The sequence below is a fragment of the Hydractinia symbiolongicarpus genome, chromosome 14 (genome assembly GCF_029227915.1).
Source record: "Hydractinia symbiolongicarpus strain clone_291-10 chromosome 14, HSymV2.1, whole genome shotgun sequence".
Classification (NCBI taxonomy): Eukaryota; Metazoa; Cnidaria; class Hydrozoa; order Anthoathecata; family Hydractiniidae; genus Hydractinia; species Hydractinia symbiolongicarpus.
This window is the reverse complement of record NC_079888.1, coordinates 2,522,521-2,666,699: the sequence shown is the minus strand read 5'-3', so window position 1 is coordinate 2,666,699 and position 144,179 is coordinate 2,522,521. Positions and strand designations below refer to the sequence as shown.

Genomic DNA, 144,179 nt, shown 5'->3' with positions numbered 1-144,179 from the left:
ATTTGAGTTGTGATCTCAAATATAAAGTTGTGATCTCAAATATAAAAGATGAAGCTGCAAAAGAAACTTCGATAAGTTTAAACATGAAGTAAAACGAAAGTTGAACAAGATAACAACAAATGAATTGGTTTTACTTTTTTGAGCATGTGAAATTATGCTTTTCTGTTATTGTGTTTATTTGTCACTATTATATTGTATATGGAAGATGCATCAAAATAACATAAATGTACACAAAGAGATTGAATTCTTATAAACAGATCTAAAATGGCCGCGTTTTACCAAACTCTTCTTGCTGACAGTGAATACAAAGTTCGTTTGATCACATTTTTAAACGAAGGTGAAAAATATTTGCGATATTTGTTTCACCATCCTAAGTATGGTAATTTTCCAAACGATGAGGGGAAGTTGTACAAAGTCATGGCAAGTTGGATAACGGAGGCAAATTAAATTATCTTGTATCACATCAACGACTGCTTGCCCTACCAAAAACCAGAAAAACAGATTCCAAAGCATTTGATTTATCTCAGTTCAGTTATTTTCTTCTGAACTGTGCAAAGTTACCCAAACATATGCATGAAAATATTGAGGGAATAAGAGATGAAAGAAATGTGATAATACATAAACCAAATATCGCATATTCTGAATTTCTCTCCAGATGGACTCATATAGAAAAATGTCTTCAAAGTCTTGGATATGATATTAATATTGTTACAGATTTGAAGTCAGGCAGTTTGGATAATTTGGAACACTTTCAAGTATCAATAAACAAGGCCAGAATAGAATCACAACAAAAAGAAATTGATCAGTATAATGATGATAATCTTCAAAACAAAGGTGATATCAATAAAATGAAAGAAGACGTCAAAAGGCATGATGAGAGATTAAATAAACTGGAACAACATATCAACCTCCATGATTATATGCTTCCGAAGTCTGAACTGGAAGAGAATAAACACAAACAAGTCCAGAGTGAGAAGAAAAAGAACAGTATATACAGATACATAAAATCCAAATTGTCTAAGAGGCGTCAAATGCAGTCTATCTTTTTTATTGTATGTTTCATTTTTTTGCACACAGTGTTTAAAGTGTCGATGTCGTTTTTGCAACAATTACCTAAAGTGTTGAAACTGAACGTTGATAGACAACGTGTTGTAACTTTTCCCAGACATTTGTTGGATACTCTGTGGAGATCCTAACTAATATTTAATTATAACATATATTTGTGGGAATAAATTGAAATTTTCCCTATTTAAATATTTAGTCTTTTGACTATTTCTCGAAATATGTCTACGATTTTCTGTAGATATATTTAAAAAACCTGCGGCGCTGACCAGAAAAAGACTGGATAAGATAATCTATTTTTATATAATTTTTAGTATGTAACGAAATTCTTTTTATGAGAATGTATTTGTAACTAATTGTTCGATTAAGAGCCGAAGAACTTTTTTTTAAAAATAGATGTAAAGTATCAAGCTTAATAGAGGGCGGGACTGTGTTGGGGCGTCAAGGGGTTAATGCAGCGTTTATCCTCTGGCGTTACCACCTAGTTTTAAATTTCGACTACAATTGCCACATCTATTTAAAGGCGGTGCCAAATCGAATAATTATAGTACGTATTTTTCATGTGTTCGCAAATAATTTTTATTCCACATATTTAAATATGCTGTGTTAACATACTAACAAGGTAACTCCTCGTGTAAATAACTTTTTGTGACTTAAACCATTTCTTCTCAGGATGAAATATCTCGGTTAAGAATTGACCAATCAAAATTGTCTTTCAGCTTTGCGTGATATATATTGCTTAACAGAAAAGTGCTCCTACGATGGATATTGTTTCGTTTATTCAAGGTCTTTTTCTGCAAAAACACTGCTTATTTCATGATTAAATAAGACAAAGTTTTGCATGTGTTTTTCAAAGTGTGTAAGGTATATTTATGTAAAACAGCTTTTATACTTTTTATTTGTGGAATAAAGTAATTAACCATGGGTATATGAGAAAAGTGAGACCCGATACCCTATGTGAGACCCGATACCCTCACACCGATACCCGAGACCCGAGACCCAATACCCTGATACCGATACCCGAGACCCGATACCCTGATTTTTTTTTTATTATTTTTTCTAATTTTTTATTTGAATATGAACAATAATAAAAACACATTTTGATATGTATATATTTCTTTATTATACGGAAATATTTGTTGCACGTAATATGCGAATATGTTGCTGGCTCAACAATGGTTTTATATCACCAGGAACTACAATGAAACTAGCATCAAATAAATTTTTTTGTCTGATCAAACATGAATAATTAAAGTGATAATAGACGTTTTTAAATTCATTAGAGAATGTTTGTTTTTTCGTTGTAGGGTCGAAATAACTCCTTTTAGTTTTCGAAACCACGATTAAATTTTCTATATTGTCTGATGGAATATTTGACTGAAATTTTCCTCCACAACCATACAGTTGATACATTTTTGTGGGTGTAGTTGAGTAGGAACAAGACATAACCATTATCTGTTGGTACAGGTAGTGCTGGTTTATTAACTGTTGCTGAAGGTGGAATAGGTTGCGTTGATGGTGTTCTCGTTTGTGCAGAAGCTTGTGGATTGATTAAAATTGTGATTGGAACCTTTTTAACGTTAGCTGGCCCTTTTCTTCTCTGAGTTGCCTTCGTTTTCTTTTTGCCCGCGTTTTTCTCTTCGGAAAAGTCTACTAGGCTTCTGACATTAGTTGTCTTTTTTTCGCATTGCTTTAAAAAAGGTTCGACCACATTCAACTTGAATGCTATGCAGACAGTATGCGCACATATTCCGAAACCTTTAAACCAATAGCAAATTTCACAACAAGTTAATATGTTTTTTTTCTTATTTATTCCAACTGTGAATGGTTGTTTTTCGTTTTTAGCATTTTTAACATAATATGTATCGCCAAATCTTTTGATGACATCTTCATTGTTACCAGTTAACAATCTGGCATCTTTCATTATTTCTTCAACTATCGACTCTGGAATCCAATTTAACGTTTTCACAATCTCGACGTCTTTTCCATCTGAATTTTGAGTTTGAGAAGAAGTAATTTTCTTTTTCTGAATTATATCAGATTTTCTTGGTGTATCTTGTTTTTCAGCATCGGGCAAGAATGTATTGAACTTATCGATTTCAGCTTTCCTTTGGGTCGGGATTTGGTATACACGGAAATAAATGATGCTCACCCAATGTCAAAATATCATAGTGTTCGCCAACTTTCAACACGTCTACTTCGTTACACGATGTTGTTCTGTTGGGCACAATATTGTTGAGATCGTACAACACGTATTCTTTTTCTTGTTGTAAAAATATTTTTATAGTTAAATGCATGCTATTGCTAATAGCGTGTAAGATTAAATCAACTATACTCTGATTATAATTCCTCATCTTTACGTATTCATCAAATACTTCGATAATATCAGTGTCATCGGCAGAAACACTCCGTAATAATCTAAATTGCTTAAGAGTTCATATCTTGTCATTTCAATGAGACCATCCAACGAAGGTATCGCACTAAATTCTTTTTGCTTCATAGCACCCAACACTGCATATAGTGCACAAAAACCATCTCCTTTTACTTTCTGAATTCTCGCTTCCATCAACTTCACTTTTTTCAAAATGTAACTGTTAGAAGAAAAATTGGGTGAGATTACATAGCCTCTGTTACTCGAAAAACAATTTATATTTAAATAAGAACATACCTTGATTCCATTGTAGTTGTAATTGAATGTAAAATATAATAAAAACGCGTTTTAAAATTACTATTACTTCACTAAACACACGAACTTCACTCTTTGCTTTTTCCTTTCCCATTCAATCCATCGAACAGATACTTTCACATGCTTAATCTGGACTTCCTCATTAATTATTCATTCGATCGAACGTACGTCTTGCTTCGAATAAACTTAACATATCATCTCTGATATGTTAGGTTGAAAAAACAAGAAAATAATGAGAAAAAATTAGATTTTTATTGAAATAAAACATCGCCGAAAAAAATTATTAAAAAAAAAAATCAGGGTATCGGGTCCCGGGTATCGGTGTCAGGGTATTGGGTCTCGGGTCTCGGGTATCGGTATCAGGGTATCGGGTCTCGGGTATCACATAGGGTATCGGGTCTCACTTTTCTCATATGCCTTAACCATGATGTAACATCAATTTCAATGAAATAAAGTTATCGCCTAACTGTTTAATTCTGTCCCAGTTTGTGGCGGAAATAGTACCTTAATGGAAGAATGGTAACCAGGATAACTGGCAACTATAATATTATTTTACGCTACTATTTTTTATTTAATTTTTTATTTACTATAACCTTTTTGCTGTAACAAAGCTTTCAAGTAAAGAAAGCGTTCCCACCAGAATATTATAGGCGCAGAAGAGCCGTACGAACGAGGTTGAGCTTTAGTCAGTCGGACTGATATTGCAAGGCAACAACAACCTCGTTTCCAGGGCATTTTGCCTTGTTGATGAAGTTAAAGGGGCCGCAAGACCCTGGGGGCGAGGTTGAGGCAAAATTGCTCAGAATGAACGAAGCGTGTCATTAAAAATTTGTTTTAATGAATCAATCACTCTCCTTCGTGGCGTAAGAGCAATGTGGAAAAAGTGGAGAACCTCAAAAAGTTATTGACTCAGTTAACAAGTCGAGGAAAACTTCCAATGTAATTCTGTTCGAGAAAATTTCAGCCGCCAATTCAACTTTGGCGACGGTAAAGTTTGACGAGTTTTTCGAAGAACATCATTTGGTTAATGTTTATGAAAGAAAAGAAAACCTTTAACACGCGAAAATTGATTTTGCGAAATAATAATTCTACCTCCAAATAAATGTCTATTTCAGTTTTAATTTTTTCCCTTAAAAGTTAGAAATAACAAAATTAGTAGCTCAATTTTTAAAAACGCATTGTTTATATACCCGGCAGGCGAAAACTGCCTGACCCCATTGTATAATATCAAAGCCTGACAGTTTTTATACCGTTACGCACAACTGCTGACATAATAATGAAAATGTACGATAATTCGGACAATCGGATCGGATAATCCGATGATACAGGCAAGTCCAAGAGGACGCTCATTTTAAGTCTTTAAAGGTAAGTTTAAACAACATTACCTGGTGAAAAAATGTCTAACTAGTCTCCTTTAAGCACCCATACCTGAAATAAAAACATTAACAAATATGTAGCGCCCTTCGTTTTTATCGGTTAACATACCTTAAGGAAATAAATTTTTATAGAAAGGGATGTTTGCAGAAATTATTTTTGTGATTGAGACCGGGGGATGGGAGAGAGGGAGGATTATTATATATGTCATATATGAAGGGAGTTTTTATTTTTTATTTTCTTATGTATGACTTGAATATTTGCTTATCGTATTTTATTTATTATATTTATTATTATATTATAAAAACAGAAAGAAAACACAAACCAGTTAAGTCTTTTGATCATAAGCAAATTCTCCCAACATTTTGTAATATTGACTGTTTTGGTTTTATATTTCGTATCGAGTCTAACTAACATTCTTAAATATAATTTTGTATATATTTTTATTGCAATGATTCTCATTTTTGCAACTTATAGTTTTCATGTACAACCTTTCATATTTATGACGTCATACTGAAAGTAATAATTGATTTGTTTTAAAAGATTTTTATTGAAATTGTCAAGATGAAACCAATGGTACGTTATATGCTAGCTCTTAGCCATTCTACAACAAAACGGGTGGAAAATAATAGCCCTCCTAATTACCGAATCAACTGCATGTCCGGATTGTGAATGGAAGTTGTTTTGCAATTGATTAACTTTTCTCTATTTTTCAACTTGTAACAAAAGGTGCAATCTTGTAAATAAAACCTAACATCGATTATTATTGCAAGAAAAAATTTTTGCGGGAGTGATTTTGTGGGTTTAATTTCGAAAATAAATCTCACAACTTAAGAAACAAAAACTTCAAACAAATGTGTAACGAATGTGTAAATGTGTACCCACAATTCCCCCCAAAATTATTTTAAGACTAAGTGGTCATTATGAAGTTCGTCCCCAAAAGTAGTTATATAGGCTGTTTTTATGCTAAGTTCTCTCCCTCCCTCCCTCTCCTCCACAGTTTAAATAATTTGCTGACGGACGAACCCGTGGATCTTTTCACTGGTTAACGACTGCTACATGAAAATCGTTCACAACCTCGTCCTTTAATCCAATCCTTTTTTCAGTATAAACATGGATATACGAAAAGATGTTATAGATGTTATAACAAAGTTAGTTAAGGTATATAGTGCTATAAATAATGTTCTCCTCAATATAATTTTTTTTTTAATATATTTTTTTGTCATCATATTTATTGGTAATAACCTTTTTCAATTTTTTTTAAAAAAATATTTTTTTAATATGCAATATAGCGGAATTTTATGAGTTTTAGCAGTATTAACCATTTTCCATTGCAGAAAAAACTGATGATATATCCTTTAGTTTCATACTACAATCGTTTTTTTGTCAAAACTTATGGACAACGGACACGTTATGCCCCCTCTCCCATATTTTTCCATTTAATTCCATTTTCCAAATAAAGCCTATACTTATTAGGGCCAAGGGCTACGTGCATGCATAATATGTCCATAGCTCTTCAGTTTGAGAAGATATTTTGCATATGTGGTTAACACTCGCGCGCTGGTACTCATACAAAAAAAACAAACAATAAATTTGGAAAGCATAAAAAAAACTAAAAAAGGATAAAGCATAGAACTTTCGGCATCTAGAGTCTCAAATAATTTTTAGGTATGATTAGTGATTTAGTGATTAGTGATTTAGTGATTAATTTTTCAAAAAAATGACTAATATTTGAACTACAACTGCTAAAAATGTGAAAAAAACTTTCAAGAGGAACCAAATGTATAACACAATAAAGAAATAACTATTCGAAATTTCAAGAAAAAATCTTTTTCTTGTCTAATTATTTTTAAAGATTTTTAACTTTTTGGAAATCAAGACTTGAAAATTTATATAGGAGGAATTCTTAAAAAAATGTGTGTACTAACCACTATGAAGCAGTTTCCCTCCTTTTGTCCAGTAATTGTTGCTACTACCTGAAAGATAAGCTGAGCAAGCAACGGAGTGTTGAATTCAAAATGAAAAAAACTTAATATACTCCACAGTAAACCTGTTTATTTAAGTTTAAAATTACTCTATTACTTTAATAAAAATATCTCTACCCATACCTTATGTTTAGGACTTTTTCTCTTTAAAACTTTTGCCATTCCAGTTTTCTGCTCTTCTCTCAATAACTTATTGCTCATGTCGCAACAAAAAAATTTGTTAATTTCATTTTTAAGTTTTAGTTATTCCCGCCTTCAAAACAATCGCCCCAGTCTCCCTTTCAAGACCGTGTTTATTTTTGAAAATTCTGCCACAAAGCGTTGGCGAGGCGGAAATATCACAGCACATGTCGATAACAGAGGTTTTTAATTACACGTTTTTTATAAGCAACACTTACATATGTTAAGCAACACGAGACTGAAATTACATAATATGTTAAGCAAGTAATAAGCAACAAGCCAGCCTACCAGTTAAACTTTAAACAACAAAAACGACAAATTAAACATGGACCTCTGTAGCATCTTGGTAGGTTTCTTAAAAACTCACTAGCATGTGGCTTGTCGTTTAGAAAACATTTCACATTGAATTTTGATGCACTTCAAATTCGCGGTAGACGTAACTCATTTTTTGCGGTAGACGTAACTAGAGTTTCGCGGCATAGGACCAGAGCCATAATCTACAGGACCTCAATACATTTGTTTCAGAATAAAACACTGTTTTTAAATTTGTAATAACATCTATTTTCAAAAACAAAATTACATCGCGTAACTAGTAGCAACATTAATCTTCTGTTTCCAAGGCAACTGAACCTGAGATGATTTCAATAAGTTCTGTCGTGATAACAGCTTGTCGGGTACGATTGTATGTGATTTGTAATCGACCAATCATTTCGCCTGAAAAGAAATTAAGCGGCATAATTACACGTATTTTACTAAGCAACCACTTTATGAGCAATTGTACTAAAATATGCATGATTTAAGCAGGTTTAACGTGAATTTTCATTTCAAAACAAAATAAAATGGATTGAAACGATCAATTGTGATTTCTGGAATCTGATTGGTTGATTTTGCTGCTGAGTGAAAATTCAAGCAATAATACACCCATGTTTTCGTTTCGGTCAACGTATCGACCTCGCAAGCTCAGTCCCTAATTTTGAACCGATTACCCGTTTAGTTTTGGTATTAAGTAAAAATTTGACGTTATACCCAACAATTGTTGGTGAACAAATTTGTTGGCATGTCTTTAATAATCTCGAGCATTTGTCCACATTCTCCAAGTTTAACTTTTTTAGTGCTAGGTCAAAAGTTGATTTGCTTTTAAAAATTATACGTATGGTATAATATATCTTAATTTTGTAATGAACCGATAGAATTAAAGTAAAAAGTGAATAGTTACCAGCGTTTTTCGTTGCGTTATCCATCGCAGTCATTCTTGCACTCTGTTCAGAGCAAGCAGATTCCTTCATGCCATAGAAAATAATATTTGCGAGGGAGAACTCGTGGTAATTGCGCAATACATCCTCATCTACGTCATCGTATTGCAACATAGTTTCTAAAGATGATAAAAAAGCATTGACCAGATCCGGGCTCTCAAAAAACGAAACATAGATCTTTGTTACCCCTCCTTCACGTTTAAGGTAAAATAGGGAAGGGAAATCATTCCTCTTACAATAAAAAGATATACAATGACAAACAGGTACAACCTTAGACAAACATGCGGAGAATTCGTAGTTCTTCGGCTATTTTTACAAAGCTATAACACGTTAAAAACGATACTTTTGCAGTTACAATAGGCCAGGTGAAAGCGTTTAAGGACAACAGTCGCATATTCTAATATACGTGCCACAAAAAAACAACAAAAAAAACCCGGGAAGGCCCTGAAAAGTAAAGGGTCATGCTGAGGGGACAACAATTAACAAAATTTAGAAGTAAATATTTAAACCGGAAAAAAACCGTAGAGTAACAGCAAACTTAGGGAAAAGAAAAAAATGTGGCACACAGAGGAAAAGGTTTGTAAACTTAATTCTTATTCGAAAAGTTTTCCTTCAAATTGTAATTTCTGGCTTGTTTAAAACTTTCAGGTAAGTTTAGTATAAAATTAGAGAATAGGAAAAATAAAAATTATACCTATTTTAGGTCACTTTCCCAATTTCAATAAAAAATGCGCATTCGCAATTTTTACTTTGCATTTTGTACAATTCGCAAATTTAAACTACAAAATTCTTTTCCACAGGTAGGTACTAAATTTTTGAGCTATATGGATGACATTGGATTAGGAAGTCAAATCAACAGAAAAATTCTCATACATGTGTTAGTTTTCAATCAAGACATGTAGGAAAACTGTTCTCATACCTGAAGCATTCAACGTGTTAAAGGAGAAGATTTCCTGTGGTGTAGTGTTGTAGGAGACAACTGATCTATAAGTTGAAAATACTTTTTGTACAAAACATTTGTTTATGTTAAAAAGCAGTCCTATTTGTTAAAAAGCAGTCCTATTTGTTAAAAAGCAGTACTATTTGTTAAAAAGCAGTACTATTTGTTAAAAAACAGTCCTATTTGTTAAAAAGCAGTCCTATTTGTTAAAAAGCAGTACTATTTGTTAAAAAGCAGTCTTATTTGTTAAAAAGCAGTACTATTTGTTAAAAAACAGTGCTATTTGTTAAAAAGCAGTCCTATTTGTTAAAAAGCAGTCCTATTTGTTAAAAAGCAGTACTATTTTCACTGGTAGCCTTGCAAGCTTTTAGTGGTGGAGCGTTCCCTTCCAGTGCAGAAGGTCTTGGATTCAAACCCGGGTGAACTCATGCCAGGTAAAAAAAGTGTAAATCTCTCCTTTCTGCTTAGCGTTCAGCATAAGAATAAGATTAATATCTTCGACAGTTGTGTAGTTGAACAATTTCTGTGCTTGCACGACTTTTGTAGCTCAAATGGGAGCTTTAAATGCACTAGTACCCCCTTTGCAGGACCCCGATAGCAGTAGCAATAGGAACTAAAGAGGCTATCCTGGGTAAAAAAACTTCAGTAATAATAATAATGAATTTTTAAACTGTCCCTTTTTTTCTGGTGTCTACAGGCCTTTCATTGAGTTATCTAGCTTTTCCCTCTGAGAAAATAAAATGCAAATAACTGTGAACACACTTACTTGAATTTATTGTACAACAAGTCAGCTACATCAAACTCATAACCAGATTCTAATATATTTTCAGCAATGAAAGAAGCCTCTTCAAACAATGGTGGCTTACGTCCAAGTTCAGAGAAATGAAATAGGATATCATTTGCTAAAAAAGGAGAAAGAATAATTCTTTACAGAGGACTCAAAATTTTCAAAATGTTTGTTTTTTACTACATCAAAAGAAAACATTTGGTTACTGTAAGGTCTATATAGCTGCAGATGCAAGGCAACACCCTAAAATAACTTAGCACTATTTTTAATTGTCTTTGTCGTGCCACACATTTTAGTTCAGCTTTGGTGGTATCACATGACGGCTTAACCAACCAAAACATGAAATTTAATGAGTACTGCTTAGGCTGAGCGTATATTACAGGCCTAAGAAAAAACTTGGATTCTTCTTCGAGCAAGGGTCGATTATCCATTGTTTATTGTATAAACTTATGAATATGTAGTAGGGAAAAAAATAATGACAATAGAACTTTAAAATTTGCTGTATACCATGAGTCCTCTGCAAAATAGCTTTAGCCTTGTCACCACATACAATCAATTTGGTATTAACACCAGCGGGCTTCTCCAGTAGTTGCGCTTTGATAGCTTTTGCAATGTACGAATGAATACCACCACAGAGACCACGATCAGAGGAGATGCCAATAAGTAAGTGATTTGGCTTGGACTTGTCCGACTCTAATTCTGCCTTTTCATACAGTGCTATAAAACACATACAAATCTACAACTCAATTTACAACAGTTATACACAATGAGAATAAACAGTAGATGACACATATAGGTTAGTTCACTACAGATTGTGGTTTCATTAAAACCCAGTGTTGACTAATATTTTCCAGTGTAAATAGATAATCAACAAACATTTTTTCATGCCTACAGGTGGGCAAAAGTTCAAAACCAGAATGTTGGGTTTATTATTTTTGTGAAAACTGTAAATGGAACATTTCAACATAAAACATAAGAACAACAACAACAACAACAACATTTTTTTGTTTCGAATTACATGTCTCATAATTTGGTTTACATAAGAAAATTATTTTTTAAATTGAGAAAAACTTTGGTAAAAAAAGAATACTGACAGGTTTTGATGTTGTACCTGCAATTAATACATATTTATGGGGTAGAATGCAAAATCCGGGCAAATGAAAATACAGAATCATCATCATCATCATTCTCGGCTTAACGTCCGTTTTCCATGCTAGCATGGGTTGGACGGGGTATAATAATGACCCTCTTCCAATCTGATCTAGACTGTGTTAGATCTAAACTCAACTTCCTCTGTATCAAGTCTGTCCTTATAACCTCCTGCCAAGCCTTTCTCGGTCTGCCTCTGGGCTTTGCCCCAGGAACTATCAAGTCTCTACACTAATGCTTACTATAAAACAAAACTTTATAATTTTTTAGTCACAAAAAACGTTAAGCGCTTACCAGTAGCTCCAGTGCCATATACACGAGCAGGTTTAAGTTCCCGTTCAGCTCTGGCATACTTTGCAGCAGAAACCATCTGCATAGTTTTGGTGATTTTTTGAATGTTGGTCACAGACTTTAATCGCAAGCGAACTATAGAAAAGAACATAACAGTAATAACTCAATGGAATTATTCTTCATAACAAATCAAATACAAGACAACTTACTGTCTTTTAAAGTAGCATTCTGGTGTTGTGATACACTCAAGTTTCTTGCACCATGGCTGAAATAAAAATTTTAATCACATAAAAAAATTGGTATATATACAAGGTTCGAATTAGCAGTTCGCAATTCGCAATTTGCAACTTGAAATGCCATTTTTGCGAATCACTTTTTGATTAAAAATTAAATAAATTAAATAAATTGTGAATCGAATTTTTTTGTATCACTTTGTTGTCTTTTTTTGCAATATTAAAAATTAATTTTTCTTCTTGTTTGTTTTGTTTATATTTAATTCTCAGTTTTGCTTGATTATTTTATGCTGGGAGAAGTAATAACCCTTTCCATTATCATATTTTACTTGTACATATTTAATGAAGTTAACTGAAAATATGTGAGCAATTTTTGTAACATTTGCTTCTAAAAAGCTGTTTTTATTACAAGAAATTGTTATTAAAACATTATTTATCAAGCGCAGCTCATTATAAATGATTGCGTAAAATATTTACATGTTAATTTATCATAAGGCTGTTGCTTAGACAAAATTATAAAGTCAATTTTTTTTTTTGCATTTTATGAGTAAAGTTGCATGCGCAAAGAAAAAAATAAAATTGGAATGGGACAGGTAGATCGAAGGTGTTTTTAACAGAAAATCAGTGCTCTTATTTCAGTGAGTTACAGTTACAAAATAAGAAACAGCATTTTACTAGGCTCGTGTTTTTGTGAAAACAACTTTAATCAGTATACTGTATTTAGCTTGCGTTGTATGTAATGTTCATAAAAACTGGTTAAGAACCTCTGAAACAATAATTACATTGTAAATATTTTCTTACAGCATGTTTGCAACATTATTTTGGCTATCTGAGACAAGATAGCTAAAACTGAGAGTCTCTAGCTCAGACGCTCAGTTCTTGTGTTTCAAGTTCACAAGTTTAAACGTCCCCACTTGTCTCTAACGTAAAAAATAATAACGCAGGAAAAAGTAAAGCTCGCAAGTCACAAAAAATACAAATTCTCGCGAAAAACAAGTAGCTACTAATGAACAAGTCAATGATAATTGATCTACAGTGTTCCCAGGCCCCATCTAGATGGTTTACTTCGTTACAGAGTGCCAAAATTTTTGTGAACTGACTTTACTTTTCTAATTCGAAACCTGATATATTCCAATCAAACTGTTGTTGATTTCTGCCGATCAGGGCAGAATATTTAAAATGGCCTGAGGAGGTAGAGATAAACATCCGAAGCCTGGATGAACTGATGAATGGCGTATCCAGCCTAGCACAACAAAGGCTGATTTTAACGAGAATTGAACGAAACTTCCTCACGACGTCTGAAAGCAAAGAGAATTTGATAATTGGTAAAGATTAACAATTTATCTAGCTCTTTGATGTGAAAAAAGTATATCATCAAAATGTATAATTCTAGTACACAATATATTTCCAAATAAAACAATAAAATTTTCTGTGTAAATCACACTTACAGTGCAACAAATTGTTTTATTACTCAATGAACTTATTTAAAAGTTTATATGTTATGGAAAGTTAAAGCTTGTACAGTGTAGCTTAATGAAGATTGGCTCAATTTTGTACATAATGCATCATCTTTGCTGTTATTAACGCTTCTCTTTAATAATTATGTCATTTCTTTCAACTCGCAAGCGCGCAGACGAAAGCTATATTCAGCAGAACTAATTAGGTATTCATGAAATTTTAATTTAAGGAGGAATTGTTTGGTAAAAGATAATAGTATTTTAGCTATAAAATCATGACAAGTGTGTTATAAAAGCCACCTTAAAAAATTATTTTCCAAGTCGTTTTTCAGAGAAAAAGAGAAAATCAATAAATTTTCAGCATTGCCGTTGTTCTTATTTTGATTTTATTGTTCATAAATTTTCAGGTTTATTTTTCTTTTAAAATTGTTCTTATAGAGAAAAGAAATTTTTGTAATTTAAATTAGCTATAAGTTACAGTTACAATAATAATCAAGAAACGAATTTTCAAATTAGTGTAATCTGACATTCTTTATTTAATACGAAAAAAAAGTTTCCACTAAAAAGAAATGACAGATCACATACTGCATAAAATTCAATAACACTAACAGCTAAAATACAACATTTTTAAAACTGTATAATTGCTTTACAAAGTTTATCATCTAATTAACACTAGTCAAATCAAATCCTTTTACATCAGGTAATCCTTCCAATTCATGCAGCTTTTTCACTTTTGGTTTTAAACCATTATGGATTTTTTTCACCTCATTATCTAATGTTTCTTGATCTTTTTGTAACATTTTTACAGTGTTGGAAATAGGAACTTTTAAAAACAAGTTTCCAATGCAGAACCAATGTTTATTATCTTTGGTTTTCTTTAATTCTTGCAGTGCTTCTCTGTTGCTGTTACGTTTTTTATCACAGTCTATTATTTGAGCCCTGTCAGTCAATATATCTTCAGCCAGTTCTTCTATTTCTGTAATCGTTTTTAGTGTTAATTCAGTTTTTTTCCCTGGGATCATAAAATCTTGCTCCATTATGTGTTGCTTTGTAAAATGTATATTTCTTCCACTAAAGAAAATTACGTCAGCTGTAAGCTTGTATGAGAGATAAACAAAAATGCTTATCCATATTTTATGTGAAGAAATTTGGCCTGAGCCTCTAACCAACATGTTAACCTTAATTAAAAGAAATACATTACAGAAAAAAGTATAATTTAATGAGCAACTTACAAAAAGCACAAAAACAATTTGCTTACCTTAAATGGTACTAATTTATGTGAGTATTAATTACTCTTAGTATATATTATTTACTTTTTTAAAACATTTTTTAAAAGTTTCTAAAATCAAAGAAAAAAGACACAAAGGAACTCATAGTCAATGAAAGTTGTTTTTACTAAATATGGTTACTAAAAAGTTACAAACTAATCAGCAAATATACATCATATGTGTTTTGTCGTCAACATCATTTGTTGATTCACCATTTTCCTACTACTCGGATGATTTGTTTCACTTTCACCCTCCTCAATCAGAATAAATCGAGCTCTTGAAAAAATAAAGAAGTGAGACTTAATGTTTCCTTCAGTTTTAAGACTTCCATAAGCGAGTATAATGTCAGAAAAAAGGACAAGTGATAGGAGTTTACATTAATGAGTTACGTCATAAATGCCTGATCTTTTTCACCCATTTGAAATAATTTCTTGCCCCTTTGTGGTGGTCATATAGATATGAGATATGAGCCATTTTGCATGAAGAGATTTCAGAACACCCAATCAGTATTCAATTTTAATATTATCAACTTTCCAGGTCGTTTTCCAGGTCTGTGTTTATTTGATGAGTAAACCAGTCTGAAAACTTCTCTTTTATGTAATCTTATGCAGCCTTATTAATAGTGAGATTCAACGATTGAAACAGGTGTGTCATATTGGCTGGAACTTTGGTGATGGTCTGAGTAGTGACGAAGAGAGCAGTTTTAGTGATGTAGAATACTCCAGTGATTCGTAAAAAGAAAAAATACTTCTTTGTTGTTTAAAGTTCCTTGAATGTATTTGATATTGTTTTGAAGTTCTGCTTGCGATTGTCATTCCACCCAGGCACATAAAGTTCGACTAACGTTTCCGATACTTACTACATGCTTTCTTGATCATTTGTCAAGTTCTTTGCTGTCTGCTTTCTTTATGACATAATGGAAGGGAAAACGCTTTTAACTAGACCAAATATTGTGAGATGGTATGATTGTTATCATATGCTACTTAAGTTGACGGAACGACGAATAACACAAAAAGGCTGTTGTTTTTCTTTTGTTAATACTCTAATTGCACTCACCGAGACAGGGTATGGAGCATTCAGAATAAGCTTTTTCAAGTACATTGGTTCATTATCATTATTTGAAAATCACAAAAATAACTTCGTTAATAAAATAAGCCGTCATAAAATGTGATTGTTTCGAATCGAACACACATATTAAAACCGTGATTATCACAGTCCTTGATAAAATTAATAATAAAAATAATGAATTTCCATTCTGCTGCAACATAACAAATCACTTTGTCCTCGAGATGTTGATAATTCACAGAAAAACAATGCTCTACAAGGATAGAAAAAATGTTTTGTGCATATAACATATAAAAATAGATCTTTGAAAACAAGTTTACACGTACACGATCACAGCACCCGATTCCACGTATTTTCTTGGCATACCCCGATTCCGATCGTATACGACCGTGTACCATTCAGGGTTCGAATTAGTAGTTCGCGAATTGAAATGTCATTTTTGTGCATAACTTTGCGAAGAAAATGCAGTGTGACCACTAATAAAATGAGAACAAAAGTAAGGATATTAAGGAGAATTAAGGAAAAAAATTGACATTTTGTAAAGATATTTTGCTGTAAACGAGAATAAAAAAATAAAAAACAAGGGATAATTAAGGAGAAAACCTTAGTTCTCTATCTTTAATATTACATACTATGTTCTATGATAAGAAAATTATACATAATATACAAATATGAATTATGCCGTAAAAGAGAGAAAATATAAGATTTCAGGTAACAGAGAAATGTCCTATTTCATTGGTGATGAATAATCCATGAACACATTTCCAAAAAAGTTACGATCAGAAAAATTAGAAAATAAGGAGAAATTAAGGAGAAAAGCTAAAATAGATAGAAAAAATGTTTTGTGCATATAACATATAAAAATAGATCTTTAAGAACAAGTTTACACGTACACAGCACCCGATTCCACGTATTTTCTTGGCATACCCCGATTCCGATCGTACACGACCGAAATTAAGGAGAAAAGCTAAAATTTTAATTTTGTAAAGTATATTTAAGTTAAGAATGAAACACGGCGATAAAAATGCTCTTTAGATTGCGTTTTTAAAATTTAAGAACGAAAAGCAGCAATAAAAATGCTTCTTAAAATAAATAATGAAATCACAAAAACCTATATATAGTTAGTGGATTATTTCCACTTCATCATTAGATTGCATTTCAAAAACTTCAAAACGAAGAACGGTGATAGAAAAATGGTAATTGATCTAAGGTGTTCCCAGGCCACATCTAGATGATGGTTTACTTCGTTACAGAGTGCAGTAATTTTTGCAAATCGACTTTATTTTTCTAATTCGAAGCCTGCCATTACTTGAATGCCGAGCCCGATTTATTGTGTATGATAAAAACAAATCTTTTAAGGCCTGTTTGTTTAGTAGGTTCAGTAATAACAAAATAATGTTTGCCGCATTTCTATCTTGATCTTCAACTTCTTCTTGTTTAATTATTTTGTGTTCTAAATTAGATATTATCATGTCATGCTAGGCTATATACATTTCAACAGTTACAGCTGTCAACTTGCTCATCTTGCCAGCCTTTATGGCATGATAATATTCAATGAAAACAACCACAAATACCTAGTTGAGAGCCTTTTGTTTAGATAATTACGTATTACGAACGCTACAAAGCGAGTGAAACTAAAAAAAAATACTCAAGATAATTCCAGGACGCCATTACATCAGAAGAGAAAACACAGGAAGGTTTCAGGGAAGGAGAGAAGCTTAACATACACAACCCTATTAGCGAAGAAAAGGTTGTCAAAAAGTGCTTAATTGATAAAAGCAATAAAAGTTTCTGGCTATAGTTAACTAATGCTTTTAGTTAGCTAGTCAGTATTAAAAAGCTTGCAAGCGCTTTGTAAATTATTACAACATTCAGTAATAGCAAAGGTACTCCTAATGCATAAATAACTAAAAATTTTAAAATATGGAAGTAGCTAATTACCCAGGAGTAAAAACAGCTAAACGAGCAAACAACTTTGGTGCGGAGGCCATCTTGCTTGCTTCTGGACACAGGCAGAAAGTTTAAATGCGCCTGCGCGTTATGTCTCAAAAATGATAAATACATGGAATCACAGTCCCGATATTTACTTGCGCGCGCATCTAGGTGTACGTAATGCCTGATGCCCGGGGCGAAATGGAGGTAAAAATGTAAACAAAACAAGCGGACAAGTTACCTCCATTTCTGCGCACGCAGGAAAAACACGGCACAATATGATTAAGTGTATCAAGCCTGGTAGGCTTGTGCAATCGATAAAATGTGAAAGTTGCGTCACACGTGAATAGGGATCAAATTTCGTAGCGGATAGGTTCTCTGTCCACACATATCTGCTCCTATAAACAAAATGATTCTAAAAAGAAGTGAAATAAATAAAGCCTAAAATAAACGGTCATTTGAAATGTGTTTCTAATCAAAATGTAACACCTACAACGGCATCGTGGACAAAATTAGTGACGCTTAAGTTTTTACTTGATGCATAACCGAATATGTTTGTAAATTATTAGACCTTGTAATTTGCCTGTACGCTTTTTTTTTTTAATGAATACATTTTTGCACATCGACATTACATCGCTATTCGTTAGAAAACTAAAAGTATAAAACACAAAGTATAAGTTAAAAACAGGTTAAAAATAGAAAAATTCAAGCGATAACAAATAAGCATGATAAGAAGGAACAAAATAATGGCTGGGAGGATAAAATCAGGATAAATCTACGACAAACGGGCTAAGGCATGTCCCAATAAATATTCCTTCACTTTAATTACAAACTTATTAAAAATTGCTTCCTCTCGTATATTCTTCGGCAGGGTGTTGAATATCGAAGATGAAACTTGTTTGAACGAATTTTGAACGAACGACACCTCCTTCCAAGATAACTTCATTGTTTATTCTTCTCGATCGAGATGATTTTCGTTCCACATTGAGATAGCTTGGCAGGGATTTATCGTAGATTCCCTTATGCTTAAGTTTCAATAATGATAGCTCGATTCTTTGCTGCACTGCTAGCCAACCCAAGTCTATGACGTCAGCTGTGTTGCACCATTTATTCAAGACCAAAGATGCAGCACAGTTTTTGAACTTTTTGAAGCCTCTTTACTTGGTGATTTGCTACATTTGTTAACATAACATAGTCTAATTAGCTTCAATGGCGGTGTATTTTACACCATCGCAATATAGAGCAAAACCACATAAGGCAAAAAGAGGATGTGATAACTTTCTTCAAACTCTTCTACTGGCTTAAGGAGCAACGAAAGGATCCCGGGTTACACATTACACCAAAAGGATCAGGTGTAATGGGAGCTCATCAAACAATCTCAGCGGTCAAAGATTAGTGCTCACCATTCGGTTCCTTGCGACAGGAGACACTTATAAATTTTTAAGTTTCCAATTCAGAGTATCTGAAAGAACATTATCTTATATTGTTGATGAGGTTACTAAAGCGATCACAGAGTACATTGGAAAAGAGTATATCAAGATTCAAGTGTAGATGATTGGAACAAGATATCTGAGAAGTTTTGCATCAAGATGGAACTTTCCCAATTGCATAGGCGCTATTGATGGAAAGCATATCCTAATAAGACACTGGCACTGGTTCTGAATATTTCAATTACAAGAAAAGTTTTTCAATAATCTTATTGGCTATAGCTGGTCCTGATTATGAGTGTACTTATGCGGATATAGGTAGTAATGGACGAATGCATGATTCTGGAGTTTGGAATAACTCAGATTTGCGCAGAAAAATCGAGAAAAATAGTATGAACATCCCAGACTTCCATGTCAAAATCAATGAGCTTCCTACATCTAAATATCTTATCACTGCCGTAGCATATTAAAAATCTTCAAAACATGTTCTCCCTTACTGACATAAACTTTGACATTATTGCAAAAAATGAGTCTAGGATCAGAAAGGATCATGTGCCCATAACAAGTATAGCATTGGGCAAGTACACCAGCGAACAAACACCCACGTCCTCATCTAAAAGAGGTGCGCTTTTGTACATTTCAGATAGCATAAAATACAAGTTACGTAAAGACCTTATAATATACAAAGATAAGGAACTTGAATCTGTTTTTATAGAAACTTCTATAAATAATAAAAAAACAATTATAGGCTGTATATATCGACACCCTTGTCTTCCACTTACTGAATTCAATAATAACTACCTGTCTAAATTATTTCAGAACTTATCATATGAAAAGAAGTCTGTTGTTCTACTTGGTGATTTTAACGCTGATCTTTTACAATACGAAAACAATCCAGAAGTATCAGATTTTTTGAACGTTTTTTCTGAAAATCTATATACACCTTGTATCGACAGGCCAACCAGAATAACCAGTAATTCAAAGACGCTAATAGATAATATATTTGTCAATGATATATTAACAAAAACAATATCTGGTAACATTACCTACCACATTTCAGATCATCTTCCACAATTTATGTTTATAGAAATTCCTAAACAAAATGGCATTAATTCATCAAAACAAAAAAAGCGTGATTTTTCTACATTTGACAGAGATAATTTTTTATCTGAACTCTCAGAAATCAAATGGGGTAAAATAATTACTGAAAATATCAATAACTCTGCTAACTCTTTTACAGCCTCAATAAACAATCTTATTGATAAATATGGCCCATTGAAACAGGTGTCAAGAAAAAATTTATTCAAGAAAAGAAAACCATGGGTCTCTGCTGGAATAATTAAATCTATTCAGGTGAGGAATTATCATCATAAAAAGTATCTTCTTTAAAAGCCTCCCAACAAAAAACATTATCACGAAGAGCAATTCAAATTATATAGGAATAAAATCGTAACACTGTTAAGAAAAAGCAAATCTAATTACTATAAGAAATACTTCGGTGAAAAAAAAAATAACTTGAGAAAGGTCTGGAATGGTATTAAGCAAATCATTAACATCAAGAGTAAAAATTCTACCAACACAAACACTCTTCTTAATAATGAAAAAAAAGTGAGTGAACCTGAACAAATAGCTAATACTTATAATATTTTTTTCTCGTCTATTGCATCAACATTGCCAACAAAATAATATCCACCAATAAATCATTCATATCTAACCCAAATTGCTAATCATTTTTTTATTACTCCAACAGATGAAAAAGGAATTATCCTTCTCATCAACTCTGTGTCTATCCACAAAAGTGTCGGTCCAAACAGCATCGACCCTAAAATCCTCAACTGTACTAAACATAAACAGCCAAGCCATTATCTGATTTGGTAAACCTATCATTTTCGCAGGGCATTTTCCCAAATATCTTCAAGTTAGCATCTGTCAAACCAATCCACAATGCAGGTTCAAAAACTAACCATCTAAACTACAGGCCAATATCCCTTCTGTCCAATGTAAGTAAAATTTTTGAAAAAGACCTGTACTCAAGAATATACGATTTTTTTGATAAAAACGATACCCTCTATCATTCACAATATGGATTTCGTTCTAAACATTCAATTGGCCATGCTCTCATCCAAATAACTGAAAAAATAAAGCACTCAATTGATAATAATGAATTTTCGTGTGGTAAATTTATTGATTTACACTAAACTTCATCACTATGGCATAAGAGGTTTACCACTAAACTGGATCACTTCACACCTCAAAGGCAGGTCTCAATATGTTGAATTCAATAATATTAAATCTTCTTAAAAAACATGGAACATGGTGTACCATAGGGCTCGATACTAGGACCACTTTTATTTTTAATTTACATCAACGACCTTCACATGGCAATACAACACTCTAATACTCACCTTTTTGCAGATGATACAAATTTATTATATTGGAACAAATCTCTGAAGGTAATCAACAAACATATTAACCATGATCTTAGCTTAATATCTCAACGGCTTAGGTGCAACAAAATCTCATTAAACGCAACAAAAACTGAACTAATAATATTTAGAAGCAAAAATAGAATCATCACTGAACATCTAAACTTCAGAATATGTGGTCAAAAGTTGACTCCTACACAAGCTGGAAACCACACATCAACATTCTTAAAGGTAAGCTAAGTCGCTCTATTGGCATGCTATCAAAAATAAGACACTATGTATCCTTTTCAACATTACAAACATTGTACTATTTACTATTTCATTCTCACTTTACATTCGGTATCTAAGTTTGGGGACAAAAATCAAATGAACTCACTAACTCTATCCTAAACTCCAACATAAGGTAATAAGATTAATCCATTTCAAAAATCTAGACCACAACGTTCACCCATTATTTGTACAGTCTAAAATCCTAATGCTTAGAGATTTGGTCTATTTGCTCAACTGCAGCCTTGTGAAGAAACTCACTGAAAAAAACCTTCCAATTATTTTCAAAATTTTTGAAGTAAAAAACATTCACAGGTATAACACTAGAGCAGCTCTAAACAATCATTTTTACCAACAACATTTTCGCTCAGAATTTGGTGTACTCTCCATAGCTAATTAAGCTATTCTAGCTTGAAACAGTATGAACACTAAAATACCCTTAGTTAATATCGCAGAAATAGAGCAGAATTAATATCTGCAAAAGTAACAAGCAACCACCTTAAAATATGTTTTCTTCTTTGTAGTTATCTATAGACGTGTAATCACTAAAGGTAATGTCCATGTAGATACCACGGCTTTCTGAAGTAAATTCTTATTTAGACCAGTCAGCACAGTATTTTTGAAATAACCAGACGCTTAATTCTTTTTCTCTTCGCCTATTCTATTATTTTCTTTTCTAAATCTCTTTCTATCTCCCTCTCTCTTTTACTGTCTTGTTCTATTGCTCCCCACACTCTCCCTTTTCTAATGTAACACTCTCCCAGACCAAAACTTAATGGTGGTGACCGTTGTATGCTAGCGATATTATTTTGCTATTAAATAGTTTTCCAAACTCAAACCGTTATTCTATAGCTTTAAGACCAAATTATTATTTTTCGTTATATTTTGTTTCCAAGCTATTTTTACGAACTATTTTTATTTTTACGAACTATTTTAACGAATCTCTGTATTAGCGTGTTTTATGAATTGAAAATATACTGATTGATTGATTGATTTACGTTTCAGTTTCGTTGATTTCACCGATTCAGTCGCCATTTTGTTTGTATCGCCTCACCCGTCACATTTTAGAAATCAAGCGGACGAAAATTTGAAGTCTGAATTCGTTTGAAATTGGGAATTCGAATCTGCGCAAAGGCTTTTTCACACTCTAGAAATCGAATAAGGGAGCAAAATTCCTTCTCGGGACCTCAAATTTGTATCGAAAACGAGAGCTTATCGAGTAGGAGAATGTCGAATAATGAAGCTTCGTTATGAGAGTTTCTTAAGGAAATTTGACGGTGACTTTTAATTTGATCGAAACCGAGAGCTTATCAAATAAAGGAGCGTCGAATTAGAGAGCGTCAACTGTACTTTTAAATTTATTCCAAGATACATTTTAACATCTTTTATTTTTTCAACTTTATATCTTTTTTATGTTGAATTAGTTATTGGCATTATCTATGTCTTTGAAATGAAAATGGACTAAGCACTCAGAAGTAAACAAACGAGCAAGAAACAGTATTCAATAAAAATTTAGGGAGAAAAGTAAGCGTTACTTAATTTATTTAATTCAAACAAGTACAACAAACTCAATACTTCACAAAATAACTTTGAGATTTTGATTTTTCTGAGGACAGACATTTGCTCCCTCGTTCTAAAGGTTGCTTTCCATGCAGCGTTTTTGGCCGCAGATCCCAGCTTCCGGCGTTTGAGCATGCGCATTGCAAAATATTTCTGGCCGCAGCGCCTCAAATTCCGGGAGCCAGGAAGTTGAGAAGTAGTCGACTTTTTAGTCGGCGCTGTCCTTTTGAGATTTGATATCAAAAAGGCAAAAATCCCTGGGGACAAGGATGAGACGTTTTAACTGGTCTTAAATAAAATATAGAAAACTTTACAAGAATTGCTGCATCTCTGTTAAAGGAAGGTCAGTTTAAGGAGGTGATGTAAATTAGGAACCTAAAACCACGCCCGCTGTGGAAAGATCATAAACTATCCGCTGCACAAAAGTTTTGTTATGAGATTTTTGTCACTTCGTCCTTTCTCAATAAAATTGTCCCGTGTAAAGAGTTGTCAGCTATGAAAGATGTTTTTTTTAAGTTCTTGGAGATTTCACTGTGCGCGCAAAGTCGGATCTAGAGGCTGATAAGAACATCTAGGTTGTTGTATACGAAAAGGTGTACGTGTTTTACCTATCAAACACTACAAATTCACCTTAGCAAATTGTATCATGTAAAAAATATTTTATAAATGTTTCATTTTTTATGCACCTGTAGCCGTAAAAAATTTTTAGAGATACAGAAATCAATAATGACATTCAAGGCTGTTTCTACGAATTTCTATGAAATTGGGCAAATTTAATAACTTTCGTTACGAATATCTTTAAAACTCGAAACATACAACACATCTTTATTTTATCAAGAATCATTCTGTTGAGTTTGGACTCGTGATTAACCCAATTTCCCGATTTTTTTCGAAGTTCACCCGATAATGGGAAGAAATCGAAATTCTCGGCCGACTTTTGGCCTTTTCATGCGAATTATGTATTAACCGGAAAATATTATAAATAATTTTTATTTGGCTACCAAAAACTTTAAAGAGAATGTTAAATTTCTTCTAGAACTAAGGTAATTTAATAGTGTTATTTTGGACAAATTTCAAGCTTTGGAAGAGGCCACAGAAAAAGTGCTGAGATAAGCAAAAGTTTATTGTTGCCATTTTAACCTTTTTAATGACGTTCTGGAAGTTTATTAAGGTTTATTCCATCTGGAAGAGTGTATCAAAAGTTATAGGGGGGATCTACCCCCCAAAATACCCCGGTCGAATAGGGTTAAAATTGCAATAAAATTGGTCTATTAACAATTGGTTGTTCTTTGCATATTCAGAACTCGATATGTCTTTGCAGATTCGTGTCAACGTGAATAAAATGATCTTAAGCAAACTTTAGAAGATACAAATGAACAGCCATCTTCTCCCCCGCCTAGAACAAAGGTATATTAGAGACATTTAAAAAAGAGAAAGAAGGAGAAGAAAACCAGGAAATAAGATGCAAAAAAATATACGGTGTTACCAATCATATCAAGGATACTCGAGAAATGTGTTCATCAACAACTTTCTAAAAACCTGGAATCGAATAATCTTTTGTCATCAAAACATTTTGGGTTCCGTAACCATAGATCAACTGAAACTGCTGCAATTTTGTTCTTGGATGACATTCACAAAGCAATGAATAAATCACAACTAACTAGCGTCATTTCAATCGATCTTTCGATACAGTAAGTCATTATGGCATTCTGAATAAACTCCCGAATTGTCGCATTCTTGATCATGAAATATCTAGGAGTCAACCTGGATCCATCACTAACTATGGTTGATCATCTCAACTCTGTATACAGGAAATTATCTGGGAGATTTCGACTGTTACGTGAAGTTAGATCTCATCTAACAGCTACTGCAGCACTGCGTATCTTTCAGGCTATGCTCGTACATAACATATTGTTCACTTACAAATTACTTTCACCAGCCATACAGAATGCATATATTGGAGTTACTAGATAGCAGAGCACATAGTATTCCGACACGACACTAACATTACAACAATTCGTAATTATCACATGAGAAACGTAACAGGCGACGTTCCTAATTTTGAAGAGTATTTTGAGGTCATATGTCACAACATCGGGACAAAGAACAATCAACACCTTATTCGTCTTCCAATAGTTAAGGTTAAAATCGACAAAAAGGCGTTTTCTTCAATGGTGCACTAAACTATAATAAACTTCCACTTGATATACGTTCAGAAATTGACACAAAGGACTTTACCGCCAAGTTAAAGATTTATTTTGTATGATTTAGAATTTGAGTTTTTAGTAGTTCTTATATACCTATCAGTTCTGTATGTCATTTGTGCTATGTGCCCACTTCTTGTCTTTTTCATTTCACACGAGTGTCTTTCTTTATTTTCTTTCTGTGGTTCTCTTTTTTGTTTGTGATTTCTAATATTTTTAACTGTAATGTATATATAATAAATAATGTTTTTAACATTTGATATTTATTAACAAACAGGAATTTATAGGAAGAACAGTATATTTTTAAATCATACTAGTCGTTAGCCCGTGGAAAATCCACGTGTTCGCCCGTTCTTTTTATACCGCATTGCGTGCTTCTCGCTACTTGCGCAGCTAAGCTACCATTTTGCGTGACAGACAGACAGACGTATACGGGCATTATAATATAGATTTAGAACCTGTAAAAATATTATTAAAATAAAAAAATAAAATTTAATTTATCTTTTGCATTTAACACCATTTGCAGTAAGTAAGTAGCTCTGGCAAACTGTATCCTCATGCTTCGTAAGCTAAACTTAAATATTTAATAAAACAAATATTGACTTTATGCTTAGTTATACGTTGCTGTGACGCTTTTTTCCTTTGAATGACTCTATTGATCAATAATGATTTCTATCTATTCACAATTTGCTTGGATGTCTATAGTTTCCAGTGAAAACAAATCAAAATAAAGAATTTGTATCTACACAAGACAAGTTGTAAGGGCTTTTTTTCTTAAAGATCTATTACCAACAAATTCTTGTAAAAAAAGAGAAAATCAAAAAAATGAAAAGCAAAGAAATAAAATCTCTTACCATTAAATTAATTTTCTGCATTACGGCAGTGATCACAGCAGGCAGTACCACGTCAAACGTGTACCACTTTGGTGACTCACAAAGTCTTAAAAACATCAAAGTTGCTTGGATTAACTTTGTAAGGTATACAGAACGTTACTTCAATTCGACATCATTTTTTGAGAAAATCGTGGCGAATGTTGGAACATGTCAAAGGCTATGCATACTTAAAAAAGAATGCAAAGGTTTTAATATGTTACCTATCAATAGTAATGGTACCATTCTGCAATGTGAATTGTTCAATAAGACATTCTATGGCAATCCTTGCAAATTGGAAAGACATATGAATGCAACACATCACACAATATCTGTAAGTATTTTTGCATTTATTTTCCTTCTAAACACAATGGAAACTTTTAATTTATTAAAAGTGAACTTTAATTTATCACACATTTTGCTATTCTTCTTCTTTGAATACTTAAACCCTTTGGAATCGGTAGAACTGTTTTAAAAACCTTTAAAACAGACTCATGATCCCCTGTTTTCTCAACGTATTAAGCTTGGGCATTGCCGGTAAGGAAATTTCTTTTTGATATGGGATTCTATTTTGTTTAAAGTTGCGTGATTACGAGTTATAGCTAATAGATCACATCTCGGTATTTCCACATTGCTGTTATGAAAATTGGCGTAGTTCGCAGTTTTTGGGTTGATATTGACCGAACACAATGATTGGTAGATTAAAAAAAAGTTGCGAACCAAAATTTGTAAATGATCGCATTTTATTAAAATTTTTACATGAAAAATTACGAATTAGTATCTCAAATAACTGTTACCAAGCTGGCATTAAAGTTTAATAATAAAAATAATAAAAGGTCGCAATATCAGAGATGTCTTCCTTTAAATATATTGTATCACATTTGTTTTCTTAAAACAAACTGTTTATTCAGAAATTAACCAACCAGAGAATACTTTAATTGTTAACTCAAAACCAATCATAATTGTAGATGCCAATGTACGAATAATTTATTAAGAAAACCGCCAAAATTTTAAAGTTTCTATACAGATATGCGCTAGAAACTTAACCACAAAATCGCGAAATTAAATAACTTAGTAAATTTTTTTTTTGGGAAAACACGTCTAAGATGAAAGGTAACAAGTATATTTTTTAAAACGCAAATATTCTTTGAAAATTGCAAAAGCCAGTAAACATAAACACTAGACAGTTAAAGTTAGCGATGATTAAGAAAATTGTACAATTTTCCTTGAATCTCGTTAATAATAGCCGTAATACGGAAACAAGAAATGCGTAATATAAAGGACGGGCGACCCTGTGGATTTTTCCACGGGTAACTGACTAGTCTCTTTAATAATATCTGTATACGTCTGTCTATTCGTCACGCAAAATAGTACAACTACTGAGACGCACGCAATGAGGTATAAAAAGAAGGGGGCGACCCGTGGATTTTTTCGCGGGCTACCGACTAGTGTCCCATAAAATCAGTGGCGATAATAAACGAATTTGGCCGACTGCTTGACAACAACAATCATATATTATGTGATATTTCATCCTGTGGTTTTTAACAACAAATAAAGATATTCAGCGTCACAGTAAATGTAGTTTCTATGGTTAAAATTTCTAATTTTGAGAATATACATTTTTGATATCATGTATTGGATTGGTTTTAGTCCTCAAAGAGGACGTTATATATTTTTCTATGAACATATAAAAACGAAATATTTCTAGATGACAAAATGACTAAATTTCTAGATGACTAAGTGACTAAATATTGAAAAATAACTTTTTTTATTTCAATTTTTTTTCACTAGAACCCCTGCGTGCAGATATACGATTTGTGTGAAGAATCTGAAAAGTGCGTTCCTGATGATTCTATGTCATCATACAGCTGTCAAAACAAATCCGAATTGACTCTCCCAGAGTTTTGTCCCACAAATAGAACTGATCCCTGGATTATCCGCGAGGCTGCTATTCCAACACCGTTTTGCCATGTATGCTATACAAGCCAGCTTCCTGGTAAGTACTATATGTGTTTTTTGAGTGAATTTGCCAAACCAATGTTATTCAATACATCTATATTTAGGTTATCCCTTTTCTCAATAAAAGCGTAAGCTGTCTTTTTCTTTAGGTTCGCTCGTTATTTTGCATATGTTAAGAGGAGAACGATTTTCCCGAAATTGGATGGAATACAAAAATGGATTTGGTGGTAATTCTTTTTACGTTGGTAACGAGTTAGTCCACAAACTAACGACTAGGTACGCGTGTGAGCTGTACGCACACATGTCCGGACCAGAAGAAGAATTTCAAGTATTTTATGCGCAATTCAGTCTTGGAAACGAAACAGATCTTTACAGGTTAACAGTCAGTGGATTTAGGCCATACTTAGGAGGTATTAAATCTTTCAATACTAAATATATATATATAATATATACAATCGGTTAAAGTTATGCTGATGAGTATGTCTGTATACAAGGAAGGGTTATCGAGAGTGCGGGAGAAAGGGGAAGGGGAGGGGAAATGGTTGTTTACATTTTATGCACGCATTTACACCTTCTTTTTCTGTCTTGTGGCAGCTTAAACACCCTAGGGCTTTTAGCATTTTTTTTTATATAAAAGGAGATGGGGAAAAAAACCCGGGGACAAGGGTGGCAGCTTCTCTTTCTGACAATCTCGGACGGCCGAGATTGTCAGAAAAGCCGGAGCGCTTCAAATAAATGATTATTTATTATTATTCTATTAGATGTTTTTGAAAATGACGCCGTACATGAAAAAAAATAGTTTTGGTGAATTCCGTTATCTGGTGCTGTGTTCTCGTAAGAGTAAATAGGGAAATGCTCAACCTCGTTCCCAGGACTGTTTTTCTCTATCTGACAATCTCGAACGGCCGAGATTGTCAGGAAAAAGACAAAGAGCCCGAGCGCTTCAAATAAATTAGTAAAATTGTCAGAAAATCTATATTACAATACCAGTTCCGTATGCCTATCGCGCAAATTGTAACCGCAGTAGCGAAACACACGAAATGCGGTAAGTAAAGGACGAGCGAACCTCGTGGATTTATCTACAGCACCGACTAGTGTAAAAAAATTAAAACCACAAGAAAAATCAAGCATAAATAACTTCAATATGTTCTCAAGTGAACGGCACGCATTTCGTTTTTAGACGGATAGCTTTACAATTTTTTTGCGTGTGTCATCGCCGTGCACTGAAAGTAGTTTTTTATTCAAGAAAATAATGCAGAAAGGTTTTGTAAACATTTGGCAAAAAACATACAAACATTCGCTTTCCGTATCTTTCGACGTCTTTTAAACGTAATTCTACGTAATTACAAGCATTAACGATGAGCATTTACGTTTGTCACGTAAATGCTCATCCACACCAAAAATTTCTTCTGTTTAAAGGTAGCATGGATTCTAATTTAATACGGCGAAAATTTCTGTCAGCCAATCAGAGTCTTTTATTATTCGGCTACGCGCAGTAACAGATTTGGAGTCGATTTTTACTCACTAAATGGCAGGTGAGAAATTACCCCTAGGTGTTCCGGTTTTTTGGTGATGAACCGCCTCAAAATCGGGAAATTGGGTTAAAAATCCTTATCCGTTAATGTGTTCTAAATAGGGCTAAAGGTGTTCTAAATTGGGCTACAGTTATTACTTAATTATTACTTTCATTTTAGGTAATATTCAAGACGAGTTCTCATCTGCAAACGGTGTGCAATTTAGTACGTACGACCATGGACCGAAACGTCACGCTGCAAAAACATCCAAGGCTGGTGGTTGGTATCCTAATAATGGGAGCTTTTTTTCGGGATATTGGAAACATTTGACCTCAGATAACACTACTAAATATTTTACCAACATCATTTTAAAGTTAAGGAAAAAATAAAGTAATCGACAGTTCGAGATTGAGATAACAGGCTGGACTCTTTACTAACATTGGGTTTGAGAAGAGGTTTTTAATACAGAAATATGCGTTTATTACAATTTTTTGTCTTTGCTAAAGCAGTATTGTTTTTTTAATGGAGATGACACGACGGTTTGATTTTGGCTGCTTCACAATTTTGTCAATGTTGTTACTAGTTATTACAATCAATGTGCATGTGAATGCTTTCTGTGTCGTCGTTTGTGACTTTTAAATTTTGTTTTTTCTATTTAATAATAATAATAATGATAATAATAAAAAGTTATGTCTAGCAGAATTTGTCTTTATACCATATTACTTTGTACTGATATAACCTATCTAGGGTTTTTCTCCATAAAGTACCGTAAATCCTCTATTATTTTATCTACCCTTATAAGGCCAGCCCAAATTTGACCACTGACCCAATTTACGCCGGTCCTAATTACGCCAATTTCAAAAATCGCCCTTTCGACAATTTTTTTTTTAAATGGTGACGTCACGATAATATATTATATATTAGATATACGTCAATGATTTTTCATCGCGTGGGTAACTAGGGACCACCTGGGACCAGTTTGGGAAAATTTCCCAAACCTGGATCCCGGAATCCGTTTCGGAATGGACTGGTAGATGACGTCATCAAAAATCATATGTCCGTGACGGTTTGTCAAAAGTACATGATCCTATACATTTTCTTGATCAGCATTTTAAGACCTATACGATAAAGGTAACAGGTATATATATATTTCTAAAAAATAGTTTTGTGTGTTTTCGCGGGTCTTTGCTGACGTCAGCAAAATTTTTAACCCCTGATTTCTCCTTAGGCGTTCGTCGCGAACATATGATCCTGTACATTATTTTAACCATTGACCACAGCGTTTTAACCTCTACACATTACAGACAAAGAATAAACAAATTTCGCGAATTTTTTTATCTTCACTGCGATGCTGACGTCAGCAAAACATTTATAAATAACTTTCTTTTTATTGACCTTTTGCCTAAGGGGACTTCTCCACGAACTTTATCTACTAGTATAATATAATATATCTCCACTCTTAATGATAAAAATAATTAATTTTAGAAATTGTTGCTAGATGTCAATGCTGCGGGTAATTACTTAAAAGAGGAGGTCGAGACTAAATCAAAAGCTTACCACTCAATGAGCATTTAGCATGAGGGTTTTTATGTATGATTCAGCCTAAAACGTTTTAGCGTTCCTAAAGTTAAGGCGTTTATAATTCCTGATAATCTATGGGCGTAAGTTAGGTAGTCATTGTGTATATAACTATGTCAAGTAGAAATTCTTTTTGTTGTTGTTGTTGTTTTCAGATATGTATAATCATATTCTCATAGAAACCAACTGACTGATCAGAGTAGAGGTTTTCAATTAGTGCATCTTTTAATAAAAGAATGTCAAAAAAAAAATTCGAAAAATAAAAATGGTTGCTCAGTTCCTATTGGTACTGCTACGAACGAGGGTCCTGCGAAGAAGGAGGTCCTACCACATTTAAAGCTCCCATTTACGCTATAAAAGTCGTGAAAGGACAACAATCGCTCAATTAGACAACCGCCTAAGATATAAATCCTATTCTCATGCTGAGCGCTAAGCAGAAAGGATAGATTACCACTTTTATAGTCTCTGTCATGACTCGGCCGAAATTTGAACCCAAGACCTCCCGTACTGAAAGGACGTACTGAACGTTCTACCACAAGGCTACCAGTGGGCTCATTTCGTGTAGGACTAACAAAGATCGTGTCAGAAACAACACATATCACTGTTTAAACAACACTTTAGTGTGTTTCGGAGGTTTTACTGACGATTAAGACACAAGGCAGTAAAAAATTAGGTGTTGAACAATCATGTCAGCAACTATAAGCAAAAATTTTTTCCCCTTTAGCAACCTAAGGTCTGACTTCAAATATGGGGTTGCTCATAAAAAATCCAGGTCAAACCCGCCTACACGACTCTTTTTGTAACGAGTTGGCAGAAAAAGAAAAAGAGTCCTTGGAAGGAGCAACCTCAATCCCAGGGCTTTTTTTCTCTTTTTGATATAAAGTGACAGCGAGAACTCGCTGTTCCTATATTATCAAAGAGAGAGAAAAGCCCTGGGATCGGTTTGGAGAAGGAGGTCGGCAAAATCAATATAATTTGACAATATATGACATCTTTAAAATATATGTTTCAAAAATGTGTTCAAAGAGTAACCGTTTTCTTCCAACCTCGTCTCCAGAGTTTTTTATGGCCCCTGAGCCGTTATTAGGGACCGCTAAATGCCATGGGAACGAGGTTGTTCACTTTTCTTATCCAACAAGAACTTGGATTTTTCAAATCCAAGTACATATTGAATATTGCGTAAGGTTGATTTTCGCTTAAGGTTTTCAACTCGAGTTTCTAACGTTTCTAACGATGATTTTTGCGCAACTTTGTCCCCGGGGTCTTGTGGCCGCTGAGTCGTCTTTATAGAGCAGCCATTACCACCGCTATCAAATGAATCGAAGTGGCCAAAAATCCCGGAGACGAGGTTAATTTTTGAGTTTATATATATAAAAAAAATCTTGAATAATAAATACTTAGTTTGTAGTCTGAAACAGGGCCGGAGATACTATGTTTGGATTGGACGCCATAAGAGTTTTCGATTTCGGACCCTCTTTAATACCTTTACATTGGTTCCTTTTGGGTATTTTTTTTTGGTTTTAATTTATAGAAACTCTTTATTATTTTAATTTTTATATAAACAAGGGGGCCTCCTCCCTTCACCCCTGGCGTCACCGAACATGCAAAAGTTATCTAAAATTGTTTTAGACTGGAATCGAAGTTGTCTAATTTATATGTGTTGAAACTATATTATTTATTTAAACATCTTTGTTGTTTATAGTCTCTACGGGGAAGATCAATCATTTTACTAACAAAGAAGAAACAAAAGACATGATCAGCCAGTTGAAGCCTTTTGAAACGAACAATGTTTATTTAAATATATATTTTGTTTAACTAGGAGAAGGTATGAGATATAATTAATATTCAAGATAAGCTCATCGACAAACGAAAGTAGCTGGAAAAGTTTTGATAATGGCGGGAATAAAAATTACTAAGGACTCGTATAAGGCGTTGTATATAAAATTTGCTTGGCAGATTTGTTTATTTCTTCTGACGTTAAACATCGCGGCAAGTATATTTCAAGCTATCGAGACCAGAGATGGCGCACAGAGTAGCGAGCCTACGAAAACGGATATTATTTCAAACTTCAGCAGCACACATAATGTGTCACGCGAAGAAATTTTAAAATTGTTTGAGCGTTTAGAAGTTTTTACGCACATTGCAGATCACTCTATGACGTATTCAGAGGGGTTGGTACTTACCTTGTCATTGTTCTACACCATTGGTAAGTTTATTTCACCAAAGCAACCTCATAATCAGGGTTACTTGTATAACCACAGGGGCGGCGCTACAATTTCCAAAGTGGGGGAACTTAGGCATAATTAGAGATTTTGAGAGTTTGGGACAATTAAAAAGCGAAGCGAGTTGCCGAAACAAGAGTCTTAAAACACGTAAAACGGCTATATTTACTGAGATAACCTGCAAGTTCTCTGGTTGTACAACATCAATTTTCATGCAGTGATAAAAACAGTTATTGGCCAAAAATAAAAAATTATTACTTAGCAAAAAAGTGGGGGGTTGAACCCCAGCCCCTTAGTAGCGCCGCCCCTGAACCAAAGTGTGACAAAAACAAAAGGGTCTATTATCGAAGACTTTCAATGAAACCCTGCGGGTAGTGAGATATTGACTTCAACAGTTTATTTATGGGTATCTAAAGTAAGCTCTTGCCGTCCCGTTACAAAAAAAGAGACAAAGAGTGCGAGGGTCGAGGTTGTGCGCGCCCATGTACGGAGGAACTTTGTAAACATTCGCAACTCATCTATTATGTGACATCACTCGTCTAAACATATTCGCACCTTGGTTGGTGTGACAGCTTCTACTGATTGAGACATTCTACTGACTGACTGTGAAACTCAACTATAACAATATCTTGTTTTGTTTGAATTGTTGAATAAGAAATAATTGTTAAATTATTAAACAAAATAAATTTTTATTAACTTCAATATTAATAAATAAATAAATAACAGATCGTGTATCAATAAAAATGGTGAATAAAAGTCGCCCCCAGCGCCTTTTGTCTGGGCACTGGAGACGAGTTTGATGTTGAACTAAAGTTTTTTTGTAATTTTCTTTTTTTACACACTTTGTTTTTTAACTTTGATAAGAAAACACATCACAAAATGTTGGATTTTTTTAACATAGAACACACCGTTTTCTTGCAGCTTTTACTAAACAGGGACGGCAAAAATAAGCAAAAATGCAACAATATGATCTGTCATGATTTGTAGTTTTTTCGCGGGCGTTTTTTAATTATGAACAATTGTACAGCAAAAAATGAAAAAGAAAAAAAGTTATTATATCGCTTGTTCTAAACAATGCTGCGCGTTAGTGTATGTGATTATTAGGCATCCTCGTTTCCAGGACATCATTTATAACATATCCGATATTGTCAAAACAGGAAGAAAAAAGAAAAAGAAAACGAGATTGTAACAACGGTTTTTAGTTCTACAAAACAGTTCAGTTAGTGACGCCTTTTTTATTGGTTGCAAAAAAATATTTATACAAAGTTGATATTGATTCACTTTTAGGTTGGGGTCACGTGACACCTATTACAACTAGTGGGAAGGTCTTTGCCGTCTTCATATCATGTGTAGGCATTCCTATTACATTCATGATGCTGCTGTCTGGTGGAAGGATCCTGTCCCAACACATCCTAGACGTCATTAAAATTTCTCAAACTCAAAACCCGACGAAACTTAACAAGTACAGCGAAAACAAAATTCACACGTCGTCAAAGCGAATGTTAACGCCGATACTGCTTATCATGTTTTTGATTTTCACCTTCTCATCTGCAGCCATGTTGCAGCACTTTGAGGGCTTCTCATTCGGTGATGCATTGTGGTATAGCTATATCACCATGTCAACGATCGGACTTGGAGACTACACACAAGAGCACGTCATTAGAAGCGGTCACCATGGAAAGCGTGCTGGTCTAATGATTTTCATGTTTTTTTGGATTTTAATTGGAATGATATTTCTTGTCGCCATAGTTATATCTATATTATCTAATGCAAACAATATGAAGTTGAAAAGTGCCAGACAACTTCGTGCTTCTGACGAGAACAAGAATAAATTGTTGGCTCGACAAGATGATTTAGCTGAAGACGATTTATAAAACATCATTTTTCGCCACTTTATAATTGCAAACATAGCTTGGAAGAGTACAAAGAAATATGTGATGTGTTTACTAACCCTGTGTAGTTTGCAAGCGTTGTGTGCCATTGTCGATATTCTTCACTTTTTTAAACGTAACGAAAGAAGAGTACTTATATGCACACAACTCAGACATGAATTGTCTCTTAACTCGTGCTTGATAAAATGCTTCTTAAAAACAAAACGAATACATGTTGTGGTTACATCGCCAAGACAAAATTTCCAGTGATGTTGTTAAAGTATTCTGTATTTCACAGTCTCGCCTGTTGCTTGCTTGTTTTTTGCGTTAACTTACTAATCAAATATCTACTGTGGTAGACTCAATTTACATGTTGGCCGCTCAATCAGCCTGGTGCACCAATCGGCATCAAACTTTTAATCACATTTGTCATTGTAATAAAATTTGGACTTTTTATGTAAGAAAAATCTTTTTTTTTCTTTTTCTATCACTTCATGTGGTTTTTTGCTTACAAGCTAGATCGTTTTTTGAAGAGTTTAAACCTCATGTCGTTTATATAAAAAAATCGTGTATTTTAAAATGAAAGAAACTGTTGTCCTTCCTTTTTAATGGACAACATAAAACTTATTAACTTAATTAATAATTTGTTTTTTACAAAAAAAATTGTTTTTCCTTTTTCCTTTTATTGTTTTACATAAGGGCTTAGGATCCTTATGAAAAAAAATTAGCTATATTTTAATGACGTACGATGCAAGTTTATACTGTCCTAATGCACTTTAAAAAATCACGTCAATAATACCAAAAATGTATTAAATATATTATATGACCAGTACACAGTTTATATAAACTTTTTATCCATGGGTTATATTTATGCAGCTATTTATTCTAAATTATATTCAGAGTGAATATAAATAAGAAAAGATTGTATCTCCCTTTTTCCTTCTCCCCCTCGTTTCCTCCCCTTTCGTCTCCATCCCATCGCCCCCTTCTTTCTTCTCCACCCCTACCCTCCTCTTCCTCCTTCTACCTCCAATGTCGACGGTCTGTGGAGGTTGAATCAGTTCCTATTTGTGTATTTACTAATAGACTTTTACCCGTGCGTACGGTTTCCATGGATATCAATTTTCACTTAGGTGTTCAGATGGTATGAACGTACTTCTGAAATATTAATAACACTTTGTCTGAAGAAAAGATAAACACTAAATAAACAAAGCATTGTTTTTAATAAGATTAACGCCAGTTGGCGTTTCAAGGAGGCCGAAATACCAATATGGTGTCTATTAGTCATAACTCGTGACCTTTGAGATATGAAGATGCAGGACCATACGAAAGAGAATTAAATTTCTTATCCAACATACAACCCTACGCCTAGATGAAGAATTTCAAGTTACGTGTTAATTTTTTTACATTCATCTATTCACTATTTCTTATAATTTAAAGGCACATCATTAAAGCTGGAAAAATTTGCTGTCTACAATCTCACTTTTGCATACATCAACTTACTCTTAACCTTTTTGAAATAACACTGCAATCCTTACGTGCAAATGCTTGCAAGTCTGGCAAAAAATTGAGTTACTACCATCCCTATCCATTGTAATAAGTTTATATTCTTAATAGCCTTTATCACACATTCTGATGTTGATCTGCATAGCTCGCCCCTCTACTGCATCATTGGCAGGTAAATTATTCTAAATCCAATAAAAGTCAGTGCTAAGCAACCTAATGACTCTTCCAAGTTAGCTTCTTCTTCTCTTCTGTGCTAGCCTAGATACCTCCCACGTTACAAATACACTTCTCTCTTACAACATGTTGATTAGTCATCTTCATTTGTTTCGCTATCTTTAAGTAACAAATTTGCTATCTTGATCAGTTCTCTTCATTTATTTTGTTATCTTAAAACCCTCATTGCCCTGGTCTTTCTTTCTAAACACACTGCTGTACGAATACAATACAACGTTTAGTTTCTAAGTTGCTATTTTCACAATCACCTAATTTCCACTTTTTTCCTCTCTAAGTATTGGTCAACCTCCCTGTTTTTACTATCAGGACTGCCAGTGTCTAGCTAATACTTTTGTCACAAACAAACATCGTCAGGGTGTGACTATTATGGACCAACTGCTGAAGTCTTACACTAAATTGTTCTGCTACAATTTCCAACGAGGCCTATACTGTTTTTTTACTAAGACAATATTACAAGCCAGATATAGCTTTCCCATGCAACTTCTTGTCTGACCTTTTAACCAGAAAGTAATCAGTCTTCTCTGTTTCTTAATTCATGTTGGAAGCCCTTATGTCTGTTGCCATTCCAAACTCAAGTAATCTCTCACATTCCTTTTTCCTGCTCCCAAATACATAGCCTCCATGAACATATATATAACCTTTAAATGACTTATAAACATGACTATTGTGCAATTGTCGATCACTTTCTCCTAACCTTAATGTTATTGCTATTTCGTGGAGCATAAACAGACACAAAAATTCTATTGACCATTATAACACTTTATGAGCTTAGTACAACTATTACCATGTATAACATCTATTACTTTTTCTACCCAATTCAATATATATACATAGCCGTCTTGCATATTTCTATAACCTTTAGATGACTTATCAAGATGACTATTGAAGGTGCCACCTACCATGACAACCTCACTTTCTTTAATCCTTGATGTTACTGCTATTAAATCCATACCGTGGGGCATAAAATGACAGCAAACTTTAATACACAACTATTACCACGCATAACATCTATTATTTTGTCTGCCAACTCTAAAATAGCTGATATCAGCTGATAACTCCCGTAAATCTGAAGCTCCAATTATTATTATTATTATTTCCGAATTTATATGCAGGATGAGTATGTCAGTAAAAAATACTGTTATAAATATACGTCCTGTTTATGCATACGTTAAATCTAGTTAGTAATATATATTTAAAATGCAAAGAAAAGTATTAAACTGAAAAAAAAAAAATCTCAAAAACTCATGGGAAACGCAAAAATTAGCCTAAACGTTCAACGACCAAAAGAAACAGTGGCAGGAAAGAAGTAGTTGCCATCGAAAAGAAATAAAAACTAGTTTACACATCACACAATCACACAAATAAATCAATATAACCAAAAACTAAAAATTCGGCGAACTATCTCGACAAGTGTAACTCAGAACAAGTCGCCATAAACAATCTAAAAGGTATATTACGAGAAGAAATTATCTATACTCAAAATTTAGTAAATTTTTACTAAATTCATGTCCACTCTGCCAGATCTCCTTGGGCAAGGAGTTGAAAAGCCTAGCTCTTTGAAAGAAGAAACCCGACCGAGCAAACTCAAGTTTCATTTTAGTAATTTTTAAAAGAACATTTTGATTTCTAGTTGATAAATTATGGGAGTTTAAAGTAAAATAATTATCAAAATTCGAGCAACAATCACCATCCAAACATTTTTTTACCAACTTAACAGCATGTTTTTTAATCATGTCTGATGTGTTGATACTCGCATCTTTTGTTATCGTTATTGCTCGTCTATCCAACGATCGCAATTTTTGTGATTGTGTTGACCAAGATATTTATAAGATGTAGTCACATTGATTGTTACTCCGTCAAAAACCAATGCAAAGTCAGCCTTTGACATTGATAATCTTTTTGCTGTCCCAAATAGCACGCACTCAGTCTTTCCAGGTTTTAAATTAATCACAAGTTCGTTTTCTCGAAAGTATGAGCTGATGTTCTTTAAATCATTATTTAACTATTCTTCTATCTGAGAAATTTTGTTTGAAGAAACGTAGATAACAGTATCATCAGCGAATTCCACAACGTCAGCTGTTTTCAGAATGTCCGCAAAATCGTTAAAGAAAATTAAAAACAGTAGAGGTCCAAGGATAGAACCTTGTGGCACCCCACAGAAAACCGGATAAGGATCTGATAACACATCGTCAAAACCAACAATTTGTTTTTTGTCAAACAAATAGCTCTCAAACCACTGAAGTGTGACATTGCTTACCCCATATTGTTTTAACTTTTCTAGAAAGGTTGCGTGCCCAAGGGCATCGAAAGCTTTCGTCAATGAAATCAATTTAAGTCAATGAATATCATGCCAGTAATTTTTCCTTTGTCTGCAGCTTTTCTTATATCATCTAACGGTCGATCTCTTTTTTACGGTAGCCAAATTGCTTCTCTGACAGTAAATTGTTGGAATCTAAATATTCACTCAATTGATTGTGGACAGCTTTTTCCATAATTTCGGACAGCACAGGCAGTATTCCTTTATCAAGTTAGGAGGTAAATCATCATACCCAGTTGCTTTGTTACGCTTTAACGATTTCAGTTCTTTTTGGATGTACACTTTGCTGACATATGAAAACTCAAAGACTTTCTCAGTTCTAAAGCGATTCTGTTGTTGACGTTTCCAAGCGAAATTGACGAGTGGTATAAAACGATTCTTCAAATCCCGAGCAACAGTACTAAAGAAATTACAAAACAGGTTCAACAGGTTTTACTAACGATTCAGGTGTTTTATTGTTGGACGGAAAAACTGATTTTAAAGCTTTCCAAAATTTTCGAGGACTGTTTCGATTGTCGTACAATAAATCTTGATGGTAAGTTCTTTTTGCTTTTCGAACTAAATTGTTGCAGTGGTTTCTGGCAATTTTAAATGAAGTCCAGTCGTTTTTATTTTTAGATCTTCGCGATCTTTATGATTAATCTGCCCTTTTACTTCCTGTGTAAGCCATGGACAATGTCTTCCCTTTACTCGTTTGGTTATCTTGGGAGCATGCTTATTATATACCGTTGATTTAATATCTTTAAAAAATGTCCATGCACGATTTGCATCAGTCATATCATAAAGTGCATTCCATTCTTCCGATTTAAGATCACGGCACATATGCGATTTGTTGTATTTTGAATAATAACGACATGTAATAGTTTTGAATTGCTATTTAACGTGATTCATTTTACGCACGCATCCTATCATGTCATGATCGCTGAAATCTAATGGTGTTACATCAACCGTAGATATTAAACTTTTGTTGTTAGTTAAAATAATGTCAATTATAGTACTCGTATCTTCTGTCACTCGAGTTGGTTTAGTTATCAATTGAACAAAACTGAGCAAAATAATAAAGTCTTTTGATTCTCTGCATACATTTTTATTTCCGTAGTTAACATTGAAGTCCCCGAGGATTATTGTCTTAAAATTTGTATTGTTAATGAGAGTTAACATATCATCGAAGATGTTGTTAAAATGTGCGTGAAGATAATTTGACCCAACTTTTTGACTTTTTCTGGAATATTTCTATAATGATACCTTCAACTTCATCTCTTCCAAGATCTTTTCTTCGTTTCCAACTGATTTTTATCTGATATATACATGGCAACACCACCGTGGGTACCATTTGTTCTGTTCTTTTTAATGAACTTGTACCCCAGGATTTGATACAAACTATCGTCATCGTTAAAACTATGAAAATTAATATGTGTTTCGGATAGTGTTAATAAATATACGTTTTTATACAAACCAAAAAACGATTGGATTTTTCAAAACTATGTAATAAACCTCTGATATTTTTATGAAATATGCGTATTCCTTTTTTGTTTGTCAAATTCTCCATACATGGATTAGGACCAGGGCATGTACCCACATCTCCACATATGATCAACAAAATGTGTAACAACGATCTCGGTTTGAATTTCGAATAATTTTTCTTCTGTGTAAATAAAGATGATAAAGCAAAGTTCTCCTGCTCATCCTCTGCATTCATCGTAATACTAACACCATCGTTTGTACAAAAATTCTTTTTACTCACTCGGAAAACCGTAAGCCAAACTATGAAAATAAAAACTGTCAGCCACAAGGCAGTGACCGCACGTTCCGCCATCTTGTCGCGATGTATCAATACATCTGACTACACCTGACCGTAAAACATATTAACAGATTTACTTTATAACATTCCAGCTACCTCACCTGGTTGTTTATACTAAGATTTGCAATAGCTATCCTATAAATTAATTTTATCTACCATATGATGTGATAGCTGGGTAGCTGGGTAATCTGACGATACTTACACCTGACATTTCCGTACCGTGCGCGACACTTTCACTGCTCAAAGTGGATTTCCACTCAAAACCAAATTGAAACGGATAAAATCTGATTGGTTGATAAAATCTTCCGCTCTGATCCAAACTGTAGGTTGAAATCATTTAAAATTTTTATGCACATATAGGAACGAAAAGAATTATAAGAAGAAAACAACTGTTAGCAGAGATCTAATCATAATATTTTTCCTGATTCGTTTCAATCCGTTTTGCTTTTCAGTGGAATCCAACCTACAACCTTCCACATAATTATGTGAGACAAGTAGGTTTTCAGTGCAAAAATACCCCTTTGTATCGAATTCTCCCTTTTCTCTCCCCCCCTCCTGTCAATGTTGTAGACACAGGAGGAGTTGAGCAGACACTGGGGGTCACAACACTGAAATAGGGGGGGGGAGGGGGCTGTTTGTCTCACTAATTTTGTGGAGGGTTGTAGTTCAAATCCAGTTTAAGCAGTTCTTCTGATCATTCTTACGGCAATTAATGAAATATTTCTACAGCTGAATGCCCTTTAGCGCAAACCGTTTACAGACCGGACTAGACAACTCTTTTCTTCTTGACAGCGCACAGAAAGAGAAAAAGAGTACCTTGATTTTAAATTGTGAAACTATCACTGTGTGGCTTTTCGTGCAACTTCTACAAAACTCTGTCTCAACGTTCTTATAAAGTTGGTTATTATAAAAACAACTTGTAACATGGCACAATAAATTTGTGATAGATAAATACTCAGGGTTCAAGTGTTGTAGTGGTGCATCCTGATCGTGAACCCTACAAAAATCCTTTTTTGTAATCGATCTTGTGTAGAGCCTTCGAATATTGCAACAAAATTGTTGTGTATTAATTATTTTTGTTAATAACATGATCCACTTTAAAAAGCAATTTGTATAAATTCAAAACAGAATAAAACCTGGGAACAAGGTTGCGGCCACCCGAGAGAAAAGAATTGGTGACTAGGTTGTACAAGAAAGCAAGACGGAATAGGTAAACAAAGCGAAGCAAAGAAATGATGGCGTTGGAAGCTTTGTGAACTTGCGATTTGATTTCTATTTTGTTTGCATACCGTGGTGTACAGTGTATGCTTCGTTTGATTGTTAAACTGGACCATTTCGTGCCTTAGAAGTTAATGCAATCGACATGCGTGCAATTATTCTCTTTTTTGCCTCTTCTACTAGAAGAGTTAGCTATTGATGTTATTCAGGAATTTTTCTATTTCTAGAATATCACCCTTCTGGACAAAAACCCTGACATGAATTTAGCCTAAAAAAATGCCAGGAAAACCTGAGGCAGTTTTGCTGTGTTGTGTTGCATGCTAAGGTGTAAGGGGTTTAATTGCATTGGTCTCCTTAGCAATGATAGGGTTTTCAATGTTTATATTTTTATGGGATTCTCTTGTGCATGCGTTGAAAAAACCCAGAAAAATCAACAGTCAAAACAAAAGACCTAAAGTAGAGAAAGTCACATTATGGTTAAAAACTTTTATACTGTGGCTACTAAAATCTTTTCACTGTTTTTCATTGATGATCTAAATCTAAACTACATACAAGCTAGCTATATTCTAATTTCAAGATTAAAAGATGTGTTTACCGAAAAATAAAGTTTGGAATGAAATGGTCCATGGCTTACTGCATTATTTTGCCTCTCGATACACATAAGAGGTCTGCAGGGAATATAAACAACACACGTCATGATAAAAGCCGTCTAGCTAGCTATATAAGTTGATATTTCGGTGATGTCCGCATTTTATTGCATCATGATGATAAATCAAATCGGTATTTTATATCGACTATTTGTAGACAAGCTGATGACATGAAAACAATGTCAATGGCTAACCTAAACAAAACTTGCAGTTTAGCTCCATTAAAAATCCATCCATGTTCTGGTCACACCTTTTGAATACAATAATACATTTATATCATTCATCTAATTTCTGCAAAGAAAGAAATAAGAAGGATTGAAAATTTTAATTCCTGGATGCCCTGCAAAGGGAAAATTCTTTGATATTCAAACCTGAGCATTTCCCTGAGCTTTCATCGTACCTTTATAATTTTTATTTTCTGATGAATTATATTTTGTTTTTGGACAAGATTTTATTTTTTGACACAGCCTTTATTGTGTTAAATTCTTTAAAACTTGTCAGAATTTTGCTTTTTATATCAGTCAATGCTTAGTCTCAGTTTAACACTTGCTTTTGAATATCTTTATATATATCTTTTATTTAACCTTTATGCTAAACCATTCTGTGTAAATGTTTCTCGTTTTTTATTGCCTCCGTTGTGAATCTTGTTGAAAACCCAGGGCTTCTTGTTTAATTTTGAAGTTGTTTATACAGTAATGAATGAAATTATGAATCAAATCATTCATTGAGATGCAAACAAGGCCACTGTCTGGCACATGTTTTACTTTTAGTTACTTACAAAACAATTAAGTTAAACTTTATTAGCTTGATGTAATCTCCAGAATTTATTGTTCAATGGTGTGCGGATATAAGGAAAATTAATGTAGCAACATCAACAAAACATATAGGAAGAGAACAAAAAAATTTAAAAAAAAAATTTATCAGTAAGACATTAAGTATTTAAAAATAAAGTTATAAAATGGCAAATATTTTATTTAAAATGAAGAGAAATTGTTGCAACATAAAATAAATTATAAATAAATTATTCTCTTCATCTCTTTTTCAGAATAAGGATAAGTTGATAAGCTATAGATAGGATAGAAATGGTGGCATAAAGGGAGAGTTCAGATGACTTTTTACCTAAAATTTTGTCTAAAATTTCTGGCCTTCTTCCAAAGACTTTCACGCTTTTCTTAATTTACACAAATAGGTGAGATTCACTCATTGACACACATGTTGCTCTTTAAAATGCTAACCCCATAAGACGTTGCAAAAATTTAATTTTGTAATTCCCTTAGGAGTTAAGAGAAAGTCAAAGTTTCTTGTACATGAGCAGGAATTAATATAAATATTTTTTTAAACTTACGTCTTTCCAGTTTTGTTTATAAAATATTTTCTTAAGAAGAAAACAATTTACATTTTATCATGTCTGTTTAACTTTTGTACTATGTTTAGAAAAAATGTCCAAAACTTCAGACCATCCACAGGTGCAAAACATGCTTCCAGGTTTACACAGTAGGAAGCCAACTGAAGGTTTACATCCAAGTATGGCTTATCAGCGACCATTTTCTGATAACCCCCTTGCTCATAAAATAACAAAAAGGAAAAGGTTTGTTTTCTGTTTTTTTTATTTCTATTCACAAAGAAGTTTAAATTTTCTCATTAGAAGTCCTCAAATCTCCTCAAATTTAACTCTATAAAAAGTGGCAATGCCCATGTGTTTTTTTAGTTGAGTACACAGGATGAATTATTCTTATATTAACTGTTATACTCCTAGGGAATCAGTGTCTGGTATCGAGCCTGTGAAACTGGTAAGTATTATTAATTCCATTTATGTTAACTGGTATGCGATTGTGTGATATATAATGTTGGCATAAACTCGTCCATTCGAGAAAGAAACTTTACCAAACTTGTTGAGAGAGGTGAGCAGAGGAATTATTGCTACAAGATATACATGTATACATATATAACCTAGAGATTTTAAATCTTAAAAAATTTTCCCTCCACATCAACCATGGTTGTGCCTAACAAAGACTTTATTTAGGCAAATGGTGTAACCAAAAAATCAACACACCGATGAATGTAAAAAGGTTTTTCATTTGTTACAAATGTTAAAAAGGATTGTGTATTTAGTTAATCGTATAATTTACAATATGGTAATAAATTTTTCCCTACTTTTCCAAATGAACATAACATGTTTTACCAATGCAACAAACATTCCTCAGAACTCTATCCATTTGCATTGTCAAACCACATTAATTTTATGTAAGGTATAATATGATTTTTTTACTATTATCTCCATTAAAATTTATTTAGGCTCCTAATCCATTTAACATGACTGCCAGGAATTTCCCAAAACGACGTCACATTTTAAAAAATACATCTGGATTTTTAAATCGCACCAGGTTTGTATATGGCACGTTTGTTGTTACTTCAAACCGGTAAAACTTTTTTATTAACCTAAACTTCTTATCTTTATAGAGGCAATAATAGTAGTCCAACTAAAGCTTTAGAACAAGTGCGAGCTGCGTTACAACCAAGTTTGAATGTAGAAATTGAGAGAGTATTACACAGCTACCAAGAAGTATGCTTGATTTTTTTCTTATCCAGCAAAATATACTATGAAGCTTAAAATAACAACATAATTACAACATAATTCTAGAATAAAACAAAGCAATACATTCATGCTTGGTTTTCATATTTTCATAATAATATTTTCTTATAAAGATACAGCACTAAAATATATTTATTTTATATTCACATTTCTAATTATGTTTGACGAAGTCTACTATGTCATCAAAAGTGAGGGGCTGGTTATTATGCACATTCTTGTGTGTTTTTAGTTCACCAAGCCTATCAATAAGAAAATAACACCCAAGCAATAAATCACTTACCCAAAGTTACAATAATTTAGACTAGACGAGCAATCTGAATAAATACAATAAGTTTATAAATGCATTTTTTGTTACAAAATTATATTGGGGTTCTAAACAAACATTGAATTTTGTGGAGTTCATTTTTGTTTAGATGTTTCGTATGGCTGCTTATAACGTTGGTGACAACACTAAAGAGCCAGTTACTGAGGATCACATCAGTCATATTTTACGAAGAAGTTTGGAAGAGGTATGAGAAACAACTACAACCAAACACAAACTGTTTTTATGTATCTTTTATAACAAGAAAGTTTAATCAGGCTCTTGTCTTATAACATGCATGAAACATCCTTGTATACATTTTATATTTTATGCCTTTTATTTATAAACACATTTTATAATTATACAGACATGAGATTTTGACAAAAAATAAAGACACAACAGGAACATCCTATGGTTATGTTGGTGTGGTTATTTATGAGCACAATTGACTGTATCAGAAACATCTATCTATCTGTATCTAGCTTGTCTCTTACTATTTATTAAAACCTCCTGCAAAAACAAATTAGTTTTCAGAGCTTTTAAAGTTGTGTAGGAATTTGTTTTGTTTTTAAGGTTTTTTGGACATTTAAATTCCACTAGAACTCTGAGTAAAGTGTTGTATGTTTTTGGGGCATTCAGTCAGGCATTATTTAATTATTTTATTTTTAAACATTTTTCATAAATTTTAAAATTTAGTTGCTATATGCTCAATTATAGGAACATGTTTTTAGTATAGTGACATTTTTTGCATAATTAGCTAAACTTTCAAGATTAATATCTCGACAACCAAGTTTTTTTTAAAATCCAAAATTCCTAGACAACTTGCAAAATTCTTTCATTTGAGCTCTAGTTGCTTTATTTGCAATAAGCTTTAAGATCAAAAGAACATAATGTGTCTGAAAAAGACTCAAAGAATAAGAGCAGTCAGTCTCAGACCAGATTTTACTGGTTCTTATCCACAAAGATTATTATTTTTTCATTATGTTATGAAAAAGTTTGTGATTTATATATATATAGCCTGAATTTATAATGTTTGTATTTGCTTTATCTGTTGTTTCATGTGTTTAGGCAAAAAATCTCTTCCAGCTGCAAAGTGAGGGCAAAGACCCTAATCGTTCTCCCGATAAAAAAGACGAAAAGATTTGGACACCTGCTCGTCATGTTATTATCAAAAAGGTAACAGTGAAGTAATGTATACAATCAGCGTTTTTAGCTCTTAGCAATAGTACATGCATAATTTAAAAAAATTGACTAAAACTAAAACATTGTACCTAGTACCTAGTCCAATCATCTGTAGAATAGGGTGACAATGACTTTAATGTATTAGCATAATGCCAATAAGTCAAAATAAGTCAGCAGCTTTAATCTCATGGTAAAAATTTAGTAGTTTTGTCTGTCTAAACTTTAAACAAGCAGCTCATGTGTAAAATAATAAAACAAAAACAAAAAATATTTGCTGATCATTAGTCCATTTTGTATTTGTATTTTATTTTTGTAAGGACTCATACCCCAGAAAGGGGGTATGGTTTGTGTATGACTCCTTAAGAGGGGTACTAAATTCTAGATTCTTTGGATTAAAAGGATGTTACTTTGATGCCATCACCACTTGACCTTTAATTACTTGTAAGAAAGTTTTCAATACAATAACAATTTGTTAACATAAAATATTGTGAAGTCATGAAGCAATACCAAAGTTTTTTTCCAAATTCATTTATATGTATAATTTACCTGCAAATTTTGTTTCTTTTTATTTCAGAAGAAAGTAAAGAAAGAAGAAAAAACGTAAGTCCACTATCAAACAAAAAATATGTTGGGCTTGATTTTCTCGGGGCAAAATTATTCATCCGACAAAATAAATGTCATCTGCAGAAAATTTTGCCACTATGTATTTTCAATTTTTATTTTTTCATTCTATTAATTACCAACTTTATTTTTGTGTTTGTATTTTCACATAATTCGTTGAGAAAAAATTTACAATGGACGTAATTGTTTTTTTTTACGCCCGAAAAAATTAGGCCACTATTGTCCAACATCTTAACCTTGACTAAATATTTTTAAACAGGATTATTTTTTTAATGCTCACCAACCAAATTAAAAATCTTACAAAAGAAATATGACTCGCTATAACAAATTAGTTTTTCATAAAATAAACCATAAAATAAAAAGTGTCTTTATCTAGTTTATGCAGTGCAAATCTCACCTACATTTAATGGAAAATTTCACCCTGTACATCCTTTCAAAAAATTTATATATTAGCAAAGTTAAAATGTCTTATTTTCTAGTGAACAAAAAGACAAAGATAATTTTGATTATCCACCTGTAAGTTACTATTTTTTCAAGAATGCTCATGTCCTGTTGTTGTTGTTTTCCGATGACAAAATTATGTTACGAAAAATCCTAGTGTATCTTTTCCTACTTTGTGTTTTATGCAACTAATGTTGTTTTTACCATACAACTATGGTATTACAGTCTTTCAGCATGAACAAAACATAATGAAACAGGACGGTTAATTTCACCACCACAAAGTAATTGCATTCTGGTTGTTCCAATATTAGAGTTACACATTTTGAACTTGTAAAAGTATATTTGTCAATGTTCACAGCGGACCTTGAGTTATTTGGTTAAATAATAATCCCGAAACATGGTAATTATTGTTGCATCATCATTTTTTCTAAGTTTTTCAACCTTTGTTGTCCCTGACATGGATTATTTTGCTATGACGCCGCGTTTATAGAATATTACTAGCAAATTTTGGATGCTCTCTTTCTGACCTAGGCATGCCGCTGTGATTTAAAAATGGTCTAACTATTTTTTTGTCAGTACAGAAAGTGATTGTGGTGTCTTATCAGATATACAAACGTACATTTCATTTTGTCTAAATTGTCCCTTTTCTAATCGTATGTGATTGGAACATATATTTTTTTTCGTATACTCGGGTTACCTCTAAAATCTGGAATTTGTTAAAATGCCCTAGAATTTAGTGTGTAGCAGTCCTGGAAAAAGAATCTAGAAAGTCCTGGAATTTCTTAAAGTATCCAGGAAATTAGCGTGTAAAAGTCCTGGAAGAAATGATAAAAGGTCCTGGAATGTTTACCATGGTGTTTTAATGATAATTAAAATGTGTACACTGACATTTCACAATTAATGTTTAAAAAATTGTGGTATATCCACATGTAATAATTTTTTTAAGCAAGAAATTTTTTTGAATTCGCCAAAAATTTATCCCCTGATATATACCAAAGACAGTCTTTCGTAAAAATGAATATTCACTCTTAAAATTTTCAAATTCGCGAAATTTTAATATTATCGGCGTAAAGTTGTAATGATAGGAAAGGAATGCGAATTTAAAAGAAAACTCGATTGGCAGTTTTTATTTTTCAACAGATTTCTAACATCTGTACATTTTACTTCTGTTTTACTTTCTACTAGTTTCTACTTTCTATTCTTTTGTTAGTCTTTTTTTTCCTTTTCTCATTCGCTAAAATTTATTCCTACAAAAGATGATGTAAACACTTGATTCTCAAAAATTTATTCTCGCAAATAGAGAAAATAATCTAAAAAATAAGTTGCGAAAATTTCAAAAGCCAAAATAGTAGCTGCGAGTAGCGATGGGCGAATTTCCGTGAATCTTTGTGGGCTAAACAACATTCGTGAACATGGAAAACTATTGACGACACTGTGTTAGATAACAGATAGCTGTAATTTTTTTGTGTTTAGCCAAACTTCTTTTTTGTCTTTCTGGACTCAATCTCCGTTTACCATTATAGTGGGATGACGAGAGAATTACAGAAGAAACTGAACTGATCATGGGTGTAAAAGCTAACAAGTATGTACCTGTTATAGCTAGTTATCCTTATGAGATGGCTATGTTTCTTGGCACTTTGCTCCCGTTATTCCCCTTGTTGATTTTTATTACGACATTGCTTTGTGCCGACTGTTTTAACGACATGTCTCGATTTTCATTGCCACAAGGCTTTGTGACAATTGCTTTCGACCTACAATGCAGTGGATGGCCATAAATTATATTTATTTATATTTTGCAATGAAATATCTTTCAAAATACAAATAAAGTGCTCCGTCCACAAAATTTAATGCCTGAAAAAATATTTTATTGGGTTTTAAAGTGAAAACACATTAGTTAATCATATGTAAAATTTAGATCTAGGTTTAGTTAAAGTTAGTCGAGTTCTACACTTCACTCACTGTAACATCATTTTTAAGAATAAACCATATTAATAATTATTCCCAGAACTAAAAATTTGATGTTGTTACTTTAGGAACAAAATCTATTGAAACGTGGCTCATTTTATGTCACTGATTATTTCAGTGTATTTTTTTTCAAAATGTCATCTTCCAAATGGGAAAATAAATTACCCTCCTAAGAAATATTTGGGCAAACTTTAAGGTCTGCACATCAGGGACCCACAGAAGCCGCTCTGCGGGTCACAAGAGTGAAAGGGTTAATTAAAAACGAGGTTTGTAAAATGCTGCAATATATTTGGCTTCTAGTGGTCACACAAATATTTCTAGGTTGCATTTAATGCATCTCAAAGAATTGCTTGTATTCCCAAAGGTTTTATTAAGCTTTTAATTTTTTTGGTTGGCAATTGTCCTAAATAACAAACAATTTTGTTCTGAAATGTTCTGGAATTTACATTTTATCTTCTGTGGTCATCATGTAACTTTTGATTTTCATCGAGATTAATGTGAAGAGATTAATGTGTATAGGAACATAAGGCGATGCTAGTGAAGGCAATACGTGACAAATCATTTGAGCATCATGTTTTTATGTTTAGAATACTTGGTTATGCATCAGCTCGAGGGCGATTGTATATACGTCACCCGCAGCTATTTAAGGTTGATATTTCTTGTTTTGTGTTTTCAGTTTTGATCCTGTGTATTGTTTCAATGACATGAAAACAATCAAAAATGGTTTTAATAACTAGTATTAGTATAGTATTATTCACCAAGATACGACCTGTAGGCTCAGTTACAGCTTCCAATAAAGTATGAAAAACAGGCGTGTCCACCTTGAATATGTGAAAAGAAGTCACTCTCTTTTACATAAAGATTAACATAATAGCATCATTTGCACAAACTTGCTAGCCCTATGTGACAAAAGATAAGGCGGACGAAAATTAGACCCGACGCCAAATAATTTGATGGGCCGACGGATAATTCCAAAGTGGTCACACTTTGGAATTTATAAAAAATCCATTTTATGTAAGCACCATAAAAAAATTATCCTATGGCTGACGTTAACAGAATAGCTTGTTAAAATCCATTTCTGCAAATTTGGTGCATTTGTTATAACGTTTTTGGGTCATTTAGAGCGGTAAAAAGATGGGTTACTAGCAATCTTGATATGTCCGCAAACTTTTAGCATTTTGTTGATCGATAACAAACATTTGAAATTAATCAAATTGTTTGGGGGACGACGAAAATTTTGACCGAAAAGGCTTAGGCTAAAAGGTAGCTAATAATAGACTTATATTTAGTACATGGGTGATCAAGACGATAAACAATGGTTGTACGAGAATGGTCATATGCCGATGACAGGCGGCAAGGTTAGTACGGAACACTTAGTTTTGAATTTTTTATGCTCAGATTTCACCTGTACCTTAAGAGAAGAAATTTTTGCGAGAAGAAATTTTCGCGGAGGAAATTTTGGCGAATTTTGCCCTAATTCGTGAAAATAAATTTTGCGTTATACCAGTAGTTCTTTATTCGTCAAAAAAATTTTTTCGAGAAATAAATTAAAAATGTCTATTCGAGAAAATTATTTCTGCAAGAATTGACAATCTCCTAAAGAAATTTTCGAACCATTATAAAATCTACCTTTGAATTCTAAAAGATCTAAATATATGTAAAACACGTTTCCATATTCTCAGATTTGCTGTGCGAAAGATTCCCTGATAGCTTCCATTTGTTAAAATTTCTTTTGCAAAATATGGCTTTCATTCTCCGCAATTTCAGTTTCTTCCGCAATTTTCGGCCCTGAATTTTCTTCCCCTGATGTTATCGTGTTTCTGTTACATTTCTCGGAAAACATCTACCGATGACACAGTGGTCGTAACTCTAGGAGACGTGAGTCAAATTACAGGGAGAAAGGTAGTTTCCAGGACAATGCCTTTTTCTGGGAAAATATATCTCATCTTTGATCTCTTCAGCTGTCATTACTTACTAATAAAAAAATTCGTTTTATTTCAGTTATTGGCTTGAATCGCGGATTTCCGTGAAAGCAAAATCTTTGCGAAAACCATTTTTATTCAGAAAACACGCAAAAAATATAAACATAAAAAATGTGTTCTAGTGAAGATGATTTGGTAGCGTTCTCGCTGAATCAACTGTGTTTTTGGCGTGTGGAGATTACATTTGATCAACTGATTAAAAAATAGAGGCTTTAGGCCAGGGGAACTCGAACAATTTGAAACACTGTGACACAAGTCAGTGTAAACATTGTGCAAAAATATGACTAAAAATATGAAAATGCGTGTTTAAATGGAAGTTCTTTTATAATTGTTTCGTTTTTTGTTCAGGCGTTCCTCATGCTTGCTGATGACATTCGATTACTAGCTACAAGTCACCCTGACTACAAGTACGTTTCATGTTGTCTGTTAAATATAATTTTATTTTTAATTCTCTTTATTCAGACTTGCTACTCTAGTATGAACCAAATCTTTGCTTCTAACATAATACGAGAATACGAGGAATGTTGTAGCAGAGTTACATACGTCAAACCTTCCTCCAAGGTCAAACGTACTACAAACCAATTAGCTATAACTTCATCTGTTCATTAGGTCAAAGTCAGGCTAAAGCAAAGATTCGATTTAGGATTAGTTTTTATGTAAGCATACATAACAACGTATCCACTTGTATTCGTTGCCATATATTCAGCATAAGGGCTTTCTTCTCTCGACCTTCCTAAGCAGCTGTACTTATATTTTGTTCTTGTACTTTAAATGGGATTAAAGTAAATCTGAGAGAATTAGCCCATGAAGGGTACAAATGATTAGAGTTCGCGAATGTTGGCGTTTTCAGAAATTTGAGTTAGCATGTCATTGTCATGCAAAACAGCTAAAAGAAGACAAAGACCAGTCCGAATTATGTGTTGTGCGAATAACCGGGAGTATATCGTGTAAAGTTTGGAGTGTTTTTTTGTATATTTTGTTGTTTTATTTGGTTAGTGGACAAGTTTAATAGTCTTAAAGACAATTGCATTTTTAAAATGTAAACATTGATTTTTTTTTGTTGTTATCAACAGCTTGTTTGTCAACCCTTTCACACGAACGCCAAATAACTGTTATTCTTATTTCAAATTTTTATTTTTCAGAGATAACTTAGGTATCAAACCAGACGATGTGAAAGGTTTCGTCGTTCCAGAATCTTTCCGAAAAAAAATCAAATTGTTTATGAAACGTGAGTAGAAACACGTCTTCATTTTCGTTTTGTTTTTTGCTTTGAAATTTTATTTGTGTGAACACCCAATTTATGCAATTTACTTTGCGTATTCAATATAACTGCGCATTGCTCTCTCTCTCTCGCAAAGTAACGTTAAGACGTCAGTATAGCGTTCAACATCGATGTGACGTTCAGTCGTTAATGTGACGTTCAGTCGTTAATGGGATGTTTGGCGCACGCTTTACATTGACTGAGTAAATGCTGATAGATTTTCAAAACACGATGATTATGTAAATTTATGAAACGTGTATAAGTTTTAAATAACTATATCTTTAAATCGTATGGGCTGGACAGCGAGAATTAAATTAAATTTATATTCTTTATTTCATAAAAATCCTTTTTTAATAGCATACTATACTTCTTATGTGAACAGCATCTCTGACAAATGTTTTTCCAGTTTTGCCGTTAACCCAAACCTAGTCTTAACTATTCAAACTTTTTGTAAAACTTGTCTTAACTGTTCAAACTACTTGTAAAACTTATCCTATATGTAAAACTTGTCTTAACAGTTCAAACTACATGTAAAACTTGTCTTAACTGTTCAAAGTACTTGTAAAACTTGTCTTAACTGTTTAAACTACATGTAAAACTTGTCTTAACTGTTCAAACTACTTGTAAAACTTGTCTTAACTGTTCAAACTACTTGTAAAACTTGTCTTAACTGTTCAAACTACATGTAAAACTTGTCTTAACTGTTCAAACTACATGTAAAACTTGTCTTAACTGTTCAAACTACTTGTAAAACTTGTCCTAACTGTTCAAACTACATGTAAAACTTGTCCTAACTGTTTAAACTACATGTAAAACTTGTCTTAACTGTTCAAACTACATGTGAAACTTGTCTTAACTGTTCAAACTACATGTGAAACTTGTCTTAACTGTTCAAACTACTTGTAAAACATGTTTTATCTATTTTGTTTTAGGTCAGGCTTTGATCAGAGAGACGAAACAAGATTGAACAAGTGTCATCGAGCAAAATTTTCCTTGCATATTTTTTCTCCATGAACTGCTTTCTGCTTTGTTATCTATGGTATTAAGCTTGGCTGGGTGTTACAAAACGAAGAGAAAAACATTCATAGCCTTCTTCTCAAGCCAATTTGGAGGGTTCGTAAGAAGTCACCATTTACAAGTATTTTTCTTAGTTTCATCAACTTTTTCTGGACATAAGCCCCGTCACATACCTTGAGATATAAATTTTAAATGCAAATGTAAATTTTAAATGTAAATTTCTGCTGCTGTGTTTAAATTACGTTAAATTTTTACATACCGGAGGTGCGCTCGATATGTTTCGGGAAAGTCTAATAGGACAACGTTTATTATCCTGGTGGAATTATCGGATTTAACATTCCGACAGTTTTTGTAGCTACTTTTATTTATTAAAGAGAATTTTTTTTAGCACTGAATTGATTTTAAAGGTTGTGAGAATGATGCAACCTTAGCAACCTTTAAAAATTTAAAGATATATCTGTTATTTGTTCAACTAAACTTCCATCGTGGACGTGTATAGAGTATGCCAGGATGTCCACTCTGTCAGGTCTTGTCGGACATTTTAAAAATATAGGCAAAAGGAAATTTTAGTCTTTTTGTAAAATGTGAAGAGTAGGTCAGGAATTTTAGGTTTAGGTTTATCTTCATTTTTCACAATAATGACAAGGTTTAAATTTTAGAATTGTTTTAAAAAATTTACATTCATTTTTTACAAATCAGTTCTACCAATATGTTTGTTATCAAGATTTACATTTTTAAAGTAATCCAAGGTTCCAATAGAGGGAAATTCTCGTCGAAAATAGTTTGAAAATTAAAGAAAATACCAGGAATTGTAGTCAAAAATAAAAGTCGAAAATGAAAGAAAAGTAAGAGTTAGTATTAATTGAACACTCTGAAATCTATTTCAAAATCCACTCTGTGTTTTTGAGTTAGCCTTGAGAATAATTTTCATTGCCGCCCGCTATATACTATTCTTAAATTTGATTCGTGGTTCCCTCATTCTTTATACGGAAACACTAACACCTGACCATCGAAGTGATAAATTCAAAAGCATAACTTAACGCTCGCACCGAGCAAGGGAGATATACAGTCTTAGTGCCTGTTACATACGGTCAATATAAAACATTTGTCAACAATGTCAGGCCATTTTTTATGCCATTTTACAAAAGCTTACAATACAAGGGCGGTGCAAAAATAACCAGTAATGTAAATTTAATATTTGATAAAGTTATTTATTAAAAAGAAATTTTATATCAATCTTGTATGTATTGACGATGTTTAAAAAAAAGGGTGGTAATAATTATGTGTATTACTTCTGTAAGAAGCCCCAAAATCGAATCAAATCTAAAACAATCTGGAAAAACTCCTACAATACTTACTATTCCCTACAATACTTACTATTCCCTACAGTACTTACTATTCCCTACAATACTTACTATTCCCTACAATACTTACTATTCCCTACAATACTAACTATTCCCTACAATACTAACTATTCCCTACAATACTTACTATTCCCTACAATACTTACTATTCCCTACAATACTTACTATTCCCTACAATACTTACTATTCCCTACAATACTAACTATTCCCTACAATACTAACTATTCCCTACAATACTTACTATTCCCTACAATACTAACTATTCCCTACAATACTTACTATTCCCTACAATACTTACTATTCCCTACAATACTTACTATTCCCTACAATACTTACTATTCCCTACAATACTTACTATTCCCTACAATACTAACTATTCCCTACAATACTTACTATTCCCTACAATACTTACTATTCCCTACAATACTTACTATTCCCTACAATACTTACTATTCCCTACAATACTTACTATTCCCTACAATACTTACTATTCCCTACAATACTTACTATTCCCTACAATATTAACTATTCCCTACAATACTAACTATTCCCTACAATATTTACTATTCCCTACAATACTTACTATTCCCTACAATACTTACTATTCCCTACAATACTTACTATTCCCTACAATACTTACTATTCTCTACAATACTTACTATTCCCTACAATACTTACTATTCCCTACAATACTAACTATTCCCTACAATACTAACTATTCCCTACAATATTTACTATTCCCTACAATACTTACTATTCCCTACAATACTAACTATTCCCTACAATACTAACTATTCCCTACAATACTTACTATTCCCTACAATACTTACTATTCCCTACAATACTTACTATTCCCTACAATACTAACTATTCCCTACAATACTAACTATTCCCTACAATACTTACTATTCCCTACAATACTAACTATTCCCTACAATACTAACTATTCCCTACAATACTAACTATTCCCTACAATACTTACTATTCCCTTCAATACTTACTATTACCTACAGTCTGTCTGTCTGTCTGTCACGCAAAATGGTAGCTGCTCAAGAAGAAGAAGCACGCAATGCGGTATAAAAAGGACGGGCGAACCCGTAGATTTTCCACAGGCTAACGATACTAACCATTTCCTACAATACTTACTATTCCCTATAATGCTATTCCCTTTTCCGAAAAAAACTTTATCGCAACTTTGGTTAAGCAGAAACACAGGAAACAGCCCGTCGTTAACACTAGACTGAGTGCTTAGTATAGGTAAACCGTGTCGCCCATGTGTTTAGGCTGAATACCCCTTTTAAAAAAACTGTATCGCTACTTCAATTTACATAACACAAGATACACTCTGTTGTTAACACTGGACTAAGCGCTAACTATACGCTTACTTACCATGTTGAATACCTGTATAGGAGTCATATCCTTTTCAAGAAAACTTATCACAGCTACGGTTTAAATGAAAACACATGAAACAATCTGTCGTTTAAAACGGGCTGGGCGCTTAGTACAGGTAAACGTTTTTGCACCCGCTTAAAGGTGTAATAGCCTTTTCTAAAAAACTTTGGTGTAAGTAAAGACATGGGAAATAGCCCGTCGTTACCCCGTCTAGCTAAAAAAATCACTCTGCAATTTTATTTTTCGGAAAACATTTTCATGACAGTATTAAAAGATGTAGCTACCACCTAACCGCATTTAGCAGAAGAATTTGATTAAAAATTTTGTTGTAGCTATAGCCAAGCTGCATTTATGGCTACTTTTACTCTTCAGCCAGAGGTAGCTAGAGAGCCACAACCCCAACATAAAAATAAATAATAGTAAACAAAACTTTAAAAATATAAAAACAAAGAAGGTTAGCTTTAGCTGGCTTCAGCATGATGCTGCATCGAAACCTACGGTTGTAGCCAGAATCTTAAAATTGGTTTATAGATTTACACATGACAAAAAAAACCGAAATAATATTTTCATCTTGGGATGTGAAAACATACAACAAATAAATATTTCTATAGGTGCAAAGTATTTAAAATAGAAAAAAGCAAAGAAAACAGACTTACTAAGATTAACGCCACAGCTTTTAAAATGGCCGTAGTTCAAGTTGTTTCCTATTTCTTTGTCCGTAAAAATCGGGTTCTGCCGGAATTTTCCGAAAAAATCTGTGCGCGCAATCATTTTGAATAAAATAAGGCTATTTTTATAGAGACTAATAGACTGATATAAGAGAATATAGAGATCACACAGCATAGGGCAGACTAAACGCTTGTACAGGTACACAGTAGACTCCCGGTAACTCGAACACCAGTTAACTCGAACTTTTATTAGCTCAAACTGTTTTTACGGTCCCTTAGACATTTCTTAATACTTCCTTATAAAAAATACTCGTTAACTCGAACGCCGGATAATTTGAACATTCGTTTTCCCGAACCATTTTTTGGTACCCCTTAAGTTAATTTCTTCCAATAACTCGGATGTTTTAGTGTTTAAGTAGAAAATAAATGTTCCAAAAGTGAATACTGGTATGTAATGTAGCCAGAAATTTCGAAAAAGCTGTTTTTTAATGGTTCTCATTTATGAACAATGTTCCTTTTGATGGCAATATGATTACAAAGAAGGTTGGGTAGAAAACGTAACAAAAGTTACTTCCTTACAGGTTACAATTCTCTGTTTATAAGTTCTGCTTTTGAAAATGTCAACCATACAATTTTTCCTGACAGTTGGATAATTTCAAGATTTACTTTTTGCAGTAATAGTGATAATGCATTTTCCATAGGTACCGTAGAAAATAAAAAATCGTTTTAACAAACTTTTCATTTTTCCCTAACAGCATATGGCTAATCATTTTTCCATTCTTAACAGCGACGGCGTATTTTTGGTTTCCAAACACTTTTATAAATACCAACATACCAAATTTCTTTCAGTGATAACTTACTAGATTTTAACGTTTGTAAATTTTACAGAGTTTAAAGAAAATCGCTTTAACACGATTTATTATTTCATTTTTGTCTAAGTTCATATTAACGAACTGTTGTCGAACTGTTTTCTTTGGTCCCTTGGCCACAATGCGTACGCAGTTCGTATTTAAAAGGGCGTATAAGAATATTGCAACTTTCATGACAGTATTAAAAGATGTAGCTATATTGCAACTTCCAATTAAACCACCCTCCCACCCGCTCTCCGATATCCAAAAGCAAAAAAGTTCCTGTAAACGAGGTTACAGCAAGACCATTTTGTACAGAAACAGAAAATACACGTATCTTAAAATAATTTTGTATTATCTTGATTTGTTAACGATAAGAAATCACTGTCTTTTTAAAAGGCCGTTTGAAATCATACTTCCTGCTTTTAGGTCGGAATATAGGAAGCGTAATTCTGTTTGAAACTCGTAGTAAATATTGCAATTAAAATTTGTTAATATAAGTTAATTACCCTCTGTTCTATTTGTAATTTTTACCCGTGAGAAACACATGGAAATCCATAAATAGCTCAAAATCACCTATGGTGGAGGCCATTAATGTAATTGACTTCTATTCATGTTTTTCATTCATAGGTAACTAACGGCAATACATGTGAAATTGACAAAGGAAAATTTATTTGTTAGGACGACGGATTAACTAGACAACATTGTGAAAAAGTCACGACAAAATTTTTATTACACCACCACGGTACATCATAAAGCATTATAATATAGAATATGTGTGTTATTAACATGTCGAAAGATGGCACACGCCTCGAAATGAATGCTATGTATTTCAAGTTTGGTCGCACTCTAGTTGTCATTTTGAACATTACACTGTTGTTTGTCATTTGTATGATCTTGACGGAGTTTTATGGTGTTGTTATATTTCGTGATGGGGGTTACACGGAGTGGTCAAAATTTACCAAATGTACCGTGAGTTGTGGAGGTAAAACTATTGTTTTGTTTTTGCTGTGTTTGTTTGTTGTTGTTGTTGTTGTTGTTGTTTTTGTTCAGTTGTTGTTTAGTTGTTTATGTTGCATCTTCACGTCTAAGATTTTTCTAAAATTTATGTTTACGTGCGGATAGAGTAATGACGTTAAACTTATATTATTAGCTATATTATCATTCAAAAATAATGGCGACATTTTTATTTTTATTTTTAACTAATATATTTTTCTTTTTTTACTGTTTCTTCCCCTCGGTCATTCCCTGAACCTTAGCAATCTTGTTGCCTACGTGAAATGAACATTAGGGATGAGATTAAGAACCTCGGTATGTTGTAAAGTAACTCTTAATTTTGACCTGTTTTATTCTTACATCTCTAAATGAACTAACGAACACAAACATTGACATAGAAATATTGTTGTTGCGAAGGTATGTGAATAACTGATTAATTTTATAATTATTTTCAAACTACGTCACAAGGTCAACAATACACTTATTTGATTTATCTCATAATTGATAAAATTACATTTGACATGCTACACAATGTCTCTTTCCCGTTTGTAAACCAACGGTACCTCTCCTTTATCCGTGACATGGCAATACCTTCTCCTGTCCATAAATACACAACATCTGCCCAGGAGAGCGCCATTTCTATCCCCTGTCCACATGTGCGCAAGAGTAAGTGTATCTCTCCTCCGCCGAAATACGCATTATCCCCCTTGCATAAAAATTCTGTTAGTTATTGCCACAAATAATAAAGTAACAGCATTACATCATACTCTCTGTTGTTATAGCATAAACTTTCTAAGTCTAAGTCTATCTAGTTTAACTTGTTTATACGACCGTCCACGCAACGCAAATTTGTGATTGAGTTAATATATTTTTTTTCATATATGTTTTATTATTAATGTTTCTTTTTGTGTTTACTTTTTTTACGAATTAGAAAGTTTACTTTGTATGCATTTACTGGAGTTCCTTTGTCTCTTTTTCAAAGATAACCAAATCAGAACCTAAAATCACCACAGCCGCCTTAGGACATAATGCATGTTTATACTCCAAGACTGATAATTTGAGCAATGACATTTATATGGAGTAACAAGTAACTTATCAAAGCCCACTAATCGAGTATAATTTAAATTTGTTATTGTTGATTTGACTGACAGAATTTTTCATTAACGATAATCTTCTTTTAAAATAACTCATGTCCTTATTGCACTATTTATTTCAGCTAGATACATCCAGTATCTAGCTAAATACCCTAACTGACAATTATTAATAAAATGATGGATATACATGCCTTCATTTGCTATAAAAATATTTTTTCAGTCCTTCTGGACGCCTAAGCCAGGCTGGTAAACAACTTCAATTTTTGCGCTGAACCGAACCGGCTCTACTTTAACCTTTCACTTGGTCACATTCTGTACTATAATATTATGGGTCCTAAACCCCATGCAAGTGAAGCTTTATTCCCTCCATTGTACCTGAACCTCTTCCACACATCTAAAGACGTACTGAAGTAAAATATTTTCGCGTCAGCAAAACATTGTCATCTATCTTTCTACTAGTTACGTATCCAAGTATACGAAGTTTGACAATTGTTGTAGATTTTTAAAAAATATTGATTTTCAAACGGATATGTGAACACTTTGCGTCCAACCGAATGCGAAGGATTTTGGTTTATCATCTGCTATTCAATGAATTGATCATTGCAAGTTTGCGTCGTACAACCTTAAGGCGAGCATATTTAAAAGCAATATTTTAGGCAGTTAGGGTCTCTTGAAAAGATTAGCAGATCAATTTTACAAAAATGCTCCACCCCTAAAAGAAATACTGTTCACGGTCTTATTTACCCAGATACTGTTTTATATTGTTTTAGGTGGATTCAGGCATCGTAAACGAGATTGTACTGATCCAGAACCTTCGTTAGGTGAGATACAATTCATCTTAACGTTACTTTAAAGTCGGTTTGTTATAAAGCTGACCACATCTCAGGTCTGGATGTTCGGCTGAAAGATGTATGTTGTTATAATAAATTTATTTGATTTTTAGGCTAGCTTGTTGACTTGTGTTTTTTTCACACCTTAATATATGACGAGCAGTTTCATGTATTTTGCCCCTTAAATTCTACCGGGGGCCTAGAATAGAGCAGTTTTTTACAGACCAAAACAAGCTATTCGTCTTTGTCCCGTAAAAAAACCCACGTGAATATATTGAGTGTCTTTAACATACTTTCTTTGTGCCGTAGTATGGCTATTTCGTGCATATATAAAAAAATATGTATTATATTGCACAGACAGAATACGGGTAGTTTTAATATGTTTGTAAACGGCTGACATAACATTGTACAAATGGCCCTTGAAAAAAAGAGGTTACCAAAGTTTTTCCTTCTTCCAGGAGGGCGGAACTGCAGTAGACTAGGACTGTCTCATGAGGCTCTGCGATGCAACGAACGTAGCTGCCCAGTCAATGGTGGTTTTGAACGATGGAGCAGATTTGGTGAATGCAGTTCAAGCTGTGGAGGGGGGACTCAAAAACGAGTGAGGTACTGTATTAATCCAGTGCCTAAATTTGGAGGTACGTTGATTTGATTTCTTTATTTTGAGGTTATTTTCTTCATGAAGTGAAAACAATCCGTACTTTTGATACGCATTTCTTTCTTTTTAAAATCACGCAGAAGGCGGATTAATACTGGTCAAATTAACGTTGCAACTTTGGAGAAACATTCCAACAAAGCTTCTTTAGACAAATAAAAATTATTTACACGTTTTCAGGTTTTCACATATTTTATACATCGAAAATCGTTAAATCCAAAAAAATCAAGAAATGGGACCAGTCACGTGTCGGATCAGCCTAACTTTGTACAAAGAAGCTATGGTTTCAAGTTTTAATCTACAAACTTGACAAGCAGATAGATCAAAATGAAAACTTTATATGCATTATAATTAACAAAGAAGTGGCAGTGAAGATAAAGTATGCGATCTAAGTTAGTTTGTGATGTAGAAAGTATTTACAGCTGATATTCTGCTTCTTGAGTCATGTTTATCGGCATACATTCCTAGCTATATCACTGTATACCCTGGGTCATTCGCACACAGTCTTACTATTTTTCTTGCTTTCTTTTGCAAAAAAACGTAATGTAATTCGGACATTGTGAAAACCGTATTCCAAATGATTCGAATTGGAAATTGAATTCTTGCAAATTTCATTAAAATTACACGATTTCATGTGTTCATTATTTAATCTCGGACATTCTTGAAATCGGACAAATTACTTGTTCACACTAAGGGTCCAAGTAAGCAGGATTCTATATAACGGAGCAAGTAAATAACGCGAATTTTAAAAACTTGCTTTAATTAAAAAAAAAAATTAAAAAAATTTTATGTGGCGCTAAAAAATTCTACGTTACTTTACTTTACTACGTTACTACGCTACTTAATCTTAAATATAGTGTTTAGGCGTCTTTAAATAAGTGGTGGATAACAGTTTGGATCATTTAATAGAAAGAGAGCAAACGCGTTGAAATGTTTTAAGCAGGATAGAAAGCGCAGGAATCACGAATAACTTGACAAGTGCCCGTAGAAGCAATAAAAACAGTATAACCCTTTTCAATAATCTTTTTTGGACATTTTAGACAGAAAGATAAAATACGTGTGATGACATTTTATCTTTTCTATTCTCTCATTCTGAACTTGTAAAAAAATGTCTACTTTTTTGAGAATTCGCGTTAATTTAATATCATCTGAAAATATCAAATTCGTTGATTCGCGTTAATAACCACAACACTGAAATCCAAATTCGAAATTCGCGTTAATTTTCGATCGCATTAATTATGGGCTGGTTAATAACTTGCTTACTTAATTTGTACCGACCTTGTTTCCAGATTTCTTTTACGTCTGCGGATGGCATAGAAAAACCAGTAATATATTTTGATTAAATTTTAAATTTTATTATTTTTACTACACTAGGATTAGATTGCAAGCAGCAAAAACTTGGTGGGTACGAAGAGGAGAGAAGTTGTAACGAGCAACCATGTTCTGTCGATGGCGGATACACCGAATGGTCTAAATGGACAGAATGCTCAGTACGTGATTACTCTTGTTAGTATCCACAAAATTTGATATTATTAAGATATAAATATTAATTTCTTTTAATTATTCTTAGGTATCGTGCGGTGAAGGTACAAAATCTCGGTCGCGTTCTTGCACAGATCCAGCGCCAACTTTTGCAGGAGAAGATTGTAGTAATCTTGGTCCTGATAAGGAGAGTGCGGAATGTCTAATTGAATGCCCGGTTAACGGAGGATACGGTGAATGGACACACTGGGACAAATGCACAGCTGATTGCGGAGGAGGATTTCACACGCGAACGCGGGCTTGTGACTCTCCCCCACCTAGTGGAAATGGCAAAACCTGCCTGGAGATGGGATACGGAAATGCAGAAGACACAAAGCCGTGTCATACAGAGCCTTGTAACAGAGATGGGGGTTATAGCGCATGGGGAGAATGGTCAGAATGCTCAAAGACATGCGGGGGAGGGAGAACAGAGAGGGTGAGGCATTGTGATAACCCGAAACGAACAGGAAAAGGTAAAACGTGTAAGGAACAACACCTTGGAGCAAGCATCGAAGCTGATGAATGCAACACCCAAAGCTGTTAGATACGAGACAAAGATTCAGTGATAAGTTATAGCGTTTAAAAAAGAGGTTCATATTTAGGTTATTCAATTAATACATTTACATATTTATTATTTATTATTATTTAACCCTAGCTTTTTAGTTTCCATTTTTTTATTTGTTTAACTTTACTTCAAGAAACTTATATTACTATGAAAGTGTTAGAAGCTTTGATAAAAAAAAAAGTGATATTTTTGTTATTTGAAATTGTACTGAGAAGTAAAAAGTTCTTGTAACAGAATATCGTATTATATATTTCAAAATAAAACGAAAAGTAATAATTTGACATGAATGTTATTCATACTTCAAATCAGGAAAGTTTAAACCTCCTTTTAAAGCTCGTTGTTGGAATTATTGCTTATTTGGTCAAAAACCTCCCATTTTTTATTATAAGCTCGTGAGCTTGTATTAAAATACAAATGTGTCCTACAAAAATGGGACTTTTCGCCTCTCTGAGCACCGACACGGGAGTAGCCGTGTGTTCGAATCTCATCTTGGTAACTATTTTTACTTTTTTTTACTATCCTGCCTGCGAGAATGTGTATCCGGCTTGTATCCATGTAACTAACTAACCAAATGGTCAATTGCAACGTCACAGATTTAAACTTCGTACCTAAACTCTCTGAGTACTTGGAAGCCATCCAAATGACGTTTCAGGCCAAAATTGGTATTTGTTTTTGACAAAATTTGGCACAGTGAACAAAAAAATTTATGCTGAAAATAATTGTGACATCATAATTTTGATATTTGTCACCTAAATGCCATTTTAGGCCAAAATTGGTCCAAAAATTAAAATTACCTTATTTTTGACAAAATTTGGTAAAGTTAACAAAAAAGTATGCTGAACATGATAGAGACATCAAAATGTTAATTTTTTGTCAACTAAATGCTGTTTAAGGCCATAAACGTTTCAATCGCGCGACTTTCAACCATGAATGATTTTTTTGTTAGCAGAAATTGTAGAATTGCATCTTGTGTATTTTTTAAAAAGATAAGTGTTGAAAAGCTTTATTTAACTAACTGGTAAAGTAAATGTTTTTCCACCAAAGTTTTCCAAAGTGAATGTAGGCAGAGTTAAGGTCTCCCCAAATACCTGGAATGTAGTCTGCGAAAAATAAAATTTCTACAAAAATACGTAAGAGAAAAACGAAGATGCTCCACCATAAATATGTCGTGTCTAACTTCGTAACAGAAATCACAATCTAATAGACAGCTTTTTGTAAACTATATTCGCGAGGCTGTTTACGTATATCATACGTCTTGTTTATTTTTGGAGAAGGAAGCCTACAGAAAATGGAGCTCTTTTAACAAAAATACGAAAATTTGCGTGCAAGGAAAAATTCTTGGTTCAAAGGCTAATAAGAACCTCTTAAGAATGTATAATATTTTTCTGTGTATTTGACCAATATTTGACCAAACTCCAACCACCCGTGAAACCTTTGGGTCTGCCATAAAAAATAAACTGGAATTAACGATACAAAAAATATTAATATCTAAATTTGCTATCAAAACATCATTCTCACAGGAGTGAATCCTGGCGTCTTTATTAAAAAAGAGTAGAGTGCTTGAAATTGCAGCAAATTAAAAAACATTTAGTGGCAAGTGTAAAACCGCTTATCTTTTCTCGCAGACAGAGTCTTAGAAGCTGGTAGCATAAAGAGTCAAAAAATTGATAAAGCTTCTTAATTTTTCTTCTAATGTTATGGCTGTTATCAGTATTGTCCAGAGAGAGGCCAAATTACACAATGGGGAGCTTATCAAGCCAGATCCTCAGAAAGATCACAAACTCCCATGCTTTTCTAGTGTTTCTTTAACCCTACGACTATTTGGGGACAATCTAAAATCTGATATGAATAAAATAAAATCGGCTTCAAGACAATCGGCTTCAAAAATGAGTGCCCTGAGAAAGTCTAATAACTACAAAAACTTTGAAAAAATTCGGACATTTATTTTCAGACACTATCTCAATGATTTCAGACAAATTTCCGACAAAATTTCGGACAGATTAAATGCTCCAATAAATTTTATTTTATAATTGAAACAAAACAAATCACCAGCATTTAACAAGAATTTACGTGCATCATAACTCTAAAACAAAACACTAATAAAGTACAATGTAGCCTTGTCCCCAGGGTCTTGTGGCCCCTAAGCAGTGGCCAACAAAAATGCCCTGGGAACGAGGTTAAGTATAATGTGCTTAGTTTCCATCTACAATATTTTCTTTCGAATTCACGATCAATTTCTTCCGATGTACCGACTTTATCATATCCTTTGACTATAAGCTTCTATAAAGCAAATAATCCATTAAAGCATGAACTGGTTTCATTACAAAAAGATTGGTAACCACATTATTTATTACGAAGAAAGATTACAAACAAACCATTAAGTAAATTTTAGATTTTAAGGTAATTAAAAAGTTCGGACATTAAAAAAAGTTGGGCATAAAAAAATTCGGACAATAAAGAGAAGAAAATGGTAAGCACAGGATAATTTTAAACCTAAAAGAGTTAAATAAACACATCAACTATGTTCATTTTAAAACGACTATTTTAGAATCTGCACAGACTTTGTCACAAGAGGTGGTGGTATGGCCAGTATGAATCTCATTTTGCTGTTCAAACAGCAGCATAGAAAATATCTTTGTTTTGAGTGGGAAGGAATATCGTATCAGTTTTGCTTTCCTTTAATTTGATCTCTCTTTTAGAAAATTAACAAATATTTTAAGGCCACCACGCTGTGTAAAGAGCAAACAGTCATGAGTCATCCCCATATATAGAAAACATCTCTGATTATTACTGCAGTGACGTAACAATGGAATAAGAGTTTTTGTCTAGGCTTGCCGTAACAGCAATGAATATCATCACATCAGAATGTTAATCATCCAACAAAGAGATTAAATTACAGAGCACTCTCTTTGTGACGTATTTCTTGTGGCATGTAGCATTGCTTAAAAAGCCCTGTGCAGGAGGGTGAGCGTGTTGTCACTCGATGCAAGTTTTTGAAAACATTCTGTTGAGGTCGATGACAGTGACGATGAAAGGTAAGCAAGCTAGCAGTTTCTAATTATTTAGGAAAAATGGCTGGTGAAAAAGAATTATAGTAATGACAAAAAATCATGAGGCATAATATAAAGAAAAAGAGAAAAAATGCAAAGACTTTCATAATAAATTTTTGTTATATTTCCTGTTGCTATACATTGGTCAGATTAACAGGTAGAAACATTTCCGATATGGAAATGCCCAAATGTTATCAAAAACTTGTTCGTCACATTCTCGTCCCCTAACATCTAAACATCGTAGCTTATTTCAAGTTTTATTTTAAAGAGTTCTTTCTCGAGAATGTGATAGCTATTGTTCACGTCAATATACATTGGCGTATTTTACAAATGTTTTGGCAATGCTTCGTTTTCACTGCGCTGCAATGATGTTATAGCTAAATGTCGCCGACGTAAGAAAGCTGTGTTGGTAATAACAAGTTTCAGCTGTAGTATATATGCGTATTTTCATTCTGTATTTCATATTACTAGGAACAAGGCCCTGGGTACGAGATTGTGCGAATTATATGGTAAAATAACAACTATGCAATGGTTGATTTGCTCTATTTACTAAACGACATTGCGTTGATTATACAGCTTTCTCTCTAATACACGCTTCCCGAATTACATGTTTTTTTAAAATTTTGGAATTTTGATGTTTTGACCTTAACATCATTTTCAACATCAATCGGTTAATGTATAAATTTTCAAGTTAATCCGACATTGAAAAGTGCTGTTTTGGTGGCATCATTGTTACAGTCAATGCCTTCTTAATTTTCGAATTGTACTAATAAGCTTCATCTTCGAGCAAAGGTTAATTAGTACAAAATTAAAAAAAACTGTTGTAGCAGGTTGTTTGTTTGATGTATGAATATGCAAATTCACGATTTATCAATTTTTATGTTGGTCTTCGCCGTTGCTGCATGAACAAAGTGTTCGCTAATTAGAGGTGTCCGCCTTTTGGAAAGTTTTGCAATGTAAGCTCAAAATTTGAATAAAATGCAATTTTGTATACGAAATGTGTAACTTAAAAAATTAGCGAGTATCGTGATGGACTTAGACACGAAAAAAAGAAGAAAACAACTAAATTAAACGTAATATAACAAACTAATATCGCCATCATAATATCAACTAAATTAACGAAAAGACACAAGCACAAGCCGACATTTTTTTGTAAAGTTTCAAAGTGTTTAAAATAAATATTCAAAAATTAATTCAATTTTTCATTATTTTGTACGTTGCTCCCTACTTTTTTGGACTGCTCGCTAATTGGAGAGAAAAAAAAGCCTATAGTTGCCAATTCGTGTAAAAAAAATTGTGTGCTATTCAGAGTGTCCGCTAATCGAGTGTCTGCTAATTAGAATGTTTTTCTTGAGACTTTGACTAGAAAACGGCCGGTGCATGAACAAACTGCCCGCTAAATCAGAGGTTTCCGCCTTTTAGAGTGTCTGTTAATTGGAGAGAATACTGTATACCTTGTCGGTTGCCAACTTTGTAGTGAGCTAGACCTGATTGAATAATTATTTGCTTTTAAAAAACCCACTTACATATAAACCTCGTCTCTAGTGTTTTCGTCTTTCGCCGGCGCGGCGCTTTCGTCAGATGACGTCATTAAAAAATTGTCCAAAACAAACTTCTAATACAAACTAAGATATACGGTGTTATTGTTTTGAAATCTTTTAAAGAGCCTTTAATCAGATAAAATTTTCGATGTTTTGTTCAAACTATCCAAGACCTTCTGTACTGCAATTCATACCTTTATGAATTATTGTATGACATCAGGATCAGTAGAGCTTTAAACACCAACCATTAAGGGTCAAGAATCATTGAGATCAACATAGAAAATAAAATAACAGACTTTGTACTTTTATTAATTTATATCCTTCTTGATAATCTCGGATGAAAAGATTAATATAATCAAATCCATTCTCAAAAGATCTCGATAAGTTTTTACTTAGATATTCGTAAAATATTCGTAAAATATTCGTCATTTCCTGTCTCTTTTTCAACGCGGCTGTGACTGTATTGGTGACACCAATTCCATTGTTGGCCACATGATGAGGGAAGGAAAGGTTTACAAAGGCAATATTTTACTATCTACAGGCAAACGCATAGCGTTGCTGCAAGGTTCGTGTTACTGGAAAGGTGGTAAGCAAAGAAGACGATAAAGGCATGAAGATACCATGACTTTTGATGTTGATTTTCAGAGATCATTCAAAGTTTTTAAATAATTTAAGCCAAGTGCTGGCAAAAAATAATATACCTGATATTGTCCTAAACAAAACATTTTGTCTTTTTTTCACCGGTCAAGCCATCCATCTGAAGCTCGGAAATCCTCTTTGCATTATTTCTTTGGCGGCGAAGTTGCCTGGCAAAATCATGGCAGCTGAAACAGGAATGTTTTGATTTCTTGCATTAATAAACCATTTGTAAAAAACTTTATCCATATTTTCGTAGGGCGATTTTTAAACCGTTACCTTTTCGTCGATGACAAGTTATCGCCAACATAGTTATATATTTGACCTTTTACTTTCATCCAGTTTAACAGCGTCTGTTTCGGGATGCAATGTCTTCTCGCTATGAAAATAACGAGTTGCCATTTTTTAACTTCTTTTATTAGCTTGTATAATTCGGTTATTTGATTTTGAAATTATTTTTGTGTTTTTGCTACCTTCTCAAATCCCTTCACAGTCTGTGGCTTTCAAGCTCCAAAAAAATCTATTTTCAACTTAATTGATAGAAGCATAAAAGGGTAAAATATGACTTTTAAAACGTTAACAAGGCTATTTGAAGAAAAACAATTTTAGTCATATTATTTTTCCGACTACTATAAGTCAGTCACCATAACAACAAACGTCATGCCACATTAAATATTTATTGGCTATCCTAAAGTTAATTAAAAATGATGAAAAGTCACCAAATTTCATCCCTTAAAACAGTATGCTTTAGAAGTTATTACAAAGATGTAGGAAGTTGGGCGATTTAAATTATTTCTTTCAAACTATGGGTATTCAAATTTTGACATATATCCAACCATGACCATTTCAGTTTGGTCAATCTAATTTTATTATATTCAAAGAATACATTTTTAGCTTCAATCCCTAAAATTGTTTTCGTTATTCGCAAAATTTAATGTTCGCAAAATGTTTCTAAGAATATTGATTTGCGAAAGTTTATGTTCGCAAAATCTTTCAATATGACGTATTCGCGAAGGTTAATGTTCGCAAAATCTTTTAATATGACGTATTCGCGAAGGTTAATGTTCGCGAAATGCAAATATCCTATATAAATTACTTATTCTTGTATCTTTTTAGATAATATGCCAAGGTATAAGAATGGATTATGGTAAGTTACCAAAAATATTTTATCTTTGTAAATATCACAAAGCTTTAAGAATTACAAATCACCTTTTTATTATGTTCGTCCATCCGGAAAAACTTAACCACTCAACGGACTTTTGTAATAGTAAATGCCATACATTTCCATTAACTTTGGTGCGACGGAAAAATCCCATAATAGAGATGGGAGAACTCGTAGGTTATTTCAAGGGCTAATGATTAGTCTGCTACAGTAATGCCAGATCTTATTCCACATAACTGCAAAGCCGCTAATTGAGCTAGCAATGTCAGAAATAAACATGTCCGGAAAGGACATTTTTTGATGCACGCACAATCAGCCTGTTATTATATAAGACTAGTTGTATTGCTAATGTAAAAGTACATTTAGGTAGAAAACAATGTATAAATAATTATTAACAAGTTTTTATCGATTTTTTTATCTTAATGATTATTTTTAGAACGGTTGCTACTTGCACACAAGATTTCCGAAGAATTTATAGAAGACAGAAATAAGGGAAAGTACTTTTGTATTCTCTTGTTTGATGACGATTCACACAGAGTTCCAATCATCTTTGATAGTGGACGTACCTATCCAGTAATAGATTGTGTTTGTGAATGGTTATTCAAACGGAATACGAGTCTTCATATCACCAAGATTATTCAAAAAGTTAATTCTTGCTTAACACAATGTGGTAGGGGTCTAGAAATAACGCAAGATGATTTGAAATACACCTTTCTCAACCCTGAAGGTATGGACTTATGACTAGACAAGATAATAAAGAAATGCTCACAGAACCTTACAAAAATACTTATGGTCTGAATATTTCCTCTTTGTAAGGAAATATACAACTCTTTTGTTCTTAGAATACCTCTTTTTTGTTTAATAATTGCATGGTTTTCTTGAGGACTGCTGTTAGAAGATCCGAAGTTGTAAAACCTTTCGCAAAATGCAGACAATTTAAATTGATAAATGTGCTCTAATAGGACCAAAGTAACTACTCTCCTTGTTTATCCCCCCGTCTTAGATTTAAGTTTTTCTTCTGTGAAGTTCCTTTTTTCCAATTGCTCAACCTCTAAGATTACTCACTACTAAATTTAACGGATGTTGTATGTTTTAGTTGATGGTGATCGTTCGATTTCATTTGAGGGAATAGACAGAAGAGAATTATGGGGTTACCTTGCAAGAAAAATACCAGGTATTGATATTCGGTACATAGCACACTTTCTGATTCCCTACGACGACGTGGAAAAAATATTCATAGACAAAAGAGGAGATATTGAAGGAGTAACTGTGGCTGTACTGGAGAGCTGGGATAAAAGATCTCCATCTTGGCATCAATTAAAATCAGTTTTGGAATTTTTAAACATGGAACAACTTATCGAAGACATTGAAGGTGAGAAACTGTTCTGCAAATATTTTCAACTACTTGTCATTTGCTATCAATTTCAGCAATATTTTAAACAGATATCAACTTCATTTCCTACAAGATCTCACAGATTAATCGTTCTTTTTTCCATATACTTGTAAACAACGGAAGAATGTGAAGGTGAATGTATCCAAAATTGTAATTTTGGTTGCATCTATGAATACCATAATATCAACAGTTGCAATATAATCTGAGTCAAGATCTAACTGAGTTAGAACAATATTTGTTTTCTCTTGATGTTCACAGAAGCAAGTCGAATTTAATTTCAGACTGTTTCTGTAACTGTGCATTTTTTTTAAAAATAGTTTCTCTTTCTACCACAAATCACACTAATTTCAGGCTAAATTTTCCACAAATCGCGCGATTTTCACACTATTATTTTTTTAAATCACACTAAACAGGGCATGATCATGAAAGTTTGTTTTACAAATTCAAGAACTGCGAAAACCGTTACTTGTAAAAAATTCTTCTTAGGGGCAGTTTATATGACAAACCGCACGGGACGATTGTCGAGAAGATTTTTATCCCGCCTAAATGTCCTGGGATGTTTTTTACTTTTAATTAAAATGTTCAGAAGTGATCCCGGGACGGTGAATTTATAAAGAAAAGAAACGCCTAGTGATTGTTAGTAAAATTATTGAAAAGGACATGATCCCGCCAAGCGTCCCGTCCCGGTAATCGTCCGTCCCGGTAATCGTTCCGTTCTACCTTTATAATGAACAAGCTTTGACATATTGCTTGGAAAATGTCAAAAAAATTCTTGATAAAAATAGACATGTTTCGATTTTAGTACCAGTTGTCGAAAGTTTAGTCCCAGAGTTTTATGACCAAATAAATAATTTTTTAAACACTTTTTAGGAGACTGCAAATAAAATCAGAAAACTTATGACTTCAAATAACTCTCCCTCCCCTTAGAAGTTATAGGGCTAAGGAGATTAAATCAACGAAAAATTATTCAGTGATCATCCGCACAACTGACCCCCTTCAAATCCCCTTGTTTTTCTGTTACCGTTCTTTGAGCGACGGCAGGAAAATATTGCAGTATGTGGCTACAACTTATGTGCACTTCAAAAAATGTACTTTTTATTATTATTTCGAATATTTATACAGAACATATCCACGTAAGTGTTGGAAATAGTATACACCGGCAATACATACCCAATTTCCCTCATAAGGCATGGGTTGACCTGCACCTGTGGTAAAGACATTTGTTAAACATTCCGCGCTGAGGACCGAACCACAGACCTTATGTTTCTGAATCGAACTCCATAACCACAAGGCCACGCGAAATTATTATTTTTTGTCGGATAAACTGAGCTTATCGACCTTATTCCAAGTTTTTATATTATTAAATCTCCGCTGTTGTTTAGAACAATGTTTTTTTCTTTTTTGCAGATCGAATCAAGAATGGAGAAAGGTTGGTGTCCCTATAATAATATTCTATTTTCTGTCTTTTTAAATTAGTGGTTTTAGTTTCTTTTTCAACCTCGTGTTATATTAAAATACAATTATGTAATGTCGCTATCAAATGGCTAATTTTAGTTTTCCCTTTTATTTTAGCTATCAGTTTTATAAAAACTTCAGAGGGGATATCATTGTGTTATTAAATTTTGCGACAAAACAATTTAATATTCAGAATCATTCAGAAAATGTTGTGAAAGATCTGAAAAAAGACGTCGACTTTAAGATAACAGAAAATGAAGGGAAGATGTTGATTCATGTTTTTAAAGACTCACAGTTCCAGCCTAAAAAAATAGAAATTCTCTCAGTTGATGATTCATTTTTAAAGATATCTGTATCAATATCTTTTTATTACAATAGGAAAAGATAATAACGTCACCTGACAAACCTGTATATAACGTGGCAATCACTTTCTTGTGCGGGATGCTTGTGAGGTTTTAACTATGACTTATCAACTAAGTTAAACGTATGATACCGTCTATCTGTAGACTAATCTTGCTTCGCCTACCTGTAGCTGGGTTACATTTCTTTTTCTTCTACTGGATTCCCCACATAGTGTTTTTGGGGGTAAATAATAATAAGAATACATTCTGTCATGCAGGTGGGCTGCTACTCGAACGTTTATATTTTTATATTTATCTACGGCACATGTACTTACTTAATCAGAAACATTTAACGTTACGAAGATTTTGAATGTATAATGTAAGTCTAAGCACAGCAAAGCTAGCGTATTGGTTAAGCCACACAAGCAAATTAGTCTAGCGGAGCTTTGGTATGGGTATGAACAATACTTAAATTGAAAAATCCCCTAAAAGATTTTGCGGGATATTTTTCATTTAAAAATGCTAAAGACTTATTTTAGAACGATTATTTTGCATTGCTGCGGAAAATAAGTGCAGATTTAATTTATCACGCACAACAAAGTTATATAAAAATCATTAAGATTTATTTGTGATTCTTACTAAAGTAAATTACTGCTAACGTGTCTCACTTCAATTGACCACACGAGCATATAACTACTGAATAAATTACTACAAATATAGTTAGTAGCTTTAACATTTTATTTTTACATATAGAACTACCGCATTTACCTGGAGGTACTCTGGAAAATAACGCTAAAGTAGAAATTTCAACTCATGGATATGAAACGATAAGAAAGTTCATTCACCTGTTGGATCATATTAAGAAACCAAAAGAAAGACTGAACTATATCCCTTATGACGGAAACAAAGCCCCAAGTATTCTACGCACAGAGTGGTACAAAAAATGTCAAGGATATCTTTGTACATATTTTGCTTTGAAGGATAATATAAGAGAAGCCATACTGTTTCCACCCTACAGAAAAGGAAGCAAAATGTCAGAGTTTGCCTATCATCTACGGAACGCATTTGCTCAAATAGCAAAAGTTGGAGTTATAAATGGATATGATGCCGAAGATCACTTAGGGTTTTTTTATGATAACAACAATGCAGTCATGCAAAAAATAGGCAAGCTTGGTAATTATCAGCAAAGAATACTAATTGTTTATCCAAATCCAATAATACTTTTCAACATCAGATATACTGAAGCCCATTTTGTATGGGATTTGAAAAATGTACTTGCTGCCGGTGAAAATGACATCAAATCTTTACTTGTTCTCAACAAGGAGCTGTTGAAAGAAGAAACAGCTATTTTTTTAAACATTGTTGCGGCACCAAACCTTGATAGTTTTGAGGATTCTAATACATGCGGGAAATGTCATGTAATGGATGGGAAAACACTACGAAATGACAGGACTGTCATAGAGTTTTTTCAAGGTTGCTTAAGGCAATATCACAATAACGGAAATAGTGAGAAAACGCAGTCAAAGTTTATAAAGATATTAGGCAACATATTTGGTTTCCTTGCAACAAGAAAGTCCATTAAATCTTATGTCCCTGCTTTTGATGGTAAACCTACAGAACAGGTCAAAACCCTGTTACTAAATACCGACCAACTTAAGATATTGTATAGTGAAGAAAAAAAGAAATTTATTTTCGGACATTTTGGATCTGGTAAATCATTACTAGGCCTTTACCAAATGCAAGAACTTGCCGAATCTGCTAAGACCAAAACAGATATATTCTACATATCTTGGAACATTAACAGCATTATTGACCACGTTAAAGTATTCTGTCAATCATTTTCGAGAAACGAGTTTGTTACAACTCACATTCTTAATGTCAAAGAGATATCTACCTACCTTCAACTAAACAGCGTGCCCTCGATAGCATTTCTTCTTAGGGAATTGATACGAAACTATCCGGAAACTGTTCTTCATGTGGTAATTGATGAGTTTGACGGCGAGCAGCTCAATCTTGCAAATGCTAGAGATCTTAAGGAAACGTTAAAGAGAAGGGAGTTAGAAGATTCCTGCATTACCATACTATGTCATTCGTTGCAAAAAAAGAGGACGTGTGTATCAGGAATTGGTGAGACACCTCATGAAAACTATCAGTTTGGCGCAACTAAAGTTAAAATATGGGATCTTAAAAAATGTATGCGAACTACAGAAAGCGTCTTTAACCTAACCAGGAAAATAGAAAAAAAAATCCGTGACGAAAAACATGTATTCCATCAGCCAAGCCAAAGCATACGCGTTGACAGCGGTAACCCTGAGTTAGCAGTTAAACTTTCAGAACCTGCGGAAGAGGAAACCGACTTAGACGGTGTAAGTCTGAACACAGGATGTGTAGACGCGGTAGATGCAGATTCAGATGATGATAAAGAATATATACCCAATACTAACTTAAATAAAGTCGACTTTAATGCACCAAATGACTTCGACCGTGCTTTAGCAAGTGAACCTTCTCGCCCGAAGATTTTTCTTCAGGGTGTAAAAACTGTGACACGATACACCTATCCTGAAACAAACGGCTGTGGACACAACATTCTTGGAGATAAGCCTGTTTATCTTACTTTTGAAGAAGGATTCCAATCTAACAGAAGTGCTTCAGAACACGCAAATGATTTGATTTCGAAGTTAGCTATTATATTCGACAATTCATTCTTTCAAAAAACTTCGAGCAAATTTGTTCTGTGCAACACGCACTTTCACTATTGCGTGATGAAAAATGCTCTGAAATTGTCAAATTTGGATTTTGTTGAATTTATTGAATATTCAGGCTGGCAGTTAAAAGACAAAAAGGAAAAACTGATCACATCTCCTTCGGAAAATTGCTGCATGCTGACAAATTACCTTGGCTGCCGTGGTAATGAGGCTGACCAAGTTGTAGTGTGTATAGATCCAGCCGCTTCTAAGCTTAAACACTTGGCACTTGAATGCATGACGAGAAGCCGCTCTGATTTACTTATAATTGGGATTGACTCTAACAGAACACCTACATTTACAGAGCAATGGTTACCGCATTGGCTGCAAAAAGGGTCCAGGAGAGAGTCCTCTATTGGTAAGATATTAGTTGACGTGGCACATGCAGGTTTGCTTGTTAAGAATACCTACAAGAGCATTAATCGCGGAGAAGCTTGCTTGATCAAAGAGAAATTCGAAATCAACATAGCGAGCAGACAGTACAGAGCCAATATAATGAAGTTAAAACAAGAAAAGGTTATGTGTCAAGAAACAGAAAGCTGCAAGGTTGATTCCACTGCTTTCAAAATGTTAGTAACATATCTCTTTTGCTTCATATTCCTCTTTATATTTATCGCGATAAGCTTCATTTTCTATGTTTATTGAAATGCATCCATAAAGTTAGTTAGGCTCTTCTAAATTGAATAAAACTTAGCAACAATGAATCATAATAGCGTCACGAAAGAAAAAAATTATCATTAATAAATTTTTGCTCATTTCAGCTCTTTTTTGACGTCATCAGAAGCTTAAAATTTGTGCCTAAAAATTTGTAACTACCTGCTAAAAATTTAACTACAATAACTCTAGACTGAATTTTAACATTCTGTTTGCAGTTTCCGAAAGCTAAATAAAAGTTTTGAAACATTATTTGCGGTTTTTACGCCAAAAATCGTCTAAAAATCCGATAGTTCCTAATTTTCGGTAAAATCCTAAAAAATTGGAAAATCGGGTTAATCACGTGCCAACAATTTACGGAATGATTCCTCTTGATGATATAAATTTTGCTTTGAGGTTTAAGTTTAAAGGATAATGCTGACAAAAGTTATTACATTCTCCGGATCATTAGGGCTGTGTATAGGATAACAAGAGCTCCTTGTTTTTCTCCTTGACACGAAGTTGATATGCAAGGAATTGTCGCTTTAGTAGTCAAAATCTTAAATTACTTGATAAAATATGGATTTTTTTCTTCCGCAGGCTTCATAGTGCAAATGCAGTCAAAAATCTAAGATGCACTTACAAGAACAAGAACGAATGTTTATTATCCTGGCCACCCGAAGGTTTTAATTACATTATTCAGTGCAATAACATAACCAGCAAAGACGGTTGGTATGAAGTCGGTCAAACTCGTGATGGATACCATACAGTGACAGGAATAAAAAAATATGGAGTTTATAAATTTTCTGTCACAGCTGTCAGTAATGTAAACATGTCAAGTTGTACGGAAATTGATTATGTCCAGTAAGAAGTTTGTCTTTAAGCTTGTTAATTTTTAACAGCAAATCTGAAGTCCTTGTAATTTAAATCAACTCTGATCAACACCCTTACACTTTGGTTTTGAAAATTTATCAGTTCCAGAGAATGACTTTTTTTAATTACCTTTTCTACATAACCTTTTTTGCTCTTTCTACATAAACATAAGAATTGTATAATCTCACTTTACTTAATTTATTCGATCCCATAAACAAAATATTCAGCTGGTAGTCTTATAGTAGAGAGTTAGCTTCAAGTGCGGAAGGTCTTGCGTTCAAACCCTGGCTGAGTCATACCAGAGACTATAAAAGTGTGAATCTATCCTTTCTGCTTAGCGCTTAGCATGAGAATAGGACTGATAGCATTGGTATTGATTATATTGTCCTAGGTTTTTCTTATATATTATATGTCTACGAAAAGCCTTCCCTTTTTGGAATATTAGACTTTTCTTTCTTGAATAAATATTTGTGAATTTTTCGGGTTAAAGATTTGCTGACTGTGTAAGGAGTAATTTTATATTACTTTCAGGGTATATTTTTCGCAGAAACTAATTTTCGCGAAGTCCCAATATTTCGTGAGAATTAAATTTGCGAAATAGGCAAAAGAGGACTTTAATGACATTTTGTTTTTCACTTTATAACCTATACTTCTTCTGTTTTAGTTCTGTAACACCGATATCAAACATCTCATCATGTAAGTTGTTAATTAAGTCATAATTATTTATAATGTCTTGAATCAAAGACACACTGCTAACACACTCGTTGTAACAAAGAATCTTAAGGATTAATGAATGCTAAAGGAATTTTCGCTAGATGGATTGTTGCGAGACTTGCAAAAATTATTCAAAAAATATAATAGTTCTTAAACGCGAATTTAAAAAATGTGAAATGCAAATCGCTATACCACGATGTTGACGCGTTTTATTTGTATGGCCACAGCGTATCAAGAACGGTACTAATGATGGTCGATGAGTTGCAGTTAACGATAGAGAGGCTCTTAACAGGAAAAAGATGTCGATGCATTCTTTATTCCTAAATTTCATTTTCTTCTGATCTCTTATTTGTGAGAACACACCGTCGCAAAATATAATTTAGTATCAGTTCAGCGAAAATAAATATCACAAGACATAGTACCGTTATCGTTAAATCTCTCAGTTTCAGTTCTTAGAAATTCATCAGATTGGGATGTAGAATATATTCCCAAATCCGTTGTCTAAATCAATACAATGTCTAACTGAAGTGTCTTCAAGCTTGAGCTCCCTGTTATTATTGTAAAGCACTATTTAAACCCGCATACTATGCACATTATGCAAAGGTTAAACCTAGGATGATATATACACCTTTATTTCTATCATCCTAGGTTGCACTGAAGCTGAATGACAAATTAAGTAACACTGAGAGGCTAAGTTCATTTCTACATTCGCATTTAACAGAATTGAAACACAAAATGAACACCCTCTTTACCATTTTAATGTTTCAAAGGTTGTTTCGAATTGCGTTTTTCACAGAATTAGGTTCACTAAGTTTTAACGAAGGGAATGATTCAACTGGACATCATTTTCTAAGCTACAACCAGAAGAAGAAGAAGTTAGCTTGATTAAATAAATATCTTTTTTTTAGACATTCAAACATTAATTGGTCAAAAGAAAACAGATAAACTTAGAAGTGTCTTGCGAGACAATCCAAGCATCGTTCATGTGAAGAATCACGATGGAAGAACACCGTTAATGTGGACAGCATATCACACAAATAGTTCCACCATTGTTAAATTGTTAATTGAAAATGGGAGTAACGTTTGGACAGAGGATCAACAACAAAACAACAGTTATCATCTCGCAGCTAAGAAAGGACATAGCGTGGTATTAAAAGCGTTATGTCGACACGACGTGACTCATATCAATCGGGTAAACGAATCCAAAAAAACTCCTTTGCATTACGCTGCCTGGCTTGGTTATACAAAATGTGTGGAAGCGATTTTGCGTCAACAAAATGTAGATAAGTCAATCAAAGATAACGATGGCAAGACAGCTTATGAATTGACTGGCGAGTTTAATAAACAAAATCGAGAAATGATAAGAGATATAATAGAACAGTATGAGAGATAAATTAATTATTTAGTTAACCCTATTCAGGTTGGGGTATAGTAGGGGGGCGAGTGTAGTCCTTAGGGGGGCAAAAGTGCCTTACCCCCCTAACTTCCCTTGTATTTGGTTATAACTTATAAAACTTGGTACGGATGATGTCTTTCACATGACAATTAAAAAACATGCTTCGTATGGTGACTGTCAGCATTTTTTTTCGAGTTTGTATAGCTTTATGATTTTTTGTATATATTGACAATATTAATTATATGCCATTACATCGTGTATAAAAAGGAAAATAATATTTTGGCACATATAATTGGAGTAATTATATGCTCGTAAAAAGTCAAATATATATGCACACCAGAGACATAATTTAAAGATTGATTCTATACATTATTGAGAAATGCTTACCATCAAATGGAAAAAAGCATATAAAAATTATTGAAAAAGCAACGCAGGTACCAGAGTGTTAGTGAAAACTAAAAAAAAAAAAAAGCGTAAGCGGGCGACAAAGGGCAGTAACAGCGAGGGGCGCAAGTTATTTGAACAACTTTAGACATTATAAACCTAAATGTTAACATTTTTATTCATTATAATATCCATATACCAAAATGCTAAAAATAATTAGAACTGTGCCTTTCAAAATGGGCATGGCACACCACATGCTGTAAATTTTTTCTCTCCATATTTCTGATCCAAAATGATAAAAAGTCACCTCATAAGTTTCAGGGTAATACCAGTTATTAACGAAAGTATGCCAGGTAGGGTGGTTCACCACCAAATAATGTCTAAATTTCAAGAATTGTCTTTTATCTGTTTTCTGAGAGCAAATTCACCTTAGAATACCGTGGCAAGTAGTTCTTATGACAAATTTCGGTTTTTAATGCGCTATCTGGCTCTTTCTCCAACCAACCGCAAACATAAGTGCATAGCAACTCCCATAGCAACCAGTTTCGCATTTTTAGACAGCCGTCTTGCCCCTCTGTCGATGTTTAATGCTTTGCAAAAGTTAGATGATACTTTAGAGGAATTAGAGAAAACTAGATCACAACCGCATTAAATTAGAGGTGAAAAAATACTTCTACTTTTTATTCATTTATTTTTCCATTTTCTTTCATCATTTCATTTTTTTTTTTACATTTTTTTTTTACATTTTTTACTTCCTTCTTATTTTTAGCTTCTTCGAAACTAGCCCGATTCTCCTCGAAAATCTTCATCCTCACTAATACGCTTCTTCCATTTGACGAAGAAGTCTTTGGTTTGATGTTGTAAAGTGAAATTCCGCTGGCAATTCCAATCCACTTTGTGTCAGGTCAGCTGAGTATCTTCTCGGTCCTTTTACTTTCACAGTTTTTCAAAAAAAGAAAGTTAATTCGGATATGCACTTGGGTACATGTCCAATCCGCACTATAATTAGAGGGAATTTTGACCATTATCGCACTAAATTAGAGGAGAATCAAAAATTCCTTGAAACTCATCCGCATTAATTAATAGAGGGGAAAAATTTGTTCAATTTTCAAAAAATAGGCCGTCCGCATTAATTAGAGGGCGCACTAAATTAGAGGTATTTTTTTACCAATTACCGGGAAAAAAAGAATAAATTGCATTATCAATAAATAACATGAAAATTATCTCGAATTTGATTGACTAAAAGGAGATAGATATATGAAATATTCGCAGTGCACTTCCTCATATTTTAAGTGGAAAATATTGAAAAAAAATTCATAATGGCGAAATTTGGCGGAAAATTTGTTGAAAACAAATTTGGTTCCCAAACCCTAACTCTTTACTTTGTTTGCGAAAGTAAAAGGGCAGTTATGATAAGTAAACGAACTAACTTTATCAAAACACAATGTGAAAGATTCCATACCGATTTTTCTTCTTTTAAAATAGAAGATTTAATCTTAAAATAAAGAAATAAAAACACCACCAAAGCAACACAAAGCTGGATGCGTGTCTACCATACTTGTGTTGCTATAAGAGGTACAGAAAGAAACATTGAAAAATTCCACCTTACGGACTAGATAAAGTTTTACAGCTTTTTTTTGCAGAAGTTAAAAACTAGTACTTATCAAGGCAATGTAACTTCGCATATGAAATACATTTTTGTTAATCAAAGTTTTAAAAATAAAATTCCCAGCTCTAAATTTGGAAAATATTTTTTTACAAGTACAAGTTCGTTTTTCGTAACTCGCTACTTACGCAATGTTTATCAATGTTTATCTACATTTAAGCGCACATTTTGTGTCTTCCAGTGCAAAATCAAAACATGTAGAATGTGGATAGATTCAAGATTCAAGGCCTATTTGCAGTGAGAACACTGTTATGGTGCCAAAAGATTTCAAGTTGTGTATAGCTGCTTTGTTATACGGATTTTCAGGAAGTTTTTTACGATCTCTGACAAAGTTTTAGTGCAGAAATTGTTGGAAAATTAAACTTTTGCGAATTCGAGAGTTGCGTATTACTCGAGGGAGTAAATTTCCCTGGATTACGATTTTAAATTTTATACTTAATTATTAGATTATATTTTGACTAAAGGTTTAGGATACGTTGTGTTTTTATCGCGGAAATAAATTTTTGATTTTTTTTTCTTAACTTTTAATATTTCGCGGAAATAACATTTCACGCTTAAGCAACGTAGGCGTGTATTCTGACAAAAAAAATCGCGGTAAATAAAATTAAATTATCGCAAAAGTTTCTTCTATACACCTTTCCCGACTTTCATAAATTATAATACTTATGACATCATCCACAATTTTATATGGTTCTATGCTCTTTAAATAGGGATATTCAGATAGAATATCAAATTATAATGACAAAGCTGAAGTTTTTGAAGCAATGTAATATTTTGGTTGGATTTACTTTGATTTGAAAAAAATAATTATTTTTAAAACGAGGCTATTTTTAAAAAGCTCGTCTATATGAAGGGTTTGACCGTGGCTTTCAGCTTGCAGTTGAGGCATTTACGGAACAGAAATATTAACGAAATTAGGTAATTTGTTCTACCTTTTGCTAAGTTTGGCATAATTAGGAAATTCAGGAAAGGTATATTGATAGAGCTTTCACGAATTTCCCGAAGATTTTTCCCGAAAAGCAAGTGTGAAGGAGATGCAGCGGTGAAGCAAGTTAGCGAATTTCGAAGCTTGTCCCCCACAAGTACTTTAAGGGCAAGAGAATGCTGAAGTTGAAACTCACATATATATCTCATATATATCTTATGTAATTTTAGGTAAATCAAAAGAAAAAAATATTAGTCCAATAGTGTGTAAAAAAGAAAATAAATTCAAATTTCGCAAAAATTAATTCAAAATTTCGCGAATCTCGCTAATAGCGATTTTCCAATAATTTTCGCGAAATTTAAGAAAATTCTCCTAAAGAAGTTATATAACCTATTCCAGTAATAGAGTCACGTAATTTGAACTTATCACGGTTTAATTATTAATGCTTATAGCTAACCTGCCCAATTCTGTCTGATAGAGCACCATTGTGCTTTAGGGCTGTAGCCTAGATGTAGACACTCCATTGGCAATACAACTGGTATACACGGAGAAGTCACAAAAGTCTAACTAAATCTGTCGTAAGAATTTACATTGTGACTAAAGTAACAAAATCCAGTCCAACTAGGTAGAAATTTTTCAAATTCTTTTCGCGTTTCCTAATAAAATTTGTCGAGGCATAGAAATGGCATAAGATTAAAAACAAAGGTCTATAAGGCTTATGAAACCCTTAGTAAAGTTTTTATTAAAAAAAATTACAAAATCATTACGTTTTTAAAAGTACGCGATGTATACAGATTGTAAAAATTGGTACAATATATAATTTAGGCATACTACATTCAAGAACAATAGTAACTTGTTTTCTTTAATGCGATGACAAATATGTTAATATATAACTCGCCTTATAAGTCGAGAACCGAAAACGACAATTTACAACAGCTAATGCTCGCGTAGTAAGCAAGTCCTAATATTTTGCGAATTTCGTGAAAAAATTGAAAAGCATTTATTTTTTAATTTGTACCCTTTTTCAATTTTCACCCCTTCTTTTTGTAGCAGCAGACAGAAAGTAAAGATTGTTGAAGTAAAAATTTACAAAATACATAACATAAGTGTCAGAAAAATTAAAAGAAAAATAGTATACATTCTTTCTAAAAAGAAGCGCAAAAATTAAATTCCGAGAAAACACATGAGTCGAAAATAAGTGTTTGTAAAAATAGGCAGCTACGCTTCAGGTAAGCTAAAAACGCTAGCAAAAAGACGGATAATTGTAATGCATAATAAATGTGACAACTATATTCTATTAAGTGTTCTTCAATTCAATGTCAAAAACTTTATAAAATTCGCAAAAAAGTCAAGCAAAATAAGATAGTTTGCAGAGAATTAATTCCACAATAGGCTGTTGTCGTAACTAAAAGAAACAGTTGAAGTATTTAAATAAAAATCGATCATTAAAATAGACACTAGGCCACTTTTCCACTTGCATCATCTCTTTTCTACGTTTTGAAAACCGACAACACAATAACAAACGTCATGTTCAGAACGGTTGCAATACTTGCGACTTGCCGCAATGTCAGCGGGAACCCAAAAGACCGTTTACCGAGATTAAAACTATCCAATAAGTCAATAAAATCCATCCAGCTAGGACATGTAGCATTCTCAAATCCCAAACGGCCTGATGTTTTCACGAATCTTACATGTGGTGGTAGTTTACCTAAAATGGTAGACACTTGTTGCACGCACAACAACATTCGTAACGCAACCAGCAAGAACAGAATGGTTCTAAATAACGTCCAATAACTTATATGGATTATGTCCTTTCTTACGAATAAAGACACGTGTGTCACTAAGTTGGCCACTCCGAAAAACGTGACCACAATCGTAAACGGAGTAAAGGACGAAGTCAAGTCCTCGATTTCTGTAATAAATGACGAAAACACCTCGCACGCATCACCAGGCGATATATGACCTCCGTTTGCATCCGATTTGACAATGTCTGGTGAATCAGGAGTACCTTCTCTACTAGTTGGTCCGTAGGGTTGTCCAACTGGGCTTGTAAGCACACGGGAAGGAACATTTTTTAAATGCGAATTACTTTTAGTACGGTTCTTAGTATCTTTTGACATGTAGGCGCAGTTTGTATAAACGTATTGATCTGTTATCGATGATATCAAGTCCATTGTAAAGAAATTCGCCACAGACTGTAAAAATCGAAAACACAAGTTCCCGTTAGCACGGCTGTAAACTGGTTGAAATTTCAACATTGAACTGTTTCCAAATAAACTCATAAAGCTAACAGTATCTTTAACAATCAACCGTGAGACGAAAACGAATTGGAAGGATACAAAACCAACCAGATACACAGTGACTATCCAATAAACATAGTAACATGTATCCCATATTCTATAATCTAATTCATAAAACGGCTCGTCGTCAAGACGTCCTATAAAATGCGTTGTGGTGTTACTATATACATTAGTAAAAACAACGAATCCGCACCATTGTATCAGCTCCAACAACAAAGGAAAGATTAGACTTTTTATAGCGATTTCACGAAGCCACTTTCTGTTGTGAGCAGGCGGGCGTGTCTCTTTTATGGTGTTGGGATTTCTTGAGGTAACGAAAAAGCGCACCATAAAGGTATCGGTGATGTTTCTGCACAGCAAACGGTAATAGGCAGTCGAAAAAAATATACGAGCTCCGCACGGAAACGCAAGCAAGGGAACTATATATAATGATAACTGCAACCATCGCTCTACAGTATCACCTCGACAGAACACACCAAGATAAAACACGCCACACAGCAGTAAAAACATGAGAAAAAACAGGAACTTTGACGTAGCTTTTGCCCAATAATTATCAGATAGAAAGTTTTGGCCAAATATAAACTCAACAAGGAAGATTGGGCGTAACATTTTGTAGAACTGAAAATTCTCATTATCTTGTATTGAAGAGTATTCAATATATGAGTGGTCGCGTTGTGCTTCCATTTAATCGTCCTTACATCAGCTAAATGAAAGAGATAAAAAATAAGTTGTTTTTAAACACACATGCATTATCGTCTTCTTTTTCAACAAAGTTTTTATTAAGTCTTTACAAAGTGTTTTTATGCTTACCCTAAGGGAAGAAATTGCTCCTGGAAGATAAGGTTGCGAAATTAATGTTTATAAGACCTCAAGAATTACATACAGAACTTACATACAGAATAAAACTTACATACAGAATAAAATTTGCAAATTCCAAAATTTTTATTACGGTTGCAGATTTAAACCAACATCAAATACCTACTGTTTTGCGTATGTCTAATGTAAATGTGATACTGAATACACAGGAAAATTGCAAAGAATAAATGTGTTAAAAAAAACAAATTTAAGTTTGCAAATATAAGGATAATTCTAGAACATTAATTCTGCATTTTTTGTCCGCTTTTATCCCCCCCCTTATATTCTCCCTATATCAGAGAATTTCGTAAATCAACTTATTTACCAACAAGATTTATTTATCAAAAAGGCAAACTTATAATTACCAAAAGAATTAAAGTCCGCTAATATTATAATACAAATTATTTCTAGATAAGTTAGGATGCACAATGAAAATCTGATTATTCCGGGCAGCCTTTCTGCACTTGTAGGTGAGAAATGGAAGAAGCTGTTTCACAATGTACTTATTAGCAGTATTTATGTACTGCTTGAACACCACGAAAAGGGTTTTCTCTTCTTCCAAACAATTTAGGCAATTTTTCTAATATCAACACTGTAAAAGATGCACACACGTAAAAATGCTACAATAACAGGAATCAACTAAGAAGTAATCCCAAAATTCTGACAGGGATTCTTACATATATATATATATATATATGATATATAAGGGTAAAAGGTTGCTTGCATAGTCTAGAATTGTTTCTTTTAATTTTAATAATTATCTTAACCCGTCTCAATTTATGACATTACAGTATTATTGATTACTGCCCGCATAAATTCGTTTTTTAAATTTCTTGCAAAGTTACACAAAAGTATACTCCTGATGATATCAGGGCATGAACTAAGCTTGGAACTTTAATATATAATGTCAGAATTTTTTAGAACAATCATGGCATAATAAGTTTCCAGATTTTCAGCGTGTCCTATGGACAAAGCTTTTTCAAGAATTACAATAGAATTAATAATCAACTTTTTTATCTTCTACAATATACAAAAATATTATTAGGAATTTATTAGGGAGGTTTCGAAAACGTGCTACACCGCATCAGCAAAACTTATATAAGATTATAGAGCTTAAGATCTTTTATAAGTTCTAAGTCAGTTGTGAGTAAGCAAGCTTGCGTGTAATTAATATTCAAAGAATGCAAATAACTGCTTGAAAGAACAAATCGTGAATTTTCTTCCTTTTATCATTCTGCACAACATAAACACATTATCATATACTAGTCGATAAAGCCCATGGAAATATCCACTGAGGCAGGATAAAAATTAAAAAAACCCGTTATTTTAATGTTGTCAGCAACCCATCCACAAAACAAATTCAGAAGCTTTTTTTCACGTTAACTATTTTTGTGTAGAGCTTAAAGCAAATGAAGAGGAAATGTATGAAAATGAAAGAAAATGTAGAGGATCGTGTACTTTTGACAAACGGTTACGAAAATATTGCGGCTAGAATGTTTTTTGATGACGTCATCAACCCGTCCATTTTGAAACGGATTTGGGGACTCAGGTTTGGGAAAATTACCCAATTTGGTCTTAGGTGGTCCCTAGTTACCCATGCGGTGAAAAATCATTGACGTCACCAACACGTTTCCAAGTTATTTGGCCTCTAAGTTTTAGGTGCACTGTAATGGCTTCATTTATTTAAATAAGATATTGGTGTTAAAGTAGTGTTATTGAAGTCGCGCTGTAACGTCAGAAAACTTAACATTTGAGACATGCATTTTTCGGCAACATCAAAGGAAAATGAACACATCCACTCTGCCTGTTACGGACAGACACAGTCTCTGTATTATTACAAGAGATAGAATCCTAAAACTAGATTGCTTTACTGCAAAGACCTTTTTGAAGGTTTGAATTTTTTGTGATAAGCCCTTCATTCAAAAAATGCAGAGACTAGGTGAAACAGGGTCTTTTTCACTTTATTCCTTTTAACAAATGTATATTGTTTTAGGACTTAAAGGGAAATCAAGCGTTATATTGGAAAAACAAAATTTTCTTTAAAATTAGGTCCAGTTTCTAAACCCAATTAAAAATTTTAAAAAAAATTAAAAAATTTTGATATCTTTTCCTACAAAATTCATGTCTTCAATGAGCACACACAAAAGAAATTCAATCTTTTTGACGTCACGGTTAACTGGGGAAACAGTTACTTTGTGACGTGAGTTACACTCCAGAAATCAGCTTTAGCTCTGGAATTTCAGATGTGGAATACAGTAGTGACTCTAACGAATAGAATTCTTAACTTTATTGAACGATAAGTTAAACGACAACAAATGATTCACAACGCACAAAGATTTTCAAATCCACTGTTTAATTCATATATACAGGTCTGGAGACAGCAAGCGTTATCAGAAAAAAATTATCAAACTCTTCACATATTCAAATAAGTAATGTGTTTTGTAAATAATTCTTTCGATCAAAACAGTCCTAATAATACACAATTTTCACTCATCATCCTACAGGTTACAAGTTTGAAAAAATGCACACTATTGTAGATTAAATACTTGAAATTAAAAAAAATTAACTTTACAAAAGAGGGGGAGCAAATGTGCCTTAATACACTTCTTAACAGTTTAAATTGTTTGCTCATTTTCTGTATTGAAACTGTGAACTCGTTTATTCAAGTTTCTCTCAAAGAATTGTTGATCAATAGAGAATTTCTTTCATTGTGCTAGTAGTAGTATAGTAGTAGTAGTAGTAGATATATATATATACAGTAAAAGTTTAGAGCCTTAACAGTGTTGACGCAAAAGACCTTGTTTTAGGGAAATTCTAGTATATATACTTTTTTTATTTTATTATGTATATATAGAAATAAAATTTTAATTTTTTTTATTTTATCATCTCTGAATAGTCATTATCTCTATGTGGTCAAGCGGTATATACATGTATAAGGGCATAAAAATTTTCTGAAAACAAAAAAGTAATTGACAGAAGAGTGTTTTTTTCCACTACTCCTGTGTGCAAGTTAAAGCCTTGGGAGAGCTGTTCCAAATAACTTGCACAAACTTGTCTGGCACTTATTACCAGAGTTTTTTCCTTGCATCTTTTTTGCCTTCCATACAGTCAAAAGTCTTTGCATGGAGAATGTAAACATTCAAGATGGTGTATAGCTACATATAAAAATCACAGGTGGGTCTGGGTTGTCAAGCCTCTGTTGTTGCAAAAAAATGCAAATAACATCTAATCAAACAGTTTAGGTAGAGAGCACTACACAGCAGAACAGATTATTGTTCTACACATCACATCAACATGCTTCTTGGCATCAAGATTTTGCAACATTGATGAGGTGGGACAGAATATCTTTTTTTTGTTTATTTTTAAGATAGCAATTTCTAATCAAACCATCAAAATAACCACTGCAAAAAACCTTATGCAAGAACGAAGCAAAAGCCACCTGGGGCTAATTTGAAAACGAAAGCTCCCGCATTGTGGTCCACGGGTTTCCGCAGTTTTTCGTGCGAACGCCTGAAACGGACGACCGAATGCACGGAATTTTGACTCGGTGGTTTTGAATGAGTCGTTAAATTTCTATGGAATTTCTACCCATAATACACATGTGCATATATATTATATAGTTGAGTGCAAATTCGTCAATCATATGGCGTAAGAAACTGCTTAATTATTATGCTACCACTTACGTCGCATGTTGTTTTATTAGGGGGCACAAAATGCAGTTATTGAATTTCCGCGCCCGAAGGCGTAGGAAATTCTTTATAACCGTCGTTTTTTTCTTTCGGAGCATTTTTTGAGAAAAATCGACCCTGGGATTTCACGTTCCTCTGAGAGGAGGATAGTATTGGTATAACTGACTAACTAACTAACCCTGTCCCAAATGGTCAATTGAACGTCACAGATTTAAACTTCGTACCCAAACTCCCTAAGTACTGAGAAGTCATCTAAATGATGTTTCAGGCCAAAATTGGGCAAAATTTGGCATAGTAAACAAATAAAGTATGCTGAACATGATGGTGAGATCAAAATTTTGATTTTTTGCCACCTTAAATGTCGTTTAAGACCATAAACGTTTCAATCGCAAGACTTTCAACCATGAATGATAGGCTGTATTTTTTGTTAGCAATTTCTTTTAAAATGTGAGTTTATTATGACACGTTTCATTTTGTTTGCGTTTGTTGTAAGATATAATGTCACTTGTGTGCTTTATCTTCGGAGCGTCATGCACCAAACCTCTTCGAATGTTTGGCACGATAAAACAACAAATTAGCAGGTTGTCATCAAATATTTTGGTAGCGAGCAGAAAATCTTAGAGCCCCCAGGGCTTCTTGTTTGCTTTAACCCTATTATACCGGGGGGGGGGGGGCACAAATTGCCCGCGGCCTTTTTGACTAGGCATAACTTTAGATACACATGTGATTAAGTGCTAAAATTTTGTGACTATTCTTACCTTTTATACCTTTTATTATTGCTTCTAATAAAAAAAAATGTTTGGAAAAATTTTGTACTTTGCTGGTGGTATTGCTTATTTTGGACGGGGGTAATTTTTTTGGAATTTTGAAAACTGTTGACATTCATGTAAGAATGTTATAAGATGTTGTATTAGGTATATAATTATTTATTACATGTATGTTGGTTACTAAGTGGTAACCAAGGTTTTGCTAAGGTGATATATGGTTACTGGGGACAAAAAGCAGATCTGATTTTAAGGAAATATCGATCCAGCAAATTGACGTCATTTCGGACCCCAATGACGTCATTATATTGTTTTCTTTACTTCGATTATCTTTAAATGTCCTGTTCTACATATATACCAAGTTTAATGACATGAGCATCAATATTTCTTGTAGAACGGGTCTTTTTATCTTTATCATTACAATAAGAACTTTTTTTGCCGAAATGACGTCTTTTTTTATCCCAATGAAGTCATTAAAATTACTTTTTTCATGTGAAACACATATTTTGGTATTCATTCCACAAATATACTAAGAATCAAGGCCATATCATTAGTAACACGTGAGAAATTAAAACGTACTGAAAAATTGGGAAAATGACCATTTTTCACATGTGTGACCTCATTTCAAAATCCTATGACGTCATCAAATTACTTTTTTTTACCTGGAATGAGTTTGTACTCAGACATTCTCCAATTGAGCCAAGTTTCATCACTTAAGCACAAGTGGTTCAGGATTTATGGCCCGCGGGCACTTTGTGCCCCCCCCCCCCCCCCCCCCCCAGGGTTACAAGGGCCAAAAAGCTCAGGTATAATAGGGTTAATTCAGTAAAACGTACAAGACAAGCCCGTAATTTTGACATAAGTACGTGAGTACGTCAAGAATATTGTATTAAGAAGGGTAGTGGTCTGTGGAATACCGTAAAAAACCGTTAAAAACCGTTGAAAACCGTTAAAAACGTAAAGAGAAGATGCTTTACTTCGTTCTACAATAGTTTTTCGCAAGAAAAATAATATAATAAACAACATATTACTTGCGAAGATTTATTTTCGCGTAATGTTTTTTTATTAAAGCTTTGCTCTTAGTTAAGTTGGATAAAGAAAGTTGTTGTGCCTGGCACTGCGAACTTTTGAATTAAAAGTAGATATGAACCAGAATAAGCTGCTCTTTCTAAATCAACGACTAAGATATATATAAACATGTCCCTGCTTGGTTTTTCTCATCTTGATTGTAATGCATTTTTAAAATGGGATTTTATACGCTTATTAAAAATCACCCTTTAACGCCTTGCGTACTTTTAACGCCCACTTCTTAGTCACTTTGTAAAAAAATGGACTAACTTGTTTAATTTCCTGTATCCGCCCCTGCATACTATATCAGAACGTTAGCTAAGTGATATTATTTTAAACTTGAATTTCGATACCATATTTTTTAAATAAATAGCAAGAAATGTGATATTTCTTCGCTTTCATGTTAATTCAAGTTCTTTCTACATATTCTTATGTATAACATTGAAAATATTGTGTGTTTTTTCTTTCGGGGTGTATTCTCTCATTATTGTTCATTTTTTTCAATGTTTTTTAAATAGTTTCTTAAAACGCTTATTTATGTTGTATGTTCCTTTAAACAATAATAATTACTTTTGTTAGACATTTCTCTCAATTATTAACGCCCGTACGCTGTCTATTCGGCGAGAAATTAGCCTGAAAAAGCTGTTGGTCAAAACCGCAGCGTGTTTAAGCCTACGATTAAGTAGATATCTGCTTTGCTAAGGATACAAAAATAGAAACCGTTCTTAAATGGATATAACTTAGCACCAACCTGTTTCTACCTTTCCAAGATGCGATTTTTTAACTGCTTTGAATTTCCAACTATCATTTTTTTTCATTCAATACACCAAACTTTTTTTGTTATAAATATTGATTATAAATGTCAAAATAACGATTTGAGCCGCTGAACCTTGTTCGCAGCGAAATTAGGACGTTTCTAAAGATTGATGTTTTTATGATAACATTGGATCACGAGAGGAATGGTTAAAACATGTCTAGCAAGAGGATGCCGATATGCCGCAAACGCTTGCATATATAAGGGCAAGTTTGTTCGAATTTTTTAATTAAAGTGGCGGTTGGCCTCTGAAACCGCCCACACTATTCGGAACTCGCCCAAACAGCGTAACAATGGGTTTCCGCTGCCATGAAGGTTAGCTTCAGAAAGTGATCCAAAGTCCACAAAGAGGCAAACAGGTTGTCAATTTGCTCGATATGGCAGTAGCATCGCGTACGAGTAGAACTTGCGCTTTGTTGGGCCTACAAATAGCAAAGGAACATCTTTCTAACTCTTGTTCAAGGTTTAAGCTGTACATTGTAGCTCATGTCTTCTCTTTTCATCATTCGCAGTACCCTCTCAAAGGGCAGTGCGAATTTGCTATAATTGGATACCATGGCACTGCAAGCCCTTCATTCGATAATATAAACCTTTGTGGGTTTTTTGTGGAAATGTAGGGAAGTATTAGAGATCTTGTCCCTGTTGACCGGTAGGAACCGTGCCAGCATCCTTGATAACATCTCCATAGTGAGCACAGTGTAATACAAACTGTAATTGATCGTGTAGTCCTTGTTTTTTAAAAAGGTGAACCCTCACCAACTCAAAAAAATCTTTCCCAGAGGTATACAAAAGTAACTCCTGTACACCTGTGCCTGCATGATCACTCGCTTTAACTTGTAAGGGTCGTATTGTACAATCGTTTAAATTGATAACCTTGAGGATCAGGTTATTCTCGCATTCAAATTTGATATACCTATATAAAGCAAGTAATTGTAGTCGTTAATATTCTGCACCTTGTTTGCCGTTCAGGGCGATGCGCAGGTTCTGTATGATACTTTTCCAATATTGTTGACGATGATGCGTTTGTTGTTTATGCTGGTAAATTCAAAAAGTAGCTTAAGTCTCCCAGGAAAAATAACATCGTTTTGTCCCATGTTCGATGTGTCCACGTATATGTATGAATGAATGTAAGTATGTATGTATATGGTGGCTTGAGGATATAGGATTTTTTATGGTGGCTTTGATATAACTAACGTAAGTATAAAGAGAATGGGGACTTACGATCGGCTTGTGCAATAAAAAGGAATCTAAAGGCAGGACGTTTACGGGCTGTTCGCTCCACGAATTACATAACATTCAACATGGAAATTAAGGTCGCTCAAAGAATTTTAAATAACCTTATCGATGTTGACGAATATCCTGGTGATGTGGAAATGATGCTGCTGCCTGAAAATATCCTCATTGAAATCTTTCAACAGAGCGTGAGCGCAGTGGACTGAACCAGAAACTCCAAACATTGCAGGGTAACTTTTGTCAAGGGGGGGGGGGGGGGGGAGTAAAGGGACTGGAGGCAAAAACGGCGCGCCTTGTGATATCGTAAGATTACCAATGGATATGGGATAGAGACATTGCTAAAGCGAAAGATAATATTGAAAATTTAGTGGCTCATGGATTATTATCCTCTCAGACTCAGACCCAGTTGGCGTCGATTAAAGAGACCTCAACGAAGATCGTAAAAGGTGACAAGTCTCCTACTGAAAATCTTAAAATCCTGTTTAAGAAGCAAGGCATCACCCTAAGTGGTAATTGACGCAGCAGTCGGCTTGCTACTTTTAACTATCGTGGTGACGGTGATCATGTGCTTCTGCTTTATTCTGAAAGTACCGTCTTTTGCGTAAACGGTTTCTCCGTGCGAGAATATTCTTGTGTTTGTCTAATATCCATGGTGATAGATTGATCTGGCTATGTTTTGTAATAACATTTTAAAAAGTTAAATATGTAAAAAAAGTAGAATTCACCATGAATCTGTTCTGGGTAAGAGTTATGCATTTTAGATTGTTCACCCCGATGTGGTCTGTAAGAAAGAAACTCTATTTGTTCGCCACAAGGATTTCTTGAACATTTTAGCATTTATGTAGATTTTATATTTTATATTTTTTTTACCTAGGCGATTAAACCATGTGTATATTAATGGATGCCAAATATATTGTTAAGAATAAGACAATAATAAGAAGAAAACTTGAAGGGAAAGTGTAAGCGTTTTTATTGTTCAAAAAACCTTGCGGTCTGGTATAGAAGATTGATCTAACTTAAAGTGACAGGTTGTCTCTTTAAAAAAGCGTGTGAAACCGAAATTAATGTCTGGCAGATTTTACGGTTAAACCAGATTTGCGTTTCTTCCCACACAAAGCCATAATTATGGCTACACACACGCAATAACTCACGATCTTTCATCAGTTAGTCATCCGACTATGGTGAAATGAAACCTAGAGAAACTTAAAAAGGATTTTTCACGTGAAACGCAAAAGACGTCACGCCATACTGAAGACATGACATTGAATGACGTTTTCGTGCGAAAATGACGTCAAATACAACGCGACACAAAATTAAAAGTGACTTTGTTTTAAGTCTTGACGAGTTAAGATGTGGTTGATTCTTGTGAAAGTGATTTCCATCCTTCTAGCAAGTTTCATGCTTGAGAAAGCCTATATTTATAACTCTTCATTAAAACAGATCGCAACGGAAAAGAAAGTGAAAGGTATGTGATAAATACATTGCTGGCTTTTTTGAAAATGAACTTTTATTTGGAGGCATGTCTTGATGTTCTAAAGTAAGCATAGCACGATAAGATTTTGATGGAAAACCAGATATATTTACAATATCAAGACAACTTGCTTTCTAACGGAAGATATATAAAGTTATGATGCATATATACAATGAAGAACATAGTACTAGAACGAATTGCACACGTGTTTTCTCTCATAGATTTTAAAGTTGTTACAGCTGGACTTAAAACTCAGGGTCTTAAGTTGCTTCTCTCAAGAGAATACGAATTTATTATTGTTTCTTTACCACGTGTCCTAGTTTTTTTATGGGTGTATCGTCTTCCGACTCATCACAAGTCGATAGAATTGACCCTCCCACCCAAGATTATAATGATATTTGTAGGACATATATTGAGGAAAGAAATATATACGGAATATTTTGTGTTAGATAATGTACGACACTTGCTGTACTTTTCTAGACTGAATCTACAATCCTTTCTAGACTGACTAAGTCCTTTCTAGACTGACTTTACTATAAGTTATAAAGAAGTAAAGACAATAATGAATAAAGTTATTTTCGTTTAAGGTACGAATTAGAAAATAAGTAATCCGCTAGCTACATTACTTGTTTTTAGGATTAAGCCACGCAGTTCCAGCTGTTCATAATGGACTTGGAACTTACTTAAAATGGAAGAAACACCAGATTTGCAACGATGGAAGTCATCGTTTAAACACAACTGAAAATACAGTTGTATTCAGTTATACCTTTGCAAAAGCAGTAGCTACAGTAAAGATGGAAACAACAAACGCACCAACAACAGCATTAGCAAAGCTTTTTACAAACTATTTGAATGAAGACAACATTTGTGAGGATGGTAATTCATGGAAGAAGAATACTTATCATAATAACCAATTCTACTGGAATAAGTTTGTTTGGCACAATGTACCTGATTTTCATTCCAATGGCCCTTACACAGAGAATAGATTAAAATCTACAAAGGAAAGAGTTAAAGATGCTGTCGAGTTGAATTGTAAAGAAGAAAAAGAACTGGTCGTGTATATTGGTAACGTTAAAGAATGGCGAGAAAGTAAGTTAGCTGTTATGTTTACTTGCTGTTTCGTTTATATCACAAAAAATTATAGGAGAAACATTATCACTGCAATATTTTGCAACATTATATAATACTATATTTCTTTTAGGTATACGAGAAAAGATTGAAATCCTGATCAAGCTGTGTAAATTGTTTTTAAAGTCAATGCAAAGGATATTTAAAAATCTCTTAAACGCGCACGTACCAAAACTAATCCAGCACAGAATTAAGCATTTGTTGTTTTTTGTAAGAGATGAGGTTGGAGAATTAACATGGCGAGATGTATTAATATTTGGTTTGATGTTGTTTATGATTATCAGTAGCAGCAAGGTATTTTATATGTTATTCTTAAGTTTGGTTTCATTATTCTTGCGATTCGATCTTGAACTAACTTCCTAGAAAGTAACTAAATGTAAAGTTCTTTTTCAAAGAAGGGGGGTAGGTGTTGCGGGCTTGGGGCAAAAAGATACAACTGCAAAGACGATACTGTTAACGATCATGATAAACTGATAGACATGACTTGTGTGTTCGTGTTAAAAGCCAGAACAAAACAGAAAGTATAATACTGAAACAGAACGTAATAAAAATACGAGAATTAGCACAAACATAAAGCATAAACTTGTTATTGTATAGCTAATATGTTTGTAGTTGTTGTAGTAATCAGACATTGACACTCAAGCCACTGAAGGATAAGACTTCAACAGGACTATTTTGGAGATTTTGAGACTGCGACTGCTTAGTTTGACTTCCAGCCTTCAAGTGCGCACAAACGCAGGAAAAAAAGTACAAATACACCACGTACTAATTTTCCGAACAAGTGGAACCCGTAAACCCTTTCTCGGCGCCAATGAGCCCGAACGGAGAAGACAATAGGGCCACGGAAACAAAATGCTACGTCATATAAAAATAGTAATTATAAACACAACAAGGATTGTGGATTGAGGAAAATAAAGGTCTTCAAGCATATTTAACTGTGATTTTTCCCTTCTTGCTAAATCGAATAAGCCTTCAAAACTTTTTGCTATTTAGAGCGCACAAAGACAATACAAAGAAATAGCAGATGACATAGGTTAGCAAATAAATCTTTTCTTACTTCTCTCTTGCATTCAAGGGCAATTGCGAATAAATAATCTCGACATTGATAGATAATATTCCAAAGCCTTCAAAGCTGTTAGCTCTTTATAACTATGTTCTGTTATTGACCTCTCGTAACTTTCAGGCGACGTTTGCCAGTTTTTAAAAGTTTTATTTCGCTTGAAGAAAGATTTCAGGCTGCAACCTCGTTTTACACCGACCATATGATTACTGCACATGCGTAGTAGCACTTATATGCTAGGAAATTCGACTTGTCAAAAGACCTAGATAAATCAGACCAAACTGAGAAGATAATATTTAAGTTTAGGCCAAGTAAATCTCTTATACAAATCCTACCTTCCTACCTTAAAGTAGTCACTGCTCTGAAATATCATGTTTGGTAATTTGGTAATTGTTTGTTTTTAGTTAAAGATGTAGACAGAATATCTTTGGGTTTATATGCTGCTAATGAACGACAGAATGACCAGTTGAAATATATAGGAGACAAATATAAACAACAAACAAAAAGGTATTATACATTTTATATTATAAGTTTGTTTAATTGCTCAGTTTATAGCTTACTTACAGGAGACAGGTCTAGTGAAGAAGAAATTTGCTGTTTCATCTGTAAAATTATTCATTTTCTTCTCTTCCTGCAGATCTAGCAACCTGAAGTATGCGCAGTTGGACAAAGTAACATCAGTTACCAAGCAAGCTTTGAAACTGAGGTAAGGAAACAAATCAAAAAACAAACAAACAAACAAAAAAACAAAGAACTTATAATTGTTTATTTTTTTGTTTTTAGCAAAATAAGAAGACCGCCAATGATGCCAAACTATCAGTTTTATTCTCGATATTATGCTCCACCTAATGTTAACAAGAATGAAATGTTCGATAGTTTCGACAGCTATTGCAAAAATGCTGCAGGTAAGACTATTAAAGATGTGCTTTATTTTAACTTATACAATTGATACACCCACCCACCCAACAATCCACTCACCAACTCACTTTGGTAAATTGTCTATTTTTATTTACATTATTCACAACCGTACATTTACTTTCTTTGTAGGTAATGCCCAACCAAACTCCTGCTAAATATAGAACGTGTAGATGTCAGGTCAGATGGTTTTCATCTGCTATTGTTAACGAGTAAACAGTACAACCTGCTTCTGGAGAACTACTAACTCTTCTAAAATATAAAATTAAAAGAGTATGGGATAAAAATATAAATAATAAAATATCAAAATAGATTACCAATTAAACGTGTTCAGTTATTGTTGTCATTTCACGTACCCACTGAACTTCAGTAACTTATAGTAAAATCTTATGGTTTTACAAACATCTGAGCAAAGAATTTCTTCTCTTGTTTGAGGAAGGTTTATTGATAACGTTGACACTAACTTGTTAGGCAACGGGTGAGTGTGAAAAAGAGAGCCCTGAGCAGAGAACTAGCGTGAAGGTTTTTGCATTACAACTGCGTCTTTTGTAGAAAGAAAATGGCGCGCTTTTTTAATGTTGCTGTAATTTCAAATCATGCTCAAAATGATGTTTAAACAGATGTAAAATACTTTTGTTTCCTGATCTATTTACCACAGACTTGTTTTCATTCAAAAGCCAAAATTATTCTTACAATTTGGCGATTGTAATGCCTATGATTGAGATTAAATCCCAATCTCCCCCCCCCACATGGGACATTAGGTATTTATACTATAAAACACTTGAAAAGCCCTGGGGGCGAGGTTGGTTAAATTTAATCTTTATAAGCTACATGAGGCTGGAATTTTTTAAAAAACGAAGAAACTTGCAATGCGTAAGTCAATGGATTATCATTATACAAATAAGGTTCTAAGTGGTCCACATCTATAAACGACAACTGTTCATTCGTCGGTCGTTGGACAGGTATTCCTGTGATATTCTAGGTATAAAAGAGCCCTGGAAACCAGGTTGAGTATGCCTAGAATGGTATAACATGTCTCCAAAACGAATTATATTTCCACCCTTTTGAGAAAAAAGAAAAATCAATCCAACTAGATCCAAAAATTAAAATCTAATTGGATTTTCATCTTCGTGAAATTTTCTCTTACAACTTAATAGGGATTTATAAATAGAAGATCCTCTTTAAGTATTTATACAAAGAACCGTCTGACTACTTTAATGTGAGCGCAAGCTAGCTATTTATTCTTCCAGCAAAATTTTCTTAAAGGCGTTTATAGAAGCTCATATAAATGTTGCTAAAAATCGCCCTCCTTGAATAAGCTTCCGTAAATAAAACTCCCGGAATTAACAGCCCTTCTCACCCAATGACTCAGGCTTGTTATGGCCAGTCCGAAATTTATGGTCACGAAGGTGCGGCACTTGTCATCGCTCTACGAATGTAATTTTCTGTACGTCGATCATGGATGTGGTAGGTGTCAATTATCAAAATGGTGTAAAACTTGTTCTATAAATAGATTTTGTGAAAAGATGAACTTGATAAACGCCATAAACGTTTGAAAACAAATTGCTAGGTTACCATATTCTTCTAACTTGCGACATTTTTTTATTTGCTTAAGAAATACACGATCTTTAATACCGATGATTGCCCTAAAGGAGGATGGATAAATATGCTTTGAAGCTAACGCAACACATATAACATTATAGTTTGATGTGATCGCACACACCACGCAAACCAAAAGGCAAGCTAGTTTTGTCTCCGAAAATTCAAAACTAGCTTAACTCTCCTAGTTGTATTGGAGTCATCATTGCCTTGAGGAATTTGTAATACAGATACTCTACCAGGCTCCTAGAGGTGAGGCAACTAAAAATGTTATAAGGAAAACGAAGCATTTAAACTCTGATTAATAGATAACCTGTTAATTATACAGGATATCTTCAGTGTTAGAAACACTGTTATCAATGTGAATCATGTGGTCTGAATGTTTACATTAGGTAAACCTTAGCATTAATTCCTTTCACATAGCATGAGTTGACCTGTAGCTGTGTTAAAGACACTTGCTAAACATGCTGGCGCTGTGGACAGAACCACAGACCTTGTGATTACGAAGCGAACTCCATAAGCACAAGTCCACATGCCACATAGCTACACTAAGGTTTTTGCTTGTTTATAATTTTTTCCTGCTTGCCCTAGCATCAGCCCGTGCTCAAGATAGGTGTTAAACACAAGTTCAATTGGAAGGGTGGAATACAGAGAACTCATACTATCATTTTTTCTTACGACTGTGTTTTTAATATGTTTCTATAAATATGTTTCTACTCACGTTAAAAGTGTGTGTGATATATTGAGTTACCTTTAACAACGCCATTAGCGTGTAAAGAAACAAAAAAGTATTAAATAACACGTTTTTTGTTCAAAAATTGGCACTCAAAACAACTTAGACAATTTAAGGACACTGAATTTAGAGGTTACATTGCTAACTTGTCTAATTTTTTTTCTCTGCTAAGCAGCTATCTATCATGGAACAAAAGTTTTAAAAAGCTAGCTAACACTACAAGACGATTGCATTCTCACAAACAGGATAATTTATTAATCCTCATTGTTTGATCTTTTTCAAATAAAAAATACTGCATTTTACAATTTACAGTGCTTTATTGTTAAAGGATTATTTAAGATGTAATATGTCATGAGATAATAGCTTGAGATTTACTAATACATTGACTATCAAAGAGACATCGATGATAAGTGGTTGATACTGCTATTAAAATTTTAGTTTAAGTGATGTTTTTTTAATTAGCAAGATTAAAATTTCATAAGCAAAGCATCATAAAATGGTTAGTTCTGATTTTCAGTTTTCTTTTTATGTAATTCTCATCATTTTACTTAAACGACCTGCGTTGAATAAATTTCTCTTAGCAAGAACTTTAAATATTAAAGCAGTTATCTTTTCTTGTGTTGTGTAACACTTAAGACTGGGTAATAAGATAAATTTGATACAACGAAATTTAATTAACGCTAATTAAAAATCTAGGTAGCATTTGAAACTTTTAGAAACAGTTATCTTCCTTTAAAACCTGTGGTATATTAAATCATGCTTGATTGAAAGCGAAACATAAAGATAAGATTCTGCGGGTATAAAACGGCTGTCTTTGTCTCACTTTTAATTTGATGACTCGCTTGCACGGGCGCTGCTTTTTGTGACTTGCTACCTTGTTTTTGTTTCTGAGTGACTGTTGAAGTATGTTGAACACAATGGTGACGTCAAAATGTTGCTTTTCGACACCTAACATAATTTTAGTTCAAAATAATTTTAAGATAAAAACTTTTTTTCTACAACATCAGAACATTGAACAACATATTTCAAAATTTTGTTTTTTCACACCTAAATATCATTTATTACTTTTTGATTCTAACTAAGTATAAAAACTGTGGAGGTCTTTTTCAATCTTTAAGTTAGCAAGTTTTCAATACTCTTAAATTAGTTTCAATAGTGAGTTATTATTAAAAACTAGTCGTTGCCCGTGGAAAAATCTACGGGTTCGCCCGTCCATTATATTTACCCGTCGCAACAAAGTGGATAAAAATATATCGCATTTGATATTCGTGTTTCCGTAACATCATTTTCTAACTCAGCGGGGGGTCCGCGCAAAGACAGACAGACGACGGCTATTATTATAGAGACAGGGACCCGCAAAGATTTTTATTTTCGACATTGAAAATTACATTTGTATTTCTGGTATTGGTTTCTACTGTCTTACCACACAATTTCGAATGCACATAAGTTGTAACTAAAAGCGTGATTTTTCAAGTCAAAAAGGGTTATTTCATAACCATTTTTGACTTGATTAATAAGCACAACCTAAGTTAATAGAAAAGTTCTTAAAACTAGAATTAAAATAATTTATGTAATGAAGTCATCCGTATAAAAGTATGGTTTAAAAGAAGTTTTTTCAGCTAGATCTCTCTTTTTTTTACATATTAGCAAGTATATACCATTTAAATTGAACAACGTTGCATTTAAATTTGTGTTTTCACTCATAGAAGTCGTTTCAAAAGTATTTCTACGTTTTGTTTCTCTTGGTTATAACTGCATTGCATGCAGTGGATGTTGGTAGGGAGTCACAAGGTAAAGACCGAAAGTCTGACTTCTATACATCACTGGATAGCTTTCGAAACAACGGAAAGCAAACTTTTTGTGCATCACTTAACGCTCGATGTAAAGATGCCGAATGTAGAATTTGCGAATGCATCAACTCGACTTACACATTTTTATCTTATTTGCACGGTTGCAAGAACGTTGGTGAAACTATGAAGGAGTTGAACAGTAAGTAGTGCTGTTATTTAGAATTTCTTCTCCTTATTTACTATTTTTTTTCCTCTTCTTGATTTTTACCTTGTGGCTAATGTTAGCCAATTAATTTTATGATGTGGTATGTTATATTTACAGCCTTAAGAATAAAAGGTAATAAAAAAATATAAAGGGTCGTTCTTGTTTAGTAAACTTGACTTTGATTCAGAATCTCAAAGGTTCCAGAAATGTTTTAGCCAGAAACACAAGCGTGATTTTCCTTACCATTATTAAAATGTATAGTAAAAAACATGCACTGTAAACAACTTCTCTGGAGTATGAGCTTTTCTGATTGGTTAATTCTATTGTTATTTGTTTACGTCATCAATATCTTCAATTTAAGTGTAATATAGAGTGGTTTATTCCTATAAAGCAGCCTTCTGGCCTTTGACTGCAATAACCGTTTTGTTTGTGTATTTCAGACACCGGTTGTTTTGATAGTGGAAACAAAGACATAATTCCTCTAGTCTTGTTAAATGATAATAATGCTAAGTTGATTGAAAAACCTGCAATCATTACAAGTCTCTCAGGCAGAGATTGCTACGCAAGAGACATCCGTGCTGTTAGTGACTTAGATGCGACGTTCAGCTTGTTTTCAAAGAATAATTTTGGTAAAAGAATCGAAATAGAGAATTCTATTAGTGGGAGGTCTATAAAGGTAAGAATTACTCTCTACTTTTCTTATTTTTAATATTTATTATATTTTGCTCTTTAAATTTAAATGTGGGTGACTCCACTTTTTAGTTGAAAAACATGACCGGCATGGATGGCATGTTGGCAAAATTGGAAATAGAATGCGTGCATACAACGTTGCCTAATACGCCTATATGGAGTTGCTTTCTATTTAAAGTTGAAGGGGATATACCGATTGAAAGTAAGTTAGAGAAGTTTTATCTTTGTTTTTACATATACGAATTGGCTGAAAATTATTCTACACAAAGCGGGCAAAAAGTCATGCCAGAAACTATAAAAGTGTAAAACTATCCTTTCTGCTTAGAGCTCAGCATGAGAATAGGATTGACATCTTTGGTGGTTGTCCAGTTGGGCGATTGCTGTACTTGCACGACTTTCGTAGCTAAAATGGGAGCTTTAAATGCACTAATAATGTCCTGATATGATATTTTCTAGCTTATAAATTTTAAGTAGAATTTATGAAAGAAAATTCAAAATGAAAAGTAAAACACGCACCCCATAAATGTGAAATATTACAAGCAGCCGGACTAATGTTTTATAAAAGTTATTACAAAATGTTTAAGCCAGAGTTGTTGTAAAATATTATCTGCTTTCTAATTATTTTAGCTGTATTATTAACATTTTTTACCTTTTCATGGCTTCGTCAAGTTCGCGGAATTTTCAATACCTTATTTTAAATGTTGCAGAGCTTTATAATTAATTCAGTTTATTGATCTGTTTCTGGTCTAATGCAGACGATCCTTTTGATAATGAATAATATTTTGATCTTTTTTTATTTGAACAATTTCAGACGAAAACTGTATACTTTATCAGTTTTGTCCATTTGTTGAAAATTGATTTGGTTTACGTTTTACCATGCGAAGGTAAAAAAAAACACTTAAAAGGACTCTATACTATAGTTTTTAGTGAGTAACCTAAAACATCGTCGTTGAACAAAATGTTCCTTATTCTCTGAACATTTCATCACTTTTGTCCAATCAGGTAGCGTTTGATTTTTAGCAGCCACTACATCAACGACCACGACAACAACGATCACGACAACAACGATCACCATGAGTACTAAAAATACTGCTACCATGAGTACCAAAGATCCAACTACTTCAAATACAAACGTACAGACTGCAACAACAGATTTCACTGTAACACTCTTCACTACCAATTCAGAATCGACAAAGGTATAATTATTAATTATTCTTTTGCAATAAATAAAGCCCTTTAAAACAGCATGTCAATCCTTAAACATGATACATAAGTATTTGTTTTTTTCAAATGGACTGACTAAATTGGAAATTTTTGACTGGTTTTAAGATTTTAACCGAAAAGGTTTGCTAATTATTTAATTATGCAAGTGATCGTGTTTTTAATACAAATGCAGTGTTTAAGGCTTAAGTGAAGATGTAAATACGTTTTCCACGGTCCAATCTGATATAATATTTACATCAATATAAATATTATTTTCTACCTACTAAGTTTTACTTTTTTAAGGGAAAAAACTTTCGCAGAAGAATCTTTTGCGAAAAAAAAATAGCAAAATCAAGAAAAACTTTTGCAAAAGATCATTTCAGTGACATGATTTTGAAGCAATTCAGAGGGTTGGTTAAACATTAAGAACAATAATGATCAAAGTGATATGAAGGAATTTCTTTTATCCTATAAAAATTATTTCAGAAGAAATTAAATTCGCGAGAATTAACTTAATAAAATATTTCTATATATTTTAAAAATAAACTTTTGCCATTGAGCATTTTAAACGATTTAGGTCCAAAATCGCAAAATCAGGGAATAGTGAGGCTACCAAAATACAAATGACTACTACAAAACCGAAAAAAAACCGCAAATCCAAAAGAGGGCATAGTTAATATCTGATATTATACTTTATTTTTGTAATATTTTTTTAAGCGTAGCGGGGAATGTTTTACGCTTTTGGGAACTAATTTTAGATACAAGGGCGGAGTTGGTTACAGACTAGTTGACCGCAATTGTATGCAGGTCGTTATAAGAACTTTTCTAGTTTAAGTAAAAAAAGCGTTTGCAGGAGAAACTATTGCGGCCTTTACGACTTTTGGGACAAAGTTTATACCCGCAAAAAGTAAAGTCAGTCGAGAAGCGCGAAATTTTTCCGCAAAGTATTGCAACTGGAATTTCATTCACTAACACGAACTTCCTGAAATCTAGTCAGAAATAAAAAAAAATTGTAGAACTGTAATCCGCAAACACATTCTTTAATTAAAGTACTGGAGTGAAACGCTAAATTAGGCAAAAAGAAAAACTGATTTCAATTGGCACTCACACTGAAAACTTGTAAATAAAAACCAATTACTATAAATTTAAAAACCAAAGGTAGTCTGTGTTATGTTTAAGAGTTTAATTGAGCGCCTAATGGTTACTTGCAGTACGTTTAAGTGAATTGTAATCTATTTGGACACTTGCTATTTACAGACGGGTAAAGGTACACTATTTAATACTTGTTATTTACAGGCGGGTAAAGTAGACGGAGACGACAACAAAAACACTGCAGTTATAATTGGAGCAGTGGTTGGAATTATTATAATAATTGTGTTACTTATTATATACCTACTCTATCGACAAAAAAGACAAAAGAAAAACAAAGCAAGGTACGACTGAACTTTTTTTTTTTTTAACCGTGAAGTATTTGTACGTGAAAACAAATATAATTTCCATTTTAAACCTTACAGTAGACGTCTCATACAATAACTTAAGTGAATATCTAAAAGCAACCTATGGCATTCAAAAAACAAGATATGGGGGTGAAATATCAATAAAATGTTAACCCTGTAAAAAATCTGTTTTTCTCTGATTAAGTTATCGAACAACAGAAATAAAACCACGAGGTAATTCATAAATAAATACGTCTTACTAGAGGACTGTATAATACTAAAAAACAACAAGAACTCAAAAATGCAAAGAGGATGTGTAAACTATACACAAATAAGAACCCGTCAACATATAAAGCGCATGCGTAAAACATAATAATCTTTAGAAAACCTTATTTGTTGATATCTAAGTAGGTTGCGCTTAAGTAGTTTGGTGTTTCAAAATGAAATACCTATGAGATAAAAAAAGCGCTTCGTATAGGAACAAGTGTCCGCTATGAAAGTATACCTTTTGCTAAAGAGTGAAAATCAATTTTTGCAGGATTGTTGACACTGCAAAAAGAGTGGAGGGAGTCTATTTTAGTGGCGTAGGGGAACCAATTGTATTTGAACCCGACGCACGACAATACCAAGAAATGAATTTTCCCGTCACTATGTTACTTTAAATCATCAAGTGTATTATTTTTATAAATCTAATGTTCCTTCGTCTTTTATTTTTTTTAGAAGTGCAGTAAAAAGACAAGTTTTTGACGATTTTGATAATAGCATTTATGACAAGTTTATAGAAAAAATCGGCAAAAAGTGACTAAACTTTGGCTAGTTGAGAAATATTTTTGCCCACCAAATACTTTGCCGACATTTTTTTTCCGACCTAACATTTTTCCGACTTTTTATCCGACCATCTTTTTGCCGATTTTCTTTCTTCCTTATGTAATCATTCTTTATTAGTGACTAAGTTCAAAAACTTACTTGGCAAAAAAGTGACTAAATTTTGTGACTATTATTTTTGCCGACTAATTTTTTTGCCGACTTTTTTTTACCGATAAGGTAGGTTAGAAATTTTAAATCAGTGAAAAGTATAACAGTGATATATTTCATTTCTAAAAATTCAATAGCAGGCAAAGAAGTAAGGAGACATTCATCCTTCCCCCCCACAACCACCCCCCCCCTCGCCCCCTCCCGCTCCCCTCCGAAACCCTCAACATCTCGATCATATTTGTAATAGGACTAAAGAAAGTGTAGAGTTGAGGCTTTTTCCGGACGTTGTCCATTTGCACGTTGAACTTTGATAGCTTCCTAGCAAGGTTAGAACAAAATTAAAAAGCTAAAAACATTAAAATGTGGTTAATATCTCCTGCAAAAATAATACGATTCAAATCCCTTTTTAGTTATCTACAAAAAATGGAAAAAAAATACGATTAATCTTAATGTTGTCTGAAATGAATTTCAAGTAAAAATAATAATCAGTTTAAAAAATTTGCAAAATATGTACTGCAAGCGATTGAAGATATTTTAATTAAATATCAATGTTGTGCAAAGTTTTTCAAAACCTTAAAAAAATTAAGAGAAAAAAGTCTAAATTTAGCTTTCTTAGCCTGGATCATTGCACGTTTTTTAAAAGAATTAAGGAAATTTTTTAAGGAAAGAAACACCAGGCTAAAATGAAGGTCCTGTTTTTCAATCTAGCACACCACTTTCCTATTGTATAGCAGAGTATATCCATTGTCTTTGGCAATCAGGGAAATGTTTTCCGTTTGCATAAACATGCCTTTGAGATATTAAAGATATTAAAATCCGAGATGTATAATTTCCTTAAACTTTATTAAGGCATTTTTTCTACTGGTAAAAATTCATGGGTACTGAGTACAGTCGTTAAGACTACTGTACGAGAAATAACAAAAAATGTGTTTTCTCATTTTTATAGCGCGCAAATATCGGTTGTAAAGAACGGCAGTTCGGGTAAGTGTGTGTATGTTAGAAAATGAAAAATGTTTTTTTATTCTCCAAACAAACAATGCAATACTTTAAATTCTCTAGCATAGTGAATTTAAGTTTTAAGTCGACTACTCTCTTTTGTAAGAACATCGCAACTTTACCTATACTATAGTGGATTGTAGTAATCAAAATTTAGCAATATCTACAACATATGATAAAATACAGAAACATGTGATATTTTTTATTTTTAGATTCTGATTATTCTGAAGTCAACATACGGCAGGTAAAAGACATTTTTTCGTTCGTTCGTTCGTTCGTTCGTTCGTTCGTTCGTTCGTTCTTTCGTTCGTTCGTTCGTTCGTTCGTTCGTTCGTTCGTTCGTTCGTTCGTTCGTTCGTTCGTTCGTTCGTTCGTTCGTTCGTTCGTTCGTTCGTTCGTTCGTTCGTTCGTTCGTTCGTTCGTTCGTTCGTTCGTTCGTTCGTTCGTTCGTTCGTTCGTTCGTTCGTTCGTTCGTTCGTTCGTTCGTTCGTTCGTTCGTTCGTTCGTTCGTTCGTTCGTTCGTTCGTTCGTTCGTTCGTTCGTTCGTTCGTTCGTTCGTTCGTTCGTTCGTTCGTTCGTTCGTTCGTTCGTTCGTTCGTTCGTTCGTTCGTTCGTTCGTTCGTTCGTTCGTTCGTTCGTTTGTTCGTTCGTTCGTTCGTTCGTTCGCTCGTTCGTTCTTTCGACCGTTCGTTGTTTTTTTTGTTTTTTTACAGTACAGCATTCATATCACATAATAATTTAGAAGGAGGTTGGTGATAACAACAACCAAGAAAGAGAAACACCCGTCGAGAATATTAACAATCCTCTATACATCAGCGACAAAAATCCAGCTTGGAGAAATTCTAAATCAGAAAATCCCATATATGGTGACAACAGCTACGAACCATTATCTCCTCGTTCAGAAGATGAAAGTTTTTATGCGGAAATAAAAGATCAGAAACCTCGCACCTTTTTTCCGGCTGTGCCGTCAGTAGCACCTAGTGAAGTACCAAAAGAAGGAACTAGCGATGGTGTTAATGTTGATAAAACTGGGGTGTTTGATCTCATAACAGACCAAGAGCTGAAAAGAGACAGCAAGAAGGACGCCCAAGGCTACGAATATATGGATGTAGAAAACAATACAAAAAAGGGTGAAGGTTTTTATGATGAAATTTGATGCCACATAGTACATTTCACACATTTAGTGTTCATTTCGCTTTAAACTCAAAAAAATTATGTATCTATCCGAAAATCTGGACTGACTAAACAATCTCACCTTTTATTCTTCAAGGAAAGAAAAGTTCTAAGGAAAAACAAAGTTCTAAGGGTAATAAAACACTTGCTCTGTTGTTAAAATCTGAAGGAAGATAAGCGAAGAAAGAATTGTCTGTGATTGTAGAACAATAGAATAACAATACCTTAGATCATACCGAAAAGCTTCCAAATGAGCTCTTTCCAATATCTCTAACTTTTAATTCGCACCATTATGTGTTTATAATTTAATGTTAATACAACTTGTTCGCTGTTTATTTTTGCATCAACGACAAGAGTATATAATTCATTTTTTAAATTTTCAATAGTCTTCATCCACCTTCTGGCCAATTGATAAAAAATACGTCAGATAATGATGAAAACAATTAGGCAAAAGATTAACATCTCCCTCCTACTTTAAGAAATCGTTTTGTAAGTTCTGTCTTTAGTTTTGCAGGTACAGTAAGATTTTAACCTTCAATGCGAAAACAAAACCGAACGTCTTAATTTAAACAAATCAAAACACCGATAAGGTCCAAAAAAAAGCAAGGAGCGGATTATTTAAGTTCTTTTACTTCACAAAATGTCTTTTATATAAGACTGTTTTCTCAGCTGTCAACTATAGTTGCAGATGCTGTCAACTACGTACGTTCGTGTGTTCGTTATTTAAAATATAACATTTGGAAAGTGGTTAGTAATAGCAACAACCAAGAAGAAAAAACACCAGTTGAAAACATTAACAATCCACTATACATCAGCGAATTTTTCTTTGCAAAGAAGCAAATCCCACAAGACAAGGTTTGTTCGAAAAAGTAGTTAGTACCTTAAAAAAAATCTGTTTCAAAGTTCTGGTACCTTCTAATAAAATGTTAATAAACAATTTTTGTGTCTGGCGACTGTTTATGGGTAGCGATTATTAGGCCAAGGAAAATATGACCAAAACATTAAAAAGGTAATTAACCAATTCGGAGCGTAGATAAGCATGAACTAAAGAAAATTTACGTCACAAGAAAGCTTAATTATCGACGTCTTGTCATTTGGCAAGAGCTCAGGATTACCCCAAACTTACGACTTGTATGGAAGAAAATTCCAGTACCATTAAACTGTTGGAAAAGTTGATTTTAGGATGAAAAATTGTGGGTAAAAAATCATCATATGTTTGAAAAAACATATTTCACCTGCGAACTGTCACAATAAATATGTGCAATTTGATAACAAAACTATTTAAAACAGCTTTGTTACAAAAAGAAAAAAATAAATTGAATATGAAATATCATGGATATAATATCGGTAAATAAAAACGAAGAGAAAGAAGAACTTCAAATTTTAACTTGTAAATCTCTTTTCGAAATCGAAACAAGGCAATGGAAATCATCCAACCTCTGACATACGTTGTGTGTTTTGCAGCTTTTTCTTTACACTGTATTGGCTTTTACTTGCTTTTAACGAGAAGAACAAAGATTGGTTCCGGCCAAAAAATTCTACTACTTAATCTGAGTATATCAGAAGTTTTAGCTTGCTTTTGTTCACTAGAAACCTTGGTGGTTCAAGACATATATTCGCCCTCTTCTGCGCAGAGTAAAATCTCACTGACTATTCTACGCGCTACATACGTGATGTACTCGTTTGTAATGGTTTCTATAACCGTAGACAGATTTTGTGAGGTTTACTTTAACTTGAAATATCCCGTATTTTGGTCAAACCGAAAAATGAAATTATTAATGTTAGCTGGGTGGGTTATCACATCAACCATAGTAGTATTATCAGTAGTATTGGTTTTATGGTTGGGTGATGAAGCATACGAGGATATAAGAAGGGTATACATATTTTATTTTTACCCAAGTACGGATATTCTGTTTGTCTTCGTTGCCTCGATTACATACGCTTATATTGCTGCTAAATTGAAAAGAAACAAAATATACACGGCGAATATTCCGGTAGATGTGTCAGGTAAACAAACACAGAACACTACAGAACACGGGTCCGGGTCTGTAAAATATCATCGCAGCGACATTACCATGACCATAAACCATAAAGAGGGGTCTAAAAAGAGTAATATTCGCCGTAGAATAATAAAAAATCGTCAAACTGACTTATTATTGCCGATTCTATTGGTAGCCACGTATATAATATTCGTTGTTGTACCTGATGCTGTTCTATTCATTATGCACGTCCAGACAAAACGCGAAAATTACACACTGTTACAGTATACTACGTTTATATTTTTTTGTAGTTTTATTTCGGATGCTCTCATCTATGTGATGTTATCTACCACATTTGGCAGAAAACTAGTTAAGTGTTTGTTGACATAATTCTTTACAAAGAAACACGCTTGTAATTTTGTTGTTGTTTTCTGTTAAAGTTTGGAAGTTGACGCTGCTGCTAAAATCAGGCGTCAAGCCAAAAACAATGCTAATACGCATGCCCACAAACTGGATAACGCCGTAATGGAAAGCTACTTGTAGATCAATTTTGTAGAGCTTTGTTTATAACATTTATTTTTTTCATTTGTTTGGACGTTTCGAGTGCAAAACAACAACTCTTTATGAGGCGAAAAACGAAAGTCGCTTTTTAACTCAGTGATATATTTCGTAACAATTGCACGCTACTATTTCACTGTTTTAGCAGCAATCAAAAATCAGCACGGTGTAATATAATTTATTTTATTTTAAGTTAAATGTATACTAAAATTAATAGACGCACTTTTTCTTGTCTGGTTGTAAATTTTAAATCATCTATAAAACATTACGGAGAAAAAACAAAAACCTAGGAAGCTTTTGAATATTCTTCTTTAATAGTAGTAACATCAATTAAATTTGGCCATCTTTATGTTCTTTTCTAATAACAAAAGTAAGTTTCCAAGATGCAGTTACAAGTTGAAAGTCATTGCTGAATTACCACTTTGTGTTCAAAAACATGTTGCAAATGGCCCGTGCCTAATTATTTTGATCACCATTTACTCTCTCACCAGTCACAATTTCTTTGCACAAGTGTGGAGTTACATACCAGAGAAACGCAATTCTGGTAATCGTATGTCGTATAAGTCGTGATCTTTCCCCAAATTCAGATGTTTAAACCGCAAAGCAAACAATGAAATATAATCTATATTATAATGCCCGTATACGTCTGTCCGTCCGTTCGTCTGTCTGTCACGCAAAATGGTAGCTTAGCTGCGCAATAGCGAGAAGCACGCAATGCGGTATAAAAAGGACGGGCGAACCCGTGGATTTCCCACGGGCTAACGACTAGTTCATTATAATATTTGATAGACAGAAGCATTATCTTAAAACGGTGCTTTGAAATTACACTTTTTTATCACACGTCACGATTTTTCGATGCGTTTCGGGTGTCAACACCCATTTTTAAGCTACAAATAAACCAAAAAAATACAACGCCAGAATATAAACAAAGTTAATAAAAGAATAACAAATTATTAACTTTAATTATTAGCAATAGTGCGCGTGGAAAAATCCACTTAGGCAGGAAACAATAAAAATGAGAACACTCACAATTTGTTTACCTGTTGTCTTTCTAGTGCAGAGCTTGAAACGCTGATCAAAATAATTTATAGAATCAATGTTTTCAACAAACACCTATGGAGATAAGAGGGTTTAAAAATTTTGATGACGACAGCAGATACCTGCTAAAAAATTATATACTGGATGACTACATTGTATAAATCTTGAAATGCTGATGGGGCAAAATCCATAACGATCAAAAAAAATATTTCGACCAAAACCTTGGTCACATTTTTAAATGAAAACCACCGTCCAGCCTAAAAACGAAAGAACTCACGCCAGTTTTCGTAGGTGTATTTCCGAAGTTTAGCAGTGTTGGTGAAAGACCTGAACATAAGGCTGGGATATATTTTTCAACAGGTCTATACCGTTATTTCTGAGAAACACGACTGCAGAAACTTCTGAATGATAGTCATCACGAGGCCACCATTTTGAAAGTTTCTGTTTTTTTGTTCTTAAATTATTTATTCTACACACTTTTTATTTTGAGGATAGTTGAGTTTATATATTCTAAACTGAAAAGTAAATACCTAATTACGTGTTTTACCCACGTATAACGTACATCTTTGTGAGAAGCACCCCAACTAGCTAACTATATTTCTTCAGTTTGGAATAAGCGCCTCTTTTTGCGTATATTTACCAAACATTATTTTAATAGCTTTTCTAAAAAATTTTCTTTTATTTACTAAAAGTTTGTTTATTTACATTTGTTGACTAACTTATTATTGACTAACAGCAAATACAATTTGTTTTATTTATTATTAGTGTTGTCCAATCAAAGCCGAAACAAGTTTGTGGTCACTCATTTGGTGAAACGACAAATTTTGTGTATCCGAGTGATTCTAATGCTTTTACCAATTAATAATGGACTCGCCTCTAGGACCAGTCCTAGCAAAAATCTTTATTGTTAAGTTGAAGAATGAAATAGTCCCAAAATTAGAAAATTCAGTAAAATTTTAGAAGCGATGTATAGATGATGCTATATGTTTTGTTAAGGAAAACCAGATAAACAATGTGCTGGTCACACTTAATAGTTACCATTCGAATATCCAGTTTACATATGAAGTTGAAAACGACAATTACATAGCCTTTCTTGATGTTAAAGTGAAACGTATGAATGATAACACATCCATTTATTAAAAAGAAACCCTTTCTTGATGTTAAAGTGAAACGTATGAATGATAGCACAACCTTTTATTAAAAAGAAACCAACACTGAAATATGCATGCACTGGAATTCATTTTCACCACGCACATGAGAAGTTGGAACATTTAAATCGTCGGTGTTGAGAATATATGCTCTTCATTACAAGATCTGAAATACGAACTAAATCATTTAAAAAAAAAAAGATTTAAAAAAATCAATGCTTATCCAGAAACAGTTGTATCTAATGTAAATAAAAACACATGGCAAAACTTCAACATCCAAAATGCTGACACTGTTTCTAAGAAAGGCATCATTGAAAATCCAATAAATCTTTCATGGTTCTTTCCCACAATGAAGATTGTGGTAACTACCTGCCAATGTCAACCAACGCATTGTTTATCGATGTGGAAAGTTATTTTTTGTGAAAGATAGAACCAAAGATGAATACAAACATGGTGTTGTGTACAAATATACTTATTCGGTGGAATCATGCGATGCTACATAAATTGGTGAAATAGCAAGGAGGTTAAGTAAAAGAATGATAGATCACCAAAAGCGCGATAAGAACTCTAACATCCTACGACATTCAGTCACTGAGAATCACTCACCTGCTGAACAAAAGAACTTCAGTATTTTAATAGATAATGTTTACCAATATAAAAAGAGAAAATTAGCTGAGGCCATGCATACTTGTGATAGCAGTCCCACGTTTAATGCGCAGGAGTTATCTCTTCCATTGAAATTGTTTTGAATTAAATATTATTTATAGACAACAAGGAAAGGGGTGCATTTGTGCTCAAAGCGGGCTACATTTCCCTTACCAACGGTATATAGACGTTTATATAAGTTTATATACCCTTGGGTTTGCCGTTATGTGTTATATGTTTTGTTAAGTATTGTTTTATACGTATTGTGGAGTTCGTCGTAAATTGTATTATATAAACTTGTAAAATAAATGCCATCATCAAATACCAAAACTTGACGTATTTATTTTTGCTGCAATTTGTCCTTTCTTATTAAAGAAGTTATGTCATGGGATTATTTTTTTAAGATAAAAAAAACTCCAATAAATTATAAAAAAAGAAAGAAATCTACACAAACTAATGAGGTACAAAAACATTTTGAAAAATACATTAATTTTGCGTTTTGGTGAATCTTTTTTTTGCAAAAAAAAGATTAGTACAAAAGCAACTTTCCAATGGCAAATCAGAGCAAAGCTTTTAAAAAGAATTTTAGGAGCAAGTTTCAACGCAATAGGATTTTTAAGATTCACACAGACACACTTGTGGTTCATATATCCTCACGCAACGGATAACATGGTAACACAGGAATTATTGTTGTCAATGACATTTTCGTTGTTTTTCGCAAGATCAATCCTAGTGAAAGCGATTTCATTGATTGTTGGAGATGCCAAATTGGCGTTTTTCGGTTCATTGCATATAGTTTTGTTTGAAGTAACTACATGTCCACCTTTCATTTCAGAATTGTTATCTGTTCTCCTACCCAATGTTAGTCTGCGAATTTGTCTTTTTAATTCCAACTTCATTTTAGGATGTATAAACGCATATATGAATACGTTAACGCAACTATTTGCTGTGTGGAAGACCTTCAGCGCAGAGTTAATGTTAAGCAGTTTTTGATCGAATACAATATTAGGAGGTACCACCAGAGAAAAATAGTACGCCAGTTGAAATAGATCTCCTGGGTAAATGCATAACGCAAAAGCAGTTCCCATCGTCAACAGCAAACGCATTGTTCGTTTATTTTTCTCTTTTCGATTTCTTTCCGTTACTTCATCAAACCCCATTCCATGTTTTTTCCGTAAAGCAATATACACTCTCAAAATAGTGACAACAAAGATTATTAAAAACACAAGGTCACTTATTAGAAAGTGGCAGACTCGTGGTACGTTGGCTAGCAAAGTAGAACCACTTGCTGAGCATGTTTTTGTACCACGTGTTGTCATGTACAAGGTAAAATCAAAATATGACAGTATAGATAGTAGCAACGCAACAGCGACTGCTTTGTAGATGGTTTTTCTTGAAAACGAACTCTTTAAAGGCGTAACAATTGCTCGATCGCGATCAAGTGCCATGATTAAGATAATTCCCTGTGACAAACTCGTTGCCACAGGACCTATTAATGGAATAATCTTGCAACCAGCCTCTCCAAAGTCCCATCTTTCATGTTTTGTAATTATATAGTATAAAAAGACAGCTGGATTTGCAATCGACGCAATCAAATCTACCACAGCCAATAATAATATCAAAATTTCTTGTTTGGAGCACAGGTGTTTATATTTTGCACCAAAAACATAAATAACGAAGGAATTACCCAATACACCGACGAAAAATATTAGGGAGAAGATACCAACAAGAGCTTTATCGAAAGTATTTAAATAATTTGATGAAGATGATGTACCATTTGTTGTTTCGTTAAATATATCCATCTTACCTACTTAAAAGATCTGCACCTATGACAGTCCTGCTACAGAATTATTATTAAAAGTTGCTGTGTAACAATCCATCAATTAAATATCTCCCTTGAATAATTTTAAACCAATGAAACTTTTTAAAGCTTAGCAACTGCATTATTGATAAATAATTGTAAAATATGTTAAAATGTTTAAGTTGGTCTCTAGAGGGGCATTAATCAATTCGTTAAAGCTTTTTGTGTTTTAGAAAGCGATAATACTGTTTTTTCAACTGAATTAAAAAGCTAGAGCGCTGCATCCAACATTTGAAAGCCATTTAAGTTATTCTATGTAAATTATATTTCGTGTTAAATGTTTTCACAACTGTTTCAACATAACCATGGCCATTTTCAATTTATTTTTGACACTTAACAATTTTTGCTCGTTAAACATTCTGCTTTTGTAGAATCCATTATTTTTTTGCTGGGTTTGAACAAAAAATGTTTAATTCTTTGTTGGAAAGATAGTCAGCAGGTTTTCTTGAAAATCGTTTACTAAATATTTGTGTTATGAAAAACATATTAAGCACGAAACGTGTTTACTTATGGCGAAAAAGGAATATAGCATAAGTTAATATGCCGCTTTTTTTGCGGATAAACGCGATCTGTACTACATCGTGAACAGTAATGACAAAAACTATAGGTAAACCCAACTTAAAGAGACCAACTGATCTTGATGTGCATATTAGAAAGTTATTCCCATTGTAAAAATTCAAATAACTTGGTTTTCAGCGCAAGAAATATAATACAGAATAAAACTTGAATACTTGAATATATTTTACACTTCAAATTAATAATTATTCACTTTTTTAGCCATACATAAATTTTAAATACACACATTTTAAGATTTTGGCTACACGCGTAGATCGTAGAAAGAAGCACCCTAACTAGCTAGTTATATTAACGCTGTTCTGCTGATGCTATTATCCAGTTGGATATAATTGCTTTTTATTCCATTCATTGTTAGTGTCTTTTAACTAAGTTGCAACTTGAGTTGTGACCACCTAGTGACCGCCAGTTAAACAGATGTTAGCTACAACGAAATTTTCATATTATTTATTATTTATGTTAGCAAGATGAAGTTAGGTAGTTTCACCCTTTACTGTCATATAAACTTGGGCCAAAGTTTTACAGTTATTGGTTCAATGGCGGACATTCCGCGCACAGTTTAATGCTGTAGTTTTATTTAAACTGACTCCACATTTTAGATTCTTAGCATATTCTGTAAAATAAAATTACTGGGTGATTGTTTTAAGTAAACTGGTTTAACAATAGGTTCTTGCCTACGTTGTAATTTAGCCGAAGTTGAGAGGGATTATTTTTATTTACTTCTAAAAGAGCTCTTAGCGACATGGTTTACCTGTGGTAACCGCTCAACCCGCTGTCACTTATATATAGAATATTCTGCAAATAAAGTATGCTGGGTGGCTGTCTTCATTACCGCCGCGTACGGCGCTGAAGCATATAAAACAAATCGACCCCCTGTTTTCTCGTTTTTATTAGGAAGTTTTAGCGTAACGCCACACCTTGGAGAGAAAATGCATGAGCCATAAGAAGTTGACCCTTGATTTTCGTGCCGTGGAATAACATAGTTACTCACACAAGCGTATTATAATATAGGATTCGTGTCTGGGATGCCTTTTGTTTATAGTGCAAATGAATTTTTAAAGCATAGTTTTTGATGCTCATTTTTATAGGGTCTCCAGTCTGGTAATCACGGGGAGTTTATGGCTTCCAGCCAATCTAAAAAATTGCAATTCCTTACACCACTCCTCTTAAAGGAAAAAGATAAAAATGTATACAGTTTTAGAGATTTATTTTTAGTAAGCTTTAGAATAGTCCAATGGTATGACGTAACGTAAATTGTCACCGTGATTCATTGGTTAACAGGTGATCTGAAAAAAAGATCAGACAAAAAATATTTTTATGGAAATATCCCTAACAGTTCCAAAGTCATATTTTAGCCTTGTTTTGCTTCTATCAAGTAGTTTAAAACAACTAAACGTTTGAAAAAGTTTTTCTCTTTCCAAAGGTTATTTTCCACCGTTTTTTTAGTTTCACTGGGTTTATTTTAAAAGAATTTGCCTGAAATAATGACACACTAAACACGTAGCAAAATCAGTCGTCCAGCATTTACTTTTCGGAATTCCCAAATTGAACTGTAAATTCGGATTTAATATAAACAGGCTATACACAAGTTTATAACACAATTTTCTTGCCATCAACCTTATCTACCGATGTGGCTAGTTTGACTTTTTAGCTAGCTAGGTAACCAAATATCCCAGACATCACCCATCAGGTTAGATATAACATAAAAACTTTTCTGCTAGCTAACTGAGTACTGCTCCTTTCGATGTACGTTTGTAGTAAAATCTTTAAATGGGTTTGTTGAAGAATTACAAGTGGTTAAGAAAAGTAATGATATATCCATTTTAACACGTAAAAATATATAATAAACAGATGTTACGAAAAGAAAAACTTTTTGGACGATCTCAATTTCGGACAAAAAAGTTTTTCCTTATGTAGAATATAGACACAAAAATAATATGGTTAACATTATAACAAACGAGTTTTCTAATGTATGCGCAGGGGTGGGTGTAAAAGGACCACAAAGGAAAACAATAGCTAATTACCTTAACTTTTATGACTTTTTTAGGAATAAAAAGCCTGTAACATAAGTCTTCTCAGCTATTCTCTATTTCTTTCAAGAACAAATTGCAAAACTAGCGGAAGTTTCTTTATTTTACTACATTTCCATGGCAACGGTGATCTGTTGTTGATACATTCTGCACCTGTATATGCGTGCGCATGTCCATCGTTTTCAACGTAAAACCAACGAACTCTTCTATTACAGAGCATATACAAAAGAATTGTGTTAGTATTCCACATAATATTGATTAACCAGCTGGGAGAAAAAGCCACAAGTAACTGTGCAGCCTGGCATTGCACCCCTAGTGGAGCGCCTAATAAGAACCGCAAACAGTGTCACACATTCAGTTGGAGCGCTTGAGTACAGGTATGCAGTAAAGCATACAAATTTTTTTCTGCTGTTAAATATTTTTTAAGAAAAACTTCACTGCACAGTCACATGAAATATCGACATACTGAACACTTGTACTAACTCATTGTAATCCTGTCATAACAAAAACATTCGGTCAGTAATGTATTATTTTCTTCTTTTAGTAATGTATTATTTTATTCCACCTTAATTCAAAATTAATCGCGGCAAACAGCGTTAAACACCCGGTGGAACGATTAAAAGTTGTCGTAAACTGTTACACGTTTCAGGTGGAGAGCTTGAATACAGGTATGCAGTATGCTGTAAATCAAGTAAGGCGTGCACATTATAATGTTTCGAGTGTAATATATATTTCAAAAATAAGGTTACTGCGACTTTAGCTGAAATAAAAACAAAGTTTACAACTTGTTGATACCCCAGTCGGCCAACTTTGTTTAATTTTGGGAAAATGTTTGGAAAGTGTCTTACTTTAAAAGCGAAATACGCTACAACTTCAACTTTTTATTGTTAAGTCATTCAAAATCAGTTCTTCAGTCTATTGAATACAGCAACCCTTTTAAATTTATTAAAAATATAAGAAATCGACAGAGGAGAACACATAAAATAGAAATACAAAACTTGAATCATTTGATATATTTTATATCTACCGAAATATCTCAATCCAAAATATTAAAAGAACAGTTTGCCCTACAGACCCAAATTTCAAGAAAATCACGCCTAAAATCAAAGAAGATAACATAATAATTTAGGAATCGAATATATTTCAAACGATCGTAACGTAAAAGATGTCAACATTGGTTCAAGTTAGGTTTTAGGTTTAGGTTTATTTATGACAACATCAACACAGTATCACAAGCAGTGTTAAAAATAGTAACAGAAAATTACTTTTTACATCTTATGTAAATTCTTCTCTAGGATATACACGCCGCTTTTATAAGAATAGTGTGTTCTAATTTCAGCCTCAATGTTCTTTACTTTTTTGACAAATATTATCCTCAATATGTTCTTAGCATGACTATTGCCTGTAAATATACAATGCCTTAATAAAACAAATCCTGCTCTAAGTTACTATAGCTAATGGCAATTCCTACTACGACCCATTGCTTGGACACTGAAAAGTTCAGTTCCTTTGATATACAATAAAAAAGTAAACTTTTAATCAATCTTATGCCTCATACAAATGTTTATATTTAAAACAAACTATCGAGCTTTGAGAGGATAGGATATTCTAAACTTCTGACCCATTTTTCAGAGTATAAAATAAGTGCTTAAAGAAAATATTCTCCGGCTCAAGACACGACAACAGACTTTGTTACACACCGAAATTTATTTCTCTATAGAATTATTTAGACAGCACACCTGCTTTTTCTTTTGCTATCTCAGTAGGTCGCTAGTTAGGGTTTCTGAATAAAAGTTCAATTAGTTTTTTACTTCGATTACTAAATTTAGCTTCATCCAAAAGAGAAAAAATTGAAAATATACAATTGTCTGATGCATTTCCAATCAATTCTTTTTGTGATGTTATATCATTGTACGTTTTTCTTCGTTTTAAAAAATATTTCTGACAACAACATTAACTTCGTTCGACAACAACAGTTTTTTTTTACATTTTAAATTCGAATTACAGTCATATTCTAATGCGATTCGAACTTATTCGAATTCATTCATACTCGAACCTCGGTCGCAGAACACAAAAATGGAAAATATAGAAAAACATAAGCTTTAAGCTAACCTCATGATGAGTAAACATTGACATGCCTTGTTTGAAATAACTTTTTCAGTAATTTGAAAAACAGACAGCCTTCTCCGCTTTGTATTTTTTTCAGTTGTTAAACATCTTGTTTCCGTGAGATGCAGGGCGCACATGGTAAACCGGGGGTAAAATTAAATTATTCTATCTATAACGACCTCGTACGGCTTTTAAAACAACCACAACAACAACAAAAAACAACAACAACAACAACAAAGAAAAAAGAATTAAATGTTTAAAAAGTAACTCCCGGATTTGCGTTTTTTTAACTTAGTAAATTTTAGCGTAACGCCACGCTTTGGGACACAATGCATGAAAAAAAAAAAAAGTGACCTGTATATTTTTGTCCTTGGCCTCACCGTGCGCACACACACACAAGGCGTATTCATATATAGACTAGCCTTTAATCCGTGGAAAAATCTACTGAATCTCTTATTGAATGCATGTAAGAGATTCCAAACAAAAACATACAACACAGTAATCTGAATTTTTAAAACTTACAATCCAACCTCGACCCCCGGGTCCTTGACTCATTTTTATAACGGGACGGCACAAAGCCCTGGGATTGAGGTTGCTTACAATCTGCATTATTCTATATTTATACCTACTGAAACGAACCTTTTAAGCAGTGGCAACAACAAAATAAAAATAAAATAAAAATGCAATCAAATTCCAACCAGTTCTCCTTGTGATGTTACATAATCGTACGTTTTTCTTCTTTATGAAAAAATTTCTGACAACAACATTAACTTTTTCTAATCAGTATATTGTATATCTACTGTAACATTTTAATCCAAAATATTAAAAGAACAGTTTGCCTTATAATTAGGAAAATCAATTATATTTAAACGTGCTGTGCATGATAACAATGCAGTGTTTTCGAATTTAAGAATCGAGCATATTTCAAACGATCGTAACTTAACAGATGTAAACATTGATTTAAGTCTTCTTACAGTTGTTAAGTTTGTTTACGTTAGGGTTTTTTACAACGACATCAACAGTGAATCACCCACTTCGTAGCGTTGAAAACAGTAACAACAGAAAAATGACTTTTTACAATATAAATTTTTCTCTAGGATATACACGTTGTATTTTATAAGAATAGTTTGTTTTTTCATTTCAGCCTCAATATTCTTAACTTTCTTAACAAATACTATCCCCATTATTCTCAATATGTTTTTAGCATGGCTATGGCCTGAAAATGTATAATGCCTTAATAAAATAAATAAAATATAGTTAAAATATACTTTCCTGACATATTCTTCTATCTCCATTACACCAGCAGCAAGAAATTCTTAAGCAATTAATACAATTAAAGAAATTTTCAAACATGGAAGAAAAAGAAGTTTCAAAAAATTCCATTTTAAGAAAAGGTCAACCTATCAATTACTTTTCGTTTTTATGGCGACCAAGACGGAGATGGCGATAATTAGGATTTGGGTGGAGATGACCAGGTTTTTGTTGGAGTTGACCACGAACTTGGAGATTAAGAATCAGACATATTATAAATTTAATATCTAAAAAACAAATAATTTTAAGTACTCATGATATAATAAAAAAAGAAAGTTTTCAGAAAAGGTTTTTTAAGGAATTTATTATAAATGATTTGGAACTTTAGAGCATCACGATCTAAAAACTAATATTAGAAACCGTGAAAGTTGAAATGACCATATTTTGCAAAAGTGACTTATTTATATACACATAAGTGAACCAGTAATACACATGTACTTATTTGACTATAAGTTCATAACTCGACATATGTTATGAAGTGGGCTGTTCAAATCGCAAAATTATCTATTTTAAAATCACCCAGTGGCGCCGTAGATTAGTGGTTTTAGCTCTCGTACTCTGTGCAGGAGACCGGGGTTCGATTCCTCTTGACGGCAATTCAACATGGGCGAGTGAATGTTACCATAGCCCTGGGTTAACCCAAGCCATATGAAGGAAATTGGGGAGATGGCTCCATGTGTAGGACGTTGGATGTTGTCGGGAATTGTCTAGTAGAGCGCGGGTCCTAATTCGGCCTGCGTAGCTCAAAGCGAGCATTAAAATCTCTAGGACTATCCATCTAAGCCATGGCCCCTCCTGGAAACAATAGATCAACAATCTATCTATCTATCTATCTATCTATCTATCTATCTATCTATCTATCTATCTATCTATCTATCTATCTATCTATCTATCTATCTATCTATCTATCTATCTATCTATCTATCTATCTATCTATCTATCTATCTATCTATCTATCTATCTATCTATCTATCTATCTATCTATCTATCTATCTATCTATCTATCTATCTATCTATCTATCTATCTATCTATCTATCTATCTATCTATCTATCTATCTATCTATCTATCTATCTATCTATCTATCTATCTATCTATCTATCTATCTATCTATCTATCTATCTATCTATCTATCTATCTATCTATCTATCTATCTATCTATCTATCTATCTATCTATCTATCTATCTATCTATCTATCTATCTATCTATCTATCTATCTATCTATCTATCTATCTATCTATCTATCTATCTATCTATCTAAAATAATATCAACATGTAAGTGCGAATTTCGTAAAACAGAGTAAGTGAAGAATTAGAACTACGGTATAACAAAAGAATTGTATGATAACAAAAACTTGGTTTTGTGATATAAAGCAGAGAAATACCTGGAAACTTCTTATGTTTACCTAATACAATGTCATGCCGCATATAAGTGGCAAGACTTAGAATTTTTTGAAAGTTTGTGTTGAAATAAATATCAAGATCATCCAAGATATGTTCAATATCTCTGCAACATTGTCATAGATACAAAGTTGTGTTTCGGTCAAGCTATAATATCACTAGCCATAAGACCAGCCTCGTTAGCAATATCAACAGCATGTTTTCTTAAAAAACGGGTTTAAGCAAAAAAACGGTACGACTTTTACCGTGGAGACTGAAGTTGTTACACGGTTTAAAGGGACTGCTTTGTCTTAACCGGTCATATTCTATGGAAGCATCTCTATTAACTTTAAATACACTAGAAGAATATTCACCAATCGAAAACAAATAATTCCACTGATTGCAACATACACCTGGCTTTGATAAAAGCATCTTTGGTCCTGCAATTCAAAACTAACAACACCTTCATCTAAACTTTGGCCTTGAACTTTATGAACTGTACATCCCCAGGCTAGCATCAATGGAAATTGAGTCCTTTAAATAGATAGCGATGAGGCCGTCTTGGTACTTTTTTATATAAAATAAATTGTTTTGTCAAAACTTTTTTTGTCCTCATAAAAATTATTTTGGATGTGTGAAAGTTGACTTTTAGAAATGTCAACTTTTACGTATTGTAATTGAAAAAAAGCTGGATATATTAGAAATAGAACTTTACCAATTTTTTGTCACAATCCATCCACGTTAAAATTTCCTGCGGGAAAACAACCATGTGGTCGAGGTTTGGTAACTAGTATGCGTTCATGATAGCGTGGGTGCATTTCATGGAAGATGTGAAATAAATAATAAAAAAGCCCGAAAGATAATAAATAAAGATATATCCCTAAAGAATGTCCTTATCAACTATATACGATGGTCTGCACTAGGCTGTAAGCGATACATTATTCACTAGTCCCAGAAATAAAAACGACGACAAAAACTCACTTGATGAGTAGTCTCAATGCCTGATGAAAGACTTTATTGATGGTCTTACTTTTGTGAGATATTGATATTCCAAAAAAAAATATAATTAAATAAACACACACCATTTTTTTTTTCACTGTGCGTTTTAAAGTTGCTTCTTTTTCGAACGCATGGTCACAGACTTCTCGTTTTTGCACCACTACCAACTTTCATACAGTGCAGTCTAGGCACGAGTAAAGCGCTTTTAGGGACAAGTTTTTCATAATGGCAGCGCAACAAGAAGAAAACAACATCAACATTAACAGAAAATTTAGCTTGAAGCTTACCCATGGAAGTATAAAAGAACTTTTATACCTCCCTGCTTTACTATTATAACACTAAAATTAAAGAAGGGTATTCTTTAATGGTTTATGGACTGTATTCTATCCAAAAGACACAAAATTCAAGGTCATTAAATGACTAAAGACTGCTGATTCCGTCTTAAGGTTAGCCTAGCTAAAAGTCAAGTGTCCGACTTGTTATCAGAAAAAAATGTTATTGTTGGCACCACATTGCTAATATTCATTGTTTAAAAAGTATTGTCCCCAATAGTTACTACCACTCTATTTCAAAACAAAGCAAGTGCAGTTAGCTAACTAGCTAGGTAAATAGCTGACGAAAGGTGTGGTGAAAGGTGTAGTTTAAGCCATTTAGCTTTAGTTAGCCTGGCCAGTGCGCAGGGGCAAGGAAAACATCACTGTGAATACTTTTCTAATATTATCATTATGTTAGCTGTTAGTTACATCTACGTTAACCTTAAATTTACAAAAAAAATTAAAATCCAGCATCCACAAATTTTTACCACAAAGTTTTTCATTTTTTATCCACAATAAAGTTTTCGTTATTTAACAATACTGATTTTTCTTTCACTAAAATTACTAAATCTTCAGCCTCAGCAAACTGTTTTTTCAAAAATCTTTATCAACATTTGACATATGTAATCTTTTAGTTAATAATAAACACTTGATATAAACAAATTAATTCTTGCAAAAAATTGCCAGATTAGCTAAAATTTAATATTGCACATATATAATTGGTTAGGAATCTAGTGTTAAAAGGGGAATGGTGGGTCAAATTTTTCTGACAAGGTTGGAAATATATCATAGCAAAATTACATGTAAGTAAGAAAATGTTCTCTTTATACTTATTGACAAGAATTTATTTCAGCGAAAAAGTTGTAAATGCATGCAAACACATGACTGACTCTTAAAATTTGTTGTGAACTTGTAAACTAAAGAAAAAAAAACTAAAAAACTCACGAAAACTTCTTTCTGCAAAAATCTATCTTTTGAATATTACCTTCATCCTCAAAATCTTTTCCTCAAAAAAAAAAGTTAGCCAGAAAAAGTTGAATTAAAAAAAAAATCAATTCTAAACCCAAGGGGATTAACAATGAATCTGTTATCAAAATTGGCATTAGCATTTATCAATGTATCTATATTCCTTATACATTGTCTGAAAATATGTCTTTCACGTCTTTTCGGCGTCCACGACTTTTTCTGCATCAAAACAACAAAATTATAGTAGTTAAACGGATGTTTGAATGTTTTTACTAATTCGCTTTTCATCCGATGACTTCCCATTCAATCACAATTTTTTTAAAGTTATTTTTAGAGATGCTAAACCATAAAGTTATGCAGTTGGTGGGGTTAAATATTCGCTTTTAGATAATCACGTAATAAGGACAGTATATATAAGCTACATATGCAGTTGTGGCATTTTTAATAACCTTTCGTCCAAGTTTAAAAATATTCTTTGATAATTATTCATATCTTGATTCTATTTAGCTTGATATTTGATTATCCATGTCTTCTAATTTTGCAACAATAAGCTAGCTAGCTCTAATTCGTTTTGGTTGTCCTTGTTGCAGCCATAGCCAAACATACATTACATTGTACATATGGTTGTTTTCAGCCATCTAGCTAGCTATACCTAGTTCATACCATGAAGGTTGATTATAAGGAAAAAATGTGTAATATCTAGCAGTGCGTCATGTATTTTCTTATAGATACTTCAGTCCATGCTCATTGCCTCTGCAGGCACAGAGCTAAAAAATACCCTTTTACCATCATCCAACTTTAAGCTTTGTAAAAGTTAATAACTGTAAGTTGTTCTTGTTTTAATAAAGATAATATACCAAAGAGAGGACTAGCAGCACCATTTCAACACGTTATTTAAAAGTTAAATGTTAAGAATTAAAAAAGAAACAACAAAAGGTTACACATTTCACGACCTACCTTTCTCCGTATGACACAAATAATTCTTTGTGAGAAAGTGACCAAGAAACTTGGCTGGGCTATCAAGTCAAACAAAAACAAGCTAAAAATTTGTCCCTACAAGCGCTCTATTCGTGCCCAGACTGCGCTGTAGGAAAGTCGGTACACTACATTCAGCATAAATCAAATTAAAAAGGTTCCCGGATTTTATTCCGACTTGCTGATTTATTTATCGAAGGTGTATTTTCACCAACATCATCAAACCACGGCCCTTTACTCATATCAGATGATTTTTTTAGCAAGCAAAGTTATATTATTAATTAAATTACTTTTACGCTTTCTCGAAGAACGGAAAGGATTAATTTTGTTACCATATTTCGACATGATTCCAATTTAATATTTAAATTTCCGATAGCATGGCACACAACTGTATAAATACACAGAATTTTACATGTGGACTTGTTAGATAATTTTGTTTGTTATTTTAAAAAAAGATGATTACGTTATTTTTTAGTGTTAGGACAATTATCTACATTAGCTGGCTTCAAAGTTTTCGTGAACTCATATCTCCAAAACTTTAATTTTTTTTCTATGGTATTTTGTACGACAACACTTATGTATGTATATCGATGGTGAAAGTAAACTATCTAAAAAATATTATTATGCATATTTTTATACAGGAGTTCCATATCATGAAAAATTTTACACATATTTTCTCGAAGGTGTTAAGGATATAACACCTCTGAAAAGGAAAAAAGGATGTTCTAAATCATGGAATATAACATATGTCATTCAAAAGAGAATTTTTTTTCTGTATGTCATGAATTTTTGCAAAAAACGTGAAAAAAAATTGTTTCCTTTACAGTAACCTTAAACATGGCTAGAGAACGTTATAAAATATTCATCTTAGCGTGTGAAAACACTCAGAAAGTAAATATTCCTATACATACTGAGGATATAGAAAATAAAGAGGTCAAAAGGAGACCTACAAACCTCACACCGTCACTTCCAAACCAAAATGGCCTTCGTAGCATGAGCATGAGCGGTCAAAACAAAGTCGGTTAAAGTGAGTCGCATTTGCTTTTCATGGCTCGTGAGCAGAATCGGCGATTAAGATCACGGGGTTTATATTCAAAATGGCACATCAAAATAATATATCATTTTAATCTCTTAATTTATTTTTTCAATTAAGATAATAAATTAAAGTAATTGAATTATTTTAAAAAAAAATAGATTAATTTATTAAATTTATTTAGAATAATAATGTTATTAGTGTTTATATAAACAGCCCCCTGGTTTCTAAAAATCGCGAAAAGATTGGTAGCCATGTTGCGCACAAACAGACAGACGGAATACGGTTATTATTAAACAGATGTTCTCCCATATTGGCTTCGCGCATTTTAACGATTGTTTAACGTGTGTGTGTGTATATGTATATATATATATATATGTAATTAAAAAAAAATGTCTATTGATCATATTACACCTTCACAACACGGCCAACATGGTGAAAATAAGTGAATTAATGTTCGATTATGTGAGTCCAATCACAGCCGCACTTATCATTTTTTTCAACATGGTAGAAATAATAATAATATTCAAAACAAGATTTCAAAAGAAATTGAATTCATCCACGGTGTTTATCGTAAGCATCTGCGTTTCCGACTTGATGGTGGGCTTCATGATTATCACTGTGAAAATTTTGGTTTTTCTTTTAAAGAATGTTTATCAAGGAAACGTTGCACTAAGGGAAAGCATTCACGTGACTAAAAACTTTATGCTTCGATTGTCATTATTCCTGTCCGTGTTAAATCTCATGGTGTTTACATACGCACGTATGCTAGCTGCTACAAAACCTATCCAATATCGAAAATTAACTACCAGTCTAGTTCTGAAGATTTGCTACGTGATATGGCTTGTTTCATTCACCATCGTTGCTCTGTACTACTGCAGCATGAAGTTTACATTGCTATCTGCTGACTACGAACGATCAGAGCAGTTGATATTTCCAAGTGTCACTTATATCGTATCCATAGGTTCCTGCTATTGCTACTGGATTATATTAAAAAAAATCAAAGCTCAAAAACAAACATTTCGCTCTGCAGAAACTACTGAAAATAAGAATGACGGCAGGTATATCGAGCGCAGAGCTACCTACACCGCAGCTGCAACAGTATGTGCTTTCATTCTATGCTGGACGCCCTTATCGACATTGAGTATAGTAAAAGCAAGTGGATCACTAGAAAACGAACCATATAGCAAGGACATTGAAAACTGTCTTTTCATCTTGGCATTTTTCAATTCTGTACTCAATCCATTTATTTATATGTTTTTCTCCAGAGATCAGGTAAAAAGGTATCTAAGGCGAATTATTTACAAGTCCCAGGTGGGACCAGAAATTGAACCACGCACCGGTACAGAGGATGTTTAATCACCACAACACGTACCAGTTAACTGTGAGGATGCTGCTAATAATAATGCAATTATAACCTGGGTTTTTTGTAAAGATTGAGACAACGCTGACAGACATTCTAAATTTATATCCATTGAAATCATGTCCGACTAATCAAAAATTGTTTGGTGTACAGCTATTAAAAATCATAATTTCCAGCGCCGAGGAAGCGTTAAAGCAATTACTACTAAGGATACGAAATGGTTTTAGAAATCGCCCGGAGAAGGCTTCGTAGATGATCCAACGCATTGTTTTTAAATCAATGAAATAATTCTTTAAAGAAATTCGTTTGAACATTTTAAAGGGTTTCTCTCAAGCGCATGAATTTTTTGTTTCATTTAACTCAAAGCCAAAACGTTTTCCTTTTTCACCGGTTGTCTTGGCTACCCTCTATCGTAAGCTTCCTCTTTGACACACGCTTTGCTACATGTCTGTAATTTTTAAGCTAATTTCCTTTCATCTTGAGCTTTTCCTATCTCGAGTAAATTTCCCGAACGAGTTCAAGGTAGAGAGTCACAATTCACCCGACTAAACCAAAAACAATATGTACTGTAAGACGGACAATGAAATTTTGATATGTTCAGACTAAAGAATATGTACGAATGTAATTTGCTAAATGTACGGAATAAAACTCACATTTACTTTGTGATACGTATACAAATTAACATACCAGAGATATAACCTTGGAAAAAATATATTAAGAGTTCTATTTTGAGTTCCACTTCCCCCAAAGTCAATGTTGGAATATGCTTAGCTGATGCTAACAGATGTACACTTTCAGGCAACAACATAGAGTTTTTAGAGTACGGGGGAGACTATGCAAACATGACCGTATGTCCAAAACAATGCTGCGGCGCAATCATTTATAGAAAGATTACAGTTATTATAAAAACTAACCGGGAGATCCGGCGTCGAAACGTTAAGCAGTCTGTGGACAATTAGTAGTAGCCGTAAACTGTGCGACACGGTCAGGAAGAGTGCTTTAGTACAGGTATGAAGTATGTCGTAAATCAAGTGAAGCGCATACACCATTGTAGTGTTGCGACTGTAACATATTCTTCAAAAAAAAGACTTTTACGCAAGAAAAGCTGAAATAAAAACAGAGTTTACAAGCCGTTGCTACTCCGTCATAGCAAAAACAAATGGGCAACATTATTTTATTTTTCGGAATAACTTTCAGTAAACGTTAACAAATTAATCGTGACATTGGGCTGGGCGCTTAGTACAGGTAAACCGAGTCACTCATGATTAATAGGCGTAATAGGCTTTTCCTAAAATACTTACCACAACTTCAATTTAAATAAAAAACACACAAAACATCCCGCTGTTAACAGCAGGTTGAACGTTTATTACAGGTAAACCGTGTCGCACATGAGTATATGCATAACACTATTTTTCATAACAACTTTATCGCAACATCTGTTTTAAAAGAAGTCGGGAAACAGCCTGGCGTTACCCGGTCCAGTTAAGAAAATTACTGAGCAATTTTATTTTTCAAAATAAATTTTCATAACAGTAATAAAAGCTGTAGCCACATGACTGTATTTGGCATAATTATTATTAGGAATTTTGTTGGTGGGCAAACTGTATTTGACTACTTTCCCTTTTTATTGGAAGTAGCTAAAAAGCTAGCTAGATAAATAAAACAAATAAAAATGGATAATAGTATACCAAACTGAATAAAAACTTTAAAAGAGCAGAAATAAGTAAAGCTAGTTATAGATAGCTATAGCTAGCTAGCCAAGCTGTTTTAAAATCTACGTTCCTTGACAAAATCCTAAAATTGTTGATTTATGATTCGTACGTGAGTAAAAAAAACCGTAAAAATATATGTGCCTTAACATGTGAAAACAAATACTACAAAATTTAAAAGCTTAAGAAGACAGCAAAACCAAACAGATCTGCAAACCTGACATCATCACTTCCAAAATTATGCTGCGTCCAACCGAAAAACGCAGGTCCGTAAAAAGTCGGGGCTCGTTGTAATTTTCAGAAAAAAGCATTTTGAACAGAACACGGTCACTATTATAGAGACTAGGCGGATGACCCAGCGTCGAAACCCCGGGGTAAGGCACAAGTAACTGTGTTACCAAACGTTAAACGCCAGGCAGAGCAAATAATAAGAACAATATATTTATCATAACATTGAAAACAAAGAGAAAGCAAGTATTACAAAAATATAAAGCTTTCAGAAAACAAAAAGGTAAAACAGCTCACAATTTACGTTTTATAGTCAAAATTATATAATTAATGAGGCTAAAAAACGTGATAATATATTTATGCTGTTTTTTAAGATTTTAATATAATTAAAAAACATGATAATATATTTATGCTGTTTTTTAAGATTTGTATATGGCTAAAAAACGTGATGATATATTTGTGTTGTTTTTAAGACTCGCTCATTCATGCGCGCCTCAAAACTTTGACAATATTATACTAATGAATATCACCAGGAGACCATCGAATTTCGAGCCGACAGAGATGGAGATTTGTGTTCGTAAAGAACAGAATATCCAATTTTGCGCCCTGCGACAGCTGTTACAAAAAGTAATCCAAGTAAATTCAAAACTATAATTTAGTTTTTAACTCAACTGTTTAACCCTATTCGGTCTGGGGGGGGGGGGCGGATTCTGACCCCCTGAAGGCTTTTTTTATTACTTCTTTAATGCTATGTTGCATGGCTACAATACCTACTGAGTTATAATTTTTATCTATTAGACACCTGCATTAAATTTTTTTAGGTCTTATACCTTTCAGAGGGTTTGATATTGGCTATTACTCGAAACTACCCATAAAAATCTCTATGAAACCCTTATAATAGGAAAAATATAATAACTCTTGTTAAGATTATGTTTAGAACTTGAAACTTAAAACACAACTTTATTTCATTAAGAAGAAGCATTTTGCATGTTTTGGTCACGTGGTTCATCCGATTTCCCGATTTTTTTGGTTTTTACCTGAAAATCGGAAAATATGGTTTGTCGGGCAGTATTTGGGCAATTTTTCATACGATCTATGTAAAAACCGGAAAATATGTTAAATAACTTTTATTTAGCTTTTAGGAACTTCAAACAGAATGTAAAAATTCGCTTTAGAACTAAAGTAATTGAATTTTAAGCAGATAGTGGCAATTTGAATAAATTTTAAGCTTTTAATGACGTCACAGAAAATGTGCTAATGCAAGCAAAAATTTATTGCTGTTTTTTTTTTTCGTTTTGTGACGTACTATAAGTGTGCCAAGTTTGATTCAATTTGGACAAGCCTATGAAAAGTTATAGAGGGGGCGGATCCCCCCCCGGGTCATAATATGTTTGAAAAACCCCGGACTGAATAGGGTTAAAGATGATGCTCACGTACAGACGTCTTTCGACCAGACAAGTTTTAAAACCGGTAAAAACCGGAAAATGTGTTAAAAACTTTTATTTGGCTCTCAAAAACCTTAAATAGAATGTTATAATTCCCTGTAGAACTAAGGTAATTGGAAAAGCCTTTAACCCCTACTGGATTATCGGTTATTAAACTTTTTTATAAGAACAACGAGGGTAGGGATTGGTAACAAAACAAATACAAAATAAGAACAAACGAAGAACAACGACAAGTTTAAAAAGCACTTTGTTTCTCAATAATACAAAAATCAGAATCTTACATTGTAGCTAACAAAAAAATTGTAATGTATACTACAGTAAAAAAGATATAAAATGCTCAAACATTAAGAAAAAGTAAGAACTCCAGGGTAAAAACAAGAAATTAACTCGTGCTAAGGACGAATTTCCTGGTTTTTTATAAATATCATCAACCGTCTTTGCTGCGGACGAGATTGGGTTATTATTGCATTTTTTAAGTGTCATCTTATTATTTATTTTTTTTAAAGCTAGCCTGTTGCTCGATAGACATGGTGGCAAGAATTTTTGTACGACAGAAACGCCAAGAATATTTTGAAAAAGTTCAGTGGCTTTGATCTTGGGGTTCCTAATATTTGTTGAAATTCTATTTATTCTGTAATTTGTATTTCAATGTATTCCTAAATCTATAATGAATATATTAATACGGTTTATTTGCGTATAAATTTGGCATCGTAATTGAACGTACATCGAGCATGAACTGATAAAAAATTGCCATAGCCTAGCTAGAATGCTTTTCCCCTAGTCAATGTAATTATTCCTTTTTGTTTCTTTAAAGTAAGCTGAATCTTCAGAGCTATGTTTAGTATTACACGTGAATTTAATGGCAATTGGCTTTATCAGTAAATATGTTTTGTCAATTGTATACTTGCAAGGTCCAATTAAACCACACCACGCAGTAATATGCTTGTTTTGACACGGATATATCTACCTGTCTGAAATTAGGTTGGCGCACGTGATGTGGAAACAAAACTTTCACATTAAGAGTTATATAGAGACAAACAAACGAAATTAGATATTAGTTTTGATAGCCTTTTGTTTCTTTGTACTTTCTAATGATGAGTTAAGAAGACAGAGATAGGAATACACTTGGCAAACATTCTTTTTTTTCATTACAATTCTTGAAAAAGTAAGGGAAATGACGCTTTGTTTTGTAAGACATATCACAACCACGCATCTAATAAATGTCGGAACCACTCTTCTAATGAAGATTAAAAGTTAGGTGGAACAAAAATATTAGGAAAAACCATAGGAAAGAAATATGGGAAAGTAACAAAGCATTTTGGATGACATCGCAAAATTAAAGTTGACATTGGAGTATGTACATTCCTCGGTTAGCAGGGAAAATGGAGAGAAAACTTTCACCTGCGTGAGAAGAATCACGTATTTAAGTTGTATAAATTATAAAAGTTATACTGAATCAATTTAAACCGCCTAGCGAGAACACTTGTTTACACAGGAAATGAATCCCAACCTATCGAGATCTCGATGATGCACACCTAAGAACTCGTCAAGCGGGGGAAATTTAAAAATCAAGTTAAATGATTACGGTTGTTTCTCAGACCTCATTCAGATAAATGTCCTCGAAAAAATATTAGCAGTCCTCAAATAAAACGATTGACTATTCCTAGAATAAGTATATATTTTGTTAATTAAACAAATGAAAGTAAGAAGTCTTTTGTCAAACGTCTCCATAGGAGTACAAAACATGCAAACAAAAATTATTCAAATTATGCACAATAACTCCTGGCGAAAGAAAAAAAAGGTCGCAATTATGGTAGCCAGGACAGCCAACAAACATTACACTGTGCGTGATGTAGCCATTATATAATCGAGAATGCTAATTGCCTATTACAATTATTTGTGCAATTACGTCTGTAATTGATTCAAATAATTTTGGTGTGGGCTGACTACTCGGAATAAAATCGTTTAACTATTTTTGTTGTTCGTTGCTCAGTTAATTTATTCATTTACTCATCCATCCATCCATCCATCCATCCATCCATTTTTCCATCCGTCGATTTATTAATTTATTCATTCACCCAATCGCTCATTTAATTAACAAATCAGTTCCTCTCTTTATTCAAACATTTATTTATCAAAGGATATAACAAGTTTAATTTCTTTTTTGTTTCATTACGACTATATATAAACGGTAGTCATTAAACTCTGTAATTACAATAAACGGAAAAGAACGTGTTTATCAACACAATAGCTTATATAATCATACCTGAAGTGATTCAGTCGTTATTCAAATCTAATCAACTCGATTTCAATAGTACGGTTGGAGCGAATCAAGAATATGAAGACATGACAAGAAAAATATTTATTTGTATTTTGCTTGTTGTAATTCAAATGTTCACAACATCAGCAATTGTTAATAACACAAACAGAAATAATGGTTCGAATGTCTTAACTACCAGGACAACCAGTACGAACAGCACAGCAACGTTTTTACATGATCAACATAACATATTAACAGGCAAAAAAAAGGGTGTTATAAATGTCAACAATACGCTATTAACACATACAACAACGGCTACCAATTCATCCTTATCTGTTTTCTTAAAACGACTTCAAATTCCACCATCATGCAATAATTCAGCGAATGCTAATGATACGAGGCAGTGTTTACAGTCGCAATTAGGAGAGTTCCCGCCATATTTTTACAAAGGTAAATTTTACAAAAATCAGTATTGTGCATCGTGCAACTTTGTTACCGTGGAAAGATCGATGCAAAGAACAACAACGGAATATTGCAGTTATATCAACAAAGCAGAAATACCTTTCGACGTTAGAAAATGTGCTAATTTATCAGCGTTGGATCGTCAACAGGAGACATTCTGTCATTACTATACCTTTTGCGGAATACCTTTCCCCCAGTTCCAGCGTCTTAGAGACTCAGAAAACTTTCCTCAAAGTAATGGATTAGTTTCATGGAACAAACTCGTTGAATTTCGTCAATCGAAAAAGGAGGAGGAAATAAGACCTTCGTTGAAATCAGTAAGTAAAAAGTGCCCTCAGGACATGGCTTACGACAAAGAAACAAAGATGTGTTTCAGGCCATTTTGCAGGAACGGTTTCCAGCGTGAAGGAAGCGAATGTGTGCAGGTGGATATACATGAATCACACGACCTTGATGCCGGTGGATCGATGATATTTGAGCGTTGTTTGTTTCGTGATGAAATTGCCCTCTATGTGCAATTCAAAAACTCCTTTAGACCTTTTTCCAAACGGAAAAAGAGAAGTATAAAGAAAATTGTGCGGAAATATTTCGAAAAAACACAGTGGCCTAAGTTGTATGTTCTACGAGAAGAATTTGATATTTTAGATCGAAGTTTTCACGCCGTAATAACCAAGTCTAGGTCAATGATTAAACACATACTTCTCTTACGAGAAAGAGTTTCACATTCGTCTTCCTTGCATGGATTTGATCCGAAAAGGAACTTTCCAGAACACAAGTACTGCGCTAAACCTCAAGTGTATTCTTCTTACGATTTTTCAACCGACACCACATGTAAGATTATCGGTAAAAACTCCACGTACAATGCCACAAGTTACAATGCATACATATACTGGAATTTAAGAGATGATTTGGAAAAGAAAATTGTGCTGTGCGACCAATTTTATATGAATGGTTCGGATTGTTTAATGAGGGATTTAGAGCCTGACTATACAATACAGCCAAATTTGGATTTGGTAATTACCCATTCGCACCAGACGTGTTCGCCAGCGGAGTACATTCCAACTGAAAATGGAATTGCTATTTGCATATCCAAAAACACTACATTGTTGACTACAAACGAGACAATCAGTGCTAACGTATCATCAAGAGCTGCTCAGACAGTCTATCTTCTTTACCCATGGTTTGCTACTATCGAGCTAGTTTACGCCTACACGTCTATTGTGGGCACATCAATAAGTCTGGTCAGTTATGCATATTTATTAGGCTGTTTTGTGAAGCACAGAAGATACGAAACAGTTCCCCAACAGATTATGATAGCACTCTGTCTGTCTTTGTTTATTTCAGACTGTCTATTCATAGGATCAATAGCAGCTAGACGCAATAGGTGGGTGTGTAAGGTTGTTGCTATTTTACTGCATTGGTTCCTGCTAGTTTCACATTTGTGGTCCGGAGCTATGGCCTATGAGTTTGCAGCAACGTTTAGAAATACGTTTATCAATAGAAGCATTAAGTGTAAAAAACGTATTAAGAAATTCATTATAGTTGTCATGGTGAGCGCCTCCATCATGGTTGGCATTACCTTCACGTTACATAGTTTACATTTGTGTCACGCCTACGATGGAAAGACCATTTGCTGGATTACCACCTTTCATTCCAGACTTTTTTTATATATAATACCATCTACGATTATATCGCTCTTTTCAGGTGTTGTTTTGGTGATAGCTTGCCGAAATATACGCGCAGTGAAAAGGCTGAGTCAGCATATTAGTTATCCCAAGGAAGGAAAAAGTTACAGTTGTATCAAGGTAGCGTTAAAGTTGGCTCTAATACTTGGGATAAGCGAGATCGTTGCTGTTATACAGATACGAACAAACTCGATAAGTCAAGTCGAACTTGTTGTAACGGCGGTTTTTATGGGCGCATATACAATCTTAAGAAGCTTTCGCGGTTTGATTATCTTATTGGTGTCTGATCGAAATTCCCAAACTTCACAACCAAAATGTAAATAGTGTTTATATATTCTTATTTATTTATTTATTTATTTATTTATTCGAGTTTCATTTTGTATATATCTATTTAATGCAGTCTCAATCCCATCAAAAAGTGTTATTTTTTATTATCCTCTAACAGAAGGCTTCAATGTTTTCCTGGTGACTGAGTTGAGCTACGTTTTGGTGGTAATATTTAGAAATAATCTTCCTAATTAGCACGCAATATAACTATGACAGTCTCTTTTTATCTTCTCTTTACTCTTGTGCGTAGCTAATGTTGGGAAAAGATGCATGAAACTGTTGCATTTTAAGTAAATTTACAGGACACTTTACACACAATGCTGTCTTAAGTGCATAAGTGCAACATTTGCTTTTATTTGTCAAGATAAGATTCTAAAAAGTATGATACACAGTCAATGCACAGTCAGGTCTACTTCTTATTCAGATTCTGCTGTCTTTTTTTTGACTAGTTGTTAACCCGTGGAGAAATCCATGGGGTCGCCCGTCTTTTTTGGTTTTAAAACCCAAAGCATTTGTAGGAAATTCTAAATTATTAAAGGAATGGTCTGGAAGCAAATGTGTTAACATTTTGCGATCACAACATTATAATTTAATTTGCTTCCGGTGTATTGTTATAGTTTATTTCTTACGTTAGGGTCATGCACAGCAGGAAAAGAAAAGACGCCTTTATAATGACACTTTTTTATTTCAAATTTTCATTAGTTTGACCTATTCATGACAAAGAGATTGAAAATTTGTTTACAACATAAAAACAAAAATTAATGTTTGTGCCAGCGTCCATGCAATTAAGGAGGATGAGATAATGTAATGTTTTCAAATTAATTTAATTTGTGTGTTTCCGTTGCTGTGCTAATTAGGACAACACGTTAAAGATCAACGTTAAATAAAAAAGTCATGAGGACAAACTGCTATTTTTCCAGAAAGCAAAAATATTTATTTCTGTACGAATTCATAGTAACATACGGACACATGAAATATTTATGCAGAAAATAAAAATTAGGTATGATGAGCGTATTTCCGTGCTAACGAACTCTATATAATACCCGTATCCTGTCTGTGCGAAGAAAAAAAGTCGTGTTACAGACACATAAAATAGCAAATGCGGTGCAATTTTATCCACTTTGTTCCGAAGGGTTGATTTTAGTAAAACTTTAATGGCGGGAAAACCCGTTTTTTGCATTAATTCATACTAACAGACGGAACAAAAATACACACAGAGTGCTGACACGGGAAATATGTATGACAAGCATAATTGTGTGAATTTATCCACAGTGTGACAACTATCCTCTTCACGTTTTTTTTACAAGAGACGGTAAAATCTCACCTGAAGATGACTGTTTTTATTCTACGAACCTTATTCACCCTGATTTTTTTTAATTCTGTTCTTAAAAAAGATCTTTATCAATAATGTTTTTGATGCTAAAACTTATTCCGCAAAATAAAATTGCTGAACGATTTTTTCAGTTAGACGGGGGAAACGACGGGCTGTTTCCTGTGTTATATTTAAACCCAAGTTACAATAACGTTTTTTTGAAAAGTGTATATAATACGCATATATGCATGTGCGACAGGGTTTACCAGTACTAAGCGGTCAGCCCAGTGCTACAATTAATTTCTAAACATTTTCTGACACATATTCCGCAATATAAAAAAAATATAGGCCCACTGTTTTTGGTATGACGAGTTAATAACGGGTTGTAAACTGTGTTTCATCTAAAATTGTCGGAAATTTTTTTTTTTGAAAAACATATTAAACCTGAAAACACAATATATAATGTTATTCAATCGATTTACGACGTAATGCATTCCTGTATTTAAGCGGCCTACCTGAATGTGTGGTACAGTTTACGCTCTTTTTAGCACTTTACTGGGCGTTCCCCGGTCACACATTTACATGCCGGCGTCTTAAAGCACCGGTTAGTTAGTGCCCAATTATGTCTAAAAGGTGAGAAATAAATAAATAACGATTTGTTTCATTTGCGTAAGAGAACAATATAAGTTAACATAAGTTAATTATCTGTGACCTTTGTGAAATAAAACACAAAAAGACATACTAAAACAACCTCGTCCCCAGGGTTTGGGCCCTAGCTGGTCACATGACGGCAAAATACCCACGTATAGTGGGTACTTTGAAAATGATTATTTGTCTCGCCCTTGTTAAAACGCACCAATTTAAATTATACCCAGGCAATCGAGAAGATCAATAAAATTAATTATTGAACGTTTTGATCTTGGCGAGTTACAATTTTAGCGCCAAATGCAGAAATATGATTATTTTTAGCAGTAATTTTTTCTTCTGCATGATGTTTCTGCTGGCCTATCACATTTAATACTCAAACCTGTTTTCATTCAATTATTGTTAACCTCATGTTGCTAAAATACTTTCTAAATCCTTTTTTTTATTCTTCTTATTGTTTCATAGCAAAATAATGTTTGTTTTAATTCTGATACCTTTTGCTATAAAATTTCACCTCTAATATAACTCGTTGGACGAGTTTTTATGGCCAATCAAATTCGTCATGTGACCAGCCACGGTCAGGGCCATTTTCAGGCCGTCCAAAAATAAATAGCTTAACAAGCCCTGGGGACGAGGTTGATAATAAAAATAATATAATTTATCAAATGCGATATGTTACTGCTAGTGACTTTGCGCACTAGTTAAGTTGTTACTGCGCACTAGACTCCATGCTAGTGTGCACTAATAGTACAGCCTAGTGCGCGCTAGAAATATCTCTAGTGTGCACGAGGCATTTGCGCAGTAGAGATATTGTTAGTGAGCACTAGACTGCACCTTCAGTGCGCACTAACAATATTTCTAGTGCGCACTAGCAGTATGCTTACTGTGCACTAAAATCAAGTTTACTGCGCACCAAATTATATGTTTAGTGCGTACTAAAAAATCGTTTAGTTCGCAGTAGGGTAAGTCTAGTGCGCACTAAATCGCGTTATCAGAAAGTATGATGTTTATACATTTTTCCTTTGTTTTCCTCGTTCTCTTCGAAGTCAAAATGATAGATCTAGCTATAGGTTTATTTAGTTTAGGTAAGGATCGATTGTTTGTTAATTTCATCTAGAATCTTCCGAATGTTATATTAAGTCACCTTTTGAAGGACTGGCATGGATTTAGAATAGTCTATTGAAAAGTTTTTTATCAGGGGTTCTTTTACGACGAGATTTTAAAGTTAGTATTCAGTGAACATCAAAGGCTTGGATTAAAAAGAAGAAGATATGAAGTTGACTCCAGAGTATTTGTTAGCAGATATGCCAGCGGTTCACAGAATCGAGGTTATCGTAAGATTCGACAAAGGCTTCTTCAACATGGAATGCAAGTCGAAACTTCTGTGGTTTAACAGACGTTAAAAATAATCATTCCAGAAGGATGTGCTCGTCGATCCAAGCACAGACTAGAACATCGGAAATATGTGAACCGTAGACCAAACGAAGTTTTTCATGTAGATGGAAACGATAAGCTGAAATCATTCGGTTTCTACATTCATGGTGCCATGGACGGCTTTAGCTGGAAAGATTATATGGTTTCATGTTTCAAACACTACCAAAGATCGTAAGGTCATCGCCAGTTTTTTCGTTAACGTCGTGAAGGCTGAAAAGAAGGATCCCAGACGCATAAGAGGTAATATAATTAATAGCTGTCTTGCCTACATGTTGCAAAAAACGTCCTTTAAAATTTTTTATTATTATTGTTACTCAGCTGATGGAGGCACAAAAAATGTAAATCTTTACATTTTTTGCAACGTTCAACGTTTTTTGCGTAGAAACGGTACCGATAGTTTTGCAGCCTATAATAGCTTTCCGTATAGGCCATCTAGTAGCAATCAGAGGATAGGGGCTTGGCGGTTCATCTTAAAACGCGACACGTTGGGATGTTTTATTAACTTATTTGGCGACCTTCGTGAACAAGGTCTTTATGATGATAACTACAGATCAACTTGCGATTTTGCTTTATTAGTGTTCCGCGGGATGAACTCAATCAAACAAAGGAGTACTAAAACAAGTATGTGATTAGAAAAAAGCGCTTTAGTGAAGTACCTGCAGGTCGTCCAAATGTGCTTTACACTATTTCCGAGCTAAAAGTCTCTTAAGATTATGGAGTAGACGAACTCGATTCTGTAGTAACAAATTTGGTTATCGCATTCACAACATCCCCCACAAACTTTGGGTGTAGTCAAGAATTCGCAGAGCTGGCATCGATTCTAATGTGCGAGAATTGATTGGAGTATCCGAAAACGGTGCAAGAAGCAGAAGATTTATATGTCAACTTAGTAAAACTTATAAGACATTTGTAAAGTTTTCTGCTTTTTATAACAAAATAAAAGTCTGAGCTTTACATGTTGTAGCAAAATTGTGTAACCTAAACAAAAAGTATAACTTATCAGTAAAAAAGTCGCTGAAAGTCATTAAGATTTTTCGAGAGAGAGGTCTATTTTTTCATCGACTATACTCAACCTTTTACTGATAAGGTATTCGGCTTACACTAAAAATTCTTCACCAACTTTTTGAGAAATAAGTTTTGCAAACGCTTAAGAACATAACTGAAAAACAAAATTAAAAGAGTGGCAAGTATCTAAAAGGAAAATAATTAAAGCCTGACCAAAGTTTTTGTTTGCCACAACGAATAAAGTTTTAAGCAGATTCAATATTCAAGGTTAAGTTTCACATAGAAATAACTGCTTTAACAAGAAAGCTACGGTGGTCTATAAATGTCACGGCAAATTAAATAACTCCACGGCAAATAAAGAAAGTCCACGGCAAATAATGAAAGTTCACAACAAAATTAAATATTTTCATCATTATGGAGCTCCGTGTTATTTACCTCATGGCACTTTATTGCTTTATTTTCATAAAGGCATATGTGTTACATGTTGTTGTTGTTGTTGTGGCTTTGGAAAAGTTGTCACAATGTTTTGCTTTTCTTGTGGTAGTTTTTTTAGCAATGATGCGATCTACTGCAGTCAATGTGGAGTTGGTAAGGATAGTTTTCTGAGAATTCTAGAAAAAAATCCGACCTAGGCCATCACCAAAACATAATATGCAGATTTTTTTTTAATGTTCGAAAAAGATAGTGTTGTTACTACAAATGATAAATCGTAGAATGCGTTATTTGGAAGAATTTTGTAAGGGATTGAAATTATTCAATGTATACCATTAGATGAAGCAGTTTCCTACTATTTTCAAGTCCATATTTGTATTCAAATCTGCCAATATCATTGATGGGAATTGCATTATGCGGAAGATCAGACCACTAAGAGACAAGTAAAGGAAATAGTTATTAATTTGTTTCAAAATTTTCCGGCAGAAGTTGAGACAAATGATTTAGTTGTTTTTGATGTACCCACTGCTTGGAAGGGTGATAGAATCAAATATGACAGAGCCAAAATGATAGAAATGATTAAGTTCAGTATGAAAACGTTTCCATTACGGCCAGAGCAATACTTTCCTGGATCACTGGACAAGAGCATAAGCCTGTCGATGTCAGCAATTTTTTTAATCAAAGTTATATATGACCATGAATGTTTTGTTAGAAATCCGAAGCATCAAGTTTGTTATCCGACTGTTCGCTTATGTAAAATTTCCAATAAAAATACGATGATATTTATTGCAGGTTTTTCTTAGAGAATAAAGATCTGTGTATTTCTATTTAAGGTAATATCATTAATGCCTGTTCAAATTTAGGTAGAAATTTTCGCAGGTATATCGTTTATATGTTAAAAACTGCAAGTTATAAAATATAAGTATTCATACTTATATTTTCGTCTAAACAAAATTTGCAACGCATACACGTTAAACACTTTTGTTTGGTAACAGCTGAAAGCTTATACAGTGTCTAAAGACAGATTTTATATTTTTTCATATTTTATGTTTGTTTAGTCAGGCTTTACAGTCCTTTTAATGTCCATTACAGTGAGTAATATCTAATAGGCGTTTTTTTACTGTCATTTTTATATTTTCTTATTTTGAGAATCTTTTTTATATCTTTTGACACTTTTTTCGACTTATATGATCATTTTCGGTTGTATTTTGTTGAAATAATGCATATCCAGTTTGAGCTATACGCATTATTTTTCTGTAAAGCTCTAATGATGTTTGCCAAGAGATTGACGTTTGAATACACAACTGGCAACTCAAATACTTGAAGTAATCTGTGTAATTATTTTCCTCCTCGTTCATTTTGACA

General features: G+C 33.4%; 12 protein-coding genes across 12 annotated transcripts; 8 read left to right on the top strand and 4 right to left on the bottom strand.

Moving 5' to 3' along the window:
• Positions 1 to 7,824: 7,824 nt before the first annotated feature.
• On the bottom strand, positions 7,825 to 17,799 carry LOC130625341 (ATP synthase subunit gamma, mitochondrial-like). Its single transcript, XM_057440419.1, has 8 exons — positions 17,672 to 17,799; positions 11,917 to 11,972; positions 11,711 to 11,842; positions 10,775 to 10,984; positions 10,247 to 10,382; positions 9,460 to 9,524; positions 8,504 to 8,659; positions 7,825 to 8,001 (listed from the first exon to the last, which is right to left on the bottom strand). The coding sequence occupies exons 1-8, from the start codon at positions 17,719 to 17,721 to the stop codon at positions 7,889 to 7,891; spliced, it is 918 nt and encodes a 305-aa protein (XP_057296402.1). The 5' UTR covers positions 17,722 to 17,799; the 3' UTR covers positions 7,825 to 7,888.
• Positions 13,910 to 14,611, bottom strand: LOC130625343 (p53 and DNA damage-regulated protein 1-like). The gene has a single exon (XM_057440420.1). The coding sequence runs from the start codon at positions 14,567 to 14,569 to the stop codon at positions 14,060 to 14,062; it is 510 nt and encodes a 169-aa protein (XP_057296403.1). The 5' UTR covers positions 14,570 to 14,611; the 3' UTR covers positions 13,910 to 14,059.
• Positions 17,800 to 26,250: 8,451 nt separating the features above from the next.
• Positions 26,251 to 30,574, top strand: LOC130626097 (uncharacterized). The gene is made up of 4 exons (XM_057441203.1): positions 26,251 to 26,749; positions 28,207 to 28,411; positions 28,524 to 28,784; positions 30,069 to 30,574. The coding sequence occupies exons 1-4, from the start codon at positions 26,372 to 26,374 to the stop codon at positions 30,275 to 30,277; spliced, it is 1,053 nt and encodes a 350-aa protein (XP_057297186.1). The 5' UTR covers positions 26,251 to 26,371; the 3' UTR covers positions 30,278 to 30,574.
• A 2,139-nt stretch (positions 30,575 to 32,713) lies between these two features.
• Positions 32,714 to 36,497, top strand: LOC130625811 (potassium channel subfamily K member 9-like). Its single transcript, XM_057440926.1, has 2 exons — positions 32,714 to 33,672; positions 34,976 to 36,497. The coding sequence occupies exons 1-2, from the start codon at positions 33,360 to 33,362 to the stop codon at positions 35,560 to 35,562; spliced, it is 900 nt and encodes a 299-aa protein (XP_057296909.1). The 5' UTR covers positions 32,714 to 33,359; the 3' UTR covers positions 35,563 to 36,497.
• Positions 36,498 to 44,679: 8,182 nt separating this feature from the next.
• LOC130625601 (deoxynucleotidyltransferase terminal-interacting protein 1-like) lies at positions 44,680 to 55,924 on the top strand. Its single transcript, XM_057440700.1, has 14 exons — positions 44,680 to 44,870; positions 45,039 to 45,072; positions 45,578 to 45,666; positions 45,743 to 45,845; positions 46,289 to 46,384; positions 47,245 to 47,352; positions 47,933 to 47,958; positions 48,459 to 48,495; positions 49,944 to 50,002; positions 50,973 to 51,033; positions 51,675 to 51,743; positions 52,716 to 52,774; positions 53,510 to 53,595; positions 54,561 to 55,924. Exons 1-14 carry the CDS (start codon positions 44,722 to 44,724, stop codon positions 54,593 to 54,595), a joined length of 1,011 nt encoding a protein of 336 aa, XP_057296683.1. The 5' UTR covers positions 44,680 to 44,721; the 3' UTR covers positions 54,596 to 55,924.
• A 3,618-nt stretch (positions 55,925 to 59,542) lies between these two features.
• LOC130625940 (coadhesin-like) lies at positions 59,543 to 64,859 on the top strand. Its single transcript, XM_057441064.1, has 5 exons — positions 59,543 to 59,902; positions 61,778 to 61,828; positions 62,296 to 62,475; positions 63,867 to 63,982; positions 64,063 to 64,859. Exons 1-5 carry the CDS (start codon positions 59,692 to 59,694, stop codon positions 64,555 to 64,557), a joined length of 1,053 nt encoding a protein of 350 aa, XP_057297047.1. The 5' UTR covers positions 59,543 to 59,691; the 3' UTR covers positions 64,558 to 64,859.
• A 2,647-nt stretch (positions 64,860 to 67,506) lies between these two features.
• Positions 67,507 to 74,231, top strand: LOC130625356 (uncharacterized). Its single transcript, XM_057440436.1, has 6 exons — positions 67,507 to 67,613; positions 70,922 to 70,952; positions 71,404 to 71,694; positions 72,064 to 72,339; positions 73,768 to 73,789; positions 73,933 to 74,231. Exons 2-6 carry the CDS (start codon positions 70,943 to 70,945, stop codon positions 74,201 to 74,203), a joined length of 870 nt encoding a protein of 289 aa, XP_057296419.1. The 5' UTR covers positions 67,507 to 67,613; positions 70,922 to 70,942; the 3' UTR covers positions 74,204 to 74,231.
• Positions 74,232 to 74,667: 436 nt separating this feature from the next.
• LOC130625355 (uncharacterized) lies at positions 74,668 to 80,864 on the top strand. Its single transcript, XM_057440435.1, has 4 exons — positions 74,668 to 77,469; positions 78,134 to 78,397; positions 79,071 to 79,102; positions 80,029 to 80,864. Exons 1-4 carry the CDS (start codon positions 75,188 to 75,190, stop codon positions 80,511 to 80,513), a joined length of 3,063 nt encoding a protein of 1,020 aa, XP_057296418.1. The 5' UTR covers positions 74,668 to 75,187; the 3' UTR covers positions 80,514 to 80,864.
• Positions 80,865 to 84,201: 3,337 nt separating this feature from the next.
• On the bottom strand, positions 84,202 to 86,568 carry LOC130625353 (uncharacterized). Its single transcript, XM_057440434.1, has one exon. It carries the CDS (start codon positions 86,473 to 86,475, stop codon positions 84,982 to 84,984), a length of 1,494 nt encoding a protein of 497 aa, XP_057296417.1. The 5' UTR covers positions 86,476 to 86,568; the 3' UTR covers positions 84,202 to 84,981.
• Positions 86,569 to 96,415: 9,847 nt separating this feature from the next.
• Positions 96,416 to 99,100, top strand: LOC130625672 (uncharacterized). The gene is made up of 7 exons (XM_057440772.1): positions 96,416 to 96,774; positions 96,887 to 97,107; positions 97,807 to 97,846; positions 98,278 to 98,380; positions 98,511 to 98,579; positions 98,657 to 98,778; positions 98,921 to 99,100. The coding sequence occupies exons 1-7, from the start codon at positions 96,480 to 96,482 to the stop codon at positions 98,944 to 98,946; spliced, it is 876 nt and encodes a 291-aa protein (XP_057296755.1). The 5' UTR covers positions 96,416 to 96,479; the 3' UTR covers positions 98,947 to 99,100.
• A 2,410-nt stretch (positions 99,101 to 101,510) lies between these two features.
• LOC130625992 (uncharacterized) lies at positions 101,511 to 110,328 on the top strand. The gene is made up of 9 exons (XM_057441113.1): positions 101,511 to 101,619; positions 102,827 to 103,109; positions 103,556 to 103,791; positions 103,878 to 104,007; positions 104,826 to 105,001; positions 106,305 to 106,441; positions 108,366 to 108,400; positions 108,628 to 108,659; positions 109,158 to 110,328. The coding sequence occupies exons 1-9, from the start codon at positions 101,617 to 101,619 to the stop codon at positions 109,569 to 109,571; spliced, it is 1,446 nt and encodes a 481-aa protein (XP_057297096.1). The 5' UTR covers positions 101,511 to 101,616; the 3' UTR covers positions 109,572 to 110,328.
• Positions 110,329 to 115,498: 5,170 nt separating this feature from the next.
• LOC130625710 (C3a anaphylatoxin chemotactic receptor-like) lies at positions 115,499 to 116,839 on the bottom strand. Its single transcript, XM_057440812.1, has one exon. It carries the CDS (start codon positions 116,756 to 116,758, stop codon positions 115,610 to 115,612), a length of 1,149 nt encoding a protein of 382 aa, XP_057296795.1. The 5' UTR covers positions 116,759 to 116,839; the 3' UTR covers positions 115,499 to 115,609.
• Between the last annotated feature and the right edge of the window lie 27,340 nt (positions 116,840 to 144,179).

Bases quoted from the DNA above. Each gene is read 5' to 3' on its own strand.
- LOC130625353 (XM_057440434.1), bottom strand. From the start codon at position 86,475: ATGGAAGCACAACGCGACCACTCATATATTGAATACTCTTCAATACAA.
- LOC130626097 (XM_057441203.1), top strand. From the start codon at position 26,372: ATGAAAAGCAAAGAAATAAAATCTCTTACCATTAAATTAATTTTCTGC. The intron at 26,750-28,206 runs GTAAGTATTTTT...TTTTTTCACTAG, and splicing joins CAACACATCACACAATATCT to AACCCCTGCGTGCAGATATA. The intron at 28,412-28,523 runs GTAAGTACTATA...CTTTTTCTTTAG, and splicing joins CTATACAAGCCAGCTTCCTG to GTTCGCTCGTTATTTTGCAT.
- LOC130625341 (XM_057440419.1), bottom strand. From the start codon at position 17,721: ATGGCCTCCGCACCAAAGTTGTTTGCTCGTTTAGCTGTTTTTACTCCT. The intron at 11,843-11,916 runs GTAAGTTGTCTT...TCTTTTCTATAG, and splicing joins GAATGCTACTTTAAAAGACA to TTCGCTTGCGATTAAAGTCT. The intron at 10,985-11,710 runs GTAAGCGCTTAA...TGTGTTTTATAG, and splicing joins ATATGGCACTGGAGCTACTG to CACTGTATGAAAAGGCAGAA.
- LOC130625601 (XM_057440700.1), top strand. From the start codon at position 44,722: ATGTCCAAAACTTCAGACCATCCACAGGTGCAAAACATGCTTCCAGGT. The intron at 46,385-47,244 runs GTATGAGAAACA...TCATGTGTTTAG, and splicing joins TACGAAGAAGTTTGGAAGAG to GCAAAAAATCTCTTCCAGCT. The intron at 48,496-49,943 runs GTAAGTTACTAT...TTACCATTATAG, and splicing joins ATAATTTTGATTATCCACCT to TGGGATGACGAGAGAATTAC.
- LOC130625811 (XM_057440926.1), top strand. From the start codon at position 33,360: ATGGCGGGAATAAAAATTACTAAGGACTCGTATAAGGCGTTGTATATA. The intron at 33,673-34,975 runs GTAAGTTTATTT...ATTCACTTTTAG, and splicing joins GTCATTGTTCTACACCATTG to GTTGGGGTCACGTGACACCT.
- LOC130625356 (XM_057440436.1), top strand. The intron at 72,340-73,767 runs GTGAGAAACTGT...TCTTTTTTGCAG, and splicing joins ACTTATCGAAGACATTGAAG to ATCGAATCAAGAATGGAGAA. The intron at 73,790-73,932 runs GTTGGTGTCCCT...CTTTTATTTTAG, and splicing joins CGAATCAAGAATGGAGAAAG to CTATCAGTTTTATAAAAACT.
- LOC130625355 (XM_057440435.1), top strand. From the start codon at position 75,188: ATGTCAGAGTTTGCCTATCATCTACGGAACGCATTTGCTCAAATAGCA. The intron at 78,398-79,070 runs GTAAGAAGTTTG...CTTCTGTTTTAG, and splicing joins ACGGAAATTGATTATGTCCA to TTCTGTAACACCGATATCAA. The intron at 79,103-80,028 runs GTAAGTTGTTAA...TCTTTTTTTTAG, and splicing joins GATATCAAACATCTCATCAT to ACATTCAAACATTAATTGGT.
- LOC130625992 (XM_057441113.1), top strand. The intron at 104,008-104,825 runs GTAAGTTAGAGA...TTTGATTTTTAG, and splicing joins AGGGGATATACCGATTGAAA to CAGCCACTACATCAACGACC. The intron at 105,002-106,304 runs GTATAATTATTA...TGTTATTTACAG, and splicing joins CCAATTCAGAATCGACAAAG to GCGGGTAAAGTAGACGGAGA.
- LOC130625672 (XM_057440772.1), top strand. From the start codon at position 96,480: ATGGAAACAACAAACGCACCAACAACAGCATTAGCAAAGCTTTTTACA. The intron at 96,775-96,886 runs GTAAGTTAGCTG...TATTTCTTTTAG, and splicing joins CGTTAAAGAATGGCGAGAAA to GTATACGAGAAAAGATTGAA. The intron at 98,381-98,510 runs GTATTATACATT...CTCTTCCTGCAG, and splicing joins TATAAACAACAAACAAAAAG to ATCTAGCAACCTGAAGTATG.
- LOC130625343 (XM_057440420.1), bottom strand. From the start codon at position 14,569: ATGTTGGTTAGAGGCTCAGGCCAAATTTCTTCACATAAAATATGGATA.
- LOC130625940 (XM_057441064.1), top strand. From the start codon at position 59,692: ATGTGTGTTATTAACATGTCGAAAGATGGCACACGCCTCGAAATGAAT. The intron at 62,476-63,866 runs GTACGTTGATTT...TTACTACACTAG, and splicing joins TCCAGTGCCTAAATTTGGAG to GATTAGATTGCAAGCAGCAA. The intron at 63,983-64,062 runs GTACGTGATTAC...AATTATTCTTAG, and splicing joins CTAAATGGACAGAATGCTCA to GTATCGTGCGGTGAAGGTAC.
- LOC130625710 (XM_057440812.1), bottom strand. From the start codon at position 116,758: ATGGATATATTTAACGAAACAACAAATGGTACATCATCTTCATCAAAT.